Here is a 140,637-nt window from a genome sequence, read left to right on the forward strand (position 1 = left end):
GGGAGAGGACTGGATGTGGGAGAGTCCTGGGCCCAAAGAGGGGCCGGGCAGGGGGAGGGAGCCCCTCCCAGCGCAGAGCACTGGCACTTCTCTTTGGAACGTGGAATGACTCTCCTGATTCTTCTTTTTTTTTGTTCTTTTTGGGTCACACCCGGCAATGCACAGGGGTTACTCCTGGCTCTGCACTCAAGAATTACTCCTGGTGGTGCTCAGGGGACCATATGGGATGCTGGGAATCGAACCCGGGTCGGCCGCGTGCAAGGCAAACGCCCTACCTGCTGTGCTATTGCTCCAGCCCCTCTCCTGATTCTTCTCTGACCTGTGTGTGCCCCCTTCCCCGTGTACTATTATCACATTCTCCCACTCTTTCTTTTTTGCTCACAAACCCTAACCACCCACGTGTTTTTTTTTTTTTGCAGAGTGGGGGAGGGAGTGCTCCCAGTGGTGCTCAGGGCCACTCCTAGGACTTTATTGGACCAAGTGGCAAGCCTCCAGAGTGAGCCCTGATGAAGCTTTTTTTTTTTAAATTAGTTTATTTTTAATTAGAGAGTCATCGTGAGGGTACAGTTACAGATCCATACATCTTTGTGCTCATGTTTCCCCCATACAAAGTTCGATAACCCATCCCTTCACCAGTGCCCATTCTCCACCACCAGTAAACCCAACATCCCTCCCCGCCTCCCCAGTCCCGTCTCCCCCCACCCTACCCTGCCACTATGGCAGGGAATTCCCTTTTGTTCTCTCCCTGATGAAGCTTGAACAGTGGGCTTTTTTTTTTTTTAATTTTTTATTGTGGAAAGTTACAAAGTTACAAAGTTTTCAGGTTTAAATCTCAGTTATACAATGCTCGAATACCCATCCGAACAGTGGGCTTTTTAACTTTCCTAAACAGACCCAGTTTACTCCTGCTCCAAGACCTTTGTACTTGCTGACTCCGTGCCCAGGGCACTCTTCTTTGAAGTGTGAGCTGTGTTATGCCTGCCTCCTTTCTCTTTTTGGCTCTTAGTTTAAATGTCAGTCCCTTGGACTCTATGACCTGACACTACTCAGTTGACCATCCTTAGAACTTTACTCAAATTTTTCTTTGCAACTCCGAAGCTATTTTGGTGAGTCATTCACAGACTTATTACTTGGATATTGCTGGTGCAAGGGAGCTCCCTGGGGCCAAGGGCCTTGCCACCTTGTTCACAGTGGTGTCCCTGGGACTCACCGTAGCTCCTGGCACTGGTCGGCTCAGACAGATTCTGTCAAGTGGACAGAGCCCTTCCTGCCTGGATGTCTCCAACAAGGAAGAGTCCTTCAAATCCAATCTGAGAGCCGGAGAGACAGTGTAGGGATGGAGGCACTTGCCCTGCACGTGGCTACCCTGGTTCAATCCTTGATCCAGATATGGTCCCCTGAGTACCTCCAGGAGCAACCTCTGAGCACGGATCAAGGAGAAGCTGCTGATCACCGGTGGGTGTGGCCCAATCCACCCCCCTCCCAAATAAAATCCAGTTCTATTTTTCTGAACCTCACTGTAGGATCCCAAGGCATCTTGCAACCCTTCCTGCCACCCTCCTCTGCCATCCCACCTTTTCCTTCCCCAATCACAGTGTTCTCTTAGGCTGAAGGTCCTGTTCCCTTCTGATCCTTATCCCTCTTTTTTTTTTTTTGTTTTTGTTTTTTTTTTCTTTTTGGGTCACACCTGGCGATGCACAGGGGTTACTCCTGGCTCTGCACTCAGAAATTACCCCTGGCCATGCTCAGGGGACCATATGGGATGCTGGGATTTGAACCCGGGTCGGCCGCGTGCAAGGCAAACGCCCTACCCGCTGTGCTATCTCTCCAGCCCCCTCCTTATCCCTCTTTTGACTAATTCCCACCTTAATATAGGTTTTACCTCCTCCCAGAAGCCCTCCTGGCTTTCCTTCCAAGTTAATACACTCTCCTGGCTGCTGTTTTATTTTGTTTGCGGGGGAGTGATGTTTGGGGCCACTCAGGACTTTCTCCTGGCTCTGCATTCAGGGATCACTCCTGGTGGGTGTGGGGACTGTATGGCATGCTGGGAATTGGACCCGCGTCAACCACATGCAGGGCAGGTGCCTTACCCGCTGTGCTATTGTTGTGGCCCCTCTCTTGGCCACTGTTGCTCCTCGTCCCTCGCGGGCAGGGGGGAGTCCTCTCTCTGCGTGTTTAGGAATCCGAGCTCTGGATTCTCTCTCCTGCTCTACCACTGGAGATCCTCAGGGACTGAGGCCAATCTACATTCACCCATTCTGGAAGAGAGGTGGGGCACCTCTCTTGGAGGGGCTCCAAGACCAGGTGGGGCCGGGCCTCGAACCGAGCTCCTACATGCTAAGCAGGTGCTCCAGGTTTGAGCCGTTGCCCTGGCCGGGGACCAGGTCACAGTGACTTGGTCACATGGTCTCAGCACCCAAACCTAGCTCAAGCTCATCTGGTACAGGGTTTCAGGGAACGTCAAGCTGGGCTGACCTCATCACATCCACGATGGAGATCCCGGAAGAGATAGCTCGGACTTCCAGTTGTCACTTTCTTTCATTTCTTTTTTTTTTTTTTTTGGGTCACACCTGGCGATGCACAGAGGTTACTCCTGGCTCTGCACTCAGGAATTACTCCTGGCGGTGCTCAGGGGACCATATGGGATGCTGGGAATCGAATCCGGGTCGGCCGCGTGCAAGGCAAACGCCCTACCTGCTGTGCTATCGCTCCAGCCCCCACTTTCTTTCATTTCTTCTGTGCAAGTCTCTCTCTCTCTCTCTTTCTCTCTCTCTCTCTTTAGGTTTTGGGGTCACATCTGGCAGTGCTCAGGGATTACTCCTGACCTGTGCTCAGGAATCACTCCTGGTGGAGGTCAGAGGGGCATCTGTGGTGCTGGGGATCAAACTCAGGTCGGCCATGTGTAAGGTAAGTACCTTAGCCCTTACCTGCTGTACTATCTCTCCACCCACTTTCTCTCTTTTAACGTCGATTTCCATATCTGTAAAATGGGTACAACCATCTTGACATCTCAGGATCGTGAAGATTCAAGACACTTCGTGCATGTATGTGATGTGTGAACACACGGTTAATGTTGAATAGGTCGCAGGTAGGTCCCTTCTGGATCAGCTTGGTCCTGGGCTGAGCCACTGCCATTCAACCTGAAAGTCTCTCTGACCCCGCAGGAAGGGAGGCTCAGGTCCTCCACTGAGCGCAGGGACTCTGGATTCTGACCCTGCAGTGCAGCCTCTGGAGGTTAAAGCAGGGTGCAGAAGGTCTAGATCAGGCCCTGAACATGAACCCAGGATCGCTGGCTGTGTGACCCAGAGTAAGGCACCAGACCTCTGCACGTCCCAACCTTCTCGTCTGGGATAACAGAATTGACTGACAAGTCCCAAGGCTGGGATATGGCACACCATGAAAGTGCATGTGCAGCCCCTCACTGTGTCAGACCCTGGGCTTGGCCCATGGCACCAAAACACAAACAAGCAAACAAAAAAGAACCAAGTGCCAGTCTAAGATTCAAAAGAACACGAACAAAGAGTCAGTTCTGGAACCAGAGCGATAGAACAGCAGGTAGGGCACTCACCTTGCACGTGGCTGACCCAGGTTCAATCCCCGGAATCCCATATAGTCCCCTGGGCACTGCCAGTAGTAATTCCTGAGTGCAGAGCCAGGAGTAACCCCTGAGCATCGCCAGATGTGGTCCTCATCCACCCCTCTGCCAACTCGTGGTAGATGCTTCATTATTTTATCTCCATAGGTATCTCCTGCCCTTCTCCTGATTCTTCCTGTGATCTGTGTGTCACTGCAAAGCCTCTGGGTAGGACTACAATCATCTCTGACTGTGAAGAGAACTGTCCCGCTCTAAATGCTTGCCTGGGGCAGGGGATATGGCTTGGAGGTAGCACATGGGTCTTTCATGAGTGAGACGTGAGCTACGGTCCCCAGCACTCAGGGTGTGTGTGTTGGGGAAAGTGGTCGCCAGCCCTCTGGCTTGTGTGCCTACAGCCTGAGTTAGGTGCTGGGGCCCTGGTCAGCCCTGGACACTCAGGAAGACCCCGATGCTCATGACCCACAAGGTGCCAACGTGGAAGTGACCAGCCAGCACCCCAAAGACACCAGTGGGGTCTTCCAAAGAGAAAAAAAGCAGCAGGGAGGAAGGGGTCCAGCCCTCAGCCAGCTGCCAGCTGCACTCCTAGAATGGCGCCCAAAGCCTGGTGCTGCCTGGAGCTCCATAAACGTGTGTTGGGAGACCACCAGCAAAACTGCATGCCGGCTGCTCTTGGCCCGCACTAAGGGATTGCAGCATGCAAGTGATGCATAAGAGCAGCAGTCCCGGCAGCCTGCTCTGAAGATCAACCTGGGTGCTCCCAACCCCGCCCCCCACCACACACACACAGTTTTTCCCCTCCCAGCCCAGTCTTCCCTCGTCGTCGTCATCTGGCTGCGGAAAGGGCTCTTCCTAGCTTCAAGCATCCAAGCACCAGCTTCACCAGGCCCAGAAGACCGCACGCTCAAAGCCACAACTCTCGCAGTGCTCCTGCCACCCATGCCCTCTGCCCCCAGGAACCTCCCCCATCCTGCTCCAACGCCCAGACTCAAGCCTTGGTCCCAGCATCTGCCTGGGGCTATACCCATGGAGGCCAGCAGGTGGCGCGCAGGCGCCCCATTCCCCCCCGCCGCGAGGGACCGGACCCCAGCGCGACCCTCTCCCAGCTTCCCTTTCTGTCCCCCGCAGCGACCGGCAGGGACTCTGTGACCCCTAGCTGACCCCTCTCCTTCCTGCCGGCTCCTGCAAAGAGACCTGAGGAGCCTCCAGTTGCTTCTGCAGGCCCCGCGTCTTCTTTTCCTGCCTGGTGGTGGGGGTGGGGGAGGAAGGGAAGAGGGGGGTCCCTCGGGGCCACGCCGCAGCTGGTAGGGCGTGGCGGGGGTGGGGTAGCAGCTGCTGGGAGGAGAAGAAAGAGCAGAGCAGAGACGGACAAGGGAGAGGACACAGGGTCCGCCTGGCTCTGGCCTACGCTGGTGGGGGTCCCGGGTTCACCCCAACAGGTATGTGGCCCAGAGAGGACGCAGTGGGGCAGGTGTGGGGTGCTGAGGGATTGAGCTGCCTGTTAGATTCTGCTGCCCAGCCGAAACCCCCAGCCAGTCCGTGCCTGCCTGCACCAGTGACCAGGTAGAAGTTGGGGGGCAGTGCACGGGTCCTGGTGGGACCTAGCCTCTGTTGCTGACTCACTGTGACTCAGTGGCACCAGGCTGTTCACACCTGAACCTCAGTGTGTGTCTGAAACAGGGGACGGAGATGTTTGAGGGGAGCCTCTTCAGCGGTGCTCAGGGGCAGGGGCACACCCAGACATACTTGGTCAGGCAGAAAGTGCCAGGTTGTTCCAGTCCTTGGTGCCTGGGGGCCACTAGGGCCACCCCCTTGTAACTTGGCATCTCTAGGGCCACAATGGGGAGCTTGGGAGCCTCCAGGTAATGCTCAGGCCACGGGAGGCAGGACCAGCCCCAGTCCCTGTACCATGTACAGGCAGGGGAGGGGGATCCTGAAGATGTTTTATGGGACAACTGTCAGGTGTCCCCTTTCCAAAAAAGGGTCGGTCCAGAGTCCGAAGATCCCAAGATCATCCAAAGAAACACCTTCACACTTAAGAGTGGGGCCAGGGGGCTCTCTTGGAGAGAGGGGTCCCCTCTGCGCCTCACTGCAGGGACTCTGGGGACCTGGGGGTCCTCTCATAAGGAAGAGGGTGGCTTTCTCTGCCACCCCAGGATCAGGAAAGGGTGGGCTGGGTGGGAAGTCAGGCAGAGGATGGGACTGGAGTGTTCTAGTGAGAGAAGGTTCTCGAAATTCCTCTCCGGAGCTAGGCTGGCAGCCAAGTCCCTGGGTCCCCACCCGCCTCCCCCTCCTTTGTGTCCGGAGCATTTACCGCACTTAGGGCCCCGTGCGGGTGGGGAGCGCGCCCCTCCTCTCTCCCCTGCTCTTGGGAAGAGATTGTTCCAGATTGTTCTCTGGCGCGGAAGGAGCTGGCACCCGCAAATTCTAGGCTCTCAGGGATTCCGGGGGCGCGGGTTCACTCGGCCGGGTTCTGGGGTCCCATCAGCCCCAGGAGCCCCGCGCTCCCTGTGCCCGGCGGGCGCTCCTGGGCAGGCTCCCGAGGGAGACACACGTGTGGCCAGGGCCAGCCGGGGTCACGCCCGTACTCGTGAGGGATGTGACCCCGACACCTCCGGTCTGCACCCCTGCACCTGCCCGGCGCTCGCCCGCACTCCCGACCCCCGCCCGCCAGCTAGGCCGGGGTCGGGGCACGGGGCGCAGCTGCGGGGACAGGTCCGGGCGGGCGTCCGGGCCGGGCCGGGCAGGGGCGGGGCGCGCGGGGCAGCCCGCACCCCTCACCCGCCCCCGCGCTCTCCCCGCAGCGGGGGCGCCCCGCCTCCCGGGCGCCCGACGTGGACGCGGCCGCCGCCGCCGCCGCCGCCGCCGCCGCCGCCGCGCGGGAGTCGCTGTCCGCGGAGCCGACATGCAGGCGGCGCGGGGCGGCGCGGGGCGGCGGGGCCGCGGGCCGGAGCGCGAGCGCCAGCGGCCGCCGAGCGCCGCAGCCGCGTCCCCCTGCGCCGCCCCGGGCCCGGCCGCCGCCGCCGCCATGGCCCGCGGGCCGCCCCGCGCCGCGCTCCGCCTGTGGCTGGGCTGCGTCTGCCTCGCGCTGGTGCAGGCGGGTAAGGGGGCCCCGGCGGGAGGGGCGGGCGCGCGCCGGGCTCCCCCCGCCCAGCCCCCCGAGGCCGCGGGTCCCTTCCCCGGAGCCTCCCCGCCGGCTCTCTGCGCCCCTGACCCCACCCCCCCTCCCACCCGGCCTTCCTGACCTCCAGTCCCCCCCAGCCCTTCACAGCCCCGGCTGCTAGGGGCTGGGGACCCCCAGTCCCTCCTCCAGGGCCCCGCGCCCCCGGCCTTTGCTTCCCGAGTCCGAGCGCTCGCCTCTGGCCCGGGAGCAGCCGAGGACACGGCCCCCTCCTGGGGCCTCCCTGCTGTCCCCATAGCCCGCAGGCCGGCTCCCGGGTGCTGGAGGGTGTGAGGAGGTGGGGCCGACACCCCAGGGCCGGGGTGAGGGGCCGGCCCGGACTGGTGCAGTGAGTGTGCCAGGGGCCTCTGATGCGGGTCCTGGCCTTGCCTCCCCGCTGCCTCTCCCTCCATCCATCTTCCTGGCCCAGCTTCCTCCCTCCCTCCCTCCCTCCGTCTGCGGCCACCTGTCTCTGTCCCTCTGCTCTCTCGTGGCCACCCTTCGGACCGAGGACCACGACCACTGCTCTCTGGCGGGCCTTCCCGTCCCAACCACTTCCCCTGGGAGCCACAGAAGCCGGGTGACCCCACTGCCCTTTTCTTGGAAGGTTCCGCCTCCTGCTCTCTCCGCTTCTGTCCTCTTCCGACCCTGTGCCCTGCCCCTCCCCACCCCCAAGCCAGGGTACAGAGGGGTACATGCAGACCCTCCCCCAGGCTCCTTTCTGCCTGGATCACCGCAGTCCTGTCAGGAGGCACCACTCCTGAGCCTAGCTCCCCTCCCAGGTTCACCCTGCCTGGCCTTGCTCCACCTCTGGCTCTTTCTCCTGTTCCTCATGCTATGTGGTAGAAAGAGCACTGGGTTAGGAGTCCTTTATCCGCTCTCCCTGAGACTCACCTGCTGCTGCTGCAACCCTGAATGTTCTCCCCAGACCTGTCTGTCTTTTTCCTGCACCTCAAGCCTGAGCCTGAGTTGGGGAGGAGGAGTGGGGGACACTGTGTCTCGCCAGGTCACCAGGAGAAGCTGGGGCCTTCCCCACTCGGCTTCTCCGCTCAGGAGCGAAGACCCGTCTCTCTGCCCACCCATGGCCTTCCCCTGGGCCCCAAGGAGGAAATGCTGGGCCTGGGCCTCCGGCCAGAGGGTGCTCAGGCCCAGGTGCCCCCTGCCCCCCAGACAACCCCTCGGCCCCAGTGAACGTCACCGTCAGGCACCTCAAGGCCAACTCTGCAGTGGTGAGCTGGGACGTCCTGGAGGATGAGGTTGTCATCGGATTTGCCATCTCTCAGCAGGTACCCGCAGGGGTCCCCGGGAAGGGTCGGGGTGCAGGAGACCTGAGCAGAAAGCGGCGCAATTGGTTCCACAGGGGACCCTGGAAGGGGATCAGTCAGGCTGTGTGGGGAGGCCTTGAAGTGACCCCTGGGTTTTCCTTTTTTTCCCCCTTTTTTGATAGAAGGACCAACCAGTTGTGCCCGGGGCTTACTCCTGGCTCTGTGCTCAGGATCACTCCTGGCAATGCTCCAGCGACCAGGGATCGAACCCGGGGTCGCTGTGTGCAAGGCAGGAGCCTTCCCCGCTGTCCTATCTCTCGGGCCCAGTGGGTGGTTTTGATTTGGACCCAAGTGCAGGGCCCGGCGCCACGTGTGTACGTATGGCACGGGGGAGCTTCCCACCCTCTCAGAACCTGTTTCCTCTGGAGGGACGGAGAGGAACCCCCCGGGCACAGGTAGGGGTGAGGGGGTGCCTGAGTGGTGGGGCCCGGCGCGCACCGAGGCGGTGGCTTCTCTCTCCTCTGCAGAAGAAGGACGTGCGGATGCTGCGCTTCATCCAGGAGGTGAACACCACGACGCGCTCGTGTGCCCTCTGGGACCTGGAGGAGGACACGGAGTACATCGTGCACGTGCAGGCCATCTCCATCCAGGGCCAGAGCCCCGCCAGCGAGCCCGTGCTCTTCAAGACGCCCCGCGAGGCGGAGAAGACGCCCAAGAACAAAGGCAGGCGAGGGTGGCACGGGCGGGCGGGCGGAGGGGTCCGGGCACCCCCTCTCCCCTCTCTCCTCCTTCCTGCCAAGCAGTGCCTGCGAGAGAGCGTGGGGCCGGGTCTGTGCTAGGCCCCAGCCTGCCTCTGCCATGCCTGCTGTCAGCACGGTCAATGTGCAGGGGTGGGGGGGGGGGCTGGAGGAAGCGGCTCTGGCTGTCCCGAGAGGAGCTGGGGAGGGGAGGCGGGCCCCAACCCCGTCTGTCTCTCCCCAGATGAGGTGACCATGAAGGAGATGGGGCGAAACCAGCAGCTGCGGACGGGCGAGGTGCTCATCATCGTTGTGGTCCTGTTCATGTGGGCTGGTGAGTTCCCACCCAGCCCAGCCACCACTAACCGCCACTAACCGGGGGGAGGTGAGGGGTCCTGGCGAGACCCCTTCTCTCCCAGAAGCCAAGAGAAAGGAGCTGACGGGAGAGGAAGGTGGCCCCGTGTTCACCCACTCCTCACAAGAGAATGGAGGGGCCGAGCACTGCCTGGCACTGTGATGGGGACGGGTGGCGGGTACCTGCCCATGCCTCCTTCAGGGACGGTGGTGGCCCCAGACTGGCTGCCCCCGTGGCCCTTCTCTCCCCAGGACTGGGCCAGTGGCTGCTCCTCCCTCTTTGGCCCTCAGTGCCTCAGTGAACTTCATTGTTCAAGGCTCTGGGATCCCTTCCGTGAGATGTTCCTACTTCCTGCCGCCCCCCAGCCCCTCTGCCTGCCCCTCAGAGTGTCTCTTGGTTAAATGGGCCCATGTTTTTGTTTTCTGTGAGCTCCCTGAGGATATAAAAACAAATTTCAAGGGGGCCGGAGCAATAGCACAGTGGGGAGAGCGTTTGCCTTTCATGCTGCTGACCCGAGTTCAATCCCTGGCATCCCATATGGTCCCCCCCAAGCACCGCCAGGAGTAATTCCTGAGTGCAGAGCCAGGATTAACCCCTGAGCATCACAGGGTGTGATCCAAAAAGAAAAAAAAAATTCAAGTTCTGTGGGGGGTGGAGAGGTGGGGCCACACACCACAGTGCTCAGGGGCTACTCAGGAGTCACTTCTCGAGGGGCTCCAGGACTAGCTGCAACCCACGGGAGGGGAGGGGAAGGGCCTTGCATATCTCTCCGTCCCCAAGTATTGTCTTGGCACTCAATAATGCCACCGTTCACTGGAGGCCGCCCCTTCCCAGAGTGCAGTGCTCCAGAATGACAGAGAGCCCTGTGCTTCCAGGGAACTCGGTGGCATTGTCGGCGCCAGGCTGAGTGTAACGATAATTCAGTGATGACTGTTCCGAGACTCCCGTGTGTGGGAGCAGGGGAGAGGCACCCCGAGCCAGGTCCAAGAGCAGGAACCACAACAAGGACAGGAAAGGACCTGGCCAGCTGGGCTTTGAAGGGTGAATAGAGGTTCACCCTGGAGGCCCCCCTCCTTTGGCCCCCTCCTTTGGCCCCCCTCCTTTGGCCCCCCTCCTTTGGCCCCTTCACTCCCCACCCCCCCGCCTCAGGAAGGGGTTTTCTGGGCACATTCGAGAAACAAATGAAGCTCAGTCTGGCTCAGGGGAGCTTGTGACCCCAAATAGAAGCCGTGCGTTGGAACGGCGGGAGGGGCCAGGCAGAAGAACTGGGGGGACTGTGTCCTTCAGCAGGTAGAGAAACAGGGACCTACAGCAATGAGCAGGCACGGAAAAACAGGACTGGATGAGAGGGGAGGTTTGCACTATTAGACTTGGCAAAGACGGCGTTTACATAACCGTAAGCAGAGTAAATGAACCCACAATGTGACGTAATTTTATTATTCTGATGGGGATGCGAGCTGGGGAGTGTTTGGGCCTTATCTACCCTGGTGAGAAGTCAACAGATGATAGCCGAGAGCAGAGAGCTCGGGAAAGACACCCCAAATACCAGACAGATAGGGGTGGCAAAGGGGGAGACATGGCAGGAATTAGAGCTGGCTGCCTTCTGGAAATGGACTTTCCAAAAATAGGATGTCCATGTATTATCACGTTGCTGACAATAAACTCTGAGCAAAGGGCAGGTCCCAAGCTCACCTCCAAGCCACTGCTGAGTGACCTTGAGGGAGTTAGGGCAGCTGAGCCACGCCCTGACTCGCAGCCTGGGGGTGACAGTGGCCACCCTTAGAAGAGAGAGCCTGAGCCCACTGAGACGGGCTGGACCAGGCCCGTGTCCGAGGCCGGGTGTGTGTGCGGTGGGGGATCCCTCAGAGGTGTGAGGAGACACTCAGAGGCTGGTTGTGCAAAGATCACCCAGCAGCAGTGAGGGATCTGGGGCAGGGCCAGAGGGGGGGCTGTTACAGCTGTTAAAGGGGAGCAGCTGGGGCTCGCCCCTTCCAGGGGTTCCACAAGTATGTGCAGGGCCTGGGCCTGGGGGTCTGGCTTCTGACCGCTGTCCCTCGCCCCCGGCCCCAGGTGTCATTGCCCTCTTCTGCCGTCAGTATGACATTATCAAGGACAATGAACCCAATAACAACAAGGAAAAAACCAAGAGTGCGTCTGAAACTAGCACCCCGGAGCACCAAGGCGGGGGTCTTCTCCGCAGTAAGGTGAGGGCCACCCCTGGGCCGGGGGGGGCGGGGCTGCATCCCGTGTGCGCACTCACAGGCACCCCTGCTTGGCAGAAGGCTTGGCTCGGGGCCTGGCCTGGCTGCATCTGGGCACTGCCGAGCTTGGTGCCCTCTGTGACTTGGGACATTGCAATTTGCTTTTGGATCCTCTCCTTTGGCTGCGTGCCAGGGGTCGCTGGGCGTTCAGAGAGGGTGGCGGGTGGGGGAGCAGAAGTCTGGGTTGGTGCCAGGTTGCAAGAGGAGGGCTAGGGTTTATGTCTGCCCCGGCTCAGGCGGGCGCTTTGTGCTTCCCTCCGTGAAACAGATATGAACCCCGGGGCAGGGCTGGCTCTGGGCAGCTCGAAGACAGACAGTAGAGAAAGCGGGAGGATCTCCTGGTTCTGAGGATTAGCCAACAGACATCTTCTCCCCCTCCATCTCCTTACACCCTCTGGCTTAACTGTCCTCTCGGCTTCTCTCTTCCGGCGTATTTTCCCGAAGCCTCTTCAGAAACCCCATCTCCAGCTCTGCGGCGTCAGTGACTGAGGCTGCACCCAGAGGCAGGAGGCAAGAGCAGCCGGCGGCACGGCTGTGCTGGGGGCAGATGGGGGGCTCAGGGTGGGCCCGGCCCTGCAGCCAGTGAGGCGGAAGGCTGGGCTGGAGAAGGGCAGGGCTGCTCGCTCTCCCGGCACATGGCCCGAGAGCCTGGCTTGGAGGCCGCAGCCCCGTGGCTCTCTTTCTTCTGCGTCCTCTCCCTGTTTCCATCCAGCTTGCAAGAAGTCTTATCTACTCGGTTAGCCCTGGCTGCTTCTCTCCTTTTTTTCCTCCCAGTTTCCAAACAAGCCCACAGCGAACAGCATCGAAGCGTGACTGCCTGTCTGCAGGGAGAAGGATTTCATTTGTCTTCTCGGCTGGCCCGCAGGTCCACGGGCACAGGGAGAGGGAGGAGGCAGCGGGGGAGGCTCCGCTCTCTGCAGTGCTCTCTCCCCAACCCCCTCATGTCCTGGTGAAGGAGCTGAACTATAAACCCAAATTCTGCAAAAAAAAAAAAAAAAAAAAAAAAGAAAGAAAAGAAAAAGAAAAGAACAAGCCACAAAACTCCCAGGCTTGACCGGCCCCGTTCTGGAAGAGGCAAAGCTGCATGACACACAATCTTCTGCCTCTCCTGGACCGGCCTCCTCTTGGAGAAAACGCACAAAGCTCCTGGGAGCTGGCGGGTGCCCGCCTGGCCTCACAGTCTTTCAGGCTAAGCAGCATCAGGGAAACTGTAGGGCTACCGTCAGAACTGTTCTGGGTCCAGCCATCAAGGACTTGAGTGTGGTGTGATGTGCAACGTTACAAGTATACTAGATGTCGTCTGTCTTGTCTCTTTTGGAAAACAAAATGAAGGGCTTCCCCTTAGAAGACAAAAGGCACTCGTCGAATTGTCCGCAGCCTCTGTCTTCTTTGGTTCTTATTTTGACTGTAAGATTGTTAGTCTGGGTCAAAGGAAGACAGAATAGAAAAGAGACTTGGAAGGTAGCTGACTGGCCCCAATTCTTTCTGAGGAGTCCCTTGGCAGTGGAAGAATGGTGGCATGGACAACTGAAAAGATATGCCCACTTGGCACATCCTGGGGGCTGCTTACTCACCCGTCCTGGAATGGAAGCTGCTGGAAGGTAGACCTGAGCCATTCACCATAGTCAGGACAGCCCTGGCCTCTGGGGGCTCTCTATCTTGCCATTCATCCAAGGTTCTCTGAGCACCCCAGGTTCCTCATGTCCACCCCCGGAACCTGAGGGTGAGGTGACTGGTCTGTCACTTCTGCGGCCCCTTTCTGGTCTGAAAAAAAAAAAAAAAAACCCAAAAATGGTGCTTGCAAAGGGAAGGCGGACTCTTCCCAGGGACTGGCAGCTCCGGCTGCCAGGCGCCTGCGTGGGAAGAGCTGGACTTCTGCATCTTCCAAGGTGGCTGAGGCTGGGCCTGTGGGAGTACTGCGCCTTGCCCCGGGCGGCACATAGTAGGTGCTCAGTGAATATGTCAAACTGGATGATAAGTGTATTGGCCCCCAAGCCAGAGAGCTGCAAGCCATCACCCAGTGACCCTTCCTTCCTGTCTGCAAGAGCTCCCGGCTAGGTTGGCTGCCACTCTGCTTTGCCCGGGCGTGGCAGCACCGGGAGGGAGGAGAGATGGGAGTCGGCAGACGCCAGCCGACTAAGGGCTTCCTCATGGGAGAGCATGAGGCTCCATGCATCGTCTTGTGACTTCCATCCCTGCTGAATGGGGCTGCAAGGCCACGCTCCTTAGCGGAGAGATCCTTTACCTCTGATCCAGTTAGAGCAATAACCACTTTTTAAATGTAAAATAAAAAGACAAATGAAAAGGCACATCCTTGTCTTCTGGTAAGTGCCCAAATGTTGCCCTCTTTTTCTGGCGATTGGCAGCAAGTCAGGATGTGTGGAGGAGGGAGTCAGTTCTCCCTCCCTGTTTTGGCCTGCAGTTTCTTAGGGACATGCCTGCCAGCCAAGCTGGAGTTGGAAAGGAAATCTCGAACAGATGGGGGTGCACGTGGAGCAGGAGAAAATAGCTGTTCTATCATCCTATTGAGCAACCCCCCGCCCCCGCCCCCAGCCAAGCTTGGGCTGCCTGTCACATAGGTATGCACGCTGGGGCATGGTTTTTAAAACAAAGGGTTTTCTCCCACAAATTTGGATCTGGGTATTTTCCCTGGCCTAAGGCATATAGTTCTCCGCCCTTCTCTGTGAGAGGAACTGCACGGGCTGCCTGCTGCGGTTCAACTTCCCAGCATGCTGTTCCGGGGCTGTTCAAGGAACATCGCTGTCCTCAGCAGCTGCAAAGGTAGAGGGGTGATGGCTGTAGCCCAGTCAGTGGGGCCCCGGAACCCTTTCTGTCCCAGCCGGGAAAGCTTGGGAAGAAAATGTCAGGTGAGAGGGCTCTGGAGTAGGCTGCTCTGAAGGGTTCTAGGACACAGGGAAGCAGATCTTGGAGGCTGGGTGGGCACATGGGAAACAACTGGCAGAGAACTCTGAGCATAGCGCAGAGAGAACCCGGGGCCCCCAAGCCTTCCTAGTACCTCATGATAGAGAGGTCCCCATCAGCTTCAGGTCTGAGGCTGCCCCAGAGTTTCATGAGCACGGGTAACACGCTCACACGAGCTTCCAGGCTTCAGCTCAGCTGTGCCTGTATGTCCACACACTAGCTAGAATGAGGCGGCCTGAGGAAGAGATGGGACCTCACGCTTGGCTTGAGGCACCCCCTCACCATTGCCCGGCAGCATGGCCTGGGGTGTGGTCCTTTCTAGCCCCTTTAGACCCACGGGACCTTCAGCTCGGAAGGCCCCAAACAAGTGGCTTACCAGTGTTTCACAACCTTTTCCCAACCTTGCTCTCCTTTGGATTTTGCTTCCTTCTTGCACGCCCTCCACCCCCATCCCATTCCCCTTGGAATCTCAAGGTCCACTGTTGTATCTGGTTTGGTTTGGGGGCCACACCTAGTGGGTGCTTAGGGCTTTCTCTCAGTCTGCTCAGGGATCACTCCTCGTGAGGCGCAGAGGACCATATGGGGTGCTGTGGATCAAACCCAGGTTGGCTGTGTGCAAGGGAAGCAACGTAGACACTCTGCTATTGCTCTGTCCTCCCCAAGCCCCGTGTTGAGAAATGCTGCTTTAGAAACCCAATTTGCAGACCTCAAGCAAGCCTGTGGGAAGAGACTTTTAATCACATACCACCACAGGTCAACTGTTTCTCTGAAGGGGACAGTGGGGGTTGGGGTTGGGCAGCTGGTTGCCTTCCCTGTTAAAAACAAAGAGGTAAGAACAGGATTTTTAGATCTCACCCACCGCCTAAAGAGGAATAAGGGGCTTCTTCATAGGCACAAGGGAAGCTGCAGGGTCTGAGGAGAGGAAAAAATAGGGAGTCCTTCGGAGGGCGGGAAGCCTTTCCACTGACCCTTAGCTCCTGTCTTTTCAGTATGGACTCCTCAAATTCATTTTTCAGATCTCTCATTCATCCAGCCCCTTACAGAACTATGGCTGTGGTCTTATAAAAGATAGTGGACACAGATACTCAGTTTAAGCCCTGTGTGTTAGAAGTATTGGTTGAAAATGCTTCCAAGTCACAAGTTCATGATGAGCATTTAGAATTCTCCCTCCATCAGTGCATTTCCAAGAGCTCACTATTACTGGTTCCTAGTTCAGAAGACTTTTATTTTCTCCAGTGTTAAAAAAGAGACGGGAGGCTCCATCTTCACAGATGAGGAAACAGAAGGACTGGCCACAGGACACCAAAAAACCCCTAACCATGCCCCCCCCAAAAGAAAACTTTACAAAAGTATGTATCATCACCCAACTCAACACATGATGCTTCAAATACTGACATTTCTCACCCTCTTCAAACCTATTTTGCAAGTTCTGGATCTTGCTAAGAAAATAAAAAATCACACCCCATGGTGCTCAGGGCTTATCCCTAGGTTCTCTGGTCAGATAATTAACTCCTGGTAGGACTTAGGGTGCTGGGAATCAAAACCCAGATAGCCGAGGTGCAAATGCCCTACCTGCTGTACTCTCTCCAGCCCTGGATTTTGCTTCTAAGTAGCTGCCTCTGAGAACAAATTGCTTCTATAAATGGGAGGCCCCACACTAAACTCATAAGTATATCGATTCCAAAATCTCAAATTTGCTTAAAGCCAGTTTGTCGGGGCTAGAGCGATAGATAGTACAGCAGGTAGTGTGTTTGCCTTGCACGGGGCCCACCCGGGTTCGATTCCTAGCATTCCATATGGTTCCTGAAGCACCACCAGAAGTAATTCCTGAGTGCAAAGCCAGGAGTAACCCCTGAGCATCCCTTGGTGTGACCCAACAAGAAAAAAAAAAGCCAGTTTGTCTGTATACAAAGTTTTTGTTTTGGGGCCTCCCAGTGCTTCTCAGACACTAGTCCTGGCTCTGTGCTTAGGACTCACTCCTGGCAGTGTAACAGCAGGGATCGAACTGGGGTCTGTGGGATGTAAGACAAGTGCCTTAACTTCTGTGCACAAAGTTCCTTAACAAGAAACATCAAGACTATCACATTTCCTCCCCTCCCCTGAAGGCTAAGGCCCTGAACCCAGGTCTCATGAACCTAAGAATGCTTTACCACTGAACCAAACATCCACACCCGTCTATGGGTTGCTTTCAAGTTTGCCCAGACGATCATATTCTATCCTCTTCTTCATGAGTGCTGGGAGGGTCAGATTTTGTCTATGGCATGTTCCAGCTGTCACCCAGGAGGATTGACAAGGCAGGAGCTTATTAAGGAATTTCACCACTGACCAGCTGATAGTTCCTAAAACAAATGGCGAATGCTTTCATGACAGGTGCTCTGGCATACAAAGCAACCTCCTTTAAAATCAGCACAGGAATCTGACTTCTCTGAGGAAAGCAGGAAGCTCTGCTTTCTAGTTTTAGATGGCTGGATTTTTTTTTTCCTGTAAGAGTTCAAAACAGGCTGTTTAGAGAGTGAGCCTGTTCCTGTTAGAGGGCCATTTCTCCTCATTTTCCCATCACAGGTACAAAAAAAATCCAAACCATACAGCAGCAACAGAATACCACCATTTCTGACAATACAGCCTGATCTCCAAAATCTTTGATGCTCCCAATAACTGCTAAAAAGGAAATAAGCAATTACTGAGCCATTGGATCATCTACACCTGACAGGAACAAAGTGTCTATGAATAGGTCAAGAGTACTTCAGATTCACACAAGAATATCAAAAGCTGAGTATTTAGTAAATTTACACTGAACTTTTTGCCTGGACTATAGAACATACACTAGACAAAGCTTCCCAAACAGCAGGGTAGAGAGCCTGTCCAAACATGTTGCTACTTATTTTCTCAGCATGAGCTGAGACTTAAAAAGACTTGGCTTACATAGGTGACAAGCTATTATTGCTTTTCCTTTCATCCTTGCTCTTGGAGGGGGTAAGTCTAAGAAGCTTAGGTTCACAAAAGGGATCTGAGGAACGCTGTGTCTCCCACATCTACCCACACTTATCCAACCTTCGCCCCAGGTTCTAGAAGATGTTGGGTTCAGAACTACCACTGATTTTGTACTCTGATTTTGGTTTCTCACATTCCTTTCAAGGGGAGAATGTCCCAGGACACCCCAGCTTCTTCCTCCATTGCTTTGCTCAGAAGAGGCAGACACAAAGGTCAATCCCAGGGCCCCGGGAAGGAAGGAATGCCAGGCAGTGCACGCCTCATCAGGCTGAGCCTGAAACACCCGCAGCAGTGATAAGCAGCATGGTGATATTTCAGGCTCTCCCGTGTCAGGATCCTGACATGCACTATATGTAGCTGCAAATCCCAATCAATTTCAACATTTCTTAACTGCTGGAACGCCTTTCCCAACACTGTAATTTACCCTCAAAAGAATAGAGAGCAACGCACCCGCGCCTCCCCGGTACCACATTCTACTAAGTGCCACCCCCTCCCATGCCCCACTACTAACCTACCTACGCAAAGGGGGAAGGGGCCCTCTTTCAAAGCCCGCAACAGACGGCCACAGTACATATGCCACTGACAAGAACTTTTATTTCTTTTTAATGACATTAAACACAACTGCTACAAGGGAAAAAAAACATGATAAAGAGGAGGCACCAAACTTCAGTTTCATAATTGGTCTTGACAACTCAAGTACCTCAGAGCCTGCATTAGACGCAAAACTACAGGTTACTTCATTTACTTACAAGTATGTAAACAGCACATTTTCACTCTGCTTTGTCAAGACCCCTAGGGTGAGAATGTCATCATGGGTGAAGAAAGCTAGGTAGCTAGTTAAATACACACAAGGCTTATTCAAATCAAACGATATGGCACGAATTGCACAAGCATATAAGACTTAGAGACCAACATCAGAGAGGAGATATGTAGTTTTAAACCCATTCAAACTCCAGATTCTGCCCACTACCATCGTTAAGGCGAGTATGCCTGATAATGAGTTTTCTTTGGCATTATTTTTCCTTCTTAAAGAATACCATGTTAACAGCTAGAGAACAGTTCTCTCCTCCCCCAGTCCAACAGATTTAATTAAGCCTGCTAAAGCTTTAGAAAAACAGAATTATTCGAGCAAAGAGGAAATGTGATTGTCACATTTTCTAGTTAACCCGTCACTCACTTGGTTTGGCAGAGACGATGCTCCCGCTCACATTCTGACACAAGAGCTCATAGACCAGGGAGGCAGGAGCATCAGTCTTAGGTTTTCCCTCAAAACACTGTCCCTTGCCACCTTGGGGTTATTTTAGGGGAACTAGAGAGTTGCAATGCTAGTAGTTATTCCAGCTACAATTAATCTCCTACTATGCCCATGGTTCTAAAGGTAGACGGCTGCAAGTATTACTCCATCAAGCTAATTTGGGGAAACCTTGAGAAGTGCCGGATGTGCAAATACCAGTTATGCTAACTGAAACAACATATTTTGATTCTTGCCTTTGAACAGAACTTCCTTGCACTCTGGTCCCAGAAATCTAAACCAAATGTCCAAGGAAAAAAGAATCCTTGACTAGAATAGACTAGTAAACACACAGCGACATCATCATAGAAGTGTACTGGTAGTTTAAATGACCAAATTTTTCCCAACTCTATTTCTCAAGCAGGGTCTATGATGGGTTACTCATATACAAAGATGTGGCCGATGAAACAAAACTAGCAGTCAAGCTTTTATCACAGGCTGAGCTACAGCAATTATGTACAAGATTCAGAGAGAGTGAACAATAGCACAAGTGCTGAACACGTACAAAAAATTTCCCAAAAGATGTCTAGAGTTGTCTATAAAGGAGAGAATAAACATACTCCAAAGACATTCACTGAGGTGGCTGCAAAAATCTGTCAATTTTGGTTAGATACAATCTCAAGGTCACGCAATGTTTTTGTTTCCAGTTTGTGAAGCCACATCAGAGGTTCGAATAAAAGAAGAGAGGTAATACCCTGGGTCTCAAGGCACCTCTTGTTTAGCAGTAGGAGACTCAAGAGTGCCTCACCAGTCTTTATCAAAGGCTGGAGGCACACAAACACATCAACTAATACTTTAAGCTGTGCTACGGCAGCTAAAAATCAAGAACAACTAATACCTCAATCGCACTAACTTTCCGGCCTGTCTCTCAGAGTCAAGACTCTGGTTGGTCAGCTCTTCAGTAGAGCAGGAAGGCTGTTCTCTTATGAGGTGTACACTGAACAGGATACAGGATGACACCAAGGGAATCCTAAGCAGCATAGTGGTCACCGGTAAAAAAAGGAAACCCTTTCAAGGCAGAGAAGATAATCAGCCAGTCATAAGACTATAAATCAACAGGAATTATTCAGCAGTCTTCTGTCACAGTTTTGATGCATAAGATCTGTAAATACTATTGTGCAAAATAAATGTTGTAAGTGGAAAAAAACCTAAATATTAAAAATGAAGCTAAGTGGTAAAAAAAAAAAAATTATACGTTTAATCTGTCCTTTCAAAGGAATGTTTACACCACTCTATTCTACTTAAAATGTCCTGGACTATAACTTGAAAATACTGACAGGTATTCAGAGATTCCAAGAAAAAAGAGGGATGGTTATAAGTGATTTATCTCTGATTATATCATTGGCAGTAATTACACTGGTTTGTAGTTTAATGAAGACTCCCCTGCAGGGCAGTCAGAAGTGATTTCTTTGGGTGCCAAAAGGAGACTTCCCCTCTGCCTGGAGGCAGCTGTTTGTCTCCGTGTGGGTGTTTGGCTTAATGCTGCCTTTCAGCAGACGGCCACCTTCAATTAAAAAAGGTAAAATACTCCACCTTCAACTTAACAATGCTTACCCCCCCACCCCAACAACAACAACAACAACAACAACAACACACACACACGAGAAAACTTATACAAAGAATTTCAAGTCAGTAATGGGCATTTCCAAAAGGTGACAAATTCTTTAAATAAAAATATTGTGAAAAATAAATTCAAAATCTACAAAGCACAAAACAACAGAAACTGAGCTGCTGCTCTGAGCCAGATTTGGAATTGGAACTTTCACTGCTGTTGTGATGAGATAAATGGACTGCACGGGAGACGCTGGAACCGATGGTGGCTTCGCTCATTCCTGTCAACCCACTGAGTCAGACTGTATCTTTGCAGGGAATTCTGTCGGAAGCGGGCATAGTTTCTGTCAAGAGAGAGAGAAAACAGAGCTGGAGCAACAGTACCGTGGGTAGGGCACTTGCCTTGCATGTAGTCAACCCAGGTTCAATCCCCAGTACCCCATATGGTCACCTGAGCCCACCAGAGGTGATCCCTGAGAGCAGAACCAGTAGAATTAGATATTAATTTCAATCATTTTTAAGTTTTTGTGTCAGACCCAATGGTGCTCATGGGCTACTCCTGACTCTGTGCAGGGGTCACTCCCAGTGGTGCTTGGGGGTCATATCTGGTGCCGTAAACTGAATCCGGGTCTCTTGCATACAAAGTCTCCTCCACTCAGTCCATTGAATCTTTCTCAGGCCCTTAATTTTATATTTTGATTCTCACATGTTCAGAAATTAAACATTTTTATTTATGTAAAAGTCATCACAATATGAGTACTATTTCAACATCCAAAACTAATTTTCATACAGGTACTAAGGTAACACTTATACAAATGTTTAAAGAAAACCTAAATGTCTAATTAGAAAATAAAGCACTTCCCACTTGTAGAAACATTTAGAACAGTATGGTTCTCTGCTCGTATCAAACCTATACCTCCAGTGAACTTCCTGTTTGACACAGCAGTTAAAATTAGAACCAAATTCTCTGAGAGCGTAAGCATTATGTGAGTATCACATTGTTTAAGTTTAGAGAATAAACAATTAATAAAGAGCCTAGATTCAAAGTAAAGTTTCTTAAAAGACTCTGATTTGTGCTGGAGTGCTGACCAAGAGACTCTGAGATAATTTGATTCCAATCTCAGTTGCAACTCTTTATAATATATAGCTTGAAGAATTCTGAACAAGGAAGAGAATCTGAAAGAAGCTCTTTGATTCTAAGAATATGAAATAGGCAAGGGCAATGGCAGGAAGACCAAAGACTTGCAATAAATCAGGTGAAATTGATGAGAAATGGTTCTGTTTTATTTGTTTTTTTGGCTTTTTTTTTTTGGGTCACATCCGGCAATGCTCAGGGGTACTCCTGCCTCTGCACTTAGGAATTACTCCTAATGGTGCTCAGAGGATCATATGGGATGCCAGGGACCAAACCCGGGTCGGCCACATACAAGGCAAACGCCCTACCCACTGTACTATCACTTTGCCCCCAAAATTTAGATGTGTATTTTTTTTTAATGTAGAAGTGCTATTTATTTAGCCATTGATTAAGCTGATTGATTGAATTGGGCATGAACTCCACACAGACATGTATTTTTGTCTTGTGTTGTTTTGGTGCTTGGGGGGTCACAAATGGCAGTGCCCTGAGGACCACATAGTACCTGGGATCAAACTCAGTACACTTCTGATACAAAGCAAGTGCTCAGCTCTTTGACTTACCTCTCTGGCCATTGGAGATATATTTATATAAAATAAGAGTTTTATATATATGTATATATACGTATGTGTATATGTATATATATGTGTGTGTGTGTATATATATATATATATATATACACACATAAAAAAAAGAGTCTCTTGCCCGCATGCCTGGCTGTCTTCCCCGGGACCTCTCGGAGGGGATGGATCCAGCTTTCCTCCCCACCCCTAGCAGAGCTCCCGGCGGCCGAAGACCACCGGAACCTACCTACAGCCATGCTTGAGGCCCCTCTCCACATGTTCGGACAGGCCTCACGCATGAAGGTACGGGCAGAGGAACCCAGGTGTGTGTAATTCCATCAACAGCCAACATCCAGAGACTTAAAAGCAAGCTCTCAGAAGCTTGTAGCCTACTTCTCCCTCTGGGAGAAACTGGCAAGCTTCTGAGAGTTTCCTGCCCACACGGGACAGCCTTGCAAGCTTCCCATGGTGTATTCATAAGTAACAAGCTGGATCTTATTGCCCTGACCCTGAAAGAGCTTCCAGTGCAACATCACTGAAAGGGCTGAGTCGAGAGAGACTTCTAAGATCTCAGGGAAAGGACGAATTGAGAGGTTACTGAGCCCGCTCGAGAAATCGACGATTAACGGGATTTTGTGATCGTGATCATGATATATATATATAGAGAGAGAGTTTTTTTGGTTTTGAGTCACACCCAGCAGTGCTCAGGAATTACTCCTGGCAGTGCCTGGGGGACCATATGAGATGCTGGGCATTGAACCTGGGTCAGCCACATGTAAGGCAAATGCCCTACCTGCTGTACTATCTCTTTAGCACTGGGTATATTTTATATGCATTTATAGAATTTGCTCTTAAGGTGTGAAAGGAGTAATAATGAGTCCAAGTTTCTGAGTAAGTGAATCATAGTAATAATAAATCTATAAAATCACACTGTATCAAGAATCTGGGTTTTAGAACTAAAAAAGTCTTGAGATTAGTTTTATTGATGTGAGGACTACGGAAGTGAAGTGACAGGATCAAAAGCACACAGCTAGCTAAAAATTACCAAGCTACTATTAGAACCTAGATTCAGATTTAGAATTTCAGGGGTTGGAGGGGTTAAGGCTCTTGTCTTGGATGTGGCCAACCTGGTTTGATCCCTAGTACCATATATGGTCTCTTGAGCAATGACAGGAGTAATTCCTAAGTGTAGAGCCAGGTGCAAGCCCTGAGCACCACTGGGTGTCCCAAAACACAAACAATTAGAATTTCAGTCCAATTTTGAAATTCTAGTGGTACTAGGAGCTATTCCTGGCCTGTGACCCCTATTCCGGGTACCATATGTGGTGCCAGGGATTCAAACCTGGATCAGCAGAATATAAGACTAGCCCCTTGCACTGCACTATCTCTTTGGACCTCAATCTAGTTCTCATTCCATTATACTATACAGCTCCTTTTTTTGGGCATGGTGGCGGGGATAGGGGTCTGGGTGTGGGGAGAGGCCCACACTTGGCAGTGCTCTGAGGTTATTCCTAGTTTGTTGCCTGGGGTCATATGATACTGGAAATCAAACTCAGGCTCCTGCATGAAAAACATGTGCTCCAGCCCACTGAGCTGTATCTCCAACCCTGTACTGCTTCTTTTTTCTATCTCTGTAATTAAATTATTACAACCCCAAATCCCAACTCATTCACTTCTGCTGCGAAATTCTACCCTCACTGTCCATACTTACCGCATGGTAAGGTCTGAAGGATGCTGCCATTTTTGGTTATGCATATGATGAACTTGATCCATCAAGACACACAGTTCCCCCAAGGTACCTGTGATAGAGGGGGATCAGTGGTTAGGATGTGACTCAGTGAACAACCCTGTGACCCAAATCAAAGCACGTGCTTTCAGGAAAAGAAAATAGCCACTGATCCTAATACTATTTATGATTATTGAAAGCAGCAAAACCCTGTAAGTCAGAGAGGGCTTTTGGGTGATACTGATGATGGTGGAGCAATAATGACAGCCACCACTCATTCATTCAACAGTTGTTTTTTTGTGTGTGGGCCACATCTGGCGAAGCTCAGGGCTTACTCCTGGCTCTGCACTCAGGGATCAGTCTTGGCAGTGCTCAGGGGAACATATGGGATGCTGGGGATTGAACCTGGGCTCATCACATGCAAGGCAAACTCCTACTTGCTATACTATCACTCTGGCCCCCATTCAACAATTATTAGCTCTAACTCTATTAGCTCCTTCATATGTATAAGGGACTTTACTGATCCTAAAGTAGTTAAGGAAAGCACTCTTTAAGAAGTAAAATGCACCCTTCCAAAAAAAAAAAAAAGTAAAATGCAAACAGAGAGCTAAAGAAATTACAAAAGTTAGTGAAGTAAAGGGGTTGGAGTGACAGCAGAGAGGGTAGGGTGTTTGCCTCGAGTGCGGCCAACCTGGGTTCGATTCCTCTGTCCCTCCTGGAGAATCCGGCAAGCTACCCTTGTTATATTTAATATGCCAAAAACAGTAACCACAAGTCTCATAATGGAGAAGTCACTGCTGCCCGCTTGAGCAAATCGATGAGCAACGGGATGACAGTGCTACAGTGAAGTAAAAAGGGGTTGGGTGTCCAAAAGAAACAACTAATACAACCCAGAGACAAAAGACAACAAAAATACATTTAAGAATTGAAGACTAGAAGGAAGGTTGGGGGAAAGGGGTTGTTAAACCAACAAAAAACCTGCTGGACTCAATTTATTAAATAACCAGCAAGGTATAAACAAACATTTTACATATTATTATAGCTAAAACACATCTTACATGGACATAAATGTCACTGACATTGTCTCAGAAATTGGAAGCTGTGGCTCAGGGAGGTGAATTGCATAAAATACTCATAAAACAGAAAAAATCTAGCCTGTATGACTTGATGCTTTTGCTACTATTTGATAATGCTAGTTGTATGCCTAAGGGCTAAGATTTAAGCTAAAGTTCACAAAAGCAGAAATATAACAATGGTTAGAATTTCCCTAGCCATTGGTTTTCAGACTTTAATAAAAACATACACAGATGACAAAATATTTTTGGGTCGCAATGCAAGTTTCTAGAGTGGCATCTGAAACTATATTTTTCTAACAAATTCCCAAGTGATGCTCAGGAATATTAATTTTTCCCCGTTTATACACTTCTCATTACCTTATCTACCATACTTTCAGGAATGCAAATCAGTCTAATAATATATCATTTCCCAGTTCTTTTTTTTTTTGCTTTTTGGGTCACACCTGGCGATGCACAGGGGTTACTCCTGGCTTTGCACTCAGGAATTACTCCTGGCGGTGCTCAGGGGACCATATGGGATGCTGGGAATCGAACCCGGGTCGGCCGCGTGCAAGGCAAACGCCCTACCCGCTGTGCTATTGCTCCAGCCCCTTCCCAGTTCTGATAAAAGATAACTCTTTTTGTTTTGGAGCCACATTAGAGGGGTTCAGGGTCTACTATGGTCTGCTGCTGGGGGTTTCTCCGAGTGGTGTTTGGGGAGGACCTGCCCGGATAAAACCTGGCCTTGGCATTCAAAGCAAGTGCATTAGCCTTTTGAGCTATCGTGCAGGTCAGATACTTTTTGTTTTGTTGTTTTTGGTTTGGGGTCCACACCTGGAAGCACTCAGGGCTTACTCCTGGCTCTGTGCTCAGGGGACCATAGAGGGTCCTGGATATCGAACTTGGGTTGCCGTATGTAAAGCCAAGCACCCTTCCACTGTATTGAACTAGTGATTCTGCATGCAAAGTATGTACTCTAGCTCACGGAGGTAGGCAGACTCATCAAGTCACTAAGCAGCTCTGTGATACTGGGAAAAATCCTTCCATTTCTTCAAATACAACTTTAAGTAAAGCTGAATTGTGAATCCATGAGTTGTGGACAGCAATATCTAGCTTGAGGTATTAGTAATATTGTATATGAGGCCAAATGGGACCACTAAGCAAAGGGTGCTAGGTGGTCCTGCTAGGGATGGGAGAAACGGGCTGAAAACAGACTATAGACGGAACATGATGCCTACTTAATACCTCTATACGAAACCACAACACCCAAAAGGAGAGAGAGCAGAAGGGAATGCTCTGCCACAGAGGCGGGGTGGGGTGGAGGGGACAGGTGGGGTGGAGGGAACAGGGTGGGGGTAGTGGGAGGGATGCTGGGACCATAGGTGGTGGAAAATGGGTACTGGTGGAGGGATGGGTACTTGATCATTGTATGACTGAAATGTAAGCATGAAAGTTTGTAAGTCTGTAACTTTATCTCACGGTGATTCACTAATAAAAAATAAAACATAAGAGGCCAAATACATTGTCTAGAAAAATTCAGTGTGCAATAAGTGGTAGCTATTGTTATTATGATTTATTGTCTCAGGATTGTGTTTGCAGAGATTCCAAGTCCTGTAATGATTACTGATTTGTAAGGAAAATAAAGCTTGTTATTAAATAATCAGTCTATGCATAGTAGACCACGACAATTCATAGAACTCAGTAGAAATGCTCTGTTTCTGCAGGGAGGGAGCCACTCAACCAGTGGTTCTCAGGGGACACACACATTCAGTGCTAATGTCTAAGAATCCAAGATGCTCAATCCCTGAGGTGCCAGGCACCACCAGGGTCACCCTGAGTGCTCAGAGGCACTAGGGCCACACCCCATGTGCCTGGGGGCCTCCAGGGCTGTACATGTGATGCTGAGGGAAACCTGCTGTACTAGAAACTAAACAAGGATTGCATGTGCCTTAACCTGTACAATCTCTCAGGCTTCGAAAGTTTTCTGATTTTAATGAAATAATACTTTTCAGGAAACATTTATAGATTCATTACATTAAAGTTTTGTGTGCTTAAAATTAAAAAGGACAACCAAGGGTAAAACAGACAAAAAAAATATTTGAAACTTATTTGGCTATAGTTTAATGCCCTTTTCTTCAAAGAAAGTCTACTCATAAATAAGTCAAGGAGGGGCTGGAGTGACAGCACAGTGGGTAGGGTGTTTGCCTTGCACGAAGCCGACCTGAGTTCAAATCCCAGCATCCCATTTGGTCCCCCAAGCACCGCCAGGGGAAATTCCTACGTGCAGAGCCAGGAGTAACTCCTGAGCACTGCCGGGTGTGACCCAAAAAAGCAAGAAAAAAAAAAGTCAAGGACATGAACAAGCAATTCGTAAAGAGTAACGCAAGTAACCAACTACAATGAAAACAGTTCTATCTCAATCATATAAGAAAATTTATTAATCTAAACCCTAAGAAATACAAATCAGAACTGCTATCCTTTTATGAAAGGAAGCATAAATATTACACGCTTAAGACGTAACATTAATAGTAAATCATGATACTTCAATAAAAATAAAGTGAAGTGTCTTGATCAGAAAATCCTTTGACTGAAGGATTTATTAACCTAAAATCAAAGGTCTTGATTCAAATTGCCTTCTCTCTATCCTACTTTAACATCACTAGCACCCCACTCCACCCCATTCCCTTTAGCCCCCACAAAAGGATAATTCAGTGTATGTGTGGGAAATCGGCTTTGTAAAAATTCAAGATACACTTTTCCTGCCTAAGCATCATCAAAGACTGGCAAAATAACAAAAATCCTGATGTCCAATTTCAAAATGGAACAAGATTATCTATAGATTGTTCTTCAGTTCACTCATATCAACACGATTCCAGAAAAATGCCCTGATGATAGAGAATAAAGATACACTATAAAAAACATCCTATCAAGAAGTTATTTACTTAATTTTTTTTTTTAAACGCAGTAGTGCTCAAGGCTTATTCCTTAGCTCTGTGTTCTGTGCTCAGGGATCACCCCTGGTGGTCTGGGTGCTGGGGATTTAAACAGGGTTTGGTTGCAATGTAAGGTAAGCACCTTACTCCCTCTACTATCTGGCTTCTCTTTTTCGGTTTTGGAGCCACTCTTGGTGGTGCTCAGGGATTGCTCCTGGTAGTATTTGGAGACTGTGAGTTGCCAGAGATTGAACCTAGGCCTCTTACATGCAAAGCATGCATTTAGGCCTTTGAGCTATCTCTCTAGGTCTTCTTTAATCTCTATACTACTGGTTGATTAGGTCCAAAGATGCTTCAAATAGTAGCAATTTATATCTAACACATCTTTCAGGTATTGCCCAATGTAGTCCACATGTAAGAACTCATTAATTTCTTGTAACAACCCATTGGAACTTTTATTTTAAGCTTTTTGAGTCATACCGGCGATGCACAGGGGTTACTCCTGGCTTTGCACTCAGGAATTACTCCTGGAGGTGCTCAGGGGACCATATGGGATGCTGGGAATCTAACCCGGGTTGGCCATGTGCAAGGCAAACGCCCTACCCCACTGTACTATTGCTCCAGCCCCGGCCCCCCCTCCCCCCACGCATTGGAACATTTTATTCATTTCACAGATGAAGAAACTGGGAAACACAGAAGTTATTTGCCCAAAGTCACATAGCTGGGAGCTAGAGTCAGTAGAGCAAACAAGGTATCTATCTTGCATGCGGTCAACCTGGGTTCAATATCCAGTACCCCATATGGTCCCCTAAGCCCACCAGGAGTGATCCCTAAGTAGAGAGCCAGGAATAAGAAAGTCCTGAGCACAGCCGGGTATGGCTTGAAATAAAGGTTAAATTTCCTTTAAAATGTTCTGGGGGTCAGGGAGTTGGCTCAAAGGGCTGGAGCAATTCCTTGGCATACAGGAGAGAGCCCTGGATTTAAACCCTGGCATCATATGCCTCCCCCGGGGGGGGGGGGGAAACAATTTTCTGTGATCGGTAAGGATATGGTTCAACAGTAGAGCACATGCCTCACATCTGTGAAACCTTAGGTTCAACACATACACAGACATACACAAATTCTGTGACTGCTTTTTTTGGGGGACCGGAGGGCAGAGATAAAAAAATCTGATATTTTATAGTTGGGATTAGAAAGCAAAAATCATTATAAAGCAAGAGCTGCAATGTCCTTTATATACCCAGTTGGTTCCCAGCACAGCACTCAGGAAAACAAGGACACAATACTTATATCTTAACTCATGCACTAGCAATGATACACTATACACTTAATAAGTTCTTAATACACTATACACTTAATAAGTATACACTATACATTTAAAGCCGGGGAGACAGTGTAGTGGGTAGGGTGCTTGCCTTGCATGTGACTAACCTGAGTTCTATCCCTTCCATCCCAAATGGTTCCCCAAGCACAGCCAGGAGTGATACTTGAGCGCAGAGCCAGAAGTAAGGAACGATAGCACAGAGGGTAGGGCATTTGCCTTGCACGCGGCCTACCCGGGTTTGATTCCTAGCATCCCATATGGTCCCCCAAGCACCGCGAGGAGTTAATTCCTGAGTGCATGAGCCAGAAGTAACCCCTGTGCATCGCCGGGTGTGACCCAAAAAGTCCAAAAAAAAAAAAAAAAAGAACTTATTGAGAAGAGGCTAAACTTTATTATTTAAAAGACCTAAGATCTAGAAACAAGAGCTAACATTTAGCAAGCATTTATTATGTGCCAGACACTCTGCTAGCAGCTTTACATGAATCCTATTTTTTAATCTTAACAATGTGAGGTGAATACCACAATCTCCATTTTATTTAGGAGTAAACTAAAGCTTAGTAAAGATACTCATCTATCTTTTCTTTTTTGGGCAGAAGGAGGTGTTTCTGGGCCAGTTGGCATTGCTCAGGGGTTACTCCTGACTCTGCACTAAGGAATTACTCCTGGTGGTGCTTAGGAACCCAGTTGAGCTACATGCAAGGCAAACCCCTACCTGCTAAACTGAATAAATCTTTATGGTCCTTATTTTTTGCCACACATGATGGTGTTCAGGGTAAACTCCTGGCTCTACAACTAAGGAATCACTCCTGATAGGCTCTGAGAACCATATAAGGTATTGGGAATTGAACCTGGGTCAGCTACATGCAAGGCAGTGCCCTACCCTCTGTACTATCTCTCCAGCCCCTACTCATATATCTTTTCAAAAAACAGTGGTTTCAACTGCTGGTCCCAAATGTAAAAAAACTGCAAACCACCAGTGTACTGCAATGGTCCTCAACTGGACCACTGCCGGTTTATAATATAAACACATGAAAAGTCACTAGTGAAGAAAATGAGAAAGTCAAAATTCAAATTCCTGTGGAGCTAATGATCCAAAATCGTTGTTTCAGCCACAGCTTCAATCTCTTCTTCCTCCAAATTTAGACATGCTAACAAAAATGGAAACATTTGAATTTTCTTTTTCATAATCTCTAACAGATGGGCTTTCTTGGACCAACAATCAGTATCCTGGGTTTATTTTTAAGCAGTGGCTTAGAGGTGGTAAAGACTGTCCTTTGTTTTGTGGGTAAGAATGAAATTAATTTAAGAATGATATTAAGAGGGTAAAAAAACTCAACATTTCAGGAATAAGATCAGTGAGAAGTCATCTATAAATATGCAGCTGACTAATTTGGGGTAAAATCCAGTGTAATGACTTCCTCAATAAATTAAAAGTGAATCCATTATTATGAAAGAGGAAGAATGGATAATACTGAGTGTTTGCTATGCCATTGACTCCTGTCAGGTTTTATAGGCTACCGTATATGTACCACATGTTTTGACCCGATCAGTATGACAGGAGACCTAAGAACATACAATCTCTCAGCTGGCTAACTGGCACTAACAGGTCATTAAGTGAATCAATCAGATAGCTCCATAGAAATGTGAATGTGAGCTGCATTAACGAGACCAAAACAGAGAACTGCACATAAGCAGGGCTCTAGGAGAGAAGGAACAGGAGAATGCTAACACTAACAGAACGACTGGTCAGACACATTTAAATATCAGACCCACCAAATTAATAGGGAAAACCTAAATAGGGAACAAAGATACCATTTTGAGGGGGCATGGAAACTTTTGGAGGCTCTATGACTGACTGTTTTCATTATGAGACCTGACTATGTTGTTGAGCTCTGACTGTCATCTCTTCCTGTTCTCAATAAAGGCAATCACAATGCTAGTGGTTCATGTTTTAAAACAAAATAGCTAAAACAATAAATACAGGGAGAAATGAAAAGGAAAGAAAAACTGCTATAGGGGGAATGAGTGTAGAGCCACTGAATGTAGCTCAGTGTCGGAGCACTTGCCTTACATGGATGAGACTGTGGGTTTGATGCCTAGAGAGGAGGAGACCAGGAGAGGAGAGTGCTATAGGGATAGAGGCTATACTTCTTTTTTATTTTTTGGGTCACACCTGGCGATGCACAGGGGTTAATCCTGGCTCATGCACTCAGGAACTAATTCCTGGCGGTGCTCAGGGGACCATATGGGATGCTGGGAATCGAACCCGCATCAGCTGCATGCAAGGCAAATGCCCTACCTGCTGTGCTATTGCTCAAGCCCCAATAGTGGCTATTTTTTGTGTTTTGGGACACACACCTGGCAGTGCTCAGGTGCTGAGGGACCATAAAGTGTCAATGATCAAACCCAGGCCTCCTGCATGCAAAGCATGTGCCCAGACCACTGACTTATTTCTGCAGCTCTGGCTACTGCTTTTATAAATATTTAGAATAGAATGGGGCTGGAAAGATAGCCCAATAAGCTGAGCACATGCTTTGCATGCAGGAACCCCAGATTCCATGATTCCAGATTTCAAACACCATGGCAGGGTACCCTTCACAGTGTAATGTGGCTCAAAAATAAACAAAAAGATTAATAAAATTAGAATTAAAAAGGAAAATTAGAATAAGTAGAAAGCAGGAATGCAAATGTCTTAACTCAAAGTGACAAAACGAATGATTTAAAACAGACAAAAAAGAAACAGGAATCATGTAACATTTCTGAAATGGTCTATTGAGATATTGAGTGATATATGAAGTTCTTAACAGTACTGCCAAATGGAGAATTAAAGCTTACAGGTCATTGTTGCTTATGGTCATCAGTAAAAATCGAAGCTGTTTTCCACTCTGAGTTAAAATGGGTGGGTACTTAACCTTTCATTGCAAGCAATGAGAAACTTGGCAACATATATGCAATAACTGTTTTCAGACTGCTCAGGGTTGTGAAACTTGAGAAAAGGGAAAGAACTGAGGTGGAAATTTTCTTTTTCTTTTTGGGTCACACCACACCCAGTGGTGCTCAGGGGTTACTCCTGGTTTGCACTCAGAAATTACTCCTAGTGGGGCTCGGGGGACCATATGGGATGCTGGGAATTGAACCTGGATTGGCCGCTTGCAAGGCAAATGCCTTACCTGCTGTACTATCGCTCCAGCCCCGAGGTGAAACTTTTAAGTATATTTTTCCAACAAAAATTTTCTTTAAATGAAGGTAAAACAAATGCTTTGCAAATAAAAGCAGAGAAACTATCACCAACACACCTACACTGTAAAATATTAAAATAAGTTCACAGGAAAAACGAAGATATTATAGGGCTGACCCAGGTGAGATCCCTGGTAGCACATACTGTCCCAAGTTCCACCAGGAGTGACTCCTGGGCACTGGGCACAGAGCCAGGAGTAAGCCCTGAGCATCACTGCCAAGTGTGGCCCCAAAACAAAACAAAAACAAAATAATAAAAAGTTAAACATGTGTCAACCATCAATCAATTTACTCCTAGATATTTATTGCAAGGAAGTAAAAATTTATCATATAAGGATTTATAAATGAATGTTCGTAAGAGCGTTAGTCCAAATGCCCATCGGTAAGTCAAGATTAAAAAATATTTTAATCTACATAATGAAATCCTACTCTCAATAATAGGAATAAACTATCAATAATTTCAATATATTCTTTGAGGAAGAAGTCAGTCTCAGTAAAAGAAAATACACTACTGTTTATATAAAATTCCATGAACAAGGTAATTGATAATAAGAGCAGGTCAGTGGCTGCATGGGGATTCACTTGAGCAAAGAAAGGCAAGAAAGAAAAATTACAAAGGAGCATCAAAAAACTTCTTTTGGGTGTGACGTGAGACCCTTTTTGTTTGTTTGGAGCCATACACTACAGTATTTGGAGCTTGGGAGACCCTGCTATACTGGGATCTAACCAGGGTCTCTTATATGCATAGTACATGCATCAGTCCTTGGAACCACCTCACTGAACCCATATTCATGAATCTTAATTGCAGTGACAGTTTTGCAAATACACACACACACACACACACACACACACAAACACACACACACACACACACACACACACACACACGAATACACACCTATGTCAAACCTCAGTTTAATCTGATTAAACTGAGAGCTTCATCCATGGTACTCATATGCTCTACCCTGAGAAAATTTTTTTGTATTCTTAGTTTGTTGAGTGTTTTTTTTTTTAATCATAAAGAGGTGTGGAATGTGTTGCATTTGTTTTTGACTACACCTCACCACTTACTATAAAATTAGTTTTAAAACAAAAAACCTCAACTTAATTTTCACTTCTTTATTTGGACTTAGAGAAAAAAAATGGCTAAAATATTTTTAGTGTATTACAATAAAAGAAAGTATTGACTATATTACCATCTAAAAACACTATAAAATTTTGTCTTGTTTGTGATATTGATTAAATTCAGGGTTTCACACATGCAAGGCACTGAACTACATTCCATTCTCTAAAACTAAGAAATCTGACTGGTTAGAATTTGCAAAGTGGTAGTGTTAGTGTATAAGTATATATAGGTGTGTGGGACCCGGGGCTGAGACCTTCAAGACTGCTGGGATCAGGACTGGGCCTCTTCCACCCAGATTCCCCATTTTCCTAGGCAGTCACATCCAGGTACTGCCCCTGGCGCCGTGTAATCCCACCAACGGCCAATATCCAGAGATTATAAAACCAAGCGCTTGGAAGCTCGAGGGCGAAAAGCGGTCGTGCGACATCTTATAGCCTAGTTCTCCCTCTGGAAGAACCTGCAAGCTACCGAGTTTTTCCTGCCCACATGGGAGAGCCATGCAAACTCCCCATGGCATATTCATATGCCAAAACCAGTAACAATATGGATCTCATTCCCTGACCCTGAAAGAGCCTCCAATGCGGCACCACTGGAAAGGACAAGTAAAGAGAGGCTTCTAAAATCTCAGGGCTAGGACAAATGGAGATGTTACTGAGACCGCTCGAGAAAGTCAACGATCAACGGAATGATGATGACCTCTATGTCAAAAATCAACAAATGTGTTACTTTAAAACTATGTACAGAGCTGGAGTGATAGCACAGCAGTGGGTAGGGCATTTGCCTTGCACGCGGCCGACCCGGGTTCGATCCCCGGCATCCCATATGGTCCCCCAAGCATCGCCAGCAGTAATCCCTGAGTGCAAAGCCAGGAGTAACCCCTGAGCATCGCTGGGTGTGACCCAAAATGCAAAAAAAAAAAAAAAAAACCCAAAAAAAAAACAACTATGTACAGAGATATTTTAATTATAACTCAAAAAAAGAAAAAATATCTTGAGAGAGATAGAACATGATATGAACAGGTACCAAAACAGAAAGAAGTCTTAGAAATCATGAATATGAAAATAAAGAAGCCAATAAAAGAATATCCAGAAAGAATAAAGAAACAGGCAGAACAAGAAAAGAAAAGAGGCTTAGTTAATCCTTAGATTTACTCTTGGAAGGTCCTTAAAAAGAGAAGAGGCTGGGACTGGGAAGATAGCACAGAGGTCAAGGGCACATGCTTTGTGTTCTTGGGACTCTGTTCAACCACTGGGAATGGTTCCAGGCACTGCTGGGTGGCCCAGGGGCTCCTGGAACCACAGTGCCCAAGCACTGCTGCACCCACTGTCTCTAGAATTAAACTATCTGGCTGCGTATCAGTGAAAAATGGGCCTCCTGAGCACTGCTTCAAAGGCCCCCAAAAGCAAAACCATGGGGATGGCGAGTACAGGAGTTAAGATAATTACCAAAGTGGCTCATATGGGTCAATCCCTTGTGCAAAAAAAAAAAGGGGGATTCAGCAATTAGGATTCAACCCAGAATGGCTACAAAGGTAGACTATAGAGTTATAGGGCCCTAAAAAGGCTGGAAAATAAGAAGGTATAGAAGAACAGCCTTCTTAGAAAGAAGTCCCCCCAAAATTCAAGACGAATGGAGAGATTTTGAGTATCTGGTGGGCACTGGTGGGGGATGTAGAACTGACAAAACTGTAAATTCTCTATGTGGAAGAGCTTAAGGATAGGCTGGAGGTTAGCTCAGAGGGGTGGATTACAGGCTTTGAATGTGGGAGCCACAAATTTGCACAGCTGGGAACAACTCTCAAGCACGCAGCATCAAACTAAAAGTAGCTACCACTGCTTGTGACCCCAAACAACAAAATATTAAGTATAAATTAATCTGCAGTTTGTTAATGAGGTAATTAACAACTTAAAAATTTCAAGGAAGAAAATGAAACCTGGTGGCTGGAGATAGTTCAATAGGCTGAGCACATGCTTTGATTGTTGTAGTCCTGGATTTGATACTCAGCACTGTATGGTCACCTGAGTACTGCTGGGAATGATCCCTAAGCACAGTGCCAATGGTAATTCTGGAGCTCTGCTGGGTGTGGTATCCCCCCCTTTATCTTGTGAAGATAAGAGGGGTATTGAGGGGCTGGAGTCATAGCACAACGAGTAGGGCGTTTGTCTGCACGAAGCTGAATCCTGGTTAAATTCCCAGCATCCCATATGGTCCCCAAGCACCGCCAGGAGTAATTCCTGAGTGCAAAGCCAGGAGTAACCCCTGAGCATCACTGGGTGTAACCCAAAAAGCAAAAAAAAAAAAAAAAAAAAAAAAAAAGTTAGCAAGGATGTACAAAAACTGTAATCCGTCATAAACCATGGTGCCTAATATTTAGAAATAAGTAAAAAGTGAAAAAATCAAAGATGAAAACTTCCTGGAAATGGAGATGCTATTGCTGCCCGACACTGGGGATAGACTACATCCATGAGGTAGCTGTTCAAAAACGTTTGAATGGTCAGTTTTATGTCATGAAATAAATTTTATTTATTTTACCTAAATGAAGAAAAATAAATGGTAGAAAATAGAAAAAGAAAGAAAAATGGGAAAAAACTGGAATTCTTGTAAACTACTGGTAGGATTCTAAAGCAGAATTGTAGAAAATAATATGGTCCAGGGGAGGGAGGGGACTACCATATGATCCAGCAACCCCATTTCTGGGTATGTAGTCAAATGAATTTCAAGTAGGGTCTTGAAGCAATCTATGCACATTCATATTCATATCAGCACTTATCATAATAGCCAAGAAGCCAAAGCAATTAAAATGCCCACTGAAGGATGAAGAGCCCACTGAAGGAATGAATGGATAAACAAAATGGGGTAATTATACAATTTTACATAATTCTGCCATAAAAAGAAAGGGAATTCTGATACATGCTCTACCATAGCTGAACCGTGAAGCCGTTATGACAAGTGAAAAAGACAAGTTCTGTAGGTTCCACTTTTAAGGTTATCTGTAAGTAGTCAAGTTCATAGAAACAGAAAGTAGAATGATGGCTACCAAGGGCTATGAGGCAACAAAAAGGCTATTGTTTTGGCATGGGTTTAGAATTTGAAATTTGCAGGACAAAAAAGTTCTAGAAATCTGTCTGAAAATAACGTGACTACACTTTTAGTGAACTGTACACTTAAAGGAGATAAGACAGAAAGCTTTATCATTTTTTCCCTACCGCAAATAAAAAGATTAATAGGTTCATTTTAAAAAATGCAGAATACAGTTCTCATTGACAAACCTGTGGGTAAATTTAGCATCAAAATGAACAAAGACTAATTAAGGGGCTGGAGAGATAGCACAGTGGGTAGGGCGTTTGCCTTGCACGCAGCCAACCCAGGTTCAACTTCCAGCATCCCATATGGTCCCCTGAGCACCGATGGGATTAATTCCTGAGTGCAGAGCCAGGAGTGACCCCTGTGCATCGCTGGGTGTGACCCAAAAACCAAACCAAACCAAACCAAACCAAACCAAAAAAAAAAACAACAAACCCAAAGACTAATTGATTGAGGGTAGGGCTGGGCCATACACCGGACTTACTCTTGGTCTGTGCTTAGGAATTATTCCTGATGGTGCTCAGGGATATGTAGTGCTGCGGATTGAAGTGAGGTGGGTGGCATGTGAAGTGTACTCCCTCTGATCTTCACTAATTGATTTTAACTAATTAAAAAAATATTCTTGTAAGAGTAATAGTACAAAAAACCTTTTTGTAAGAATGCTAACTAGGGAGGTTGGAGTGATAGCACAGCGGATACAGCATTTGCCTTGCACATGGCTGACCCGGGTTCAATTCCCATCATCCCATATGGTCCCCCAGCACCACCAGGGGTGATTCCTGAGTGCAGAGCCAGGAGTAACCCCTGTGCATCGCCAGGTGTGACCCGAAAAGCAAAGCAAAAAAAAAGAATGCTAACTAGGATAGGGTAGGGGCTGGAGCAATAGCACAGCATATAGGGTGTTTGTCTTGCACTCGGCAGACCTGGGTTCGATTTCTAGCATCCCATATGGTCCCCCAGCACTGCCAGGAGTAATTCCTGAGTGCAGAGCCAGGAGTAACTACTGTGCATTGCTGGGTGTGACCCAAAAACAAAACAAACAAACAAACAAAAAAGAATGCTAACTAGACATATCCCCATTCTGGGGTCACCTGCATCACAATGTGGAAGTATAATTCCTTTCTTTTACTTTATGGTGTGCTTTGGGATCTCTCTACACTGAAGACCACAAAGGACGGAGCAATAGTACAGACTGTAGAGCATTTGCCTTGCACATGGCTGACCCTGGTTCCATCCCTGGCATTGCATAAGACCTCCCATGTACCACCAGGAGTAAGTCCTGAGCGTAGAGCCAGGAGTCAGCCCTGAACATCGCTGAGTGTGACCCAAAAAGCTTTTTTTTTTAAAAAAAGACCACATTTGTTCTCTCTCTTCTGTCTCCCCAACCCCACCTCTCCTACCCTCCCTATTTCCTAAATAAAACTATTTTACACTCAAAAATAGAAAGAATGTAATCTAATAATTAGAACCTGTCCAAAGATAGTATACCTCCGAATTTGAATTAGAGGACAAACAAACAACAGTACCCATGAACTGTGGGAACATTGTGGGAAAATGTTGATCTATCTCTAATCCTTCCATTATACGTATTATAGTACAGGAAATAAAGGGAATGGAGAAACAATTTAAACATACCACAAGAAAACAAGTGGACAATATTCTGCATGTAGAACAATCTACAAAACAAATTACCTAGATTAAGAGAGACTAAGGAGACAATAACTAATAAACATGTGAACCTAATTCAATTCCTTTTAAACAGTGTATAAAGACATTTTTGGACAACTGAGGAAATTGTAATACAGATTAGATACTACATAATCTTCAAAAATTATTAATTCCCAATAAACATGAAAAATGTTTAACCTAATTATTAAAACAAAATGTTAAAATTTACCTACCAAATTTGTGACAAAAGTTAATACAATTTTGGGGGGGCAGGACAATCTGGTAACATGTAACAAACATTTTAAAAATGTTTACATACTTTACCCAGCAATTCCACTTCTAAGCATTCATCCTATAGAAATAAGAGTCGTGCATAAACATTTATTGACCAGAATGTTCACTGCAGCATTACCATTAAAATGGACACAACCAATTATGCAAGATAGAATAAATTATGCAATACTTATAATTATTACAATTTTATTTTTAGTTTGGGGACCACACCCAATTTTGCCCAGGGTTTACTCCTGGCCTCCTGACTTTCCAGGGATCACTGCTGGAAGGGCTTAGGGAACATACTGGGTGCTGGGAATTGAACCAAGGCAAGCACCCTGCCCACTGTACTATTTCTCTGGCCCTTCATTACAATCTGATATATTTAGCATGGAATGGTTCTTTTTTTTTTGCTTTTTGTGGAATGGTTCTTAAAATAAAGATACTTATTTTTATGATCCTAGAGGGCAGAACTAGAAACTATCACTGGATATTATTTGAAACAGAATTTGGTTCAATGTAACCAATAATGTTCTAGTCATTAGAATTTTTCTAAGCATGTTTCACAAAGCAATAAGTATTAAGTTTGGCAGTATTAAAACTCTGCTCAAAGGCTGAATGGACCCTCAACAAATTTATACACTGTAAGAGAAAACCATAATAATTTTTCTACTCTAAGAATTTTACTACGTTAAAATTTTTATTAGTTGAGATGTTAAGAAGAAAGCAGTAGGGGCTGGAGCGATAGCACATCGGGTAGGGCGTTTGCCTTGCACGCAGCCGACCCGGGTTCTAATCCCAGCATCCCATATGGTCCCCTGAGCACCGCCAGGGGTAATTCCTGAGTGCATGAGCCAGGAATGACCCCTGTGCATTGCCGGGTGTGACCCAAAAAGAAAAAAAAAAGCAGTATTTTTGTTTGTTTTGGGCTACACCCAGTGATGCTCAGGGGTCACTCTGGCTCTGCACTCAGAAATTACTCCTACAGTGCTCAGGGGACTATATAGGATGCTGGGGATCAAACCCGGTTTGGCCGCATGCAAGGCAAGTGCCTTACCTGCTATACTGTCACTCCTGGAAGTGATATACTGTCCTGGAAGTGATTAGTATTCTCTGTAAACATTAAAGACCCATGTGGCAATAAACAGAAAGGAGAGTATGTCAATAGTAAAATGTAGTTGAATGGGGCCTGGCAGAATATTATAGAGCATAAACAACCTCCTATTAAAGTTTTAGACATAACAAAAATAGGAAATAGTATAAAGGAACTCCACATGCCCATTATTCAGTTTTATTCATCAATATTTTTGTGGGGCACAAGATGAAGTCTAGTGGGAAAGCATGTGCTCTGCATATAAAGTCCTGGATTCAATCCCCGTCACCAAAAATGTGCATATTAACGTTGATTTCTCTCATTTTCCAGGAACTTTACTCCCCTGAGATTTAAAACAAACTTTGAAATCATACTATTTCTTTATAAAAATTTAAGTATGAAAAGATTCACTTTTTGGGGGCTAGAGTGATAGCACAGCGGGTAGGGCTTTTGCCTTGCACGCAGCCGACCTGGGTTCGATTCCCAGCATTCCATATGGTCCCCTAAGCATTGCCAGGGGTAATTCCTGAACGCAGAGCCAGGAGTGACCCCTGAGCATCGCTGGGTATGACCTCCCCCCCAAAAAAAGCAAAAAAAAAAATAGATACACTTTTTGCTAATATATTCAATAATGTCAGTTGCTATGATGAGGTATTGTTCTTTGTAACGTACTTACGTGTAATTTTCACATTATCACCACTTTACAAATGAGGAAACTTTTTTTTTTTTGCTTTTTGGGGTCACATCCAGCAATGCTCAGGAGTTACTCCTGGCTCTGCACTCAGGAATTATTCCTGGTGGTGCTTGGGGGACCATATGGGATGCCGGGGATTGAACCTGGCAAGGTAAACGCCCTACCCGCTGTAGTATAGCTCTGGCCCCAAATGAGGAAACTTAAGGGTTTGCTTTATTCTTATTATGGGGTGGGGTGGGGTTTGGGCTACACCCAGGTGCTCAGTGGTCACTTCGAATGATGCCCAGGGACAATGCAAACTGAGGTTTTCTGCATACTACGCATGTGAACTAGCTTTAAGCTGTCTTTCCAGACCTTAAAACTTGAGCATAAAGCCAAAAAGCAATGGTCTAATATAAAAACCCCAGAGGCTGAGACCGAAGACACACTACAGAAGGCACTTGTCTTGTAGGTGAGGATCTGATTCCCAGTGCCCAATATTGTTCCCCAGAGCACTGACTGCCATGAGTGATCCATGAGCAGAGAGCCAAGAGTAAGTCCAGTGGTGCTCAGGGATCATTCAGGTAGTGCTCAAGGGACCATAAGCAGTATAAGGAAATCAAATGGCAGTTAGACGTATGCAAGACAGATGATCTTAGCCCTAGATGATATCTTTGACTTTTGCAAATATATATATAAAATATTTGTTGTTGTTGTTGTTGGGGGGGGCGGGGGCGGCTTTTTGGCTCACACCCGGTGATGCTCAGGGGTTACTACTGGTTCTGCACTCAGGGGTTACTCCTGGTTCTGCACTCAGGATTTACTCCTGGCTGTGCACAGGGGCCCATATGAAATGGCAGGGATTGAAAGCGGGTCAGCTGCACACAAGGCAAATGCCCTACCCGCTATACTATCGCTCCAGCCCCTTTGCAATATTTTTTTTTATTGGAGGGCCACACCCAGTGGTGATCAGGGCTTATTCCTGGCTCTGTGCTCAAGGATCACTCCTGGTGGTGCTCAGGGAACCATATGTAGTACTGAGAATGGAACATGGGTAAGCTGTGTACAAGGCAAACTTGCTTCCCACTGTACCAACTCTCCAGCTCCCCTTGAAATAATTTTTAATAAACCCTGGAGAACTCAGTTTAAAAAATCTAGAAGATAATCAAAGCCTTATAAGAGTTTTTATTCAGAGGCCAAGTTGCAGAAAGGTATTTGAAATGTTTGCTTTTTACAGTTAAATGTTGAAGGCATAAGTAGAAATAATTCCAAATAAGAAAATAAATGATTACTAAGTAATATCAGATCAACCAATTTATTATTATTTTTTTCTTTTTGGGTCACACCCAACGATTCACAGGGGTTATTCCTGGCTCTGCACTCAGGAATTACCCCTGGCATTTCTCAGGGGACCATGTGGGATGCTGGGATTCGAACCCAATTGGCTGCATGCATGGTAAACGCCCAACCCACTGTGCTATTGCTCCAGCCCCCAATCTATTATCTTTCCAGACAAAAATTTCCTAGCAGAGTCGAAGAGAGTAAGCACAGGGTTTAAATCATTTGCCTTGAATACAGCCAACATTGGTTCGATTCTTGTACCACACATGGTATCCCAAGCATTGCCAAGTTTGGTCCCTGAGCACAAAGCCAGGAGAAAGCCATGCACTGCCAGGTGTGGCCCAATATGCCCCTGTACCCAATAAAACACCTCTTCCTGCTTAGACAAGTACATGTCTAGCTACCCTCACACATGAAGACTCTACGTACTGGAGTAAGCATTCTTGGTTCCACCACTCTCTAATATTAGCTTCCCAAACTATTTGGGGTTTGAAATCCTTTGAACTGAAAGTCTTTGGGTAAGTTTCCTTTCTCAGAAACTTAAAAAAATTACAAAACAATCTCTCTGAAAAAGTCTTACCCAATCACTGACATGTCATTCTTTGGCTGCTTTGTTACCTTGGTTAGAGTCCACTGGGTCTTCTATATGAGCAATGACACTCCTGAGGTAATTTTGCTTCTGCTGTTCTAGATCTGATTGTGAAAACGTTGGCACATTAGTCCTTAAACAATGCAAACCAAAGGGAGATAAAACAGTCTGTTAGAACCATAAGTACAGTGCTTCATAGAGAGAAAATATACATTGCCAATCAGAAAAAAAAAAATTCAGAGGCAGTATTTTACTGTTCTGTCCCCCCCCCCCCCATCTCTCTGAGGGGTCGGGTGGAGAAAGTGGGCCACACCAAACTGTGCTCAGAGTTTACTTCTGGTGGTGCATGGGGGACCATGTGTGGTGTTGCGAATCACATCCATGTCAGTCAGATGGAAGTCTAGTATATATTGTTAAGCCCCAGAGGCAAAATTTTAAAATCAAGTGACAACCTGTATTGCAAACCCTAAAAGGAGGAAGGTGAGGGGGGGAGGAGAGGGAGAGAGGAAGGGGGGGAGGGAGAGGCAAAGAGAGGGAGGGAGAGGGAGAGAGGGGGGAGGGGAGAGAGAAAGAGGGAGGGGGGAGAGGGGGGGAGAGAGAGAGAGAGAGAGAGAGAGAGAGAGAGAGAGAGAGAGAGAGAGAGAGAGGGGTGCCTGTAATAGAGACAGGCTTCGGAGGTTGGGTGGGAGAGAAACTGGGGACAGTGGTGGTAGGAAATGTGCACTGGTGGAGGGATGGGTGTTGGAATATTGTATGACTGAAACCCAACCATGAACAGCTTTGTAACTGTGTATCTCACTGTGATTCAATAAAAAATAAAAATAAAAATAAAATGATAGAAGACCATGTCAGTTAATTAACATGAACCTGAAATCAAGTATGGAGTTAAAAGAAAAGGAAGATAAGATACAGATACTACCTTCTGTTAATAAGGTATAGAAAAGTAAGACTACCTAGTCTTTAAAGAAGGAAAACATTTGTTGAATGCTTCAAGGTTATAATTCAGGATTAGTCAGGGGCCAGAGAAATTGTACAGTAGGTAGAGTGTTTGCCTGGCAGGCAGCAGACCCTGATTCAATCGCTAGCACCCCATCTCATCTCCTGAGTCCCACCAGAAGCGATTCCTGAGCAGAGCTAGTGTGGCCTCTCAATACAAAATAGCCAGGAAATGAGTAACTTCACACAACAAAAAAATTTAAGAAATATATAAAAAGGATCAGCTGGATCTAGTAATTAGAACACTGGTGACCTTGGCAGAAACAATTTCTGGTCCTTTCTCATATATGACACTGTACTAGTCCACTGGTGAGATATTGAAACAGGAAAATATTACTTTTCAAATAGCCTGACTTATGCTCCTCAGTGTTCAATTTCCACTGTAAACAATTGACAAGGGTTTTCTCAATAAGCTAACAGAGCCAAAAACTGGGCTTAGAAGTGGTATTCAGATTCTAACCTGTTAATAAAAGTGTAGTTTTATGTTTTGTTTTTTTTTTTGATTTTTGGGTCACACCTGGCGATGCTCAGGGATTACTCCTGGCTCATGCACTCAGGAATCACCCCTGGCGGTATTCGGGGGACCATATGGGATGCTGGGAATCAAACCCAGGTTGGCCGCGTGCAAGGCAAACGCCCTACCCGCTGTACTATTGCTCTAGCCCCTGTGGTTTTTTTTTTTTTTAAGGGGAACTGAGTCTTAAATAACAATTTCAGTTATTGTTTTAGGTTTTTTGGGCCACACCAGGCAGTGTGTGTTATCCTGCTCAAGGGTTACTTACTTCTAGCTCTGCATTTAAGAATCACTCCTGGCGGGGCTCATCCCATATGGGATGCCAGGGAACCTGGTCAGCTAAAAGCAAAGCAAATGCCCTACCTACTGTAATATCGTTCCGGCCCACAGTTTAAGTTTTCAAAGTAGAAGAATATATTTGTAATCAATTAAAAAAAAAATCCTCACTGTAAGGAAGCCCATCAGACTCAATATAAAAACCAACTTTGTTCATTAAAAAGGCTCATGTAGAGACACTGCCACCTGCTGGCAAGAACTAAGATCGAAATGCTATAAATCCTCACTACTTGAATTACCCCCAAAGGACAGTTTTATCCAAGTTAGATGTTTTCTCTACAGTTTTAGTTTTACTTATTTTTGATTTTCAGTGCTCAGGAGCTACCTCTGGAACTCTGTTGGATGCCATATGGGTGCTAGGGATTGACCTTGGGCCTCTTGAAAACGAAGCACATACTATCCCTCTAAGCTGTCTCTCTGTCCTCATTTAACATTTTTATTAAATTATTCTAACTTTCTATCATAGCTATGATCAGGTTTCCCCATACCCAGAAAAAGAAATCTTATACAGATTTTTCTATTATGTCTTTCATGAAATAAACTTGAGGTAGCAGATAAACATTAACCTCATTTTATTTACAAAGAAACTGAAGTCAGGGGCTGGAGCGATAGCACAGCGGGCAGGGTGTTTGCCTTGCACACGGCCAACCCGGGTTCGATCCCCAGCATCCCATATGGTCCCCTGAGCACCGCCAGGAGTAATTCCTGAGTGCAGAACCAGGAATAACCCCTGTGCATCGCCGGGTGTGACACGAAAAGCAAAAAAAAAGAAACTGAAGTCAGAGATTATTTGACTTGCCAAGGTCCATAGCTAGATTTTGGTGGTCCCAGGACCTTAAGTACTTACTTTGGATGTAGGTTTTTCCCTCTACCTAAGGGGACAGAGGTAAAGAAAGAAACTAAAGAGAATCAAGAGTATGCAGACTATTTTATCATACTCTTACCTTGTTTTGGTTTGTAGAACAGGAATGACTTTGCCTAGTCTTCTCTCATGGACTTTCAGCTTTCCAGAATCCTTGTCAAGAACATTCTGCTTCTTTTCAGTGCATAAGAAAAGATTATCTTTAGTTATAAGAAAACAACTGAAAGTACTTTTTATGGAAATATTCTTGAACCAAAGCCTATAAAGGCATATCTTCAAACCTGACACTGTATCAAGCACTATCTCCTCCTCGCCCCCAAGAAGTAAAGTTTTATTTAGGAAATATGAGAAGTGAGAGAGTTCGATAAAGAGAAACCATGCTCCCCAAGCTGGGATGTGGGCCAGGGCCATAATGGAATGCTACTCTGAGTATTTGCAGTGAGACAGTGACTGCAATCTTAAAAAGATTAAAAAAAAAAAAAAAAAAAACCACCAACCAACTCTAACAGGATTACATTCATTTGGCAGATAAGAAATCAGGCTCAGGGGTCTGAGTCATGGTAGAGCTGGTAAGATGTTTTTGCCTTGTATGTGACTGAACTGGGTTCAATCTCTGGCACCTCATATGGTCCCCCTGGGCACCAACAGGAGTGATTCTAGAGTGCAGAGTCAGGAGTGACCCTGGAGCATTGCTGAGTGTGGTCCAAAAACAAAATCAAAAAATAAAAAGGAAAAAAAGAAAAGAAATCAGGCTCAGGGCTGGAGCAATAGTACAGTGGGTAAGGTGCTTGTATGTAGTTGACTGAGATTTGATTGCTGGCATTCCATATGGTCTCCCAAGCACTATAAAGAGTGACCCTGAGTACAGAGCCATGAGTGAGCCCTGAGCCTGCTTGGTATAGCCAAAAAAAAACAAACAAACAAAAGGTACATAGTTGTTGTCTCAGAGCTGAGCCTGACTCTAATATAACATGGCAAACAAAGACTGAAAGTTGGGATATAACCTTAAGAAAGGAAAGACAGTAAAATAATTATTCACAACTAAATGGGTAACTAAGTATTATAAACCAGTTATAGATACACTTTTTTAAATTAAGCAACACTAATGGTAAAGTACTACTCCAATTTATAGGTAAGAAATGCAAGGGAATAAGCTAAATAACTTGCCTGGGGTCAGGATTGGAATTCCAATTTATCGAACACAAAAGCTCTACTATACATATTCTAAATGAAAATTATTCTTCCTCTTCACCTTATGAAAAATACACTTACTTTGTTTGATGAGCCAGCAGCTGGACACCTCATTTCACAACTTGATTTATGTGCTCCATTTCTCCAAGATGCCCCCATGTGAGGAGTCTCTGAATGGTCCACAATCTGAGAGAATACAGGTGTAGGTTTCTTATTGTCAAGTGTATTTTTATCAGAGACAGTTTGCTGAAAGTTACTGTTTGAAGAAGAGAGCAAGGACCCATCCCAGCCAGCATGACTGGGGCTGATTCCCTCAGACGTAGTGCAAAGTTTGCTCTCATTTGGGCTAAGACCATCTTCTCTCATCTCTTCTCCAAAGGAGGAGGGTTTCTCAGTATCTTTGGATGAATCAGTCTTGTCCTTATCAAGCACAGTATCACAAACTGTTGGATCAAATGGTGCAACAACTGTAATTTTTATAAGATTCTTTTCTAGTGCAAAGCGTCTGTTTAATGGTTTAGTAGACGCTGGTCCATGACCAATTGATGTTATTTGCTGAGGTAGTTTGAAGAGGTCAGGAGTCTCATCTACGGGTCCGAAGCCACACACTGAATTTTTCTCTTCGGGAGTATCAAGTAAAATTTGACTCCCTCTCCCTTCCTTCTCAACGTGCCTGCTGTCATCTCTAAGCAACCCTCCTGCCCTAGCATGCTCATTTGGTGGGTCATCATCCTTCAAGAGTTCCTGAATCTCTTCCTCTGTGAAACTGAAATGGCCATCATCTTCTTCTCCATCACACAGCTCCAGCAATGAGTCATCCAATCCATCTTCATCCAAGGAACCCCAAGTAAATGAGGCACTGTCTTTGGGCAAGAGAGAGGTACCAGAAGACTGTTCAGAGGTCACTAGTGAGCACGTCATATCTGGAGAAATAAGGAAGTTTTGCTAAGGAACGGGAAATCCCTTTATGCCAACTCCAATCTGTTCTATAGACAGTGGTATTCTAAGATTTCAACTTCTTTGTACTGTGACATACGAAATAATTTTATAATATTAAACCTTACCAAAATCATGGAAATTACAAAAACAATTTTTCTATTAAAATGGTAGAAATTCAGATGACATAATAATCTGGGTTGGTACAAATATGAGATAACATTTTCACAAACTATTAATAAGACTATAGATTAAGGACCAGTGGGTGCTGGCCCTAAAAGAGACTGGTCTGGGTTTAATCCCTATCACCCCATACAGACTCCAAGCCCCAGGAGCGATCCTTGAGCATAGAGCTAGGAATAAGCCGTGAAGCACTGTCGGGTATGGCCAAAATACCAGGGGGGAAAAAAGTGTAAATCGGAACAATATACTGTATAGGAATAATTTGGTAATAGCATTAAACCCAGGAATTTTACTTCTGGAAATTGATCCTACAGAAGTACCTGCATAAATGCATATGGATACATTTTACAAGAATGTTCAAAGCAGCCATTATTGAAAAATAGCCAAATATAAGAGGCAACCTAAATGTTTGTGACCAGAACTACTCAGTAAAATCCCAGCACATTCATGCTATGGGGTAATTATAATTATTTTAAAAATCAGTAAAATAGATATTACATACTATTGTGGAATAGCAGCCATTGCATATAAACACAATAAATAAGCACTGTGTGAAATGTTTGGACTTTCAGCCCCAGTTTACATTAAAAAATACAAACATCTACTACTCTGAAATTCAAAACTAAGACTTTAATACTAGACAACAAGGATTTTTTTTTTCCATACTGTGTGGAGCTGCTGGCGTGATCTCTGCCTTTGCCACGAGACCAAATGGAAAAAGGTTTCAGCTCCTGCTAGCTGTTCCTTTCAGTAGACTTGTCAAAATGATTGACTCCCACCTTCCTGCAGGCACAAAGAAAATTAGAGGATCTTCTCATCACTTTCAACTCTGCTAATTACAAAGTCAACTGTATTATGCTTTAAGGTGCTCCATCTATTAATTTTGATCTTGATTTTATTTTAAATACCACAAAGTTGGATTTTGACTCAAGAACATCAAAGAAAAGCCTTTAGAGGAAAATTATGCAACTAAGGAACTAATTTTGTTCCATCCAACAATCTGTACTTTCTTAAGAATATCATTTGCTCTAGTATGATGAACACTGGGGTTTGGGAGTCCAAAGACCAAGAAGGTTTAACTGGTTCTTTCACAGCTGTGATAATTTGAGCAAGCCACTAAATTATATGGACTAGTTTCTTCATTTACAAATTGAGAAAGGAATGCAGAAGAGGGACTAGGTAATGTCCCTCTTCCTAATGTCAAAGACTCCACCAAGAACCTGAAAGTCACATGGCCAAACATACAAAAATGCAAGTTCAGAACATACATAAAATTTAAAGAAAAGGTCCGGAAAGTTTCATTGTTAAACTCTGAAGGTGGATCAAAAAGTTAGGAGACTTTCGTGACTATAACTTTACATTTCCATTTGAATATTCCATATTACTTCACTGTATCACTGTCATCCTGTTGTTCATTGATTTACTTGAGCAGGCGCCAGTAACGTCTCCATTCGTCCCAGCCCTGAGATTTTAGCAGCCTCTCCTTACTCCTTTTTCCCAATGATTGGAGGCTCTTTTCAGGGTCAGGGGAATGAGACCTGAATTTGGCATATAGAATACGCCACGGGGAGCTTGCCAGGCTCTTCCGTGATCTTCCCTAGTTCTACCAGGAGTAAGCCCTGAGCACCAACCCAAAATCCAAAACACACAGCTGGAACGATTATACAGCAGGTAGACCATCTGCCTTGCACATGGCTGACTGAGGTTCAATTCCTGGCATCCCGTGATTCCTGTGGTCTGGACCTGGCACGTGATAAGGCTTTTTATTGCCTATACTGTGTGACCTGCAAATGTTATAAAATATCCAAATGAGGAATCTTGCAAGTTAGCACAGCAGGCAATGTTCTTGCCTTGTACGCAGTCAATGCAAATTAAACTCCAGTACCCCATCGGGTCCTGTAAGTCCCCAGGAGTGAACCCTAAGTGCAAAGCCAAGAGAAAGCCAGGAGCAGGCAGGTGTGACTCAAAATCAAAATAGGAAAAGTAGAGAAAACATACACATTCTTGAGTCTTTATTACTTATATAATTAAAACCTAGCTTTTGAAACTGCTAAAAATTGATCTAATATGTTATTATTTTCTGGGTAAAAAAGTTATAGAAAACTGTTATTTTACTTATCACAAGTCAACAACTGAGAAGTTATAAAAAAATTAACAAGTCAGGGACCAGAGCAATAGGACAGGGGTAGGGCGTTTGCCTTCCACATAGGCAGATCGATCCCAAGTGGTCCGTGAACCTCTCCAGAAGTGATCTCTGAGTGCAGAGCCTGGAGTAAGTCCTAAGCAGTTTTGTTTTGTTGTACACACCCAGCAGTGTTCAGCGGCTACCTCCAGCTCAGAGGTCAGGGTCACTCCTGGTGGTGTTCTGGGGGCACTGCAATGTCAAAGATTGAACTGAGCCTCATCCATGCAAAGCAAATGCTCAGTCCTTTGAACTATCTTGCAGGCACTGAAATGGCAACTTGGAAATGGAAACTTCCTTAACAGCCTTTATATTGCAAATTTCCCCTCACATCACTTCCCTCCATACCATACCCAAAATTTTACGCTTACTTCAGGCACTTGGTGAGGAGGGTTGGGGGCACACCCAGCAGTATTGGAAGTTACTCCTGGTTCTGCATCCTGGGGCACTAGGAAGTGCCAGGAATCAAAGAGGGGTCACATAAAAGGCTGGTTTAATTCCTATATTCTATCCAATGCATTTTAGCCACTCTAGAAAACATCTGAACTACTGTTGTAAATGGCATTGTAGCACTGTAATCCCCTTGTTCATCGATTTGCTTGAGTGGGCACCAGTAACGCCTCCATTGTGAGACCTGTTACTGTTTTTTGGCATATCGAATACGACACGGGGAGCTTGCCAGGCTCTGCCGTGCGGGCACGATATTCTCGGTAGCTTGCCGGGCTCTCTGAGAGGGACAGAGGAATCGAACCCTGGTCGACCGCATACAAGGCAAACACGGTACCTGCTGTTAGATAATATCTCTATGGGATTTCTAAGAAATAAAGATACAATTTCCACCTTCAAGTAAATGTTATCTCAGGGCCTGAGAGAGCACAGGGGGTAAGGCACTTGCCTCTCATGCAGCCAACTTCAATTTGATCCTAAGCACTGCATATGTACTCAGTGGTCCCTGAGTACGGAGCTAGAATGAAGCCCTGAGCACCAAGTGTGGCCCCAGAACACTACATAAATATATACTCTTGGGCCAGGGGTACACAAAACATATACAGAGCTTAGTTTTATCACCGGCACTATGTGACTCCATGAAGCATCTCTTAAGAGGAGCCCTAGAAACTGCAAAGAACCTGTGTATAGCTTTGGTGGTCCTTGGCACTGCAGGGCACTAGCATTGAAGGAATGCTGAGTATTGCTTTGGAGCCTCCAAAAAGTACAATCTTGCTACAGAGACAACGTTAAAAGTTAAGATGTATTCATATGAAAAAATATGAAATGGGGGTGGAAGACTCAAGAAGCTCAAATGGCTGCACAAACATATTACCTACAGGCAGCCTAGGTTTGATCTCCACCCAGCACAGTTCCCCAAGCAATTTCTACACTGAACATTACAAGGTGTGGCTAAAAACAAAAAGAAGAAGGAAAAAAAGAGTGGAGAGATGAAAGATACAACAGAGAAAGTTCATGGTCAACCTTGGTTCAATCCTTGGCACCACATATGGTCCCTCACAAACCACCAAGAGTGATCCTAAGGACAGAATAAAGAGGAAGCCCTGAGCACCACCAGGTATAGTCCATCCCTAACACCATCCCAAAAGATACAAACAGTAAAATACTAGAGAAAGAGATTTCAGATAATTAGACTAGGAAGCTATATAATATACAGATAGCATGGTTACTAGAGTTAACATTTTAGGGGCTGGAGAGATAGTACAGCAGTTAAAGTGATTGCCTTACATATGCTCAACTCCTGAGCACTGCTGGGTGTGACTCAAAAACAAAAACAACATACTCTATTTTATATTTGAAAATTGCTGAAGTTTTGTAAGTTCTCATCTTGTAAGTTCTCATCACAAGGAAAACACTATGTGAGAGAAATGTTACTTATACTTACTGTGGTTATCATTTATATTTCATTCATTATGCTCTACACTTTATTTTTTGGGCCACACCTTGGTGGTACTCAGGGCTTACTCCTGGCTCTGTGCTCAGGTCACTCCCAATGCACTTGGGGGACAATATGGGGGGTGGAGGATTGAACTCAGGTCAACTACGCGCAAAGCAAGTGCCTTACCATCTGTACTGTGTCTCCAGCCCCATGATTTATACTTTAAAACAAGATTACATAAATTATACCTCAATAAAATTTACTTGGGAAAAAACTTACTACCTTGGAGATAAGATGGGACAGAAATACTAAATGCCAGGCACTGAGAAACTTTTACTTTAATTTGTTCAGGGCCATACCTGGGCAGTGCTCAGGGCTCACTCCTGGCTCTGCACTCAGGAATTACCCCTGGCGGTGCTCAGGGGACCATATGGGATGCTGGGAATTGAACCCGGGTCGGCCACATGCAAGGCAAACGCCCTACCCTCTGTGCTATCGCTCCAACCCCAGCCCTTCCATTTTCAAAAATACTTTTTATTAGATAATTTTAAACACAAAACTTTCTCTCCTTTCTCTCTTCCCCCACCTTCTCTCCAAAATAATACTATTTATTTCACGCAAAATAAAATAACATAATGGAATACCATATACCTATATCACTCAGCCCCAATTATCAACCACAGTAACCTTTCCCTCCTTCAACTTCCACTACCAGGTTATTTTGAGGCAAATCCCAGGTATCATGTCATTAAGAATTCCTTATAAAATATTCGGCCAAATTCCAACTATTTCATGGCATTATTTTTTTAATTAAAAAAAAACCTTGGGTCAGAGAGATGCTACAATATTTTCCTTGCACATAGCTGACTCCAGTTAGATCCCCAATTCAATAAGCATGGCCAGGACTGATCCCTGAGCACAGAGCTATGAGTAAGCCCTGAGCACAGCTTGGTTTGGCCCTCAAAACAAACAAATAAACCAACCAATAGGGACCATCCATATGACTGGCTGATATTTCTTGCATATCCAATATGCACGAGTAGCTTGCCAGGCTCTGCCGCGTGGGCTTGATACTCTCGGTAGCTTGCCGGGCTCTCCGAGAGGGGCGGAAGAATCGAACTCGGGTCGGCCTCGTGAAAAGTGAACACCCAACCGCTGGGTTATTAGATATGCCAAAAACAGTAACAATAAGTCTTTCAATTAGAGACGTTACTTGTGCCCGCTCAAACAAATCGATGAGCAACGGGATGACAGTGACAGTGATATTTCTTTTCTTTTCTTTTTTTTTTGGTTTTTGGGTCACACCTGGCGATGCACAGGGGTTACTCCTGGCTCTGCACCCAGGAACCACTCCTGGCGGTGCTCAGGGGACCATATGGGATGCTGGGATTTGAACCCAGGTCGGCTACATGCAAGGCAAACGCCCTACCCGCTATGCTATCACTCCAGCCCCGAGTGACAGTGATATTTCTTGCATATTTTAATATAGAGCCCTCATTTTTCATTGCAATTAAGTAAATTAGTATCATATATAAAGAACTGAAATTCCATTTTGAGATCCCTCATTCTGGTCTCAAGACTGAAAGAAAATTAAAAACTCCTGCATGTAGTCAGAATTCAGAGTTGGGTTAGAATTAGGCCAGGCCCTGTTTTGTGAAGAAGTCAGAGAAATCTATACACCTATCTGAAAATAGTCACCAGTTTCTTGACCTCTATTGCTAAAGAGAGTTTAAAGGCAATTACAAGAATAATCAATCCACAGGGCCAGAGAAGACAGTATTGCGGGTAGAATGCCTGCCTTGTATATGACAAACCCTGCATCAATCCCTGGCAGCCCACATGGCCACCAACTACTGCCAGGAGTAAGCCCTGAGTGCACCAAAAAACCAAGAAGAAATATAAAACCAGGAATACCCACCCAATCACAAATCTTGTAAGCAGAGTTAGAAAAAAGTTGAACTACCCTGGTATTTTGCTTTCTTCGATGCACAGATAATAGTCTGAATCAGAACAACAGGGGAAATTCAATACTCCAAAACCTATGAACAAAAACCAGAAACCATGTTAAAATTTATTATACTGTTCTGATCACTCTACTGTTTAATGTAAGAGATTATTCCCTCCCCCCTAATATATAGAATCTTCTTTAAACTTGTACATGGTGGAGTATCTTGGTGTAAAATTTGTCAGATTGTTCCCAGGTTCAAATCCTCACTTCAATAAATGTTACTTTCATTAAGATTCTTTTTGTCAGTCAACAACATGATACATATATATATCATTTAATTATAAGTGGCTGATAGGGACAAGGATGTGGTTCAGTAATAAGAGCACTTGCCTTGCTTTTGTGAGGCCCTGGGTTTGATCTCCAGCAACATACACAAACCCTAATGATAAAAACATGTGGGAATAAGAAGTATCAGGATATTTGTCTAATATTTCCCAAACATTGCCTCTGGTGGTAGGGAGAAGCATGAGTACTTTCAATTCTATCTGCATTAATTTTAATTTTTTTTTTTTTGCTTTTTGGGTCACACCTGGCAATGCACAGGGGTTACCTCCTGGCTTTGCACTCAAGAGTTACTCCTGGCGGTGCTCAGGGGACCATATAGGATGCTGGGAATTGAACCCAGGTCAGCTGCGTGCAAGGCAAACGCCCTACCCGCTGTGCTATTGCTCCAGCCCAATTTTAACTTTTAAAATGTATCTTAGGGGCCAGTAATTAGTACAGTAAGTAGGGTTCTCGCTTTGCAGGCAGCTGACCCCAGTTTGATCCCCTGTATGCCCATATGGTCAACTGAGGAATGCCAGGCATGATTCCTAAGTGAAGAGCCAGGGGTAGGTAAACCCTAAGTATTGCTGGGGTGGCCCCAAAACAAAAACAAAATGTATTTTAGGCCTCATCTAGTTGGTACTCAAGAACCATGCAGTGTTAGGAATCAAATCCAGCACGCAAACCATGCATTCCAACCTTTTGAGCCCTCTCCAGCCCCTGTAATATTTCATTCTTTTTTCTTTGTTTTTGCTTTTTTGGGTCACACTCGGCGATGCACAAGGGCTACTCCTGGCTTGTGCACCCAGGAAATCCTCCTGGTGGTGGTCAGGGACCATATGGGATGCTGGGAATCGAAACTGGGTCGGTTGCCTGCAAGGCAAATGCCCTCCCGGCTGTACTATAGCTCCAGCCCCTAATGTTTTATTCTTTAAAAAAAAAAAGAGGGAGTGTGGTTCAGACCACAGTAGGGTGCTTGTCTTGTACACATTCAGCTGTCTTCAATCTTTGGCAACCCCATAGTCAACCAGCCTGGCCAGGAGTGGTCCCTGAATACAGGGCCAGGAATAAGCCTTATGTCTCATGCATTGCTCCACCAAAAAGAACACGCTGGAGTATACGACTTGCATGTTTGATCTCTACATAGCAATATGAACCTCCACCTTCAACACCAGGTGTGGCACTGGTAGTGCCCCAGCACTATGAGATGTGGCCCCCAACTGAAAAGTTAACAAGACTCAAAAAGAATAATGGATGTTAAAGCTGGATAGTTTCAAATGTTCTCTCCAATGAAAGAGAGCATCTCAGTACCTATCTCATAAGGCAGTTGTTGCAAACTTAAATGACACGAACATAAGTTTTTAGCATACTTAAGATACAAAATATAAATAAATGGTAGTTGTAATTACTATTTCACCCACCATCATTTCTCTGACCCTTAAGTCAAAGAAAGCACAGGGTAAGTAGTAAAGAAGTGGCAATTTCCACCTGTTTCCTATTACAGTGAATTATGCAGTATGTTCTGCTCTCTTCTAGTTTAATCTATTATCATTCAATTAATAATCTCTCAGTTAAAGACCAGGTTGTGGGACCAGAACAATAATACAGGGGGTAGGGTGTGGCAAGCAGCAGACCCAGGTTTGATCCCCAGGACACCATAATGCCTGAGTCCTCCTGGAATCATCCCTGAACTCAGATCTCAGCCAGAAGCCCTGAGCAACTCTGGGATGTGGCCCCACAAAAACCAAAAATGACCAGGCTGCATGGACATCTGAACTACCATGAAAATTCTGCATATTAATGGTCAGTTTTAAGTTTTCTTTTCTTTTTATTTATTTATTTTTACTTTGAGGTATTTTGTTATTGTGTTCTTGGACCATACCAGTGATCAAGGGTGACTTTTAGCACTGGGGGACCATATGGTACCGGAGATCGAGCCCAGGCTCCTGCACACAATGCACATCTTTAAATATCTTGATATAGAATCCAGACATCAGTAAGTTTGAATCTCAAAAGAGAGATGACAATACTCATCTGAAAAAAAAGACTAATCATCACTGACTTCAAAATAGACTATTATGAGACACAAACAAAGGGGCATTAATGGAAGTACTCTAAACCTAAAACCCAATAATACAAAGCAATGTTGATATTTAATGTATTTTCTTTAGTTGTTGTTTTGGGCCAAACCCAGTGGTGGTCAGTGGTTACTCCTGGCTTTGCACTCAGGAATTACTCCTGGTGGTGCTGGGAGACCAATGGGATGCCCAGGATCAAACACTGGTTAGGCCTGTGCAAAGCAAGTGCCTTACTCACTTTATTGTCTTTCCAGACCCAACTGACAGTTAATGTATTTTCAAGGGGGGATATCATAGGTACAACTGAAGTCCTAAAGAGCTGAGACACAGGATGTTCAATGTTAGAATACATACTTCTTGATATGAGGCCCTGGGTGCCATTACGGAGACCAAAAAATAATAACAATAATTCTAAGGCAGTCTGTTAGTACCTCTATGAATGCCATTCTAACACCTCATTGGTTTTTCTTGCCATTTGTTGTGTACTTAACCTTCGTCTAAAACAGGAGGATCTTGTTTAAAATTAAAAAAAAAATAATAATTTGCTTGGGGTACAGGGAATGTTCTGGGACCTGGAGCCCCTTGATGTCAATCAGGCTGTCGGTTCAATGACAAGTATCTGAAGGGGGGTATCAGCCTCTGTGGTGCTGGGAGCGGGGGCTCCAGGGCGACCCCAGTGATGCTCAGGAGACCATGTTGGCATGCAGGGCAAGCACCTTAACCCCTGCACTGTCTCTCCTGCCAGAGGCTCCCTATTTCTAAGAGAAAGATACCCCCCACTCCAAGTCTTAGTTCCTCAGCGCCCCATCCCTTCTGTGACCCTATTCTGTCCTTCCATGTCTCCCTCACCTGTCCACCCCCTCCTTCACACTTCAGTTCACCGCCCCCTCGCTGTTCTGTAACCTCCTAGTTGCAACCTCAGAAACTGGTTCCCTTTCTATTTTTAATCTGCCTAAGAAAACCCATTGCCTCAGCGCACAAAGCCTTATTTTTATTCAGGCCACTGAAACTGCAACACCAGCGACAAGCCCACAGCCCTCTTTCAAGGCGACCGGAGAGCATCACCCATCCTCCATCCTCCGCACACGCAAGGACAAAGATCATTTCCGATGGACAGGGCTTCCCCCACGCTGGCCACTCACTTCCAGCCTTCCCACACACACAACACGCGCGGGGCGTGTTTTCCCGCTCCCTGAGACGGGCATCACGTCTGAGCGCAGCAAGAGGACACTGACAACGTCGCTGAGAAACGTGCAACTCCCCTCGCGGTTCCAGGAAACCCGGTCGGAAAGAAAAGGCCCCGAGGGCTGGAAATCGCTCTGCTCCGGGCAACACCCCTGATCCAAGGGGCCAGGCCTCGCCTCCTCCTCCCCCCACCCCACCCCCAGGGCCGGGAAACCAAACCTTAGTAAGCGGCAGCAACAGGTTTTTCCTCTTTGGGAAAAAAAAAAAAAAAAGCGTGGTGGGTGGGTGGGTGGGTGGGTTGGTTCTTCCCCAATAAAATTTAAGACAGGTCTGCTCAACCTTGGGGGGCAGGGGGCTGACAAAAAACGCACAGGAAACTGGAGGCCGGATCGGGGCGAGGCTCACGCCGCGCCGCCCCCCCGCCAGCGGGTCCGAGACCCCGCTCCCGGGGGCACCGTCGGGCCTCCCCCGGCCCGCTCCAGAGAGCCGCCCCCGCAGGCCTGCGCGCTCCCCTCCTCCCGCTCCGAAAACGCCCCCGACTCCCGCCTCCTCGCCAAGGGCGGGAGCGGCGTGGGCGGCCTCCTGCCCCTCCCCCCAGCGGAGGCACCAAAAAAGCCGCCCTCCCGGGCCCGTCGGAGCCGCGCGGCCTCGAGGGGCTCTCCACAGCCGCCCCCCGCGGGCCCCGCTCCCCCAGGGGGTCGGCCTCCCCCTTCCCCGCCCGCCAGACGCAGCGCAGAGACCGCGAGCTTCTCGCGGGCAACACCCCAGCCCCCACGGCGGGGCCCGGGACGGGGGGCGGCACCCCCCCTCCCGCCTGCAACACCCCGCCCCGCCCCCACGGAGACCCGCGTCCCTCGTCGGGATGAGGGGCGCCTGGCGCCCGCCGACGTGGAGGTGGGGGCAGGGACACTCCCCCTCTCCGGCCGCCATCACCTCAGAAACCAGAACGAGCCCTTCTCCCCGCGGGGCGAGGGCTTCTCAAGCCCTCAACGGGGCAGACGGCGTGCGCGGGCCCCTGGAGAAGCAACAGGCGCCCCCACCCGCCTCCCCGCCCTGCAACGCTGAACCCCTCGTCTCTCCCGCTTTTCACCTCCGAAAGCCGGGCCGAAGCCTGGGCGAACGACTGTGCCTCACTCCGCCCCCTGCGCCATTTTATCGCCCCCTCCCCGACCTCCCCCACCCCGAGAGAGCCGGGCCAGCACTGGGGGGCGGGCCGACAGGCGGTGATTGGCAGGAAACCGTCCCGCCTCTCGGAGGGCTGTGCCCCGCGCCGGCGCCGCGGCCCCGCCCCTCGCCCCGCCCACCCCGCCCCTTGCCCCCGCCCCTGCCCCGCCTCATCGACCCGCTCGGTCCTCCGCTGCTCCTCACTGTTTCCCCGCCACTACCAGGCCAGAGACAGGCCCAGGCAGAGCTAGCCGAGCGACGAGCCCAGCTGACGCAACTCTCGCGGACCCGCGTGACAGTTCCCGGCTGGCGGCGGCGGCGACTGAGGAGGGGGCGCGGGGGCCCGAGCTGAGCGCGAGAGACAGTGACGACGGAGCTATGGGGGACGCCCCGAGTCCTGAGGAGAAGCTGCATCTTATCACGCGGAACCTACAGGTCGGGCCTTGGGTGGCCTCGGAGGTGGAAACGTGCCGTCGGGGTGCCGGCAGGGTGGCCCCGAGTCCAGATGCCCGGGATTCAGTGCAGGGACAGGTCTGAGGGGCGCAGCCCTCACGAGCCGGGGCAGCGGTGATCTGGGTGCTTCGGAGGCCGCAGTGGGCCGCCCTGGCTCCTCGCACCCGTTCACTTCGCGGCGCGCCAGGCTTTGGATGCGAGGTCCCCACCCACTCCTTTATGCGCCGGGCGCTGGGGACTCAGTGGGGTCCAGCACTCTCGCGGCTTGTCTGGAGGGATCTTTTAAACATGACCCCCCAGTCCGCGAATCACCGTGGGAGCTAGTCCCGGAAGGGGCTATCGGTGGAGCTTTGGGAAGGAATTCGGGGACAGGGCTGGGCCAGTGACCTCTAAAGTGTGCCTTGTTGAACGCTGACACCTCTCTACTCCGAATGTCCCCCAGCCATGGGCTGGATCTGCCAAAAAGCGAATCAGGGGAAGGTTTGGCGGTTGTTGGGGGAGGGAAGGCAGTTTAGTTAAAAGAACCCGCCTCAGGACCCAGAACAGGGCCCAGAAAGATCAGTACAGCAGGTCGGGCGCCTGCCTCGCACGCGCCAGCCGGGGTTCGATCACAGGCATTCCTCTGGTCCCCTGAGCATCGCCAGGTCTGGCCCCAAAGCCAAAAGACCCAGAGCAGAGCAAGTATGGGATTCCGAGGAGGCTAATCTGGCAGGAATAGAGTGCAGATCAAGTGCTTAGTACATATTGGCCGTTCCCTTGTGGCATCATTGGGGGTCCTGATCATTTTATTTACGTAACAGTTCCCACTGCCTCTCTGCCCTCCTAGATCCTTATTATTGTTGTTTCTTCATAGAATTTACCACCATCAAAGGTGCTATGTGTTTGATTGACTTGTTTCAGGAAGAGGAGGCAGGGGCAGATTATGAGCGTCTTGCAAGGCGGCATTTTAAATTGGGTGAGCAGCTGAAGAGCAGGATAGGTTGGTTGGGTCACCATAAAAATTCATCCTTCTAAAATGTGTAGTTCAGAGAGCCAGAGAGATAATACCTCAGGTAAGGTGCTTGCCTTGAATGTAGCTAATTCAGGTAGAATCCCTGGCATTCCATATGGCCCTCTGAGCCCATTGGGAATCATCTTTGAGCTCAGAGCCAGGTAGTAAGCCCAGAGCACCGCTGATTGTGCCCCCTTTACCCCAAAAAGTACAGTCTAGGAGGTAAGGTACTTGCCTTCAATTGAGGCTGAACTGGGTTCAGCCCCTGTTGCTGCCTATAGTTCTAGAACTGCCAGATTTCTCCCTGAGCACAAAACCAGGAATACAGTCACAGATTCCGACAGGAGTAATTCCTGAGTGCAAAGCCAAGAATAACCACTGAACATTGCTTGGTGTGGCCCAAAAACCAAAACAAAACATAAATGGAAGATGAAACCCACATATAATATGTGACATTTTTAACAGTCATTTTGTGACTTTGACTTAGCATAACATTTCCAAGGTTCATCCATGTAGTTTTACCTACTAGAACTTCTTTCCCTTTTTATGACCAAGTAGTATTTATTATTTTGTTTATCCATTTATTATGAGCACTTGGGTCATTTCCACTTTCAATTTGATTTTAACCAGATACTATGCTATCCCTGTGTATACTATCCACTGTGCTAGAGATAGTACAGTGAGTAGGTTGCTTACCTTGATGCTGACCTGGGTTCCATCCCTGACACCACATATGGTTGCCAGGAGTGATCCCTGAGTGCAGAGCCAGGAGTAAGCCCAAGCACAGTCAAATGTGGCCCTAAAACAACAACAAAAACAATTTGATCTTTTTTTCTTTTTGGGTCACTCCCGGCATTGCACAAGGATTACTCCTGGCTCATGCACTCAGGAATTACTCCTGGCGGTGCTCAGGGGACCATATGGGATGCTGGGAATCGAACCTGGGTCGACCGCGTGCAAGACAAATGCCCTACCCGCTGTGCTGTTGCTCCAGCCCCCAAAACAATTTGATCTTAACCAGAGATTCTTGAGGTTTGGGTTTGTTTTGTTTTGATGGGGCAGGGATGTTTCTTTTGGAGCCACACCCAGTGGTGCTCAGGGATTATTCTTCACTCCGAATTCAGGAATCACTCCTAGACGGCATGAAGAACATTTGGGATGCCAGGGATCAAACCCTGGTCAGCCATATGCAAGGCTTGTCCTTACCACTGGACTATCTCTCTGTCCGTTAATAAGAGATTCTTACATGGCTTCTTCTTAGCCAGATCTTTTGTTTCCTAGTCCACTCTCCTTAAAATAGTGCTTTGGGGAAGAAGGTTATACAAAGCTAATGACTTTAACTCAGATTTTAGTTTTTGTTGTTTGGACCATGCTTGGCTATGCTCAGGGATCGTCCCTGGTGCTGCTCAGGGGACCTCAGGTGGTGCTGGGGATCATTGGCCATGTGCAAGGCAGGTGCCTTAGCCACCATACTATGTCTTCTGATTTTAAAGGCAAAGTCGTGGTCCTTTCCATGAGTGGCAAGAATTTGCCAGATGTTCAGATTGGGACTTAGTGGATTCAGGATCAAGCTTTCAGATAACTTGGAACACAGAATTTAAGAAGCTCTGCTAATAGTCTGTTCAAAGCAACCAAATGATTTTTGTGTATCATGATTCCCAATAGCCTTCTCAAGCCATCACTTCACTTAAAAAATACTAAACTGGGGGCCAGAGTGATAGTACAGTGGTAGGGCGTTTGCCTTGCATGCAACCAACCTGGGTTCAATCTTCGGCAACCCATATAGTTCCCTGAGCACCACCAGGAGTAATTTCTGAGTCCAGAGCTAGGAGTAATCCCCGAGCATCGCCAGGTGTGACCCAAAAAGAAAAAAAACACACACACAAAGAAAAAACATAATAAAAAAATTAAAATACTAAAATCTATTTGATCCACGGCATGCTGCCCTATTAAGATTTTTCCAGTATTATTTTAGGGCAGAAAGAAGTCATTAAAAAATTTAAACAGGCCAGGGATTTGGCTCAGTAGTAGAACAGTTACCTTGCATACATGAGACCGAGTTTAATCCCAGGATCACACACACACAGATTTAAATAGGTAAAGTAATCCAGTGCGGTGTAGGTTTCAACATGACTACCCCTCTCTCCCCTCCCCACCTCTCTCATCCCCCCCCTTCCCAAATTCAGAAGAGGTTTGATTGATGAGATCAGAAAGAAGCTGGAAGCCCTGATGAAAGAAAGATGTCCTAAGCAGAAGTCCCCACATATCCATTCTTAAAATGCTATTTATTGCACACAGCCCACACTGAGCTTAGCACTCGATTCATATAATCAAGGATTCAAACAAGGTATATGATTCAAGTTCTGATGAAATAGCTTTATAAGCGCTTAAGTCAGGAACCGCCTGCAATACTCACTGAGTGTCAGAGTCCAGGTTATCCGAAGTCCAAATCAGGGGCATTCATGAGAGATATTTCTGGTGGCTTGGCTCACATTGGCCCTTTTGGCTCCTGTTGTTTCAGTCACTGGCTGGGTCAGAGGGATGATCAGGTTGGACTCCAGAATGGTCCCAAGATGCTTAGAGTGCTCAGGAGTGCCAGGACATGGAGAGGCGAGTAGTGTCTGTCAGTGGTCCCAGTGCTGCTTTTCTGCATACTTTGGGACGACTCTTGACCTTTGGTGAGGGTCCCAGAGCTGCCTTTCCAGACTCCACAAAGGGGCCTTTCTTGATTGGCTAACTTCTGGACCTAGTTGTTCTCACCTTGTTCTAGCTTCCTGATTGGTTTCTGCCCCAGGGAGGCCCCTTTCCTTGCCTCAGTTGCCAGGTGGGTGTCCATCAGTTGGTGCTCTGGTCGCAGTCGTTCTGGGGCAGCTGCATACAAGGCAGGGTCTTCACCCAGTGCTCTGTGTCCCACCCCTAGGACTGGAGAGAGCAAGAGCAGATACCTAGGCTTGCTAGGCTACTACAGTAATCCTGGTGTGATCGCCTGGGGCCTTAGGCTAGAGCAGAGGTAGAGAGGTGGAGACAAACAGGCCCTCAGAGTTGTTTCTGAGTAAAAAGTACAACACCAGGTGAATGTTAATACAGTTTATTGAACCAAAGCTACAATCATAGTGAAATAGATGGTTGGGGAGTGAGGTTAAAAAAAAAAAGTTGGAAACATGAGGTTTTCTGTTTTTGTTTTGATTTTAAAACACATTGAGGGGCTGTAGCGATAGCACAGTGGGTAGGGCATTTGCAGCACCCTATATGGTCCGGATGTGACCCAAAAAGCAAAAAAACAAAAACAAAAACCTGAGTTTTTGGGTCACACCCGGCGATGCACAGAGGTTACCCCTGGCTCATGTGCTCAGGAATTACTCCTGGCAGTGCTCAGGGGACCATATGGGATGCTGGGAATCAAACCCAGATCGGCTGCGTGCAAGGCAAACGTCCTACCCGCTGTGCTATCGCTCCAGCCCCAAAGCACATTGAGTTTGAATGCACTGAGTTAGGGACCTAGCTCAAGGACCAGAGCACATACTTTGCCTGCAAGAGCATCCCAGTTCATTCCCTGGCACCACATGGTACCCTGAACACCACACTGGGAATAGCTACAACCTCTCTGCCCCAGCAAGCTGTGGGGGCTTGTCCCCACAAGAATTGGTTCAATGTTCATAGGTCTGTATGCAGGCTTGAATAGAATATCTGGGATTTATTAATTCATAAGCACTAACTGAGGCAACCAAAGGAGAATGTAGAGTTAGAAAACTATGTAAATGTAGAGTTACAAAGTAGAGGGAGAATCCCGGGTTTGGTCTCCAGCACTCTGGGAGTGATTCCCGAGCATTGCACAGGGAGTAGCCCCTGAGCACCACTAGATATAGCCCCAAAACAATAAAAGGGGGGGAATGGAAGGAAGGAGGGAGGGAGTATACTTAGCTGTGAAGCTGCCACTCAGGATGTAGCCCACTCCTCTGACTAGCGTTATTTCACTGGAGTGGTGTGGGGGGCACTGCCCGCTCAGGCTGGCTCCTGCTCAGCAGTGAGAGTGCCACAGGACCTCCCTGCTAACTCTGAGCCTGGCCCCCAGTCACAGACACCTTTGTTTTCCTTGTCACGGGGACAAGGATGAGCAGGTGGGAGCACTGGCATTAAATCAGCTCTTCTGGGGGCCGGAGCGATAGCACAGCGGGTAGGGCGTCTGCCTTGCACGCGGCCAACCCGGGTTCGATCCCCGGCATCCTATATGGTCCCCCAAGCACTGCCAGGAGTAATTCCTAAGTGCAAAGCCAGGAGTAACCCCTGAGCATCGCTGGGTGTGACCCAAAAAGCAAAAAAATAAATAAATAAATCAGCTCTTCTGCTTCCACCACAGGAGGTTCTCGGAGAAGAGAAGCTGAAGGAGATCCTGAAAGAGCGGGAACTAAAAATTTACTGGGGAACAGCAACCACAGGCAAACCTCATGTGGCTTACTTCGTGCCTATGTCCAAGATTGCAGACTTCCTGAAAGCAGGATGTGAGGTAAGAACTGTATATAAACTAGGGCCAGAGAGATAGGACAGGGGTTAAGCCTTGCACTCAGCTGACCCCAGTTTTATCCCTGGCATCACGTATGGTCCCCCGAGCACTGCCAGGACTGACCTCCTGAGCACAGAGCTAGGAGTAAGCCCTGATCAGAGCCAGATGTGGCCCCAAAGTCCTAAGTCAGTAAATAAAAGGGGAGGGCAAAGAGATGGTGGAAGTACTTGGACAAATTCATGTTTTGGTGAATTATCTGGTCCAGGTAACAATTCTGTTTGCGGACCTTCATGCCTACCTGGATAACATGAAAGCCCCGTGGGAACTTCTAGAACTCCGAACCAGCTACTATGAGAATGTGATCAAGGCAATGCTGGAGAGCATCGGTGTGCCCTTGGAGAAGCTGAAGTTTATCAAAGGCACTGATTACCAGCTCAGCAAGTAAGTGTGCCATACATATGCTCTGTGCAGCGCTCCACCTTCTAGCTAATTACACACCTGGGGAGTCTTTAAATTGGATTGGAAGCTTTGGCCCTACCTGATAAGAACCATTAAGATGTTTATAACTTTTGTCTTTTTAATCCTTCTCTCAAATATGTTAGGATGAAAATATGTTGAGCACTGTCCTGGGAGATACAAATGTAGCTGTAACAAAAGCCCTGACTGCAGAGTCTCCTAATGTACAATCCACCCCACTCCCTCCCCCTACCCCTGGTATTCTTCCAACCTCAGCAAATAATAAGAGAAATGTATCCAAAAAGTTTCACTTTTCTCATCTGGTGATTTTTTTTTCTCTCGATGCCAGGGAACAAACCCAGGGCAGCACACACTCTTCCACTGAGCAATACCCATGGCCCACCCCACAAACATTTATAGTTTCTTCACTTAATGTTCATGTTTGTAAAGTTAGTATAGCCATAATTTTATATCCTAAGTTTTTTGTTTGTTTTGGAGACACACAGGAAGTTACTTGGGTTGCTCCTGGCTTGGTGCTCAGGAGTCACTCCCTGTGGTGCTCAGGAAACCATGAGGTGCTGGGAATTGAACCCAGGCCTCCTACATGCAAAGTATGTGCTCCAGTCTGTTGAACCAACTCTCTTGACTCCTGTTCTAATTCTTTGTTGTTTTTGTTGTTATTGGTTTAGTTTGGGGCCACACCCAGCAGTGCTCAGGGTTACTACTGGCTCTGCACTCAGGAATTACCCCTGATGGTATTCAGGGGACCATATGGGATGCTGGCAATTGAACTCAGGTCAGCTCTGTGCAAGGCAAGTGCCCTGCCTGCTATCCTATAGCTCTGGGCCTTGTCCTAATTTTTTTTCTTTCTTTTTTTTTTTTGAAGTAAACAGATTTTATTTATAGGTTTCTAAGGGAAGGAAGAAGGGATAAGTGGGAGAGAGAATAGTAAGAATAAGGTGCTCAAGAGAGAACGTGGGCTTCTCCAAGGGTGGGTGGAGAGAGCTCTACACACATCCTAGCATTGGACACGAAAGCATGAAAGTACACATCTTAAGAGGAGAGATGCGGGCAACACGTGCTCACACACCGCATGTGCTCGGCCACGTCGGCACAAGCAGCACATGGGCTCAAGCAGCATATGCGCCCTAATTTTTTTTTAAAACTTCTTATTTTGTAAGTAATTCCCCCATGATGCTTCATAGTTTCTGCATTTTTTAATTTTTTGTAAGTCTTTGAGGGCTAGAAAGATAATACAGGAGGTAAGGCACTTGCTTCTTATGCAGCAGACCCCTTCTTCAACTTCTGGTGTTACATATTGACCTCCTGAGCACCACCAAGGGTCACTACTAAATACAGAGCTGAAAATAGCCTCAGAGCACTGCTGAATGTGAGACCAGAGAAAGATACAACTCCCAGGTAGGCCATATATTGGGCAGAGTCAGTACAGCGGGTAGGGTCTTTGCCTTGCATGCGGCTGGCTCAGGTTCAATCCCCAGCAACACATATGATGTCCTGAGTACCACCAGGCATGATCCTTGAGCACAGAGCTAGGAGTAAGCCCTGAGCACCATTGGATATAGCTGATCCCCTCCACCCCCTCTCCTCAAAAAAGCCATGTATCATTGTGCCAGTCACTTTTATGTTTAAATCCTCAGAACAACTTTTGTTGTGGTTTTCGAGCTATACCTGGTGTGCTTGGGGGCTTCTCCTGTCTTGGGGCACCATGAAGTGTTAGGGGTCAAGCTCAGGGTTAACGATCTCCCTTATGCTAAACACTCACTCTAGCCCTTTAATCCATCTCCCCGGTACCCTCAACAACATTTTTAGCGTACCACTGATTTTGCCCTATTTATTTCACAGATAAGGAAATAGATTCAGATAAATTGGGGGTATAGCTCAGTAACAAGAGCACTTTACCTGCTTATGTCAGACCCTGGTTTCATCCCCAGTGACGCCAAAAAAAAAAAAAAATACTGGGGCTGGAGCAATAGTACAGCAGGTAAGGCACTTGCCTTGCCCATGATCAACCTGGTTCAATCCCCAGCACCACGTATGGTCCTCTGAGCACTGCCAGGAGAGAGGCTCCCCCTTCAGTGCAGAGTCGGGAGTGAGCCCTGAGCACCACCAAGCATGTCCCCAAAGGCAAAATAAACCAAATACTAGGAAAGTGAACCCAATATACTTTGGGATTAAACTGAGGCCTAGACCGAGTTTTGGGGGAGACCTGGGGGGGTGGAGGAAGTTGTTGGTTTGAGGGGCTTGTTTTGTGTTTTAGGAGGTTGTCTTCTTTGGTTCTGGGTTGTGGCCACACAAGGCAGCTCAAGGGCTACTCCTGGGTCTGTGTGTGAAGTTCATTCCCAGTAGTACTAGGAGACCATGGGGTGTCAGGGATTGAACTCAGGTCTCCTGAATGCAAAGTGCATGTACTCAGCCCGAGCCATCTCCTCACCTGCACCCAGCCTTATTGCCACTCGCCTTGTTTCCTCTCCAGAGAATACACGCTAGATGTGTATAGACTCTCCTCTGTGGTCACGCAACACGATGCCAAGAAAGCTGGAGCTGAAGTGGTGAAGCAGGTGGAGCACCCTCTGCTGAGTGGTCTGCTGTACCCCGGCCTCCAGGTACCCCAGAGGGATGGACTGGGCAGCTTGCCGGGTGACCTTTTCTGCTGTTTCTTCCTACTGGCCACAAACCTCTCACAACACTGGTTAAATGAATGTATCTGGGGCCAGAGAGATAATTAGGACACATGCCTTGCATGTGGCCAACTGGGTTCAATCCCTGATACCTCATTGGTCTTCTGACCATTGCCAGGAGGGACCTGGTAATGGTCAGAGCATAACTGGGTGTGGCCTGGTCCCTAACCTCCTTTCCCTCCCCTAAAAAATCAAATAAGTAACTGTTGTATCTGCTATCCCTTCTCCATGCTGTAGGCCTCCTTTCCTGTCTAACTCCTCTTCCTCATCTACTTCGTAAACCTTCTTTGACTTCTTCATGCTAACATGAGATGCTCAGGGCTTACTCCTGGCTCTCTTTTCAGGGATTATTCATGACAGAGCTCAGCAACCACATGGGGTGCTGGGAATTAAACCTGAGTGGGCCACATATAAGGCATGTGCCTTACCTGCTGTATTCTCTCTTCAGGCTCCTGCCTTTATGTTCTTTAAGACAGTCTCATCTCACACATCTTTTGTTTAGTTGGTTAGTTTGGGGACACTCTCAGCAGTGCTAAGAGGCTACTCTCAGCTGGATGCTTTAGGGGGGTCACTATGAGGTGCCCATTGAAATCTCCAGCCCCAACACTTCCTTTTTTTATATTAATCATATTGTCTTAGTTAAAACTTAATTTTAGGGGGCTGGAGAGATAATACAGCAGGTAGGGCACTCATCTTGCGTGCAGCCTACCTAGGTTCAATCCTCAACATTCTATTATGGTCCCCCAAGCTTACCAGGAATGATTCCTGAGTGCAGAGCCAGAAGTAAACCCTGAGCAATGAAAACCAAACAAATAAACAAAAAAACCTTAACTTTAGAGCAATATATGAAAATTAATTTTTAGACATGAGCCTGTTCTCCAGTAAACAAAACACATCATGTTTTGTGTGTATGTGAGTAAAGAAGAAGGTAAAGGAATGATAATCAGTTTCTCAGCTCTGGTTATCTTGACAGTGTGGAAAGAAAATGTAGATACACTTAACTTTTTCTTTGTAAATTTTTGTAATGTTTGCTGAAAGAAAATCAGGTCTTCCCTTGTCATCTCTAAATTATCCTTTAAAAATTAAGCCTTAAGGGGCTGGAGCGATAGTACAGTGGGTAGGGCGTTTGCCTTGCACACAGCCAACCTGGGTTCAATTTCCAGTATCCCATATGGTCCCCAAGCACTGCCGGGAGTAATTCCTTAGTGCATGAGCCAGGAGTAACCCCTGTGCATTGCTCGGTGTGACCCAAAAAGCAAAAAAAAAAAAAAAAAAAAAAAAATTAAGCCTGAAAACATTCTAGATTTGCCCTGTCTGGTATGGTAGCTTCTCATTACAGCTGAATGTGGCTCTTGAGGCTAAAGCAACAGTACAACAGGTAAGGCACTTGCCTTGCACGAGGCTGATCCAGATTCATTCCCCAGCATCCCATATGGTCCTCTGAACACTGCCAGGAATGATTCCTAAGTGCAGAGCCAGCAGTAATCCCTGAGCATTGCCTGGTGTAGCCCAAAAAACAAAAAAGAATGAGGCTCTTAAAAGTAATTAAAAATTTAATTTCATACTCACATTGACTATATTTCAAGTGCTCACAAGGCTCCCATGACTTGTGGCTTTAAGCCCATGACCTTAAGGGGCTTCGTGGACAGCACAGACTTGGAGTATGTTGATGACCCAAACAGAAAGTTCTTTGGGACAGTTCTGTTCTAGATTCTTCCTGCTTCCTCATCTTTTTTTTTTTCTTCTCCTTCTCTCTTTTACTCCTATCCAATCAGATACTAAATTCTATCAATTCTACTTAAAAATTTTTTTCCACTTGCATATATATTTAATCAGCATACAATAGACCATAGACTCAGCCACACCATTTAGGGAGTAACATGAAATAGGAGCATGTACAAATGTGAAAAGCCATCACATTTTTTATCATTGCTATTAGCATTCAATCACATCATTTATAGTGGCACTGATTTATAAAAGATGTCTAAGACTGGTAATCCAGTCTTTTTTTTCTTTTTTCCGCTTTTTGGGTCACCCGGCAATGCACAGGGGTCACTCGTGGCTCTGCACTCAGGAACCACCCCTGGCGGTGCTCAGGGGACCATATGGGATGCTGGGAATCGAATCTGGGTCAGCTATATGCAAGGCAAACACACTACCTACTGTGCTATCGCTCCAGCCCCTGGTAATCCAGCCTTAGTTGTGGTTTTCTCTTAAGATTGTGAAAAGGGGGAACTAGTTATGAGCTAAAGAGTATTTCAGAATAATATGTACTTAAAAGGTACACTGATCTTAAATCTATAGACATCTATAGACAAGTAATTTGTGTCCTGGCCCGCGTGACTAGTCAACGTGGATAACTGGGAGAGGATGCGAGAGAGAGAGAGAGAGAGAGAGAGAGAGAGAGAGAGAGAGAGAGAGAGAGAGAGAGAGAGAGAGAGAGACTTTGATCAAGCTCTCTTTTTATTTCTCCCTTACATGAGGAAGTAGGCAAAATGGGGAATTAACAATACATGCACATATTCAGTGACACAGGATGCAAGCCCTAACAGTGGGCACATGACAGTTTTCTCGGGCGTTGCTCAGAAACTTGTTTCTTAATGTATGGACATTTTTCCAAAGAAAGGTTGGGTCCTTACTTGCAGGTCAGGCTGTACTGGCATTTTGGCTCCCGGCAAATTTGAATATGACTAAAAGTAACTTTTAATATAGTTCCACATTTTTAAAAAGCACCCTTGTTTCTTTAAAGTGCTATAAATCTTGAAAGTCTGTTGTAGACACGATATATTCAGTCCAACGACTTGAAATGGGGAGGTGAGTCTCAGTCTGATTTCAGGTTAAAAAATTAATCTGCATCACAAAAAACTTACAGTTGCAGATAACACCATCATCTCCTCAATAAGATAGCTCCTAGAGCATCCTGTCACCCTCCCTTTTGGCTTTCACTTACACATACCTTTCTTTCTTTGTTTGTTTTTTTTTTTTTTTTTTTTTGCTTTTTGGGTCACACCCAGCGATGCACAGGGGTCACTCCTGGCTCTGCACTCAGGAATTACTCCTGGCAGTGCTCAGGGGACCTCATGGGATGCTAGGAATCGAACCCGGGTCGACCGCATGCAAGGCAAACGCCCTACCTGCTGTGCTATCACTCCAGCCCCCATACCTTTCTTTCAACAAAGTAAAAAAATAGAGAAGTCCACCAAAATTCTGAAAGTCACAGTTTGGATAGCACTGAGTGATAGTAGCTTTGGCATCTGATGTTACAAGGTCATTTTCATTATGAATCATTTTCTTCATCCTGGCAAGGTAAAACAGGAAGAATAAGATTCCCAAATGCGGAGTCTGGAAGTATGAAGTGTCCAGATTGGTGTGGTTGAGCATGCCGCAGCGTGGCCTTCTGCTGGGCCACCATGGGCCACTGCTCCGCTTGGTCACGGAAGTTCTTTTTAAGCCAGGGTCTCAAGAAAGCAATGCTAGCTCCAGGACAATGTGTTGAAGACTGGTTCTGCATTAGTAATTTTCTTTTCTCTTTGTCCAGTTCTGCCAAGATTGCAACTCTATTTTTGTTTTGACAATCTTGACCTGATAGGTTTGCTGCTATCCTCCTATTTTCTGTCTCCACTAAGTTTGGTAGCAACTTGACTGGGGCCGTGAGAGCACCCGGGACGACCTCACCCTGTGATCACACTCCCCAAAGGAGTGTGATCCTTTGGGAGACCGGCAAATGTATCAGACTGTGCAGCCTTACAACCTTCCCACCCCGGCGGTACTTCGACCTCCTGCCTGACGGATCTAAAAAAAATTTTTTTTAACTATTATTGTTTAGTTTTGTTTTGAGGCCACACCCAGCAGTGCTCAGAGCATACTTCTGGCTCTGTGCTCAGAGATCACTCCTGGCAAGCGTGGGGAACCATATATAGAGGAAGAGGGGATTGAACGCTGTGTAAAGCAACACCCGACCCGCTATATTATACTATCCTTCCAACCCCTTAAAATCTTTTTAAGACTGGGCCAGCAGTGAGTGCTGGACAGTGAGTGCTCAAGCAGTGATGCTTGAGCTCAGTGGTGCTTTGGAGCCGCCAGGACTGCAGCCTGTGGCACTTGAGGTAGGGGTTGGGGGGGGGACACAGTACAGGGTCCTGGACTCCGGGACCTCATACTTGCTCACATGGGCTCTCTATCTCAGCCCTTGGTTCTACTGCTTAAATAGTTCCTAAGTTTGCGGGCCAGAGCAATAGTACAGCAGGGAGCGCGTTTTCCTTGTACGTAGCCAACCTGGGTTCGATTCCCCAGCAACCCATATGGTCCCCCCGAACACCTCCAGAAGTAATTCCTAAGTGCAGAGCTAGGAGTAACCCCTGAGCATAGCTGGGTGTGACCCCAAAACAAAACAAAAAAGCTGAGGACTGGAACTATAGCTCAACAGAATGAGTGCTTGCTTTTTCATGCAGGAGGACTGGATTCAATCCCCAGCACCGCATGGTCCCCCACCCCTACGTTACCAGGAGCAACCCCCATGCATCCGTGGGTGTGGTCCAGAAACCGAATAAAAAGGTTTCAGTTTTTTCTTGCTCTCCATCCCCGCACACCGGATTCATCATCATTTCCCACCTTCTCGCTGTTTTCTTCCACTCCCCCACATTGGCCTCACCCCATGCTCCACTGTCTTAGTGGTGACATCCTCCTTGAGCCCAGGTTGAGGTTCTCCCCTCACCATCACTCACTGGCACCCTTGGGTGGCATCCGAGTTTAGCTTCTTTTCTAACCACATCACCTAACCGCAGTCCACATCCCTCTAGGTTTGCTTTTACAGACGCAGTATATAATTTCCCCAGTACAGCGCACTTCTTTGCCTTCTCACATTGTTTCCTCTATCTATATGGTAAGGGTAGAAAAAAATTCTATAGATTCTTCAAAACCAAACTCAGCCCACGTTCTGATTCTAGGAAGCTTCACTGCCAAGTGTCTGAGCAGAACTAGTCATTTAACCACGTGTCCCTTAAAGGAACATCTAGGTTTGTCCTTAGCACCATGAATTGAAGTAACCTGTTGATGTCTCTCTCCTTTTAAAGCAATAAAACATTTGAAAAAATTATTATGTGGCGCCTTCCTGGTGGTGCTTGGTGTCCATCGAGGCACAGAGCCTGGCAGGGGGGCATGCGCTGCCGGGGGTCAGGGGAGGCCTCATGCAGCGCTCATCCACTGCTCTGAGGGAACTTCCTTCCCAGCCCCTACATGTCGATTCTATTCTTTCTTTTTCTTTTTTTCTTTTTTGCTTCTTGGGTCACACCCGGCAATGCACAGGGGTTACTCCTGGCTCTGCACTCAGGAATTACTCCTGGAGGTGCTCGGTGACTTTATGGGATGCTGGGAATCAAACCTGAGTTGGCCGCGTGCAAGGCAAACGCCCTACCTGCCGTGCTATCGCCCCAGCCCCACATATTGCTTTTTCATCAGCTGGGTAGTTGGCTGCTTGAAGGCAGAATCTGGCCCAGAATCGTCTCCACGTCCATATGGCCGGCTCTGGGTCTGTAGATAGTGAATGACGGTACCTGTGTACTAGTTCAGTCTTTCTCGCCTTTCTCTCAGCTCTCATAGGTTCTTTTTGTGCCACTCTGACATTTGTTATTCAGTGGGTACCTTTAATATGACTAGTTTGTTGTTTTCTTTCCTCCCTTCATCACCAGAATGTCAGCCTTCTAAATGCATAGATTAGTCTTGAATTCTTTTTTATTTTAATCTTTTTTTCTGTTTTGGGGACACATCAGTAAGGCTTGGGGCTTATTCCTGCCTCTGCACTCAGAGATCAGTCCTGATAGGGCTCGAGAGACCATCTGGGGTTCTGAGGATTGACTTCAGGTCAGCCACATGCAAGATAAGCACCGTGCTCTCTCCATTCCCAATATTTTCAATTTTTTATTTATTCATTTATTTATTTATTTTTGTTTTTGGGTCACACCTGGCGATGCACAGGGGTTACTCCTGGCTCTGCACTCAGGAATTACTCCTGGCGGTGCTCAGGGGACCATATGGGATGCTGGGATTTGAACCCGGGTCGGCCGCGTGCAAGGCAAATGCCCTACCCGCTATGCTATCACTCCAGCCCCTATTTTCAATTTTTTAACCTATGATGCCCGTGTGAAATGCTGTTCATGACAGGCATTCAGCAGATGTTTATGCAGCTCTTGAGGCCAGCAGGGAGGCTAAAAGATACGCATGTGCTCTCTGACTTTACCGTCTGGAAAAAAAATCTAATGACTTTGGGGCCAGAGTGGTAGTAAGTGGGTCGGGAGTTTATCTTGATGTGGCCACCTGAGTTTGATCCCTGGTATCACCACCAGGAGTGATTCCTGAGTGCAGAGCCAGGAATAACCCCTGAACATTGCTGAGTTTGGTCAAACACACCCCACCCCCATTCCCATCCCCACAACCCCCTGCTGCCGCCAAATAAAAATCTAGTGACTTTAGAAAGTTTCTGATTCCAAACTCATAGAAGAATCCCAGTAGAATTTATGTTCATGTGTTTCCTTCCACAGGCCTTGGATGAAGAGTATTTGAAAGTTGATGCCCAGTTTGGAGGCGTTGATCAGAGGAAGATTTTCACCTTTGCAGAAAAGGTTAGTGTCCTCTTGCCCATCTTTTTTCTTTTGAACCTCAAAGGATACAATTAAAGTGTTTTGAATGTGTCCGTACCACAGATCATAATCATGTGGCAGTTACTATTTTCCCCGTTTTACCGATGAGAAAACAGAGGTGTATAGAGTAAGAATCACTGTGACTGCGAGGAATTAGTTTTCAAATCTGTCTGATGCAAAAGACTGTGCTCTTGGGCCAGGCATGTGACTCAGCCGGGGAGCAAATTTTTGCTTGTATGGTGCCCTAGCCTTGATCCTCAGTTCTGAGAAAAGTTAAAATGTCAAGTTACTGGGGCCAGAGGGGTGACTCAATGGTTGAGTGAGCGCATTGCATGCAGGAGCCCCAGGTTTAATCTCCAGCAGCTCCTGGTACCCTGAGCACCACCAGGAGTGAACCCCAACTCTCCATCCGCCTCCCCTTCCCGCCACCAGCACATAGCTGGTCATAGCCCTGAGTTCTACAAGCTATAGCCCCAAAATAACAACAAATATTTTCTTGGAGCCAGAGAGCTAGTATAATGTACAGGGTAGGGCCCTTGTACACAGTCAAACCCTGTTCATCCCCAGCATTCCATATGGTTCCTGAGTCCTGCCAGGAGTGATCCCTGAGTGCAGAGCCAGGAATAAACCCTGAGAACCGTCAGGTATGGCCCAAACACAAAAAAACAAACCAAAAAAAAAAAATCTATTTGAATGTGATCTTTAGCAGTTTGACTTACATTTTTGTTTTTGTGTTTTGTTTTTATTTTTTGCTTTTTGGGTGACAGCGAGCTATGCTCAGGGGTTACTCCTGGTTCTGCACTCAGGAATTACTTCTGGCAGTGCTTGGGGGACCATATGGGATGCCGGGGATTGAACCCAAGTCGGCTGCATGCAAGGCAAACGCCCTGCCCGCTGTATTATTGCTCCAGCCCTTCTGGCTTATGTTTTTCATTATAGTTTGTATATATCCCGTTCGGATTTTTCTGGGCTTCTTAAATCTGTAGGATGACATTTTCTTTCTTATTTTCTTTCTTGCTTGCTTGCTTGCTTGCTTTCCTTCTTTCTTTTTTTCTTTTTCTCTCTTTTTTTTTAATTAAAATAGTTCTTTGGTTTTGGTTTTTTGTTTGTTTTGTTTTTGGACCACACCAAGGCGGTGCTCTGGACTTACTCCTGGCTCTGTGCTCAGAGATCACTAGATCACTCCTGACAGACTCTGGGGACCATGTATGGTACTGGGAATCAAATCTAGGTCAGCCCTACTCGATGTACTATCATTACATCCCCCAAAATAGGTTGTTGGTTTTTTGTTTTGTTTTGTTTTTATTTTAAAGAAATTTACTTAGAGGGGGCTGGAGCGATAGCACAGCGGGTAGGGCGTTTGCCTTGCACGCGGCTGACCCGGGTTCGATTCCCAGCATCCCATATGGTCCCCCAAGCACCACCACCTGAGTGCAGAACCAGGAGTAACCCCTGAGCAATGCTGGGTGTGACCCAAAAAGGCGATAGATAGATAGATAGATAGATAGATAGATAGATAGATATTTTTAAAAAAAATTTACTTAGAGAAATGTGAGGGAGGGAAAGAGAGATACATGTTCAAGAGAGGACATGGGCTTCTCTGAAGGGAAGGAAAGCCTGTGAGTTGACATTTTCATCAAACGTGGAAAATAATCCACTTAAATTAGACCTTTTAATCATGTCCCACATGTCTCTGTTCTGTTTTTCTTTTGTTGTTCCTGCTGTTCTTAGAATTTTATGCAAGTGCAGTAGTCCTATCTTCTGTGAAATCTAACTAATATTTTATTGTGCCATTTGGTTCTTTTTTGTAGATTCCAGTTCTGTTTTACAATCTTCTATCTTAAGCCAGACATATGATGTAGTGGACAGGGTGCTTATCTTGACATATTTGACCCAGGTTCCATCCATGGCACCTCATATGGTTCCTTGAGCCCCACCAGGATTGATCCCTGAGCACAGGGCACAGAGTAAGTCCTGAGCACTGCCAGTTATGGCCTCCAAAACAAAATAAACAATTCTCTCCTGTCTACATTTTTTCCATCTTCTCTCCTTTTTTTTTGGCTTTTTGAGTCATACCTGGAGATGCTCAGGGGTTACTCCTGGCTCTGCACTCACCATCACACCTGGCAGTACTTGGAGCACGAAATGGAATGCTAGGAATTGAACCCAGGTCTGCTGTGAGGTGCCTTACCCGCTGTACTCTAACTTCAACCCCTCTGCCAGTTATTTTGACATCTTGATTTGCATAATCCAATATCTGAGCTGCTTCTGGATTTGCTCTTAATTGACTGTTTTGACAGTTGGGCACTTTTTTTTCTGCTTCTCCTTCTGATTGTTTTATTGTACCAAAGACTTTAAAGCGTTTATGTTGTAGAGGTTCATGACTGTTCATAGAGTGTTTTCTTTTCTGTAGGCTGTCAGATCACCTCGATACTTACAGGAATGGTTTTAGCCTTTGAATAGATCTTTTTCACTTTTATCCTCCCTCCTGTGGCCGGGCCTTTCTGGGGTTTCACACAGATCTTGGGGCACTCATCATGTACTCTTTTAGACCCAAACTTCAGTCTGATTCCCAGCCACTGCCCAGCATCTGAGTTTTCTGCTCAGATCTGGTCTCCAGCCTCCCAGAGCCCCCATCCAGGAAGCTGAGCTGTAGGGTCTCTGCATTTGCTTGTACGACATTGAGATAATAAATCAGTGTAGACATTTTGCTTGGATTTTTGGAGGAAACTCTCTTCTCTCCAGGACCCTCTCAGAATCAAACAACTGTTCTCTGCTTCATTTCATTTCCTAATTTGAAAAAATTGAAATCATGGAGAAAACCAGGGTGAGTGTGGTGCCACTTGGGTTTCTCCTCTCAGATTTGTGATTCTACAGTAGTTTCTACCCAGATACCTAAAAGTAATCATTTTATATGTTCTCAGCTTATTTTGTTTTATTTTGAGGCTATACCTGGTGGTGCTTAGGGGTTACTCCTGGCTTTGTGTTTACGGATAACTCCTGGCAGGGTTGGGGGACCTTATAGGGGCCAGAAATCAAACTAAGGTTAGCTGTCTGCAAGGGAAGTGCCTTACCTGGGCAGGCTAGAGTGATAGTACAGCGGGTAGGGCGTTTGCCTTGCACGCAACCAACCTGGGTTTGATTCCCAGCATCCCATACGGTCCCTTGCGCGCTGACAAGAGTAATTCCTGTGTGCAGAGCTAGGAGTAACCCCTGTGCATCACCAGATGTGACCCAAAAAGCAAAAAGAAAGAAAGAGAGAGAAAGAGAAAGAAAGAAAATGCCTTACCTGTTGTATTATCAGTCCAGTTCCTGTTTTCCACTTTCATAGTTGCGTATAGTGTAATTATACATCCAATAGCTTCATTTTGTAAATCCAACCAAAGCAATATGGGAAAAATTTTCCATATTATAGTCACCATTGAAAAGTTACAAATAGTAGGACAAAAAATTGGCGGGGGGGGCTGGAATGATAGTACAGTGAGTAGTGCGCTTGCCTTGTATGCAGCGTACCTGGCTGGGTTCAATCCCCGCTACCCCATGTGGTCCCGTGAGCACTGCCAGGAGTGATCTCTGAGCATAGAGACAGAAATAAGCCCTACGTACCACCAGGTGTGGCCCCCCAAAAGAAAATATTGGGAGGTTGGGGCTGGAGCGATAGCACAGTGGGTAGGGCGTTTGCCTTGCATGCGGCCGACCCGGGTTCGATTCCCAGCATCCCATATGGTCCCCTGAGCACCGCCAGGGGTAATTCCTGAGTGCAGAGCCAGGAGTGGCTCCTGTGCATTGCCAGGTGTGACCCCCCCCCAAAAAAAAAAAAAGCCAAAAAAAAAAAAGAAAATATTGAGAGGTCAATCTCAAACTGCTAATTTTCTGTTCAGATTAGAAGAGATTGGGGCACTGAGAAGGAATTTTTACTAATCATCTTGTTTTGTTTGTTTTTTTCTAATCCCTTAGTACCTCCCTGCACTTGGCTACTCAAAACGGGTCCATCTAATGAATCCCATGGTTCCAGGATTAACTGGAAGCAAAATGAGTTCTTCAGAAGAGGTAGGTTGCCAACTGATTAAATTTAGAAATCAATAAGAGATGAGAGAAAAGAATGCAAAACAGCAGTAACCTGGCTGACTAGAATTCTCAGATACTTAAATTATGTGGAATTGTCATAACTCACAAATTGTCATAAATGGTCATCCAGTTAGTTCCAGTGATTCTTGAGGACTGAAGGACACAGAAGTAGTCTTCATAGAATCTAAATATAATTTTAAGCATTTTTGCTGCTACTGATGGTGCAGTCAAAATATTTTTTTTCACTCATAGAATTGTGATAAAGTCTGTCTTGGGGCCAAAGTGATAGTACAGTAGACAGGGCATTTGCCTTGCATATGGCTGACCTGGGTTGAATTCCTGGCATCTTATATGATCCCCCTGAGCACCGCCAGGAGTAATTCCTGAGTGCAGAGCCAGGAGTAATTCCTGAGTGCAGAGCCAGGAGTAATCCCTGAGCATTGCTGGATATGACCCAAAAAGCCAAACAAATAAAAGTTCTGTCTTATTGGGGGTAAGAAAGCTAGTACAGTACCTAAAAAACAAAATACAAACAAAAATAAATAAAAACAAAAGTGCCTGGTGCAACCCCAGTAGTTTTGGTTTATTATGAGTCTAATATAGTAAATAATCCCCAGGTGATACTTAGTTACATGGACCAGAATTTGGTAATCATTCAAACAAACAGTCATTGAAATTCACTCACTTTAAAAAAAAAAAGTGTGTGTGTGTGTGTGTGTGTAATTTTTTTATGAGTGTGGGGGTTGGAACACCCAGCAGTGCTCAGGGCTTAGTCCTGGCTCTGTGCTCAGGAATCACTCCTGGTAGGACTCAGTCGTGGCGTCTGAGATCAGTCCCATGCCAACCTTCTGCAAGGCAAGCACCCTACTTAGAATGCCATCTCTCTGGCCCTTTAAAACATTTTTCTTTTTAAAAGGTTAAACCTTACATGCTGCCACTTTGGCCGACTCTGGTTTTATCCTTAGCATATGCTCCACCAAGCACCCTCTGGAGTGATCCCTGAGCACAGTCAGGAGTAACCCTCAGTCCTCCCGGTGTGACCCCAAAACAAAACAAAACAAAAAAGGAAAATCAGTACTCTAGACAAGGCCTGGAAGAACAGAAAAATGAAAGGAGGTTTCAGTGGTAATGGTGGTGATGGTTGATAATAACGTAAACTACAGCGTGTTCTTCATGCAGATTCTGATTTTGCTAAATTTGTTTAGTGTTTAAATATTTGGTTTTAAAAAAAAAAAAAAGTGAGCCAGATTAGCTTCGTACATTTCCCACTTCCAACCACAAGAGTCCTCTTCTACTCCATGGCTTCTAGGAGTCCAAGATTGATCTCCTTGATCGGAAGGAGGATGTGAAGAAAAAACTGAAGAAGGCCTTTTGTGAGCCAGGGAATGTGGAGAACAATGGGGTTCTGTCCTTCATCAAGCACGTGCTCTTTCCCCTCAAGTCCGGTAAGACCCTCTGTTCTTCTCGGAGGCAGAAATAGCAAGTCTGCCCCTCCGCTCATTCTCGGTGCCCTTCGCTCCTGTGTTCCCGGGTGACTGAAGTGGGGAGCGGTTAGTTGTCCTGGTGTGCATGACCAGTTTTGCAGTGCTAGAGGTGGAACCTAGAGCCTGACATGTGCAAGGCAAGTTTTCTCCTGTGCCATCCCCAGCCCTACCAGGGAGGTTCTAAATGGGGCAAGGAAAATAGAAATGAGGGTGAGGGCAGGCGTGTTGAACTACAAGAACTAAAAAAAAATGTGGAAGATCTAATCCTTCTACTTGAGCTTAAAAATAGAAACAGTAAAATGGGCCAAAGAGACAGTATTGGGACTCAGGCACTTGCCTAGAATCCTGCTGACTTCACTTCAAATCCCTGGTGCCACAGATGGTCCCCCAAGCATTGCCAAGGGTCACACCTGAGCACAGCGGGGTGTGACCCAAATCCATTCCCCTATCCCACTCCCTGAAAAGAAAAATAAAATAGCACCACAGAGATAGCTCAAAAAGCTGGAGCACGTACTTTGCTAGAAAGAGCCTCAAGTTCAGCCCCTGGCACCACTGGGTGCCAAGCACTGCTGATATATCACACACACACACACACACACACACACACACATACACATACACATACATACACGGTCACGCTCACGTTCCTCTCTCTCTCATTCACACACATGCCAACAGTTCAAAAACAAGAAAATATAACAAAATTCAAAATATGGGGTGGAGTGATAATGCAATGAGTAAGTTCTTCCCTTGTATTCAGCTCACCCGTGTTCTGTCCCCAATATCCTATATTTTCCCCTGAACCCTATCAGGAGCGATCCCTGAGCGTAGAGCCAGGAATAAGCCCAGAGCATAGCTGGGTGTGGCCCAAAAACCAAAAAAATAAATAAATTGGGGCCAGAGTGATAGTACAGTGGGTAACAGTCAGTCTTGCCTTGCACACAGTCGACCTGGGTTCAATCCCTGGCATCTCATATGGTTCCTGTGCATCACCAGGAGTGATTCCTGAGTACAGAGCCAGAGTAACAACCCTTGAGCATCAGCAGGTATGGCCCCAAAAGAAAACTAATTAAGTATAAAGTTCAAAGTACATGGTAGAAACTATAAATGCATTTGGACTTGCCATTATTAATGAGTTTGTTGGTGTGGATCCTTTTTCTTCCAGAGTTTGTGATCCTTCGAGATGAGAAATGGGGTGGAAATAAAACCTACACAGCTTACTTGGACCTGGAAAAGGACTTTGCTGCTGAGGTAAACCAGAGGTTTTTCATCCTGAGAAACTGTGCCATGTGGCTCTGGTTTTGTTTTGTTTTTTTCTGGTCTACCAAGCAATGCTCAAGGGCTGGGGATCACTCTCAGCAGTTTTCAGCCAACTAGACTGGACAGTTTCAACATTGGGGCCCAGTAGTGCTGGGAACATCACACCTGGTGATGCTTGGGGTGACCTGTAGTACCGGAGATCCAGCTTGGGTCCTTGTGCATGCAAAACTTGGCCCCTGACTCCTGAGCTATCTCCCTGGCCCTGCCAGGTTGTGTCTTGGTACTTTCTGTTAGAAGAGGATTGGGAGGTTTATAGATTAGATGGGGAAATGGCACAAGCTGTAATTATAATTATGCCCTGATAACTCTCGAAAGGACTTAACCGAGAATGAAGAATCAAACCAATAAGATACAAACTGTAGTACAGCATATAGGGCATTTACCTTGCATGCAGCTGACCCGTTTTAATCCCTGGAACCCCATATGGCCCCCTGAGCCCCTCGAGGAGTGATCCCCAAGCACAGATTTAGGAGTAAGTCCTGAGCACCACTGGTTGTGACCTGAAAGTCAAAAGCCAGGGTAAAAAGAGCTTCTGGGAGCTAACTCCAAGCATCAACAGTATCATTGCCCCAACAGCAAGCCCGCAGAGCCAGAAGTAGCTCCCACGAGGTGTGACCCCAAAACAAAAGAATGACAACAAAGAGACACAATTTTAGTAGAGTAGACTCAAGGATACTATTTATTTCCCAAGTTTTAACCAAAGACTTAGTAGGTGTTTGTATGGGTAAGTGATGCAACATGTGAAGAATCAGACATAGTTTGGTTTTTGTCTAAAATTTGAGATGGTGGGGCCAGAGAAAGCATACAGCGGGGTGCAGAGCTAGCAGTTATCACTGAGCATCACCACGTATGGCCCCAAAACCAAAAAAAATATTAAAAGTTGAGATGGGGCCTGGGGAGATTGTGCCACAGGTCCAGTCCCTGAGCTCAGTCCCCTGCACATAGTCCCCTTAGTACCACCAAGTGTGGCCCCTATAAAAATATATATAACGGCTGTGAATGTGACTTGGTGATAAAGCACATGCCTTGCACATATGAGTCTTGGGCTTGATCTCCCACACTGCTAAAACTATAATATATATATGTGAAATATATAAAATATGAGATGGAGCATTGTGGGAGAGATGAGCAGACTTAGGCTATTACGACGACAAAATTGTAGTGAATATGGCTAATAAAATGGGATTTCTTATTTACAACTTGCTGGGGCTGTGAGAAATGTTCCACAAAGAACTTTTTTTGGATTTGGTTCAGGAGCTCTTTGCTCGGTACTCAGGGGTCCATGTGATATTAGGATTTTAATCACGGGCTCCCACATGAAAAGCACCGGCTCCAGCCCTTTGAGCCATTTCCATAGACGTTCTTTAGTCTTGACCTGAGTGATCAGGTCAAGTCACCAGCACAGCGCCAGCGAAATATAGTATCAGTCAAATCAAAGAGTTGACAGTCAGTTCCGTTCTCCATTGTGCTGACTGTGTTTGGGTTCATGTGTCCCACCCTGGACTCACTTTCATCTGATTTGAGCATCTGAAATGTTGGCAGGATGTGGGTCCTGTGAGAGGAGCAGGCTCAGACCGTCACCAAAACACAGTTGAAAAAAGGGCGTTTGTCCTGAACATGGCCCACCCGAGTTCAATCCCCAGCACCCTGTATGGTCCCCTTATCCCCCACAAAAAAAAAAAAAAGCGTGAGCTTGACCATGGGCTGGGAATGTAGCGTGAGTGGAGTGCACACTTGCTCTGTGTGAGGTCCTGTGTAGGAGCCCAGTCAAATTGTGACCGTGTGGCAGCAGTGACTGGGGTGGGCCCTGGGCCTCATTGCACCTGCTGTGTGCGTTTTCAGATTGTCCACCCCGGGGACCTGAAGAATTCCGTTGAAGTCGCCCTGAACAAGTTGCTGGATCCCATCCGAGAAAAGTTTAATACTCCTGCCCTGAAGAAACTGTCCAGCGCCGCCTATCCAGAACCCTCAAAGCAGAGTAAGGCCAGCACCCGACGGGAGACATGGGGGGCCACAGAGCCTGCTGCTGAGCCTCAAGGACGGAGAGCCAGGGTGTCGGAATGAGGCAGAGGATGTCGGAATGGGGCCTGGAGTGGAACTTGAGTCATTGTGATGTTGACCCATGCGAGCAAGTGCTCACATGCCAGGACCTCTGAGCACTGTTGCTGAGAGCCATCCCCCACGACCCTGCCCTCTGTTCACTAAACCCAGTTAAAGGCACCAGTTGGGTCAGACTGAGTGGGTCACGCCAGGGGCATCTGCTCTGTTTCTGCATCCACCCCTACAACTCTGATTTACCCCGTTCCCTGTCCCTGATGTAGAATAGTAACATTGATGGTTTAGATTAGCATTTCTGGGGGCCTGATATGGGCCCCACGATAGTCTGAAGGGGCCACAGGGAGGCAATTGTGTTAATGAGGGGTCATGGTACGAGACTAGGGAGCCAGCCTGTAGGACTTGGTGAGGGGGAGAGGCCACAGGAAAGAAACAAGGTCGGAAGGGGGCCAGGGTTGGAAAACGGTCACAACGCACTGGTCTAGTGTGACCTTGGAAGAAAGACCAAGCAAGTTTGTCCAGGATGCAGGACAGGAGCAGCTAGGGGCGGTGGAGCCAGCACAGCACTGGCTGGTCACTGGGGGCGAGGCCAGGTGGAAATCAGGGTGTGTCACTTTCAAAGGTGGATGCCCGACTTTCCCAGAAGAATAACCCGTAGATCAGGGAAGGTGGAGCCCTCCTAAACTAAATCCTGCCCATCTCGGTTCCCCTCAGCGGCGGTATCAACTGTTGACTTCGCTTAGGGAAAGGTAGAAAGCTCTGACACGCCCCCTTCCCCCGGTTCTTTTCCTTCCCAGAGCCCGCTGCCAAAGGTCCTGCCAAGAATTCAGAACCAGAGGAGGCCATCCCGTCCCGGCTGGACATCCGTGTGGGGAAAATCCTGAGCGTGGAAAAGGTACTCGTTTTTCACTGGGTCCTGGAGAGGAGGGGCAGGGGCAGGTTGGCGTGTTTCCATCTGGAGGAAACCTGGCCTGGGGTGGGAACTAGTGCTGCTGGGGTCATATTGCAAGTCAGAGCCAGACACCCAGTGCCGCCTCCGGGCTTCTCCATTCGCTGTCTCTGGACCTTGGACAGCCGGACACAGCCAGGAGGAGGGGCGGATGTTAGTCAGGAACTTGTTGATCTATTAAATCCGGTCTGGTGCGCTCACCTGCTGCACACCCAACTTGTGTAGACTGGCTGCCGGTTTGGATCGGCCACTTTGTTCTCCAGCATGCACACACACCACCCCTCCCCCTCAGAGGCGACTTATTTTCAGAAATGGTGAAAGAAGGGCTCCCTTTTTCCGGAGACAGAAAGTGACGCAGCAGGGGTAGGCACCATTGTCCTGGGTTCTTGATTTGCTTCATGCTCTGCGGACCTGACCATCAAAAGACTACCTGGCGAGATCAGAGCAATAGAATAGCAGGCGGGGGGTGCTGGAGCAATAGCACAACGGGTAGGGTGTTTGCCTTGCACGCGGCCGACCCGGGTTCGATTCCCAACATCCCATATGGTCCCCTGAGCACCGCCAGGGGTAACTCCTGAGTGCAGAGCCAGGAGTAACCCCTGTGCATTGCCAGTTGTGACCCAAAAACCAAAAAAAAAAAAAAAAGAATAGCAGGCGGGGCGCTTGCCTTGTCCGCAGCGCACCCGGGTTCAATCCCCAGCATCCCGCGTGGTCTCCAAAGCCCACCAGGAGTGATCCCTGAGCACCTCCAGGTATCACCCCAAAACAGTGAGGCGACTTTGAGATAACGCTCTCATTTCAGCTAGGAAGGCCTGCAGCTTCCCTCCAGGCTCTTCTCTGCCATGAACTGAGCTGGTGTGCGCATGATCATAGTGGTAGCCAGACTGGGCGGCTGAATCCACCCAGCTCTTTGATAGGAAGTTGGGCTCATTTACTTACTCCTGTCCCTTTGTTGTCATAGCATGGACCTTCCAAGCCCGTTCTGCTTTTGCTCCCTAGGACCTGGGTAGAGAGTTCATTCTACAGGGTCCTCTGGGGCCCCTGGGGAAGGGGCGGTCAGGTCTCATGCTGTGTTCTGCCCTCTCTCCCTGTGTCTCGCTGGCAGCACCCTGATGCAGACAGCCTGTATGTAGAGAAGATTGATGTGGGGGAGGCCGAGCCCCGGACGGTGGTAAGCGGCCTGGTGCAGTTTGTACCCCAGGAGCAGCTCCAGGACAGGCTGGTGGTGGTTCTCTGCAACCTGAAACCACAGAAGATGAGAGGAGTGGAGTCCCAGGGCATGCTTCTGTGCGCCTCTCTGTGAGTCAGGGGAGGGGGCGCAGCTGAATCCGGGGAGGCCCAGGAAAGGGGAAAGTCGGCTGTGCCCATCCCCATGCCAGGCAGAAGCCCCGAAAACTCACAAGCACCACGAATGAACGTTTATTTAGTCTAGTCACCCAGAAATCAAGGGTTCCCTGTGTGCAGGCCCAACACTCACTACTAGGAAGAGGCAGAACCAAGATTCAAAACAAGTTCTGACTGGCTCATACGTCCCTGCTCTTTATTTTCTCCTGAAAAGCCCTGGTTTGAATCTCTCCTGACAGGATTTCTGTTTGGGTTAACCCAACCCTGGGGCTCACTGAACATGCCCGGGGGCTGGAGCCTTAGCATAGCGGTAGGGCGATTGCCTTGCACACAGCCCCGGTTCGAGTCCTCATACCCCATATTGTCCCCTGAACAACACCAGGAGCAATAGCTCAGTATAGCACCAGGAGTAACCACTGAGCATTGCCAGGTATGACCGCTCCACCGAAAAAAGTAGATGCCCTAAGTCTTGTTAGGGCCTCCACATAACTGCCCTAATACTTGGTCATCCAAGGCAGCTGGAGGTTCACTAGCCTCACCCTGTCTTTGTTGTGTCCTCCCAGAGAAGGAGCGAGCCGTCTGGTTGAGCCTCTGGACCCTCCTGCAGGCTCTGCCCCCGGCGAGAGAGTGTTCGTGAAGGGCTATGAGAAGGGCCAGCCCGACGAGGAGCTCAAGCCCAAGAAGAAAGTCTTTGAGAAGTTGCAGGTAAAAACTGCCCTTGTTCCCACTTACCCGGGCTCCTGGGCTGCGTCTGCGCCCCTCCTGCTTCACGCTCCGGCACGTGCACTGCGCTCTGACCATGGTGGGACCTGGAGGGAGGTACTTGAGATGCATCTGGGTCTCATCTTTATTCTTGGCAGATGACCTCCAGGGTTCATGTCAGGGTCACTGCTAAGACCACAGGAGCTCCAGGGGTGCTGGGGCCAGGGTCAGAGCCTTCCAGTGCCCCTCCCGCCCACTGGGACCCAGCTGGGCTTCCCTTTGGCCTCTAGCTTTGACCCACCTCTGGCCTGTGGTTCCTGCGTTACTTCAGCCAACAAATCTGGAGTCCAGAGACCAGAGCGATAGTACAGTAGGTAGGGCATTTGCCAGGCACACAGCCAACCCAGGTTCAATCCCCAGCAGCCCGTATGGTCCACAAAGCCAACCAGGAGTGATCCCTGAGCATAGAGTCAGGAGTAAGCCCTGAGCACCACCAGGTGTGACCCAAAAGCAAAAACAAATCAGGAGGGGTCGGAGCGATAGCATAGCGGGTAGGGAGTTTGCCTTGCACACGACCGACCTAGGTTCGAATCCCGGCATCCTATATGGTCTCCCCAGCACCGCCAGGAGTAATTCCTGAGTGCATGAGCCAGGAGTAACCCCTGTGCATCGCCAGGTGTAACCCAAAAAAGAACCAAAAAATAAATAAATAAATCAGGAGTTCCAGAGATACACGTCAGACATGCTCTCAGTTCTTGGGCTATCCGAGTGAATAAAGCAGCAACAATTAACTGTCCCAATGGAACAAGCAGTACACATGTGACCTTTCTAGCCAATATCGTTAATATCGTTAATAGGGTGTCGACAGGATATTCTGTTTCAGCCTCCTGCATGTGGCAAATGACTGTTTTCTCTTTTCCTGGTTCTCCAGGATGGTTTTTGTTGGTTTTATTTTGGGGCCACCTCCAGCTGTGCTCAGGCCTTACTCCTGGCTCTGCACTTAGGTGTCACTTTTGGAGGAACTCAGGGACCCTGTAGAATGCCAGGGATCAACTAGGGTCAGCTTCATGCAAAGCAAATGCCCTGCCTGCTCTCTGTATTATCACTCCAACCCACTGTGCCCTACCTCTTTGTTTGTGGGGCAGGGGCAGGAGTCAACCCAGAGGTACTCAGGAATTACTTCTGGCTCTGTACTCAGTAGTTACTCCTGGCAGTGCTCAGGGGACTGACTATATAGGATGCCAGGGATCAAACCCAGGTTGGCCACATATCAGGCAAGCAGCTTACCTGCTGTACTATCACTCTGGCCCCTGTGCTCTACCTCTTAAGCCATCTCCCCAGCCCCTCGAAGCTATGTCCTTAACTCAGTCCTTACAGTGGGTTTACCAGAATTATAGAAGCAGGGAGCCAGAGAGATAATACAACACGTAGGCTGTTTGACTCAGGTTTGATCCCTGCATCTCATATGTTCCCTGGAACCCTGCCAGGATTGACCCCTGAGCACAGTTAAGAGTAAGCCCTGAGCACTGCTGGGTATGGTCCCCAAAACAAACAGAAACAGGAAAGCTGGGAAGTGCTGTCTAGAGAAGTTGCATCAGCTTCCCAGTCATAGTGAGACCTCTTTTCTTGCAGACCCTCCACCGTTTCTCTTTTTGTTCATTTACATTTTCCAGGCTGACTTTAAAATTTCTGAGGAATGCATCGCACAGTGGAAGCAGATCGACTTCATGACCAAGCTGGGGTGCATTTCCTGTAAATCACTGAAAGGAGGGAACATTAGCTAGCCAGCCAAGCACCACCTCCTCCCGGCATCCCGATCATCTGTCAGCCGTCTCTTCCCCTCCCAGGACACTGAAGCAGGAACTTGGGGACTTTGTTGGGTGCAGAATTTGGTGAGGGGCAGCTCACCTTCCCCAGAGCCAGGGCCATGTGGTGTCCTGGGGGGCCGGGCAGGCCCCAGAATCAGTTCTCTGTCTTCCTTTGGCAGGGGACTTGAAAATCTGGTCTCAATAGAACTCTTAGGAAAAAAGTTTGCCACAAGCCTCCTAATGGGAAAAATCTTGGTTTCCAGGTTTTTCCTAGAGTTGTTCCAGCAGCTGTGCCTCTGGCTGGGATCTGGTGCCTGAGTTGGACTAATTACAGCTTCTCCCCGACAGGAAATTGTGGGATTTGGAAAGGGAAGGGAAAACAGAAAATCTATGGTTTACCAAGTGGTTGGCAGCCTTTCCCAGGGCCTCCCAGCCCTGAGGCTTGGCACTGTGGAAAGGGCCTGCCTGAGGGGGCCTGTTACTTCCCTTGATCCTGCTAGGCGGGGCGACTCCCGGAACCAGCTGTGCCCGGTTACCATCGGAGGAGGGTGGGCGGCAGGACCTGGAGCTTTCCTCAGAGAGGGCGGGTACTTCTCCTAAAGGCTTCTCAGAATCACAAACCATTGCTCTCATGAATTCAAATAAAATGTCTGAACCAACGTGTCTGTGTAGGGCTTCTGTGGGCCAAACGCACCTCACAGGAGCACTGGCCCTGAGTGCTGCTGGCACAAAGTGCTGCCCTGCTCTTCCTGGCCCGAAGGGTGGATCTCTGGGGGCAGGTGGGAGTGGGGTGGATCGAATACACTTTGTGGACCTTCTGCTGGGGTCCAACACCTACAGAACAGCCTTTTCCCTTCTAAAGGTAGACCCGGCCAGAGCTAGCATGTGCCTTTCATAGGGGTGACCCAGGTTCGATCCCAGATATCCCATATGGATCCCTGAGCACCAATGGGTGCGGCCCAAAACCAAAAAGACACAGCAGCCATGCCAGAGTTAGTACGGGCATCGAAGGCACCTGCCTTGCATGAGGTTGGGTTTCCCAGCAATGCAGTCTCAAAGTACTGCTGGGTGTACCCCCTCACCACCCCCCCAAAAAAAATAGACAGCAGCCACCACCACGTTTGAATTGTTTAATTAATTAACACCTTTGAAACAACTTTCTTGTGTCTCAGGCTTCAGGGCAGAGGGAATGGATTTTAGAGACATATCAAAGACTCAAAAATTTAAAGAAATATATATTTATATATATACTTCTCTCTTCTAACATTTTCATGGAAATTAAAAATGAGGCTTTTGGTCTCTCCATTTGCACTAGGTTAACCTCATTAGCCCAGAGAACAAAGAAGGGTCGCCTCTTCTAGACCCTCTTTAGACTGTCCCCACGGGTAGGGAAACAAGCGGAGATGAATTGAGAAGCAGGAGCTCAAGTGACTTGGGGAGGGGAGGGAGGATACAAGCTGGGATCCCTCCTTCGAAGCCGCTCCCAGCCTGGGGGGGGGGGGTGCTCTGGGCAGACTAGCGCTTACTGACCCTGTTGCCAAGTCATCGGGAATGTGCCATGCAGGCCTCAGCAGTACCTCTCCGTTACCTGACGGAAGAACATTGGTTTCTAGCTATGGAAAGAAAACGGTTGGAAGGGCCGGAGTCACTGGGCCCTTGTGCCACATGCCCTGGGTCCCCAGCTCCTGTGCTGGGACAGGGCAGTCTCCCAGGGGAGGAGATGCAGCTAAAAGGGAGGTTCCCAACCAGGACCCAGCCCAAGTCACTGCTGTGAGAGGATCAAGATGGGTGGCAGGCACAACGCTGTGGAAGGAGGCACTAGGGCCACCCCTGCGCGGCCACGGGCCGTGGGGACACCAGCTTACCTAGGCAGGTGGCACAGGCTGAACAGAGGTGTTAAAGGTCCCGGAGGAGAGCGCCAGGGCAAAGGCTGACATCCAAAGCCCCCCCGCGCTCCTCACTGGCAAAGGCGGAGTGAATAAAATGCACCTTGGGCTTCCCAACCTGCCCCTCAGCTCTGTGCCGAGGCTGCCGCAGAAAGGATGTGTACCAAGACGAGCAGAGGAAGGTCGGAAAAACCCACAGGGCCAGGCCCTCTGCTCCTTTCACCTTCACCAGCCTTCTGCAGAGCTGCAAGGAGCACGGCTTGGTTACAGCCCCAACGGTCTCCATGTGCTATGCCCAGCCCAAGTGAAAGTAAGAGGCAGAGGCGCGGCACTGCCAAGTGCCCACTGAGATGACTTCCTGCTTGGTTCTCCCACCCGAGGTTGTTCCCATACACCCTCCTTGCATGGAGCACCTGGCAGGACTGGAAGGCAGGAGGGTGGCTGGGGGGTAAGTTGAGGCACAGGAAGGCTAACCCCACACTGTGCCTTTTGTGCTTTGGAATTCCACAGCCTCAAGCCTGGGGAAGCCTGCCGGAATACAGTGACTCGCCCACCTCCGGGAACCAGGAGAGCGAGCAAATCAAGAGGGAGGGGAGTTTGGTCCCAGCTCTAGGCTGTCAGCGGGGATTGATGCTGCGGCCATGTAAACAGGCCCTTGGAATGTGGCTTCCAGGCCCTGGAGGGTGGACATGCAGCCGCTGCTCAAAAGTGCTTTGATTCTGGACTATAGTATGTGCATGATTTTTGAACACGGAGGGGGGGGAAAAAAGTGAGATGTTCTGCTACCAACTCTGTGGCCCGAAGGTCAGCAGGGGGCGCAGCCACCCACTCCACCAGCCCCTCCGAGAAGAGACTAAGGCCGAGATGGAAGTGGCAGCTGCCGAGTGAGTGGCTCCGTTCATGGGAAAGGCATGAGAGCTGGATGACTTGGAGGAGCGGGTCCACACCAGGCTTGCACACAAGTCGAAGGCCGTGGAGGCTAAGGCTGCAGGCATCCTCTCTAGGGTTCAGCATCTGCCACATCCTCTCATCCTTGGAGCTGCTCAGGTCCCTGAGATTGTAATCCTGGCATGAGTCAGCACTGCCAGAGGGGGCCTGGTGGTCAGACCTCTTTCTGTGGGTCTATGGGGATAAGAAAAAAAATGCACTGAAAAACGGGGGTGCCAGCTCATCGGCCTGCTAAGACCCCCCCCCCCAGCAAGGCACATCCCCACCTCCCCTTTCTCCATCTCTCCACTCATTAACCAAGCCAGCAGCACCAGGCTAGCTTGATGGACAATTCCCTGACCCGCTGGCGGCACACCGTGCCACAGAGGAAAAGGGGGAATTGGCACTGACAGTCCCTAGGGCCACTTCCCCGGCTGGAGATGAGTCAGCGGCAAGACAGGCCTTGCATGCATGAGTCCCTGAGCTCCGTTCCTAGGTCTGAGAAGCACTGCACCCCTCGGGAGAGGCAGGCCCCCATCCCTGTCCCGCGAGCTCGGAAAGGCCTCAAAGCTCCATGTGGGGAGACAGCTCCTGGGACGGTAAGGCAAGGTTTTCAGGCAGGTGGCCTGGATTGAGCTCCAACATCCCTGGTCCCCTGCACCTCGGACGACTCCCCGAGATTAAAGCTCTGAGGGCAACCGCTACGGCACTCAGGGCCGGTTCCCTCACCCCCCGGGCTCTGTACCTGAACCAAGAGGGCCCAGCTTCTGCTCCTCTGGGCCCCCCAGCAGCGGGACGCCTCCGTTCTCTTCCTTAGTCCTGTCTTCGGTGGGAGGGAGCCCGTTGGTGGGTGTGGGGACTCCCACCGAGGGTTTGCGGGCCACGGGGGGTGCAGCTTTCGGTGACTTCTTTGTGACCTGGGGAGGCCGAGGCTCTGAGATACTGCGCAGCTCAGCCACCAGATTCCGCTGGAGGTCAGCCTGGGCCTCGGGGGACACGGGCCGCTCCAGCTGTAGCTTCTTCGTGCCCTTCGAGAAGATGAAGCTGGCCGTAGAGGCCGGGGACTGGGGCCGCTGGGGCTCTGCCTCGGGGGGTCCGTTGGACTGGGCGCTTCCAGGTCGCTCACTGGCAGCCAGGCTGGAGGCCTTGAGTCGGACAGCCGCGTGGAGCCCCGAGGAGGGGGTTGTCACTGGGCTGGCCCGGCCAGACAGGGCCCTTCGTAGTGGCTTCTGGGGGGCCGAGGGCCCTGGTGCTGGGGTGGGAGCCCCCGTGGGAGCCCCCACAGAGCGCAGACGCACCATCTGCAGGAGCGAGGGCGTGACCAAAGGTGCTCCGGCGTCCTCCCTGGGCACCCCGTTGCCTTTGCTGCCACTCGCTGGCCCAGGCCCTATGGGAGAACTGACAGGTGGGGGTGCGGGTGGAGGGCCTGGGGGGCTGGGGGGCTGGCTTGGGGGAGAGACAGGAGCCGCCGGAGAGCTGGCCACAAAGAAGGCCTCCTCGGGCGGGGGGAAGTCAGCCATGGACAGATCCTGCTCCTCTGGGGCAGGGGGTGGGGGCGGGGGCCAGTTGGGGTCCTGGGGGGGCTCCTCAGTCATCTCAGGGGCTGCCACGACCACCTCTGGCTTCTTAGCAGGAGGAGGGGGGGGATGGTAGGAGGGGGGCGGGGACGGGGGTGGGGACTGCTCTTTGGCAGCAGCCGGGGGCTCTGGAGGGGCCGGGGAGGGCTGGGCAGTGGGGACAGCCTCAGGACTGGGGTCAGTGGCAGACACGGACCCAGTGGGCACCAAGGGGACAGCTGGGGCAGGGTCTGCTTGCTTGGGGCTCTTGGACTTGGAGGGAGGTGGGGAGAAGGGGGCAGCCACCTTAGGATGAGGGGGAATGACAAACCTGTCCCCCAGGGCCACTGACATCTGCAGGCCAGAACGGTCAGTGGGGGCCGGGTCCGAGGAGGAGGAACACAGGGACGTGAGGGAGGAGGAGACGGAGGCCCCAGGTGAGCGAAGGGAAGTGACCCGCTCGGGTTTAGGGGGCTGTGCCCTGCCTGGCGAAGGGGGAGCTCCCGCTAGGCCCTTCGGGGGGAGCGTCGGGGTGCCACTTTGGCTCGAGTAGCCACTGGAGGGTGACAGTGTCCGTTCTGGGGAGCGTGGGGGGCGCCGGGAAGCACTTGGAGACGAGCCAGGCCCCCAGCTGCCGGCAGCGCTGGAGGGACAGGGCGCTGGCCCCATCCCGTTCGCCTCCCCAGTGGGTGGGGGCCGGGGCAGCTGCGGGGGCAGCTTCCGCTCAGGCTTGGGCGGCAGACCCAGGGGCCCGTCGGGGGCCGCCGAGCCCCGCTGGTGGAGCGAGTAGGTCCGGCGCGGCGGGGGCGGGGCGCGCTTGAGCTTGCGCAGGGACACGCTGCGCCCGGACAGCTGCCCGGTGCTGCGGATGCTGCCCACGTCCGAGGCGCCGGCGGTGCTGCCCCCGCTGGGGGAGCCACGGCCACTGCCGCTCTGGCCGGGGGCCGCCGTGCTGGTGCTGGCCACGGAGCCCTCGGGCCGGCCCTCGGAGCCGCCCTGGGAGGAGAGTGTGGAGCCGTCGGACACGATGGTCTCGGAGGACTGAGAGTGGCTCCAGGTGTCGCTGGAGGAGGAGGGGTGGCGGCTGCGGGGCCACGGGCTGGACGCCGAGGAGAAGCGGCCCAGAGAGTGGACAGAGGCCGGGCTGGCCGTGAGCAGGCTGTGGCGGCTCAGCGTGCGGACGCTGCGGCGGTCCAGGGCCACGACGTCCACGGTGGGCGGCAGCACGGCGTGTGGGATGAGCTTGGACAGGTAGGTGGCCTGAGGGGAGATGGACATGGCCGGGCTCAGGGGCTCGGCGGGGCCGGCCCCTCCCGTCATTCCAGGCACCGCCAGGGACATGGGCCGCAGCAGTGGAGGAGGCCGCGCTCCCGAGGAGCAGCCCACGAGGGTGTCGTCCCGGTAGACGTGGTCGATGTGGCGCTGCACCAGCGCCTCGGTGTCGGACTGGGCCTCCAGGGCCTGCAGGGACACCCGCACGCCTGCGGCCGGCCCTGTCGCTGCGTCTGCCAGGCGGCCGTCCACCGTGGGGATCCGAACAGCATCCCGAGGGCCCGGAGGCCGGGGGGAGGCAGGGGTCTCGCGCTCACGCCGCAGGCCTGGAAGGGGCAGGGAGGACGTGGGGGTCAGCGGACAGGCTGACCGGGGCTCCCTACGCCCCAGCCCCCTCCCCGGGGAAGCCCCGGCTCACCCAGCTCCTTCTGCTCGTGCTGCATCAGACCCAGCACCGTGCTGCGCCGCTTCTGCCGCCTGCGCCCCGCGCGGCCGGACTTGGGGAAGGAGTCATGGGGCCGGAAGGTGGACCCTGCGGGCCGCAGCAGGGGAGAGGCAGCGTCAGACACGGCACCCGCACCACCTGCCGCTGACCACCACCGGGGAACCTCTCCCTCCCTGAGCGCTCCGGACACCATCTCCGAGGCCAGGAGGCCCGGGGAAGGCTCTACTAGGCCCACAATCATTTCCACTCGTGGACACTTATTATGCACATTATTCTCTTCAGCCCAGTGAAGGACACAACCCCGTTCCTAGAGCTGAGGGGAAGGGCCGCCAGCGCCAGGTCACTCAGCCCAGGCGGCCCCCCCCTCCCCCCCGCCCCCAACCGTCCTGCCCTGCAGATGGGCCGTGCCAGGAATCTCCCGAGGACACAGGGCACCGTGTTCCCACGAGCCCCGAATCCCAGAGCCTTCAGGAGGAAAAGGGACCCTGCAGCTGCTGTGCCCCCCCACGAAGCCCGGCTGCAGAGCAGACACCTTTGCGCTGGATCATCTCGGAGCGGATGGACAGTGCGTCCTCGGCCGTGGAGCTCTCGGTCGTGTAGGACGTGGACTGGCTGCAGAAGGAGATGCTGTCTTCATCGGGCCCGGTCTGGGAAGACTGTCAGGGGAGACGGGATCAGAGCCGGCCCAGAGGCGGGAAGGGAGCAGCCCTGGAGCTGACTCCAGGTTCTCCTGGCGCCTGCGTGGAGCAGGGTAGCCCTACGCTAGCCCTCCCGGGTGCCCGGGTGTCTCCCCTAAAGGGAACCGGAGGCCCAGAAGATGCAGAGGTGAGGCTGACGAAGGGCAGGCAGGGAAGAGAAGGGAAAAGAACGAACCCAGCTGGGGCAAGGCTCACCTGGATGCTCTGAGTATCTCCGTGGTCCCAGCCACCCTTGTTGAGTTTCTGTTTTTCTAGAAGACACCAGGAAGCAGGGTTGGAGGGGCCCCGCCACAATGCGCGAGAGGGGTGCGGAGCAGGAGTGGGGGGCTACCTTGGTACTGCAGGGAGCGGAGCCCCTCCTGGGCCTGTGTGTGCAGTTCCTCCAGATGTGGCGGCCGCCCGCGGGGGAAGAAGACATTGTCCTGGAGGTCGTCGCCCACGGCCCCTGGCCCCTGGCCTGGTCCCCCACCTAGACGTTTGTCGTTCTCAGTCTTGGCAGAGCCTGGCGGGAGAGAGGAGGAAGAGAAGTAAGAAGGGGCTGGAGCGATAGCACAGCGGGTAGGGCATTTGCCTTGCACGTGTCCGACCCGGGTTCAAATCCCAGCATCCCATATGGTCCCCTGAGCACCGCCAGGAGTAATTCCTGAGTGCAGAGCCAGGAGTGACCCCTGTGCATCGCCGGGTGTGACCCAAAAAGCAAAAACGAAAAAGAAGTAAGAAGGCGGCTCTAGGGATGCCCGGGCACCACAAAGCCACCCCACCTCCAGCTGCACAATGCCCACGCCCGACACTTCTGGGGCACACACCCACTGCAGTGGGGCCCCACGACAGATACAAACCAGACCCACGTGCTGGCTTATCTGCTGACACACGCCAAAGGCCTGGATCACATGGGCCCGTGACGCGCACATGACACCCGCGAGCTTCAGGCTCTGCACAAGGGCAGACTGCAGTTTGCACAGGCAGCGCCCGAGGGGAAACCGTCTAACCAGCACACACATACAGCAGCCCCTGGTCCCATCTGCACAAACACAGCACCCGAACTTACACACAACTGGCTAACTACATGTCCCTCCGCGCCCCACTCCCCCACTCACAACACCCCAGGCTCCCCCCACTACCAGCAGCCCATTTCTCTGGTCTTCGACCAGCACCAGGATTAGCTTTTCATTTACAGCCCCCTTGGTCCGCACTTGAGGAAAATACCACAGGTCACGGAGGGGAGGACAGGGTCATACCCAGATACCCAGGAAGTCAGGGGGCAGGGGAGAGGGGTGGTCGGGAGGAAAAACAAAACAGTTCAAGGCCACGTGGGTCGGCTACTCACCCATGTGGCTGTCCCCTGGTGGAAAGATGGGCCGAGGGGAGAAGAGGGACCCGGGGTGGGAGCAGGCCCAGGTATGCCCCTCTCCGGCAGGCCCCTGCCCCAGGTGCCCAGGAGCCAGAGATCCATTACAAAGGATCCAGTTACAGGCCCTGCCCCTGGGAGAGCCGTCACCTAATCCCAGGAATGGGGGGCTGCGTCAGCGCTCTGCAGCCCCAACCCCCCTGTACATGGAACCAACAACATAAGCGAAAGCTCTGGAGGGTCACGTGGGCTGGCAGCCTAGTGCGCAGAAACAAAACAAGCCCTGTAAGGCCACTCCCCAGGCCCAGCATGGGGTCCCCCTCAGACACCCCCTTTCCTCCCGCCTCAGCCCATCCAGCTACACGGGAGCTCCACAGGGGTCCCTGGGGAGCTGCCCAAGGCCAGAGATCCTAGACCCCAACCCCCTGCTTTCCATGTCAGGGACCCAGTCTCCGTGCAGGGAGGCCTGGGCTAAGGTCCACGGGCTGATGGGGCAGGATGGAACTCGGGTTCCCAGAGGGGCCCCTGGGGCACACTCCAACAGAGGACCCTCTGGCCTCCCCGATGTCCCCCAGTCTGGCCCCCAGGCTATCCCTGCGTCAGCTGGAGGAAGCGCCATCCCAGGAGAAAGAAGGAAGTCTGCCCCCTTCCAAACTCCACCAAACCCAGGTCTCGCCGAGGGACTGGAACCAGGCCCCCCAAATTCCAGGGCTCACTGCTTCCCCCACACTGCTCTGCTCCCACATTCCTCCCCGCAAGGCCAACCGAGCCCGTGCACTGAGGGTCTTGGGAAGCAGCCGGCTTCAAGGTCAGCACCCGGGTCCACACGGGCAAATGGCACAGACTCAAAGGCGACAGAACAGCTGGACAAAGGTGGGCTGCAGCGAGGGGGGAGAGAGAGGAAGGGGGGCCACTTCCACCACCCCCAGGGCAAACAGAGGTGCCAAGATGCTCCTCTCTCCCACCCCCACCCCCACCATACCCTTCTTAAAGAGCCCAGGGAGTGCCGGGAGGTGGCTCAGCAGCCTCCCAGCAGCATGGCCAGGCCTCCGCCCATCGCCCTGTGACCCGCCCCCTCCCCAGGGCATGCAGAGGGGACACTGAGGCCTGCTGCGTGAGTGCCCAGGGCTGATGTGACTCGATTCCCTGGGCAGGCCACTGGCCTGCGCCCCAGGTCCTAGAGGAAACAGTCAAGAGCCCGGGGAGGTGGAGGGCTCTGGTGCCAGATGGCAGGTGGGGAGCCACCACACTTGGCCTGGTGCCCGGCCCCCATCCTGGTGAGGGTGATTCCCTGGGGAAGCCCAGGACACTGCAGGGACAGAGGCCATTGGCAGAGGTCCCTGGAGGGGTGGGGGCTGGCCCAAAGAAAGGGCTGGGGAGACTCTGGGAGTCCGGGGAAAGGTAGTAACAGCTATCTTCAACCCCTCCTTCCCAAAGGCCTTGCTTTCCTCTGGTGAGGGTCAGCAGCCCAGAGACACTCAGGAACTCCAGGAGGCCACACAGCAGACCTCTCCTCCAGCCTTCTCCCCATGGGGCATGCTCTGCCACTCTGACTCGGGCAGGGAGAACACACAGAACTGGCCTGGAGTCAGGCTGGAAGTGATGGTAGTGAAAGAGTCGGGGTGGGGTGGGAGAGGTGGCTGGAGGGATCAAACCCAGCTCCCAGAGGCACAAGTCATGCCCTCATATGCAAACAAGGCCCCCAGTTCCTCCCGAGAAGGCTGTGAAACCCACTCAGCCCATCAGCAAGTATTTGCTAAGCCAATGCCAGGGCTGCGGCGAGGGAATGGAGCTGTCCTGTTCACCAGAACATTCCAAGCACCTAAATCAATATTTGATAGAAACATGAAAGAGGCAAACTGACAGTATGGGTTTAGAGGTGAACACTGAGCGGCTGTGACAGGAAGGGGGTCTTTCTAGGGGATGTCAAAGAAAAGGGCACTGGGGTTCGAGAGGCAGCTCAGCAGGCTGGAGCACATAAACTGTGTGCAGGAGGCTAGGTTTGACCCCTGGAGCACTGAGCTGGGAGTAGGCACTGAGCACTACTGGGTTCACCTCCCCCAACCCCCAAAGAAGACACTGAAGAAAAGGTCACACACTGAAAACTAAAGAATGAAGGGCCAGCCGGGGCAAGGACAGGGTGCAGAAATCTTCTAGATGGAAGTAAAGCAACTCTCCCAGAACGAAGAGAGCCGGTGTGGCCGGAAGGGAATGAGCAGGAAGTGCAGGGCAGAGGAGAGGAAGGCAGGAGCGAGGTCTGCAGGGGCCCCCGGGCCCCTGGGCAGGGTTTTTATTCAAACAGCCCAGGAGCTCTGCTCCTGGACAATGACAATGTCAAAGGCGATCCCCAAACAGCCGCTGAGGGCGAGGGAGAGCGGGTCTGTGACCATCGCTCCCTGCAGTCGAGGGCTGTATGAATTCTGGATGGCTGCAGCTCCTTCTGCATGTACTGCCCCTCCTTGCTTAGAACTAAGAACCACCTTCAATGGAGCCAGACAGAGTCTGTCCAGAACTCACAGAAACCAAAGCAGCAGACCAGCCAGGCAGCAGCCAGTGGCACATGCCGCACGTGATCCACAACCCAAGTTCAAATCCTGGCACCACCTAGTCCCCTGAGCCTGGTCAGGGGTGGCCCTGCAGGCCCCCATCTCTGGCAGAGGGAATCTCTGGCACCACTGGGCCTACAGCAGTACCACATGGCAGAGCCGGAGCACTAAACCATCTGGCCTGGCTGGCAGAGTGTCACCGGGAGTGGTCTCTGAGCACTGCCTGGGAAGCCCAAGGAATAAACAAATGCAAACAGTAGGTCCTCCCACCCCCCCATGCCCCTCCCCCGTGCCACAGAGGTGGGAGGCAGCATTCAAAAGCTGGGAAGTGGCACAGCATCAGTCCCACCAGGGACACTTGAATCCAACAACACGCTCTGTCCACACTGTGCGAGCTATGATCCTGCCCACCCCTCTGAACCTCAAGTGTCCCCTCATCCCCACACAGGCCTCTCTTGGGTTCGACCCACCCATGGCTCTCATTAGCCCCACCCGGAGCAGGAGACAAGCGCTTGCAGGGGATTCATCGGGCCAGGCCCAGCCAGGGCGGTACAAAGAAGTTCCTGCTCTCATGGATCTCACAGCAGTGTCTCAAGAATCTCCCCTAGACGTGACACGGACCTGCAAAGCTCAGACAGGGGATTTCCTGGGCTCTGGCTGGAAACTGGAGCCTCTGGGGGCCAGAGAGATGGCTCAAAGGGTTGGAGCGCATGCAGTGGGCTGGAGAGTAAGCTTTGCAGGCCCCGGATTCCATCCCCAGCTCTGCATGGTCCCCCGGGGACCCCTCGGCACCATGCTGGGGAGCAGTCCTTAAGCACCGCTGCTAAGGCCCCCAAACCAAAAACAACAACAGAAGCTGTAGCCTTTAACCGTGTAGGACCAACCAACTCCCCCACGGTATCCAGCTTCTCCTTTGCCAGGGAAACTAAGGCCTGAGCTCACTAGCTGCTAACATGGGAGGGGGGGTTGCAGTCAGGGCCACATCTGTGAATTCCCGGCAGACTCAAGGCTCTCACACTTGATAACATCTGGTTGCCGGGTAACACCCCTCCCCCATCCCGCCCCGGCTTGGCCTGGGCCTGAGGTCTCCCGGCCTTGAGTGTCCCCAGACACAGGAGCCCATGGTGGGGAGAGCGGGCAGGCATGTGCCTCCCAAGGAAGCTGAGGCCCTGCGTGGAAGGACCTTGCCCAGGGCCACGCTGAGGGAGTCTCCGGAGTCCAGGTGCAGCCTGGGGCTGGGCTCAGCAGGAAGCCTTTCTTCTCCTCCTGCCAGAGGGAGGTCACCGGCCCGGCCACACCCCCCCAACACACCTGCCACATTAGGAAGTGCACCTGAAGGTCATGAGCTCCGTACAGCCCACCAGCACAGGGACAGGCTTGCACCTCCAAAATGTGCTCCTGGGGCCATCCCCCAGGTGGGCGCTCAGAAACCACACTCACAAAGGACAGGCTGGCACCAAGGCCGGGCACCCGCTGCGTGAGCCCCCCTGCAGACTCACGGCGCCCTGCCAGGTGCACCAAGGCAGTGCTGTCCCCACCTGCCGGGGCTTTCCTGATCCTGCGGGTGAGAAGGGGGGCGGGGGTTCAAGGCCACAGTCCGTGAAGCAGAGAGTGCGCATGCGTCCACACAGTCTTGGCAACGAACTCCTTGGGTGAGGCCTCAACCTGCCCGATTCCAGAGCAAGGGGCGGGGGTGCGGCGCCCACGAACCAGGCAGGTCTGACTCAGAGGAGAGGAATGTAGGGGGAGGACACAGCTGCCCAGGTGGCCCTGCTGGAACCCTCTCAGCCTGCCCCTGCCCCACACCTTTCTCCCACCCAACTCTGGTGGTGCCCAGCAGCCAGGATGTCCCGGACCTTGGGACATCCCCTCACAGCACAGTGGGCAAACTCAGGCACAGACTTAAAGGGTATGAAGATTTGTTGTGTTGCAGGGTGGGAGCTGGAGGCTGGCGGGGGGGGGGGGGGGGGCGGCGGTGTTGGGCCACACCCCGCAGTGCTCAGGCTTACTCCTGACTCTAAGCTCAGGGCTCACTCCTGGTGGTGCTCGGAGGACCATATGCAGTACCAGGAATCAAACCTGGGTCTCAGACTCAGAGGCGAGACTAAGGGAAAAGGACCAAACCTTCCAGGTGAAAGTTCTCTGAACACTTTCTCTTCTATTGTCTCACTACAGAAACCTGAAATGTAGGTGTCACTCCCTTCGCACAACCGAGCAGAGGCCCAAGGGAAAGTGGTTTGCTCAAGGTCACCCAACCAGGAAGTGGCCATGCCCAGATTGCTAACCCATCTCAGGCCAACAGCTGAGGAGTTCTAACTCTGAGGGGAGGGGTCAAGGGGCCACAGCCTCAGTGTCTGCCCGGAGGTGGGGGGAGCTCTGTGCCCCACCTTTACAGGGGTCCCTGGAGACTCTCCCTTCCTCCCCTCAATGTGAGGCCCCACCCAGCAGGGCTGAGCCAACGGGCCGGTTCTAAGGTAAATACCAGGGGCAGGGCACACCAGGGCAGAGCTGCTCCCATCCCACAGGTGCCTGAGAGACCCAGCAGTGCCGGGGAGGGATGAGCTACAATAATTAATAAATGTCATAATGAGTTTCCAGGTCAGTATCTGCTCCCAACAATGATATAATCATCTCTTTCCACCAGGGTGCAATTTTAACCTTCCCAGGCCTTTTCCTTTGTCCCTTCAAGGCATGATTATCCTCTGAGACAGGCGGCTACCAAGGGCACAGGCGAGGAACAGACGCTAGAAGTCAGGCGTTTGTGTACCAGGCCTTTGACACAAGCCTCAGTTCCTTGTCTGTTAAATGCTTGGTGTTCATTTGGGTTTTGGTTTGTTTGGGTCACACCTGGTGATGCTCAGGGGTTACTCCAGGCCCTGCACTCAGGAATCACTCCAGGAATCACTCCTGGCCGTGCTCAGGGGATCCTTGTGTGGTGCCGGGGACTGAGCCCGGATCGGCTGCATCCAAGGCAAACACACTATCCACTGGGCTATCTCTGTGGCTCCTCCTCATATGTGAAATGGGGCTAAGGCCGCCGTAGAGGTCCTGGGAACATTCAGGACGGCCAGGCAACTAAGGTTTCACACAAAGTGTGGTCACAAGAGGAAGCCTCTGACTCTCCAGGGCCTGAGAGTCAGTAAGAGGCCCTCACAGGCCCTTCAACTTCCACTTCCAACACAAGGACAGTCACCTAAGTGCCAAGTGAGAAACAAAGGCCTCCCCAAAGCCCTCCCTGTGCAGACACTGGCTGAGGGTGGTGACATGCCCAAGGTCACACAGCCAGGAAGGAAGGGCAGGCTCAGAGGTGGCCCGGCGTCTCTCCGGGCTCCCCTGGCCTCTTCTCCCACCCACTTCCAGAGCGCTTTTAAGCCTTTAAGATAAGGTTTGACAAGGGACACTTCACAACTGCTCCCCACATCTCATCAGTGACACCCCCACCCCACTGGCTAGCAACTCTGACTTCCCCTGGTAGGGAGCAAAGGGAACTGGGGGCCCAGCCCGGTTGTCCCATGACCCGGGACATCACGAGTCCGAGGCTGGAGCTTTAGGTGCCTGGAGATCTCGGCGTGATCAGAGCCAGGCCCTGCCCTTTCTGGCCTCGATGTCCTCCGCCGTGAGACGGAAGGGCTCTCCAGAGAGCCCTCAGCCAGGGACAGAGCTCAAAGGTAAGGCATTTGCCTTGCCTGCATGTATGGCCCTGGGTTTGATCCCCAGCACTGGGGGATAGGGGGGAAAGTCTAAAGAACCCTCAAGCATCTGAGTCATCCCTTGGAGGAAAGTGCTCCCCCCGTCTGGGTCAGGGCCTGGAACAGCCAGGGGATTCCAGGATTCCACTTGTCTTAGATCCTAGGCCTCAGAGGACTGGGCCAGACTCTTATGTGGAAGCTCAGAGTTCCCCACAAGCAAGTCTGGACACACCATTGATTATGAGTCTCTCCTCAGAAAAGGGGAAAGACTTCAGATAAAACTGGGGGAGCAGGTGGTACAGAGGAAGGGTTAAAGGAGCAGCCCCCCAAGTTATAGGACCCACCAAGATCCCCTGGCACTCCAGATCCAGAGGGAAGGGGAAGAAGGATGAAAAGAATGCCAGGTTGATGGGGCCGGAGTGATAGCACAGCGGGTAGGGCATTCGCCTTGCACGCGGCCAACCCGGGTTCGATCCCCGGCATCCCATATGGTTCCCCAAGCACCGCCAGGAGTAATTCCTGAGTGCAAAGCCAGGAGTAACCACTGAGCATTGCTGGGTGTGACCCAAAAAGCAAAAAAAAAAAAAAAAAAAAAAAAGAATGCCAGGTTGGACCAGAGACACAGAACAGGGCTAAGGGGTTTGCCCTGCATGCTACTGACTCAAATTTGATGCCTGGCATCACATATGATCCCCCAAGACCCATCAGGAGTGATCCCTGAGAACAGGAGAAAGCCCTAAGCACCACTGGGTGTAGCCTAAACCTTCACCAACCCCCTTTCCACCAAAAAAAAAAAAAAAATGCAGGTAAACTGGCTCTACCAAGAACAAAATTTCTGGGTCACACTTGGCAATGCTTAGGGGGTCACTCCTGGCTTTGCACGAGTCTTGGCAGTGCTTGGGGGACCATCCTGGATGTCAGGAATCAAACTTGGTCAACCATGAGCAGGGCAAGCACTCTGGCCACTGGACTATCTTTCCAGTCCCTCTGCCAACAACTTAGTCTTCTTACCTGCAAAATGGGGATGAACCCAACCAGAAAGAGGCTGACTTCTGTGTCAACATAGCAAAACAATGCAAAGGAAAAGGAAGGCAGTGTGGGTATGTGTAAGTAAAAGGGGTGGGGTGGGAGAGCCCTAGTGCACATCCTCCAACAACCCACTACCTTTCCAGGAGCAAGTATGCAGACAGCCTAGGGAGGGGAGGGCTGGGTGCCTGCAGGTCACAATACAACATCTTTCCAGCAAGAAGAGGCCCCTGCCCATCTGCCCACAGGCCCTCCACTTGATCCAGGGGTCAGTGTTTCCTTGAGTTTCGGTTTCCCCTCTCTTCCCACCCGCTCTCTCTGAGTCTTTGAGGGCTTCTGTGCTTAGTTCTGGACCCCTGCCCCATGTGCTTTTTCCCACTTGTGCTCCCTGCAGAGTCCAAACCCCCAAGGCTGTTGTTGCACAGAAGACCCACAGGCCCCTCGGTCGTTAGAGGGAACCCATGAGCCCCCAATGTAGTGAAGGGAGTGGGTTTTGGATTCCAATCGTTTTGGGACTGAATCCTGGTTCACCCAGCTCTTCGCTGGGGGCCAGTGTGACAGTACAGCAGGTAGGACACTTGCAGTGCATGCAGCCAATGTGGGTTTGATCCCCAGCACCACAAATGGGCCCCTAAACCCCTCCAGAAGTGCCCCCTGAGTGCAAAGTCAGGAGTCAGCCCTGAGCACTGCCGAATGTGGCCCAAAAAACTAAGCAGGTAACAAAAACAAAAACCCAGGCAGCTCCTTGCTGGTCTCAGGTAAGTGACTTGACTTCTCTGAGCTCCAGCTTCCATCCTGGGCTGAATTCTTTCCCCACACTCTCCTGCCGCTCTGCACCCCGCAGTCAGCAGTGCTCAGGGGCCCATGCGGTGCCCATGTGGTGCCAGGGTGGAGCCCGGGCTTCCTGCTTGCGCTCAGCCTGCTGCTCCCTCTCTCCCCAGCCCCAGTGCGCTGTTTCACATCTCCACGCCCATCCCCCAGCCAAGCAACCTGAAGCACAGCCCTCTCTGGCCCTTACTCCAAAATCTGATTAATCCCTGGTCCTATCACCTCTGCCACCTCCTCCGCAGAGTCCTGCAGCTGCCACTCCTCTCCATTCCCACAACCGCCACCCTATCCCCGGTGCTCACCTCATCACCTCTCCCCTGGATTGCTGCAACCGCCTTCCCACTGCTCCAGAGTGGGGCCCGTCCTGCCTGCACCTGCCCTCCCCCCAGGAGCCATCTTCCTCACATGCCATGTCTGTGGGCACCTCCCTGACTCAAAACCCCTCCACTGGCTCCCCACGGCCGGGGCACTCCAGCCCTCTCTGCGCTTTGCTGCCATTCCCCTCGCCCTCTCAGACTCACCACATGGGTGCACTCTCAGGCCCCAAGCGCCCACATGGGTGCCGGGGACACATGAGGCTGAGGCCAGGGAGGCCGTTGGACTATTCACCACACAGGAAAGCAAGGGTGAGTACTCGCAACGGCCCACCTCTCTCCAGCATGAAGAAGGAGCCCCCACATTTCTCTCCCAGACCCCCGTGCCCATCTCGGCCCCATGCCTGAGCTGACGGCTCTACCCAGAGCTGACCAGCGTCCCAGGCCCTGCTTAAGTCAACAGTTCAGAGCTAATTCCAACCCTGCCTTTGGGCCGAAGACCAAATGAAGGCCACGACCCTGGTTTTCTAAGGCTGACGCCATGCCACAGCCTTCGCTATACAGCCTAGAGAAGTCCCCAGACCTCACATTTACTCCTGTGTTGCCTCCACATCACTTAGCTATGGACACCTCAAGGCCCAGTGGATGTCTGTGCAGCAGCGGGAGGTGGAAGAGCTCAAGGGTGGCTGGAAGACCCGGGCCCCTTCAGTCAGGCCAGGAGACAAGAGACCGATGAGCACAGGCCTCAGATCTCTCCCCGACTAGAAATGGTCACAAGTTGGAACCCACAGTTGGTTCACAGGAAACCATCAGATTATCAGATTGGAGTGACCAAGAGTTGTAGCCTCCCCCACTCAGAGCAGATCCTAACAGGGCGAACAAACCTGGGCTTTAGGATCGCTGAAAGGTCTTGGAGTGGCCGATCAATCCGACTGCTGATAAATTCGCAGACAGCCTTCCTGAACTTTTAAAAAAAATTTTGCAGGGGTGCGCCATGCCTGGTGGTGCTCCAGGGCTTACTCTTGGCTCTACGATCAGGGATCATTGCTCGGGGGACCATACGGGGCTGGGGGAATCAAATCTGGGTCAGCCACATGTAAAGGTCTCTCCAGACCCCAGAATTTAATTTGTAATTAGCCCTTTCCTGTTGGTTTTTTTTTTGTGGGGGAGACACAACATTTCCCAAGTAGTGCTCAGAGGGGCCCAGGGTCACTCCCAGCAATCCGTGGCCTACCCAGGTCCACTGCCAGAGGGAATAAGCAGAGCCTGCACATGCTAGGTCCAGTCCCTTAAATCATCTCCCAGGCCCTGTTTTAGATTTTTGGTGTTTGGGTCACACCCAGTGGTGCCCAGAAATTATTCCTGGCTCTGTCCTGAGACATGACTCTTAGGAGGAGGGATGTTAAGGGAACCATATGGGATGCCGGGGATTGAACCTAGGTCAGCCACATCAAGGTAAGAGTACCCACCATACTACCACTCGGGTCCCCCAGACCCCGTTTTATCTTTGTGCTTTTCCTCAGCCAGCTAGACAGCTGAATGCCAGGGCTCCAGGGTACCACCAGCACCACCCACCCAGCAGTGTTGGGGACCTCCAAGTGCTACACCCTGCACTGCTGGGGAGGGGGATATGGTGCCAGGGATCAGACCAGCTCTGGCACGTGACAGACATACATCTTAACCCCTCCCTGTACTAGCTCTCCTGTCCCCTACTTTATCATTCTATTCCTCAAACCACCACAGCAAATGACCTTGGACAAACTCCTCAAGAACTCAATTTCTTCCATGTTTATCTACTTTTGGTTTGGGGGGGTCACACCTGGTGGTGCTCAAGGGCTACGTTGGGCTCTGTGCTTGGGGGTTATCCCTGGTGGTGCTCAGGGAACCAGTTAGTGCTGGGAACAGAACCCAAGCTTCCAGCTTGCCAAACCTGCGCTCCCATCAGCAAACCTGTCTCTATCCACAAATGCTCAGCCAGGGCAGCAAGGGCCCCACAAAGTCAGATAAGCTCAACCCCCACTAACTTCACGCACAACCCTCCTCTCCCGGGAACCAGGGAAATCCAGAGGAGTGAAAGCAAAGTGCTCAAGGTCACCAGACCCCCTAATTCACAGTCCAGGCTCCTTCTACCACCCCCTGTGCAGAGGGATGAGATCATCAGGCTCAGCTCTGCACCTCGAGGAATGTGGGCCACCCTGGTTAAGATATGGGTGGATTCCCCCACCCTGCCTCTGCGGAATTTCCACTCCCTCAGATCAGGCACCCACCTCTGCTGGAGACCCCGATCCGGGATTGAACACCCAGCCCCCACGCCATCTCTAGATTCACCAGTAAGGGAACCAGGCCCCCTCGTGCCCCTCCTCCACCCTTGGATACCCCGAACTGCCGCACCAATGGGGAGAAATCGGGGAACCGTGCCCCAGCCCTGGGGGTGTCCCCCCCAGCCCTGCCCCCACCCTTGGAAGCTGGAATGTGACCCACAAGGGATCCCGCAGCACGCCAGGAAAGGCAGCGTTCCAGCTCGCTGGCTGCACTGAATGGGGGAGATGCAGCAGCGACCACGCGGACATGGGCGGGGAAAGCCCCCCCACCCCCACCCCCACCCCGGGCAGCAGCAGCAGCAGCAGCAGCAGCAGCAGCAGCAGCGCAGCTGGGGGCGGGGCGGGAGCCAAGCAAACCAGTCCCCCGGCTCGGGACCGTGCGGGATGGAGGCGGCCCCAGCCTCCAGCCGCAGGTTTCCCGCTCCCCCCACCCACCTTTGTCTCCCCTCCCTCCCGGAAACTTTCAGCCTGTCGGGGGCTCCAGCCTGCGGAGGGCGTGTGTACACTCGGGGATCGGTGTGCGGAGGGCTGCTGTGCGCCCCCGCGGGCGCTGAGGGCACGCGTGTGTGTCGGGACCTGAGCGTGCGGGGCAGAGGGGGTCCTGTGGCCCGTGGGCCTCGGTGCGTGCGGACCTGTGTCCGAGTGTGCGCCGCACGGGACGCAGAGTCCGCCTGTCCTCACCTGAGTGGGGACCGGGAACGTGTCCGGGTGCCCGCCCGCTCGCGCCCCCAGGCCCCGGGAGAGGGCAGCAGCGGTGGCGGCGGCGGCTGCGGCAGGGAGACCCTCCTCCCCGCGGCCCCGCCCCCACCCCGGCCCCTACCTGCCGGCCGCTTCGCCGCCCGCCCGAACCGCCAGAAGCTGCGGGCCCGGGGGCCGCTGGGGGCCTTCCTCTTGTGGTGCGAATTGCCCATGGCGGGAGCCGGCGCCGAGAGCCAAGCGCCGAGCGACCCGCCCGGCCGCCGGGCCCGCAGCCCCGGGAGGGAGGCGGCGAGGCTCGCGAGCGGCCACCACGGGCGCCCCCGGCCCGGCCACGCCCCCGACACCTCGGCCAATGACCGGGGCGGGGCGGGGCCTCCGAGGGGGCGGGGCCTGGCGTGCGGCCCGTGGTCCCCGCCCCCCAGGACCCGGGAGACCTGCAGGGCCGCCCCGCCCGGAGCTTCGGGGAAGACCTGGCCAGTCCAGGTGGGGCGGACTGGTCCTCGCCCTCCCAACCCGGCGATCATCTCTGATGAACTGCCGCTTGCAGCCAGAGAAGCAGGGGCTAGGTTTCAGACAGGCCGGATCGGAGCACTATGCATCTAGGACTCACCGCCTACCTACCACCCCCTGAGGGTTGTGTCTGTGTATCTATCGCCCGTCACTGCGCCAGTGTGTAAAATGTATGGATGTGTGTGTAGCTTTGAACATCAACACTACGAAGTGTTGGTGTTGGTGTTCAAAATAGGGGCAGGTATTTGGCTTTGGGGACCACACCCAGCGGTGCTCAGGGCATATTCCTAGCTCTGCGCTCAGGGGTCATTCCTGGCAGGCTCAGGGAACCGCATGGGGCTCTGGGGATCAAACCCAGGTCAGCTGCATGCAAGGCAAGTGCCTTACCCGCTGTACTATCGCTCCAGTCTGGTAGCACCCATTTATAACAGGCAGTGTTATAACTGCTTCCATGCATCATTTCATTTTATCCACAATTATCCCATTTTACAGATAGGGAAATGAGACTTCATAAAGTCAATGAGTAAGCCAAAGTCAAACTGCCGTGCAGAGCTAGTACTCAAGTCCAGACTGGCTCCATTACCCACCTCTGCATGACCTGGAAGGGGAGCACAGAGCTGTGCATTTGCAATTGTGTGCTTGAAGGAGATGTAGTGAGGCACCTAGGAATATTCCTGTGTACCCTGACACAAAACATATGATTTCCTCTGTACTCATTTGCCTGTGACTGTATCCGTATAACTGAGTCAAGTTGCATACGTATGAATGTGTGCTTTTCTTGGGAGGGTGGAGGTGTGAGGGGCTTGGACCAGACCCTGCTATGCCCAGGAATGACTCCTGGCAGGGGATATGTGGTACGAGGGACTGAAGCAGGGTTTTAGCAAAAGCAGGTGCCTGAAGCACTGCATTATCTCTCCAGTCCAGGATGTGTACTTGTGTGCAGTTTTTTCTTGGGGGGGGGGATTGGGGAAGGTGGGCCAGTCCTGGCTCTGTGCTCAGGGGAACCTATGTAATGCTGAGGACCCAACTTAGGCAAGGCAAGAGCCTTATCCCCTGTACTATCTGTATCCTTGTGTGCACAGCCATGTGTAACTGTCTCAAAGTTGCGGAATATCACTGTATGTGAGCAATAGTCCATGAAACTGTTAAGTATAGGTTTATGCTTGTCTTAAGACTGTGATTGCATGTGTTCCCCCCTCCCTGGTGGAAGGGGTGGGCATGCATGGTGGTTCTCAGAGGACAGTGCAGGTCTATCAGCTGCTGCATGCACTTTCGTATATTGGTGTAGCCACAACTGCCTGTATCTACATTTGAGAGGTTTTTAAGTAACCAAGCATATAAGTAAAAATGTAAGAAACCAACAACATCTGTGTGCACCTGCAGAGATGGGTGCTCTTATTCATTAATCTCTTCTTATACAAATCTTCATTTTCTAAAACAAAGAGGCGCCACGTGTCACCTCTTCTGAAAGTCCCCAGGCTGTAAGGCTGCCCCTCCTCTGTAGTTCACAAGTTCCTAAACCCAGGACCTGCCCAGGACCACAGTGACTCCATCACCCAGCTGTGTCTTTCCACCTGGGGAAGCATGGTGTAGCTGAGAGCCCTGAGCCCTGAGTTCCAATCCACATAGAGCTTGTACTTTCTGCAGCCTGGGCAAGCTGCCCATTACGCTATACTTCTTATGCCCAGGACCCATTTCTTCCCTCCAATAAGGCAGCATCAAAGCTATTCCCAGAAGCCATCACTTACTAAGAGTCTGAGGGCATCCTGGGGGGTTAGGGGAGAGACTGGTATTTCGTTTATCCACCCAGAAAATAATCCTTGAGTTTACACTATTTACCTAACTCTGTTTCAGACTCTGCTTTGCACAGAGAGGAGGCTCCTGGCATAAAAACAGAAAGCTATCTGAGGGATCTACCAGCCCATTTCCCTTGATTTACAGGTGGAACAATGAGTTCCATGATGGGGAGTGGTGATATGGGGAGCAGAGAGAACATTTAAGAGTAAAGTCCAAATCCCTGGCATTGGAAGAGAGAGAGAATCAGTAAGGAAGAGAGAGAGAACTCAGTAAGCAGAGCATAAACTTTCTCTGGTTTTGGGGGTAGGGATTCGTACCTGGCAGTACTCAGGACTTACTCCTGACTGCACTCAGGGATCACTCCTGACAGGCTCATGGAGCCATATGGGAAGCATGCAAGGTATGCTGAACCTACTATCTCTCTGGCCCAATCCGCTTCCACATGTTCCCAAAAACAAACCAAAAAAAAAAAGACTCTACTCAACACATTCCCTACCCCCATAAAGCTTTCCTCACACCTTCATGTCTCCCAGCTCAGTTCCTGTACACCCACAGCCTTGGTGCCGCCCTATTATATGGAACCAGTCACACCTCAGGGTGCCCCAGCTCCTTGTGTAACCCCAGCCTAGCACTCAACTCAGCATCTCAGGCACAGTTTGGTCTGGAAAGTCCCTTTTCAATCAGAAGCAAACCCCCCTCCCCACAGCATTTCTGTCACTCCTTTTCGAACCCCCAGGCTAAGTGTCTGACCCCCCAGGGGGTATGCCAGGCACCCTGGACTGAAATGGATGGAGAAGATGGTGTTTTCACTCTGGTGGCGGGAGTGACAGTGGAGGCAGAGAGCCCAGGTCACTTTTGCATCCATATATCCTTTTACTCCAAACTTGCTCCAGGATCCCAGAGGGAAAATACTGACTTCCCAAAGCAGGGAAGAACCTGGGGCAGGACTGATGGGAGAAGTAGTGCCACATGGACCAGACTCCTGGATCCACAGGAGTGGGTCTGAAGACCGAAGAGGGAGTTCAATGAGCTGAGAGCATGCTTTGCTTGCAGGAGGTTTACTTTCAATCCCTGGCACCACTTGGTTCCCTCGTACTGCTGGGTCACACCAGGGGAAACCCCTGACTTCCACTGGGTATAGTCCAAAACACAGAAAATGGGCTTGAGAGCTTTGTGACTCTCAGAAAATTCTGGCGGTGTCCTAAGCAGACAAAGGCCCTGCTGAAAGCAGAGCCCACCATAAGCTTCCTTGGAATCACGTACTTGCCATAGGATTCCAAGATTGTTTTAGGGTCACACCTAGTGATGCTCTAAGGGATTACTCCTGGCTCTGTGCTCAGGGGTCTCTTCTGGAGGTAGTCAGGCGACTATAAATGATGCCTAGGACTGAACCAGGGTTGGCCGCATGCGAAGCAAGTGCTTTAACCTCTATGCTATTTCTCCAGCCCCCAATTCCAAGTTGAAACCCTTCACCAGCAGTGGGGATGGAGCTCAGTGGTAAAGTGCTCTACATGAGCCCTTGGCTAGATCCCTGGCTGGTCTCCAACAACAAGGAGTGCGGAACATGGTATACAGTAGCATGGAACAGTATAATAATGGGAATGTAATAATGAAGCAATGTAAAGAGTTTTCGCCCAAGAGCTAGGGAAATGGCTCAATTGCTGGAGCTCACACTTTGCATATCGGAACTGCAGGGTCTATCCACAATACCACGTGGTCCCCTCAAACACTGTGCTGGGAGCAGCCCCATCGGGTGCTACGTCGCAAAAACAGTTTTCAGCCCTTAGCCCAAGTGGGCCGCTGCTACTTCCTTCCTCCCCCAAGTCAGTTACAGCACTGGACGTGGCCTGGGGCCCACAGATGGCAGGTGGAGGTGGCATCGCCACTGCCCCCATCCAGAGTGTCCTCTCTTGTTTCCTCCAGCAGGTGATGGGCGGGAGAGCGGAGGCAGCTCTGGGAGGGGTGGGGAGGGGAGGCTCCTAGGAGACGCCCCCACCCTGTGGAGAGCAAAGTCAGAGTTTCTGAAGCTGCAGGGTTTGGGGCACCCCCAAGTAGACCTGGCTGGCAGCCCTGCTTTAGGAGCAGGAGAGAGGTGAGACTGGGGTGGGGGACTTTCAACCTGAGTGGGGGTTCCCAGGAGACGGCTGGGATGGATGCCACAGTGGGGGTTGGGGCCTCCCAGGAAGGAGCCCCTGCGGTCTCTCAGAGGTAAGGGCAGGATGGAGACTCCCTCAGCCTCTGCTTCCTGCTCTGCTCTTCGCCAGCAGAAGTGCAGGGCGGGATTTTCCACTTGAAGTCTGAACAAAGGAGCAGGCAAGCTGAGGTGGCCCAGCAGGTGGGGCTGCTGGCCCCCTCCACGTGCTGGCTGGATGACCTTGAACATGTCACTTCCTCCTCTGGGCCTCAATGCCCACTTGTCTGTGCCATGAGGCCTCCTGATGACATCTCAGGCCATCAACTCTGGGTGTCTGGGATCCAGATGCTCCGACTCTAGGGGGTCCATCTCAGATCACCCACCTATTACCAAAGCCACTTACTGCCAGGCCCTGTGCCAGGAAGGGCCTAGGGAAAAGACAACCGACCTAGCTCCTGATCTTGGAGACCTGCCCTCTGCCTACTGAGCCTCAGACAGAAGCAAGGCCCAGCCTCTCCGAGCCGAGCCGCGTGCCCACCGTCAGATTCAGCCACATGCTGGTCCCTCGGGAAGCCTCCCTGATCTTCCAATGGGGTCACTGTGCTCCCACCCACTTTTGTCTTAAATTCTTTATTTTTTGTTTCTGGGGCACACCTGACTGTGCTTAGGGCTTACTCCTGGCTCTGCACTCAGGAATTACTCCTGGCAGTGCTCGGGGAACGATATGGGATGCCAGGGATCAAACCCGGGTCAAGGCAAGTGCCCTACCTGTTGTACTATCTCTCGGGCCCCCTTGACGCTTCTTAACCCTTAACTATTTGTTCAGGGTCTATTCTTGCCATGTTTAAACTGTGAGATTCGTGAGGATGGGGACCTTATTTCTCCTTCAACCCAGGACAGTATCTGGTGGTAGAAGCTATTTATTACCTAATGTCACATACTGACTAAGCACTTGTGAAATCAATGAGGAAGCGCCCTCTCCCCTCTGGACCCTGGGATACAAAGCCTGTTTCTCATAGCATGTGGAGGGCGACCCACACTCTTCCCCCAAGGATTTTCTTGCCTTCTGTAGCCCAGAGAACCCAGCCCCCATGACAATGGTCCCAGGGCTACGGCCGCTTAGGAGCCAACACCCCCGTAGACGCAGGTGCCCAGAGAGCACGCACCGCCAAGTCTGGATCTCAGCACCCCGCTCTCGAGTCCAGGGCCACTGCTCCCCAGGAGTGTGCCACAGGAGCCCGGCCTCAAGGGATGAGGCTCACGAAGTAGGAAAGAGAAGGGAGGTGCAGCCCGAAGAGGGGACATGCAGTGGCCCTGGGCACAGAGAGGGCCAAGGCCATCCCAACCGCAGAGAGGCTAAGCATCCTGGGGTCCTCACCTTGCCGTGGAGCTGCACAAGCCCCTTCCCCCAGACAGGCGGCATCATGCACAGTGCCCACTGCTCATCCCCTTTCCCAAGACCTCCAGACCTGTGGCCCTCGCTGGCCAATGGTAGGCGCTCTCTTCCCTCCCAGCCCCCATGTCCAGGCCCTCCATAGCTGGTACCTCCAGCTCTCCCTCCAACCCTAGGACTCTAGACCCAGACAGAGCCTCAGAGACCACGAAAGCCCACACTGTGAGGCAAGGCCTGCCCCCGGACATGCAGCAGGGCCCATCTCAACCACGGAGTGTTCTCCCTAGGGGCCAGCTGGGCAGAGCCACTCCTCAATTGTCAGGTTCCATGTTTAGGAGCCTTTCCCCATCCTACCTGCTAAACCGCCCGGAGGACCACATACTCCTTTCCCCAAGAGTTGGCCCTCAGAGTCTCCGGCATAAGAAACACGTACCCCTCACATTCTTCTATCTGGAGACAAATTCTGACTAGCTCAATTGCCACCCGATGACCATCACTTGCCTCTCTTAGCCCAGATGCTCCCATTGCCCTGACGGGTGCCTGACACTATAGTACATAATGTCATTGGGGCCAGAGACACAATTCAACATGCTTTGCGTGCAGGTGGCCCAGTTGGATCCCCAGCACCTCACAGTGCCCCAAGCACAGCCGAGCGACCCCCAAGAGGGCGGGAGTGATAGTACAGCGGGTAGCGTGTTTGCCTGGCATGTCGCCGACTTGGGCTCAATCTCTGACATCTCATATCCCTGAGCACCACCAAGAGTAATTCCTGAGTGCAGAGCAGACTGGAACATATACTATATATACAGGAGGATGCCCAGGTTCAATCCCTGGCACTGCATGGTCCCCCAAGTACCATAAGAAGTGACCCTCAAGCACCTGCTAGCTATGGTCCAGAGATAAATACAAATGTCTTTTCACATGAACAAAGTTGACTGACCTTGACCAATTTCCTTTAAATTGATCTAGACCTAGCTTCTTACCTATAAATGCCAACACTGTCCACCTCCCTGGTTGTTGTGAGGACAGTAGGAGAAAACATTAAAAACTGCTCCCCGGGGGCTGGCATACAGTAACTTCATGCTCTCCCTTCAATTAGCCAGCATTCTGCTCCCCCACTCTCTGCTCGCCTCATCCAGAAACACACCCCAACCCCCACCCCCACCCCAGTTTTCTCCCAGGTGAGCTGGAGTTCTGGCATCTGTCCCAGAAGCACTTCCTCCCCATTCGCTTGTCTATAGTCCAGGTGATTTTTCTGGAAAATATGGATCCCTGTTTGTTTCTTCACTTTTCCCTCATACTGGACACAGTTAAAAACTGCCCAACATCTGTGGATTCCTCCTCAATACTAATAATCATCCACGCGGGGGCCCGGGGGAGCTGAGGAGAGTTGCTTCCCTGACCTGGATCTCGGCAAACTTAAGAGACTTCCCAGAGCAGCCTAAGGTCAGAACAGCAGAACCAGCCCCGCCTGGACCATGCTCCGCAGTTCACAGAGCCCTGGCAGGTCTGTTATCGGACGTGATCTTTGAAACAGCTCTGTAAAGCCAGGATTTATTATCCCTGTTGCAGAGATAAGGAGTTACCAACCTGCGGGGTCACATGGCCTGAGAGAAGGGCCATGTTGTCCCGCAGGCCTCCGAGCCCAATTCCTTCCACCAGTCCCGAGGGCTCAGGGGATCGCGCTGACAAACACCATCAGAGCACCTCAGTTCCACCACGCATCTTGGAGACACAGAAAAGTCGCAGACCCCCTAAGGCAATGTCTCGCCATAGGGGCACCTCTGAGAAGGCCCCTTCTCCTCTCTCAGGAACTCTGAGCCCACCAAGAGCGCCAACCAGATTTCACAGGGCTTGCTAACAACTGAGCCAGGACTGCAGCTGACTGGGGTTCCCTTCCTGCTGTCAGGCTCTCTGCCCATCTGTAGAATGGGTTGGAGAAGAAGCTCTGTGTCCCTGGGAGAATTCCAAGAACAGCACCGATTTTGGAGGCAAATAATCTGAGTTCAACTACTAAATTTCAGGAAATCAATCCCTTACTGTCCCTGGGCCTTAATTTTTCATGTGCAAATGGGCTCAGATGAGATCAAAATACAGAGCTCCTGGCACATTCAAGAACAATCCATAAGGTCAGAGCAATCTAGGCCAGCCTTGCGCGCAGCTGACCCGGGGACACAGTTCATCCCCTGAGTACCACCAGGAGTAATCTCTGAGTGCAGTCAGGAGTAAGCCCGGAGCAACACTGGGTGTGGCCCCCAAACAAAACCAAAAGAAAAACAATCCATCAACATTCTTTTCCTTCCATTTCTGAGTCTGTGCAGGTCAGTGAGGGGTAGGAGTCCTGGAAGACAGGTGCTCCGAATTCTGTTTCCCATGGGACCCGGAGGGAGTCAGAGGAGGGGAGCCAGGACCAGTACCTCTGGATGTCCGTTTCAGAGAGTGGGACGAAGAGATAATGACCTTCCCAGCCAAGGCCCCTGACCTCACAGGAATGTCCCCACATTTCCCAATCTCCACATGGAACATTTTCCCCAGAAAGAGTTAAGCCTCCTTTGGCTATCCACTTCCTGGCCAGCGGTACTAGGGGAGATTAAAGAGATCAAATTTATTTCTCTTAATAAACAGAAAAGAAGTTGGGCCAGGCAGGTGACAAGGAAACAATTGGAATAATAGGAGGCTGGAGCAAAAGGAAGCAGGACTTCCTCCAGTCATACCTGGGGCCACCTCCAGACCAAAGGAAACAACAGACAGGGGCACGGAGGTGTTGCCCGCACACAAGGGTGCAAATCACCCCGACCTGCTGCCCAGAAAGCCGAGTGCTATCCGATTCCAAACACACAGCACGGGGAGGACTGGCCAGTGACCTGAGGACCCCACAGCCAGTGTCCGAGCTGGGACCTTTCAGCCCCTACTTAGGCTGGTCTCCATGGACCCCCTGGCAGTCTGACCATACCACCCATCCTGCCGTACCTCTGTTGCATGCCCTCGTGCAAGTGACGGGGATGACTGGCCTGAGTCCCCACGGGGCGGCAGCAACACCTCCTGCAGGGCCCTTGGAAATACCCTCACCCTCCCTCCGGGCCGCCATGCCCGCACCCCGGTGTCGATTTGTGGCTGGGCCCAGAGAAGGAGGGCCCCTGTCCAAAAGGAAAACCAGGCCGGATGCAATCACACAAGAGGCTTGTCACCCTCTTCCTGCCCCCCTGCAGTGCTCCTTCTAATTCTCCAGAGGAGGCGGGGAAAGGATACCGGGGAGGGCAAAAGCAGGCAGGGCAGACCGAGATGGGCCCCAGGATCCCGCCATGTCCTCCCCACACAGCAGGAGCAAAGAAAAGTAGACTCCCACCCTCAGGGTGCTCCAGCCCTTGCAGGGGCTCGTGCCCTCCCACCCAAAAGGAGGACGGGAATGGGGACGAAGGGCCACGGAGGCAAGAACAAGCAAGCAAGTGGCCCCCCCAAAGTCATCACAGCTGGCAGGGGCGGTTCAGCCTCTGCTCACCTCGGGCAGCTCTTCTGCACCCTCAGGCCCAAAGATCAGAGGCAGCAAATTAACTTGCAGTTAGTACAGCCCCCGCCCCCCCCCCCACCAATCGCCTTGGGCCTCAGTTTCCCCCAGCTCCAGCACATTTCCAACACCGGGGGAATGAGAGTAGGTCTCTGCTTGTGGTAGAGGAAGAAGTGGTGGGGAGGGGCATTAGCTCGCCTGGGTGAGCTCACCACCCTGAGGTGGATGTCTGCGGTTTCGCCCAGGTGGGGGGGGGTGCAGGTGGGCACTCTGCTAAAAGAAGCAGTGCTAAGAACCTAAAGTCGGCTGTGTTCGCCACCGGGCCCTTCGTGGGGCTGTACACCCAGACCCACCTATTTGGCTGAAACACCTTTAGGGTGCAGTTGACCTTCCATATCCCTAGCGACCCCCACGGAGGCGAAAGGCCACTTGCCTTTCCCGCTGGCGCCAGGCCAGGAGGCAAGTTTCTGAGCCCCTGACTCAGCAGAGGGCAGAACCTGGGTGAGTCTGGAAGGTGGGGGTGAGGGGGAAGGGTGGTGCCTCACCGTCCCGAGAGCCAGACTGCCAGCACTTCCTGCTTAAACCGAGGGGTCCCTGTTCCATTGGGGCGGGGTAGGCTGGGGGGGTCCCCTCGAGGTCCCGAGAAGGAGGACCCAGGGCTGAACCTGGCAAATAAAGGCTGGGGTCTCCGCGTAGCGGGGTGCTGGGGCTGGGCCCTGGGCTCTGCGCGCCCCCAGCTCCAGTGCTTGGTGGGGGGGTCACCTCCCTCCGGCGCGGCGGAGCCCCCTGGCCGCACCCTCGGCGCCGCCCGGCGCGCGGCCCAGGTGCCGGCTGCCTTACCTCGGCCTTTACCCTTGGCCTTCCTGGCCTTGTCCTCCGCCTTCTTGGCCCGGGGGGCGCCGGGCTCGCTGCCCTCGGCCCCCGCCGCCGCCTTCTTCTTACGCCGCTTGCCCCTCAGCCAGCTGAAGGCGCGGCGGAGGCCGGACGCGCCCGAGCGCGACTTCTTCCTGCGCGGGGGGCCTCCCGGACCCCCCGGCTCGTCGGCCGCAGGTGCGGCGGGGGGCGCGCGGGCCGCCATGGCGGGGGTCGGGCCCCGGCGGCGGGGCGCCCATGCGCTGGGAGCGGGCGGCCGCCGGGGGACGGGCGCCCGGAGAAAAGTTTGGGGCGGCGGAGGCTGCGGGAGCGCGCGGCGGGAGCAGCCGGGAGGGGCGCGGGGGCCGGCCGGGAGGGAGCGGCCAGGGGCGGGCGCTGCGTGCCGGCGGCCCCTCCCCGCCTGGGCCGGGCCCCGAACCCCGGGCAGGGGGAGGGCGAGGTGCCGTCCCGGGAGAAAGTGGCGGTGCCCGGCGTCGGGCGGGGGCGGGGCCGTGGGGCGGGGCTTAGGGTGTGGCGGGGGCTCGTGGGAGGGGCTTCTGGGCGGGCGGGGCCGTGTGGGTGGGGCTTCGCGGCGGGGCGGGGCGGGGCGGGGGGCGCGCTGGCCTCGATTCCCGAGAGCTTCTAGACGGAGTTTGGTCTGGGGAGAGACGGGGGCGTGGGGGCTGGGGGGTGGCTGTCTGGGATTCTTTTCCTGGAAAGAGAGAATTCTTTCCGAGTCCTTGGAGGCTTTGCCCAGGAGCCGGGCTTCGGGCCCGCTGAGACCTGTGACCGCAGGGCACAGCCCTGGCCCCTCCCCATCCCCTACACCCCGCAGGTAGCAGGCACCCCGCGGCTCCTGTCCGCTCCGCACCACACCTTCCAGATCTCCAGCTCCCAACCTTCCCGGTCCTCTAAGTGGAAGGTGACTCAGTCCTGCCTGGCCCTTTGGCGACTGCGCCGGGGGCGTCTTGTAGCCCCTCGCTCTGGAATTGCCTCTGAGGCCCATGGTCACCCCCAGGTCCGGCTTTCCCTGTCGAGAGGTGAGAGCTGAAGCACACAAAGCCCCCCCAGGGCTGTTCTTGCAGAAACTCCTGGCCTATAGTCCTGTAAAGGTCTGCAGGTGAAAGGAGGGAGTGAGGAAACTGGGAGAGAAGAAAGCATGGAAGAATCCAGAAAGTGCTGTGCTCACTTCCTCCAGGCCTCGGGCTCCTCTTGGTGCTGAGAAAGCACTTTTCTATCACCTGATTGTTCCACAGCAGCTTGGAAGGAGGCAGGGCCCGCACGATACCCACACAGTACACAGAAAGGAGGGGGACCCAGTGCGGACTGTGATTACCCCAGAACACAGAGATGGTCAACCACAGCAGCCACGGCCAGACACCTAAGTCTGGTCCCAGCCTGTTCCCCTGAAACTAGAAATGGTCCTGAGCCCACCCACCACTACCACCCAAATCCCTGTGGGGTCAGCACTCCAGGACCCCTAGTTCAGGCCCTAGAAAGGCATTGAGATCACCCCACCTGACTCTGGGTCACATAGTTTCCCCCTGGCCTCTCAGTATTATCCTGGTGCCCAGCTGTGGGCCTGGTTCATTTCTGACACTCCTCTCCGCCTAGACAGCCTGGGGCACACATCTGTCCTTGCTGGGCCTCAGTTTCCCACCCAGTGGCCCATTCATTCAGTTCCAGCCCACAATCTCAGAGAGCCTCTTCTGGAGCAGGCACTGGGACTCGCTCGCAGATCGCGTAGGGCCCTGTCCTCGTGGCGCGCTGCCCTGCCCATTACTACCCCAAGGAAACTGCCACTCCCTTAGTTGGTAAGTATCCAAGGAAACATGTTCTAGGCAAGGCTGAGACTTGGCAAGGAAACTATGGGCTTGTGGGATCGGCTGGATGCACTTGGGTAGAGAGGAGAGAAGAAGGCAAACACTCTGGTTTTTGGAAGGGGAGATCAGAAAAGGAATGTTGGTTGGCCTTAGCCCCCACCAACCCTTTCAGAGCTCCTTCTTCCTTGGACAAAACTGGCTACTTCATTTGTAAGGCCTAAGACAAAATCAAAATGCAAGGCCTTTTGTTTAGAAACTAAGAGTGGGGACTGGAGCAATAGCACAGCAGGTAGGTTGTTTGCCTTGCACGCTGCCGACCCGGGTTCAGTTCCCAACATCCCATATGGTCCCCTGAGAACCGCCAAGGGTAATTCCTGAGTGCAGAGCCAGGAGTAATGCCTATGTATCACTGGGTGTGACCCAAAAAGCAAAAATAAATAAATAAATAGAAGTAAAAACTAAGAGTGTTCAGGGCTAGAGGAGCAGTGTGCCAGGCGTTTGTCTTGCACATGGTCAATCCAACCCAGGTTCAATCCTCAGCACTCTATATGGTCCCCTGAGCACTGCCAGGAATAATTCCTGAGTGCAAAGCCAGGAGTAACACCTGAGCATCATCAGGTCTAGCCCCAAAACAAAAACAAAAACAAAAGAGTTTTCAGGGCCAGAGAGGTAGTACAGCAGGTAGGGTGCTTGTATTACCCACATTAGACCTGGGTTCAGTCCCCATCATCTTGGTCCCCCGAGCACTGCTAGAAGTAATCCCTGAGCACAGAACCAGGAATAGGCCCTGAGCACCACTGGATGTGTCCTTAAAAACAACAAAAAAAGTTAATCCCTGGTACTACAAAAACAAACAAAAGTTATCAAGAGGTCCATAGATGTGACTCAGCCATAATGCACCTGCCTTGCATGAGTAATGCAAGTTTGATCCACCGCAGTTTGGGGGGTGAGGCAGATGTGATTGTGAGGGGGGATGGTAAGCCAAGAGGGCAACAATATTCAATCAAGCATGCCCCTCTGAGCACAGGGTTATGCCCGTAAGGTTAGTGGGCCGTGCCAGTGGCTCATAGAATCCCTCAGCCAAGGGGAGGGAGAGATAGAACAGGAGGTAAGGTGTTTGCTCTGCGTGTGTCTGACCCCAGTTTGAATCTCCAGCACCACATATGAACCCCTGAGCAATGCCAGGGGGCACTCTTGAGCACAGAGCCAGGAGTATGCTCTAAACGGAGCAGGGTATGGCCCCCCCCACCCCTCCAGCCCTTGGGTTGGGTTACTCCTGACTTTGCACTCAGGAACTATTCCTGGCAGTGCTCAAGGGACCATATAGAATGCTGAGGATTGAACTTGGGTTGGGTTGGCCATGTGCAAGGTAGACACGTAGAGTGTTTGCCTTATACGTGGCAAACCTGAGTTCAAATCCCATTATCCCATAGGGTCCCCTAAGCTCCACCAGGAGTGATCCCTGAGCACAGAGCCAGGAGTAAGCCCTACCACCAGGTATGGCCCAAAAGCCAAAGAAAATAAGAAAGCTTTCCTTTTCACTGACTGCCACTGATTATGGCTCAAAAGTTGAAGGAAAAACACCCCTTAGCCAAGGTGCCCCACTAACAAGAATTCCAAGTGTCAATCCACTGACTGGTTCTCTGTTTTGAGGGAGGAGGAGGAACGAGTGGAGACCGGGAGGTTCAAGTCATGGTCCCTTCACTGCTTTTAACTCTTTTTTTTTTCTTTTTTTTCTTTTTTTGTGTCACACCCGGCAATGCACAGGGGTTACTCCTGGCTCATGCACTCAGGAGTTACTCCTGGCGGTGCTCAGGGGGCCATATGGGATGCTGGGAATTGAACCAGAGTTGGCTGCGTGCAAGGCAAACGCCCTACCCTCTGTGCTATCGCTCCAGCCCCTGCTTGTAACTCTTAATGCCCAGACATTCTCACCTCCATCCCCCAATCTGGGCCACCCTGGACCCAGCATCCTCTATTTTCACACACACACACACACACACACACCCCACCACCACAACCTGGGCCCTAGTCTACAGCCACACTTGCTTCTGAGACACCCAGGGAGGATTAGCCTACCGAGGGCTAGCCTGTATTCCTGCCCTCGGCTTCACCATTGTTCGGCTCAGCTCCATGTCCTTGCTGACGCTTTGGGCAGCTCTGGAAACTGACTTCCCAACAGCCCCTGTCAATAGGGCCCAAAGTCCATTCGCCTGTCGAGGCAGGAAGTTGCCAGCTCCCAAGAACTATTAGTAACCGGACTTGCGGTCTCAGCCTCCCCAACCTTACCTTCTGGAAAGCCCAGGGTCACCCCCATGCTGCTCTCACACCCACCTGACACAGCCTGATCTCCCCTCCCAGGGAAGAGCTGCCCGGCCTCTCAAAGGCTCCAGCTACTATGTCCCCGCGGGGCCTCCTCCCCCGGAGCCGGAGCCGGAGCAGGCTGCCAGGCCAAGGTGTGGCTGAGCCTCTCTGGTTTTATAGGGAGCAGCAGGCAGTAAATCACAGAGCCCAGGGATAGATCCGCTGTGGCTCCCCTCAGTTCTCAAGCCAATTGGAAAGGCCAGAATTGTAGTGTGGGGTGGAGATGTTGAGAGATTAATGATATTCCTAGTCCATGGACAAGAAGGCTTCAGGACAAGTGGAGTCACAGAGAAATAGACTTAGCACTGCAGTGTGTGTGTGTGTGTGTGTGTGTATGTGTGTGTGTGTGTGTGTGTGTGTGTGTGTGTGTGTCCTAATTGATTGAAAGCTAGCTTTGTGCCAAACACCCCCTCCCCAATTACTTTAGAGAGTTGACAGAACCTCCAGTAGATAAAAGGAATCCTTGCCCTGGAGCTAGCCAGCACCTCCAGAAATGTTCTGCTGAACTTTGAATGCACGTGCACTTGGGGAGGGAGGAGAAAGGACCCTGCTTAAAGCAGATTCTCACAGCGATTCTCTTTCGGAGTCAATCTACCCTTTGATCCTGTTCTGCCACTGGAGTAGAATACAGCACCTTGAGGGGCTGGAGAAAGTACAGCGGGGAATGTGCTTGCCTTGCACACAGCCAACCCAAGTTTGAACCACAGCACCTCATATGGTCTGCTGAGCCCCACCAGGAGTGATTCCTGAGCACAGAACAAGGAGTAAACCCTGAGTACATCTGGGTGTGGTCCAAAAACCAAAAGGGGGAGTGAGGGAGGAAGAGGAAGAGGGGAAAAAAAAAAAAAGAAAGGACAGGGCCTGGATCCATACCATGTGTTTGTCTTGCACGTGGCACCCGGATTCCATTCCCAGCATCCCATATGGTCCCCTGAGCACCACCAGGAGTAATTCCTGAGTGCATGAGCTAGGAGTAACCCCTGTGCATCACTGGGTGTGACCAAAAAAGCAAAAAAAAAAAAAAAAAAAGAAAGAAAGAAAAGACAGAAGAAAAAGACAAAAGGAAAAGGAAAGTGAAGAAAAAAGGACTCCTTGCATTTGGCGCCTATCCCCTCCCTAACCTGGAGGGAAGGGAAGAAGGGAGGGAGGGAAGGAGGGAGGGAAGGAGCCTCAGTCCCCAATCTAGGGCTCCTGGCACACGGCAGCTGTTAACATTTCAGACAGCCTCTCCGCTGAGGTCTCCTTTGATCCTCCCAGGATCGCTTAGAATCGGGCCCCAAGGCTAATTCCACCCCTCTTCCCACAGCTCTGGAAGGTGAGGTAAACCCAGGTGCTAGGATGTGTGCCCCGATGGAGCCCAGCTCTGAGCCAATTGCTAGGAGGCTCAGAGAGGAAAGAGAGCTAGGAGGGGGATGCAGGGGAGAGGGATGCAAAAGCAGGGGGTGTGCAGAGAGGAGGGGAGCAGAAAGGAGGGAGGAGCAGAAAGGAGGGGAAGTGTCTCCAGTGTGAACAAATTCTGATTTCCTTCTTCAGCTCCATAGCGAACTCTGTGCTGCAGGCCCCAGAGACCAATGGCGGCCCCCTGGGATGAGAGGGAATGAGGAATACAGAGCGGAAAAATGGGCATCCAGCACTTCCTTCTTTAAAAAAAAAAATTAATTTGGGGTTAAAGAGATAGTTTAGTGGGTAGGGCACTTGACTTGCATACAGTCAACCAGGCTTGATCCTCAGTACCCGTATGGTCCGCTGGGGCCCCCAGGAATGTTCCCTGAGCACAGAACCAAGTGTAAGCCCTGAGCACCACCAGGTGTGGCCCTCACACCAGGAAATAATTTTATTTCAGTACCATATTCTCCTCAGAGTCTAAATATCCCCCACCCTACCTCCCCTTTTTCCCCATGGTAAGCTTCCTATTGAATACCAGTTCTCGATTGATGCTGCCTTTAGGCCTTTGTTACTCCCTTTCTGTGTTTCCTTGTGTCCCCCACTCTGTGTCCCTCTCCTCTGGCTGTCCTCACCCAGCATGATACTCTCCAAATTCCTCCACATAGCCACAGATTACAAGATTTCATCATTTCGGGGGGTCGGGGAGAGAAGTGTTGGGGCCACACCCAGCAGTGCTCGGGCTTACTCTGTTTTTTGTTTTTGTTTTTTTTTTTTTTTTGCTTTTTGGGTCATACCTGGCTCTGCACAGGGGTTACTCCTGGATCTGCACTCAGGAATTATCCCTGGCGGTGCTCAGGGGACCATATGGGATGCTGGGAATTGAACCTGGGTCGGTCGCGTGCAAGGCAAACGCCCTACACGCTGTGCTATTGCTCCAGCCCCTCAGGGCTTACTCTGGACTCTGCCCCCAGGGATCACTCCTGGCAGGCTCTGGGGACCATCAGGGGTACCAGAGATCAAATCCAGGTAGACTCATGCAATTACTACCTGCTGTACTATTGATCCAGCCCCCCTTCTTTTTGGTTTTTGGACCACACCTGGCAGTGCTCAGGGCTTCCTCCTGGCTCTGCACTCAGGGATCTCTCGTGGCAAGGCCTGGGGGACCATCGGGGTGCTAGGGATTGAGAAGGGGTCAACCATATACAAGGCAAACTCCCAACCACTGTACTATCTCTCTGGCCCCCAGGTTTCAAGTTTCTTTTCTTTTTTTTTAAATTAAACAATGTGAAATACACAGTTACAAAGCTGTTCACAATCAGGTTTCAGTCATATAATGTTCCAACACCCATCCCTCCAACAATGCACATTTACCACCACCAGTATCCTCAGTTTCCCTCCTCTGCACCCTCCTCCCAGCCTGCCTCTATGGCATGCACTTTCCCGCTTTCCTTCTCTCTCTCTCTGTCTCTCTCTCTCTCTCACTCGCTCGCTCTCGCTCTCTCTCCTCTCTCTCTCTGTCTCTCTCTGTGTCTCTCTGTCTCTGTCTCTCTTCTCTTGGGCATTATAGTTTGCAAAACAGATACTGAGAGGCTATTATGTCCGTTCCTTTAACTACTTTCAGCATGCAGTTGTTATCTGAAGTGATCATTGTCAACTATCTTTGTCATAGTGGTCCCTTCTCTAACCCAACTACCTTCTTTCCCAGCACTTGAGGCGGGCTTCCAACTGTGGACCAATCCTCCAGGCCCCTCATTTTTACTGTCCTAGGATATGAGTCTTATGTATTTTTTTTTAATATCCCAAGATTTTATCTTTTCTTACAGTTTGAATAGTATTCCATTATATATATATACATATATAATGTATATTATGTATGTAATGTATATATATAATATATATAATGTTGGACCTGCATTGGTCCAGCACCAATATATATATATGGTGTATATATATACCATAGTTTCTTTTTCCAGTCATCTGTTCTTGGACACTTCAATTGTTTCCAGATTTTCACTATTGTGAGTAGTGCTGCAATAAACTCAGTGCAAATGGCTTTTTTGAATAGTTTTGGAGGCTTCCAGCACTTTCTTTTATTTATATTTATTTATTTGGGGAAGGTTGCACCTAGCAGCGTTCAGGGCTTCCATCCAGCTTTGTACTCAGGGATCATTCCTGGCGGGACTCAGGGACCATCTCTGGTGTTGGGGATTGAACCCAGGTCGGCTACATGCAAGGCAACCCACTGCACTGTGGCACAAGCCCCAGCAAACTTTCTTTTAGTAATGAGACTTTCCTTTTACCCCACAAACAAAAGCCAGCCAATTTCCTCCAGAGATAATGTTTTTAATCACACAAGAAATATATATATATATATTTTTTGCTTTTTGGGTCACACCTGGTGATGCACAGGGTTTACTCCTGGCTCTGCACTCAGGAATCACTCCTGGCGGTGCTCAGGGGACCATGTGGGATGCTGGGAATCAAACCCGGGTCGACCGCGTGCAAGGCAAATGCCCTACCCGCTGTGCTCCAGCCCCACAAGAAATATTTTGTTATTTAAATTTTGAAAAATTATTGAGGCACTGTGAGTTGCAGCTTGTGACTGAGTTTCAGGCCTGCATTGGTCCAACACCAATCCCTTCACCAGTCAGTGCCCACTTTCCTCCACCAAGGTACCCAGTTTCCCTCCTAGCACCTTTTAATTCCTTTTAGGCCATGCCTTACAACACTGATGTCCTTCACCTGTCCTGGTGTTCCCCTCCTAGCCCTAGTCCTATTCCTCCTACCCCATGCATCACATCTTCATTTTTTTTAATTTTTTTAAATTTTTTGGTTTTTGGGTCACACCCGGCAATGCACAGGGGTTACTCCTGGCTCTTCACTCAGGAATTACCCCTGGGGGTGCTCAGGGAACCATATGGGATGCTGGGATTAGAACCCGGGTCGGCCGAGTGCAAGGCAAACGCCCTACCCGCTGTGCTATCGCTCCAGCCCCTCATCTTCATTTTTACTTCTTTTGAGTAGTTGTTATTCTCCTACTATCTCTCTCTTTTTTTTTTTTAGTCACACCTGGCATTGTACAGGGGTTACTCCTGGCTCATGCACTCAAGAATTACTCCTGGCAGTGCTCAAGAAACTATATGAAATGCTGGGAATCGAACCTGGGTCAGCCGTGTGCAAGGCAATCGCCCTACCCGCCATGCTATCACTCCAGTCCCTGTTTCTTTATAACTGCATAGGCAAGAGATAATTCATTCTGTGTCGGTGCAAAAGCAGTATTTTATACTGTAGCACTGTCATCCCATTATTCATCAATTTGCTTGAGCGGGCACCAGTAATGTCTCCATTGTGAGACTTGTTGTTACTGTTTTTGGCATATCCAATATGCCACAGGTAGCTTGCCAGGCTCTGCTGTGTGGGCTGGATACTCTTGGTAGCTCGCCAGGCTCTCCGAACGGGACGGAGGAATCGAACCCGGAGCAGGAGTGTGCAAGGCAAATGCCCTACCCACTGTGCTATCACTCCAGCCCTTGTTTCTTTATACCTGCATAGGCAAGAGATCATTCATTCTGTGTCTGTTTCAGTGCTTTTAACATCATCATCATCATCATCCCATTGATCGTCGAATTTCTCGAGCGGTCTCAGTAATGTCTCCATTCGTCCTAAAATTCTAAAATCCTGAGATTTTAGAAGCTTCCTTACTCGTCCTTCTCAACAATGCTGCATTGGAGGCTCTTTCAGGGTCAAAGGAATGAGACCCAGCATTGTTACTGGTTTTGGCATATGAATATGCCATGGGGAGTTTTCGAGGCTCTCCCATGTGAGCAGGAAACTCTTGGTAGCCTGCTGGTTCTCCCAGAGGGAGAAGTAGGCTATAAGATGTTGCAGCCTGGTGAACTTGCTTTTAAGTCTCTGGATGTTGGCCATTGATGGGATTACAGGCCACGGGGTGGCGGGGGGGCAGTCCCTGGGTGTGACCATCTAGCTACTGGAAAATGGGAAATCTGGGTGGAAGAGGCCCAGTCCTGATCCGAGCAGACTTGGAGGTCTCAGCTCCGGGTCCCACACACCTGGGTTCCTCTGTCGGTACCTTCATGCGTGAGGTTCGTCCGAACGTGTGGAAGGGGCCTTGAGCATGGCTGTGGCTAAGGCTCCGGAGGTCTTCAGCCTTGGGAGCTCTGCTCGGGGAGGCAGGGGAAGCTGGAGCCCATCCCCTCCAAGGGGCCCTGGGAAGAGCCAGGCGCGCAGGCCAGAGACTCTCTTTATATTTTATAAAATATAAAAGCAGTATTTTATACAGACACATTTATTTTACAAACCAAAACTTGGATCCCTTACTTACCCACCAAGCCAGCCAGTGAGCACGACAGCGACACGTTGGCTGAACTAAAACACGAGACGCGGGGAGAGACAGTACAGAGGGCCAGGCGACTGCTGTGGACTCAGCTGATCTAGGTAGGACCCCGGCACTGCAAATGCCCCCGCGCCACCACTAAGCACTGCCAGGAGTGATCTCTCAGCACAGAGCCAGGAGTAAGTATGCCCTGAGCACAGCCAGGTGTGGCCCCAAACAAAAAGCAAACAGCCCAGTACAACATGGGAAACCCGAGAGGGGCTGTGGAGGGCTGTGCCAGGGTGCCAGCATTCCACTGGCTTCTGCTGCATCTGTAGTAGATAATTAGAAAAGACTGGAGTCTCCCTGGCAGCAGGGGCTGATGCCAATGTCAACGTAGCTATTTGGTAGAAATGCCACAGGAAGGGGGCTGGAATGAGAGAACAGTGGGTAGGGCACTTGCCTTGCAAGTGGCCAACCTGGGTTTGATCCTTGGCATTCCATATGGTCCCGTTTCCCCGCTCTTATCCTCCTCCTCGTTTACTGCCAGGAGTAACTCCTGAGTGCAGAGCCAGGATGCCAAGAGTAACCCCTGGCGCATTGCTGAGTGTGACCAAAAAACAGAAGCAAAGGAAGAAGGAAAGAAAGAAAGAAAGAAAGAAAGAAAGAAAGAAAGAAAGAAAGAAAGAAAGAAAGAAAGAAAGAAAGAAAGAAAGAAAGAAAGAAAGAAAGAAAGAAAGAAAGAAAGAAAGAAAGAAAGAGAGAGAGAAAGAAAGAGAGAGAGAGAGAGAGAGAGAGAGAGAGAGAAAGAAAGAAAGAAAGAAAGAAAGAAAAAGAAAGAAAGAGAGAAAAGAAAAAGAAATGGCATGGGAAAGCTTATCCTGAGAAGGTATATTGCTCAGAAATGCGTTTCCCACAGCCAATTCGGCTCCACCTGTCCGGAGTTAGCCAGCTGGGGCTGCAGCTTAACAGGCTGAGCACACACACTGCATGCAGGAGACGCGGGATGGATCCCCAGTTTCCCAAGCACCACCTGCAGTGACCTCTAAGCACTGAGCCAGGAGTAAACTTCTGAGCCTGATCTACCGGGTATGACCCCAAACAGAACAAACATACAGAAAAACTTTGCCTCAGCTGGTTCTCCTGCCAGTGCTGTGTCAACTGACCCGTGGCCTTGAGCCAGACGCCTACCCGCCCTCTCAGGACACAGTCCCTGTCACACAGGCAAGAAGCGTGTGTGTGGAGGGGCGTGCATGTGGGCCTGTGGTAAGGTGCCACACCCAGATGCAAAACCTTCAACTCCCCCTCAGACCGCCCGTGCACCCCCACATCAACACTGGGCCCCACAGCAGCCCTGGGCCAACAAACCACCGGCCTGCCCAGGCTCGCAGGCAGAGGCGGGTTGCCATGGAGACATGTTTTGTTTCCCAACTGTCCGGCTGCCTCTGACGAGCACAAAGAGCCGGGCCGGATGGACACTGACCTGGGCCGAGAGCAGCAGGGATTTCCTGAGCCCACGCAGGTGGCTGGCCCAGGAGCCTCTTCTCAGCACTCACCCCCAAAGCGGGGAGAGCAGGCGGGTGTCAGTGATAAGGCCCCGGGGTGGGGGGGCCCTCAAGGTGTTTACAGACACCTACTCTAGCAGGCCTGGGCAGCAGGGCTGGCACTGTGCCCAGAGTGGCAGGAGCAGGGAAAGGCTCACACTCAGGCCATTGAAGCTGGAAGAGGGCCAGGAGGGGTGAGTTGTGCTCCCTGGCAGCCGTGAGCAGAGGAAAACAGCTGCACTGGATGCGGCTCCTCAGAGAGCCCCCCCGCCACACACACACACACACACACACAGGGCCCTACCCGGCCTCAGGAAGGCTGACTCACCCAGAGCCACGGACACACAGACACAGGAACACAAACCCAGATGCATTGACAGCTCCCATAACACACACCTAAACACAGCCACACACAGATGTTGTCACAAACACAGACACTTAATTGTACCATTACTTGCGTGCACATCACTAACATACCCAAACACACACCTAACTGCATGCTTTAGATGCAGGAGGGCCGGGTTCAGTCCCTGAACACCACATGGTCCCCCGGCACGGCCAGGAGTGGCTCCAGAGCATGGTACCTAGAATGGCTGGACTGTGAGCTCCCTCCCACCAGCACACAGAGACACGCTGAGGGGACCAGAGTGATGGGACAGCAGGGAGGGTGTTTGCCAGGTTCCATCCCCAGCACCCCGTGTGGTCCCTCGAGCACCACTAGGAGTGATGCCTGAGTGCACAGCCAGGAGGAACCCCTGAGTATTGCCGGGTGTGACCCAAAAACAAAAAAACAAAGACATGCTGATACACAAACACGTATAGATATACAAAAGCACACCTACCCAGACACGAACAGAAATCCACTGGTACAAAACCAGAATCACACAGACCTGGGCCCAGAAACCAGATAGAAACAAAGGTCCCATTACAGACAGACAAACGGTTAAAGTAAAGCAGACACACCGATAACCATACAGGCAAGTAATAGATGGGAACAGTACTCGATATGGGTCATTTCTGCACAGGCCACATGAAATTTTAACAATGATTTTGTAGTCTGGAGCAATAGTACATCAGATAGGGCGTTTGCACTGGGCCAACCCAGATTCCATTCCTAGCATCCCATATGGTCCCCCGAGTACTGCCAGGAGTAACCTCTGTACATCGCTGGGTGTGACCCCTCCCAATAAAAAACTGATTTTGTTTTGGAGCCATACCTGGTTATTCTCAGGGTTTACTCCTGGCTCTGTGCTCAGGGATCACACCTAGGGACTCAATGAGCAACCAAATGGGTGATAACAGAAATCATACCCAGACTGGGCTCCTCTAGTTCTCTCTCTCTCTTTTTTTTTTCCGCTTTTCGGGCCACGCCCAGCGATGCTCAGGGGTTACTCCTGGCTTTGCACTCAGGAATCATTCCTGGCAGTGCTTGAAGGGACCATATGGCATGCTGGGAATCGAACCCATGCTGGCTGCGTGCAAGGCAAACGCCCTACCCGCTGTGCTATCGCTCCAGCTCGGAGACTGGGCTCCTCTAAAACAAGTGTATTACCTAATGTATTATCTCTCCTGCTCCTGAAATTTAAAAAAAAAATTGTTGGGGGCTGAAGTGATAGCACAGCGGGTAGGGCGTTTGCCTTGCACACGGCCAACCCGGATTCAATTCCCAGCATCCCATATGGTCCCCTGAGCACCGCCAGGAGTAATTCCTGAGTGCAGATCCAGGAATGACCCCAGTGCATCGCCAGGTGTGACCCAAAAAGCAAAAAAAAAAAATTGTTTTTTGGGTCACACCCAGTAGTGCTGAGAGTTTACTCCTGTCCCTGTGCTCAGGGGTCACTTACCAGTAGTGGTTGGGGAACCTTAATGGTGCTAGGGTTTGAACTAGGGTCAACTGTACAAGAATATAACCCCTGTATCATCTCTCCAGCCTCAGTTTGTTTTTTAGTTTTTGAGCCACACCCAGCCGTGCTTAGAGCTCACTCTGGTTATCATTCCTTGCACGGTTCAGGGGGACCATAGATGATGCCAGGGATTGAACCCAGGTCTGCTTCTTCCAAGATATGTGTCCTACCCCCACTGTACTTATCTCTCCAGTCCATCCAGCTCCAGGTTTTATGTAAAAAATCTTTTGTAAATTCTTCTAACAATCAGTCTGGTTGATGGTATTTTCTCTGATTTTTGTAAATGTGCTGAGGGTGCCAGCCTCGGTGAGCACTGAAACTGAGCACACTAGTACCACAACCTGATGTGAGCACTGCGGCCAAACATGATGAGCACCACAGCTAAGCACCACCACAACACCCACAAGGAGGGCCTGAGAGACAGATCACTGGGCTGGAGTAGAGTAGACAGGAAACCTGGGCTCGGTCCCTAGCAAGGCACAGTCCTTAGGCACTGCCAGAAGTTCCTCCAAATCACAGAGCCAGGAGTGTCCTCTGAATGCAACCCCCAAACAGAAACAAAACACAACATCGGGGCTGGAGCGATAGCACAGCGGGTAGGGCGTTTGCCTTGCACTCGGCCGACCCGGGTTCGATTCCCAGCATCCCATATGGTCCCCTGAGCACCGCCAGGAGTAATTCCTGAGTGCAGAGCCAGGAGTAACCCCGTACATCACCAGGTGTGACCCAAAAAGCAAAAAACAAAAACAAAAACACAACATCAGCTACAAGGGAAGGGGGGAAATAAATAAATAATCACAAATGTGATGGTGTCTCATCTACATCCCTATGAAAGATCCAAACAATGCAAAAGTTAAAAGGGTGGGAAGAGAAGCCTGGATGTGACTCAGGGTGATTAACACGCATGCCTTGTATGCCTGAGACCCGGGTTCAACACCCTGGCAGCAAAAAAAAAAGCAAAATTGCTTCTGTATACATGTTTCATCTTGGCAACCACTGCTAATAAAAGTGATCAGAATTTTTTTTTTTTGCTTCTTGCTTTTTCGGTCACACCCAACGATGCTCAGGGGTTACTCCTGGCTCCACACTCAGGAATCACTCCTGAGGGTGCTTGGGGGACTGTATAGGATGCCAAGGATCGAACCCAGGTCCGCTGGACTGCGCGTGCAAGGCAAACGCCCTCCCTGCTGTACTACCACTCTGGCCCCAGGATATGCTTTTTCGCTGCAGTAATACTGACATTTTATTTGCCTATCTTTTGTGGGGGAGGGCGCAAGAAACATCCTGAGCACATTCCGGAGGCCTAGTGGCTCCACCGGAAATTCCTTTTTTATTCTGTTTGGGTTTGTTTTGTTTTTTTCTTTTGGTCACCTGGGGCAGTGCTCTGGGCTTACTCCTGGCTCCTTGCAGGGTTCACCGTATAATGTGCTGCAGGAATGGAACCCAGGTCTGCCATGTGCAAGGCAAGCATCTCTCCAGCTCTCCACTGGCAACTCTTCTTTTTCTTTCTTTTCTGGTTATTGCGCCACACCTGGTGGTGTCACTCCAGGGCTTACTCCAGGCTCTGCACCTAAGGATCCCTTCTGGAGAGCTTGGGGACTATATGGGATGCTGGGAATTGAGCCTACCTACTGTACTGGCAATTCTTGGCCAATTAGGCCAGCAGATTAATTCAAGAGTTTGAGGACGGATCAGAAGTTTCGGGGCTGGGTGGGCGCGGAGTGATAGTACAGTGGGCAGGGCATTTGCCTTGTACTCAGCCAATCTGGGTTTGGTCCCGGCATCCCACATGGTCCCCCAAGCACCGCCAGGAATAATTCCTAAGTGCAGAGCCAGAAGTAACCCTGAGCATCTCTGGGTGGTATGACCCTCCCCCAAAAAATGTTGTAGGAGCCCTTCCATCCCAGGATCACACCAGGCAGTGCTTGAAGGCATCCAGGAACGTGCCTGGCAATATTCAGGGGATCATGTGGTGCTGAGAATTGAACCCTAGCTGGGCATATGCTAAACATGCATCCTAACTGCTCTACTATCTCCCAGGTCCTTTTTATTTATATATGATTTTTCATACAGGAATCGGGCTTAGGACCTCACACATACAATCTGTGTACTCTAGTGCTGAGCTACATCTCTGGTCACATGCCAGCATCTCAAGAAACGACACGTTTGTTTGTGCATTTGTTTATGGTTTGTTTATGGTGATGTTCAGGAGCTATTCCGGGCTCCGTGCTCAGAGGTCACCCCTGTTATGCTTGGGAACCCTGTGGCGTCAGGGATCAAACCTGATAAAGATATAAATTTAAGGGCCAGAGTGATAGTACAGCCAGTAGGGCGCTTGCCTTACACATTGCCAACCCGGGTTCAATACTCGGCATCCCATATGGTCCTCTGAGCACTGCCAGGAGTAATTATTGAGTTCAGAGCCAAAAGTAAGCCCTAAGCATTACCAGGTGTGCCCCTCCCCACCAAGAAAAAAAGAAAAGTAAGTCTGAATGTTTCCCACAAAAATTCTGTTCCAAGAAGTTAAGATATTTTAAGGTCATACCCAGCAATACTCAGGGGTTACTCCTGGCTCCGCACTAACAAATCATTCCTGGTGGTTCTGGGGGACCATATGGGATTGAACCTAACTCGGCTATATGCAAGCAAGCACCCCGCCTGCTGTCATACAACTAGTTCAAAGCAGAATCAGTGCTGGTTCACTCCGAAATCCTTCCTGCCGCATTAGGACTGAGATACAGCATCACAGTGGCGGTGCAGGGACAAGGGCTGGACGCCTGGCTGGCAAGGACAGCAGCCCCACCACCACAGACAATCTGGCTGGCTGCTCTGGGCCCCTAACTAGCTTCTCTAGCTGAAGGCACTGGCCCTATGAGTCCCTGCTAACGGGAGAATCTATTTCTGGGCCAGGAACCTTTTCATTATTGACCCCAGCTGAGCACAGCTGGTGACTAAGTGATACTCACAGCTCCAGCCCCCGAGACTGACACACCTTCACCACACAATACTTCTTCTAAGGTGAAATTTGCATCCTGTCTCTCTGCTGCTGAACTCTGTTCATTCCAGGATAAAGCCTGTAGCACTGCAGCACTGTCGTCCTTTGTTCATCGATTTGCTCGAGCGGGCACCAGTAATGTCTCCATTGGGAGACTTGTTACTGTTTTTGGCATATCGAATACACCACAGGGAGCTTGCCAGGCTCTGCCGTGCGGGTGGGATATTCTTGGTAGCTTGCCGGGCTCTCCAAGAAGGACGAAGGAATAGAACCCGGGTTGGCTGCATGCAAGGCAAATGCCCTACCTACTGTTCTATCGCTCCAGTCCACTCCAAATAGGGAAACTTCATTCTCCAGCCCCATCGTCTCACTCCAATTTTCCATTTGGCAAAACACATTTCCTCCATTTGCCTTCATTTGGGGCCGGCGGGGGGCACACCTAGCAGTGCTCAGGACTTACTCCTGGCTATGCACCCAGGAATTACTTCTGGTGGTGCTCAGAGGACCATCTGGGGTGCTAGGAATCAAGCTCTGGTCAGCCTCAAGTGAGGTAAGTGCCCACCCCCTGTGCTATGTGTCTAGCCCTCAGTGATCCTTTTATGGAAGCTTTCCTGATGGTTCCATGCAGAATTCCTCCCTGCCCCTCTCCCACCACACCCTTGTCCCAGATTTTGTTCAGCAGTTACCCACCACGAGATTTAAAACACTCACCCTCCTGGCCTCTCACTGCCGGGGCAGCTGCCAGGTCCTGCCCTAAACACATTCCATAGCATCTCCCTTAAACTTTACATCAGTCCTGAAGAGCTAAGAATAACTGTTTCTTGGACCAGAAAGATGGAAGGGAGAGACTTGCCTTGCCTTGTGAAGCCTTGTGATCCCCAGCACAGCATGATCCCTTAAGCACTGCCAGGAATGACCTTGAGCATCCCTGGGTGTGACCAACACCTAAAACCAAACCACTGCACAAAATGAAACACCTTCCTGGAGCTGGTGCTGGAGAGATAGCTCAGAGGGCTGAGAGCATCCTCACAGTGTTAGATCCCCAACACCACATGGTCCTCAGCCGTCTTCAGGACTGTGGTCCCTGAAAACAAAATTTTAAAAGCCCTATTTTATTGGTGGCTAAATGGAGGATCAGAAGGGTTAGTCTCCAGCAGAGGAGATAGGTGCTTACTTTGCATATAGCTTCCCCTGCTTCAATCCCTCGCACCGAATCTAGTCCCTTGAGTATCACTGTGAGGAGAGAATATCACTGAGTATCACTGAGTATCTCTCCTGAGCACAGAGCCAGGAGTAAAACCTGAGCACCACAGTCAGAAGTCCTTGGCCATGTCATTTACATCATATTAGAGCAAACCCCCTCCCATCAGCTCCTGACTATGAGGAGGCTGGGCAAGTGCCGCCTCTGTCATCCCGGAGCTGTGGTGCCCAGACCAGGCTGGCACGTTGTGTGTCTGTGGGTGGGTGGGAGGGGGCCAGGGAATGTGTGTAGTGGGTCCTTGCTTCTCTGCTCTCCTGCTGAGTTACAGAATGAGAAGCTAGAGAGACATGTTGGGGGGCTGGGTCTCACGGGAAGGGGCCTGCTCTAAGGATTTCCCAGGAAGTCACTGAAGACAGGGACAGCAGCAAATGTCCTCTGGCTCCTCCACCTCTGCCTCTGGTCAGAGGTGTCCAGACAGCTGGTATTGAATATCGACCATCCGCCACTCCGTGCAGCCCTGTGCCAGGCCCAGGAGAGCAGAGCAGGGGACAAGGTACTGTGTACAATTTTTTTTTTCTTTTTGGGTCATACCCGGTGATGCACAGGGTTACTCCTGGCTCATGCACTCAGGAATTTCTCGTAGCGGTGCACAGAGGACCATATGGGATGCTGGGAATCGAACCCAGGTCGGCCGCGTGCAAGGCAAACACCCTACCCGCTGTGCTATCGCTCCAGCCCCGGTACTGTGTACAATGAAGGATCATCTCCCAGCTGCCACGACTCCTCCCACCCATCCTGCACGCTGAGTCCTCTGCCCTGATATATTTTGGTTGAGCCATACCTGGCAGCGCTTGGGGGGTTTGCTCCTGATGGTACAAACAGGGGGGTGGAGCCCAGGTCTGCTGCGAGCAAGGCAGGTATCTTAGCCCCTGTGCTATCTCTCAGGCCCCTCTCTGCCCTATTTCTGGAGAAAAGAGTCTCAGGGGAGGAAAGATGCTGACTGGGCCCCGGGGGCGGGCGTGTGCCCCTGGCTTCCCCGGCGTTCTGCAGCTCCATGCCCTTGCCTAGGAGGATGTGGCTGGCTCAAGGGAAATTCAAAGCGGTTGTTTTTGAGGTGGTGCTGTGGCTAGAACACAGCCGGGACTGATGGATTTTCTAGAGTTTGTCCAGCACTTTCCTTTCCATTAGCTCACTCAGCCCTGCCTAGCATGCCCTCGGGTGCTCATTATGATCTCCATTTGACAGATGGGGACGGAGGCTCAGCCAGACCAAGTGACTTTCCCAAGGTTGCACAGTCCAGCTCGAGTAGCACAAAGCAGGAGGAAACTGGCCTAACAGTTTCCTGTTGCCCCCCCCACTACCGCCCCCCCCTCCCGCCCAGCCCCTCCCAGAAGTCCTCCAGACTGTTCCAGGGAAGCTTTCTAAAATACAATGACTGGGGCAGGTGCATAGTACAGAAGGCAGGGTAGGGGCTGGAGTGATAGCACAACGGGTAGGGCGTTTGCCTTGTACGCGGCTGACCCGGGTTTGATTCCCAGCATCCCATATGGTCCCCCAAGCACTGCCAGGAGTAATTCCTGAGTGCATGAACCAGGAATAACCCCTGTGCATTGCCGGGTGTGACCCAAAAAGAAAAAAAAAACAGAAGGCAAGGTATTTGCCTTGCACAAGGCTGACCAGGGTTCGATTGCCGATCTCCAGCATCCCCTTGGTCCCCTGAGCACCCCAGGAGTGATTCCTGAGTGCAGAGCCAGGAGTAACTCCTGAGTGTGATCCCCAAACCTTTAAAAATAAATAAAATGCAATGGCTGAGGCAGCAAGATAATACAAGAATTAAGGCACTTGCCTTGCACACAGACAACTTTGGTTCAATCCCCTCAGAAGTTGAGGTTGGAGCACAGCCGGTAGGGCGTTTGCCTTGCACGCGGCTGACCCGGGTTCGATTCTCAGCATCCCATATGGTTCCCTAAGCACTGCCAGGAGTAATTCCTGAGTGCAAAGCCAGGAGTAAGCCCTGTGCATCACCGGGTGTGACCCAAAAAGCCAAAAAAAAAAAAAAATCCCCTCAGAAGCAGTATATATGGTCCTCTGAGCACTGACAGACAGGAGTGATATGTAAACATGAGCAAGGAATAGTCTCAGAGTGTGACCCCAAAACAAAACAATTTCAGAGTGCAGAGCCAGGAGCCTCCGAGCATCACCTGGTGTGGTCCCAAAACCAAAATAAAATAAAAATAAAAATGAAATGAAACACAAAGGTGATCTTCTGCCTTTAAGGACGTGGGCAGGATAGCACAGCGGGTAGGGCATTTGCCTTGCACACGGCTGACTCGGGTTCGATTCCCAGCATCCCATATGGTCCCCTGAGCACGGCCAGGGGTAATTCCTGAGGGCAGAGCCAGGAGTGACCCCTGAGCATCGCTGGGTGTGACCCAAAAAGAAAAAAAATAAAGGACGTGGGCAGTCTCAGATCGCACTGCTGTACCCTCTCTCCTCAGATCTCCCTGACTTTCCTCCTTTTCCAGCTCCTATGAGCCTCCAAGTGCCAACTTCAATGCTCCCTTCTTTGGGAAGACTTCCTGGATTGGCTTCCTCCGTATAAACCTCTAATAGAGCAATTATCTCATTACATTTAATTGTCGCCTGTCTCCCTTATTACACTGTGAGCTCCTTAAGGGCAAAGACAATGATTTGTCTTTCTTTTGTTTGTGTGGTGCCAGGGATCAAACCCAGTCTCATTAATAGCCATTGCAAGGCATGCACTTTCCCACTGAAAATATTGGACTCACATTGTTGGATCCAAACTTAACGATTTTTCTTGCACTTTGCTTTTTCAGTAAGTACTTTTTGAATGAATGAATGGTCTTGAAGTCTGCGACTTCTGGGAGGTGGTAAGACAGTAACAAAAATAGAGGTGTCGAGGGGCTGGAGCAATAGCACAGCAGTAGGGCGTTCACCTTGCACGTGGCCGACCCGGGTTGGATTCCTCTGCCCCTCTCGGAGAGCTCGGCAAGCTACCAAGAGTATCTTGCCCGCATGCAGAGCCTGGCAAGCTACCTGTGGTGTATTCGATATGCCAAAAACAGTAACAACAAGTCCCAAAATGGAGACGTTACTGGTGCCCAGTTGAGCAAATCAATGAGCAATGGGGTGACAGTGATTCAGTGATTCAGAGGTGTCGAGAAGAGAAGGGGAGGGGGGAAAAAAAGGAGTGGCTTAAGCAATAGTACAATGGATAGATGTTTGACTTGTATATGGTAGACCCGGGTTCCATCCATGGCACCTCATATCATATCCTGAGCCCTGCCATAAATCATCCCTGAAGGTCAAGCCAGGAATAAGCCCTGAGAACCCCTGGGTATGGCTCATTTAAAAAGAAGGAAAAGACAGGGGGGAGTAGTGGAGAAAGTATAGGATTTAAGGTGCTCGCCTTGGATCCTGCTGACTCCAGTTCAAATCCCTGCCACCACTTATAGTTCCCTGAGGACCGCCGGACCATTTTTGAGCACTGAGTCAGGAATAGTCCCTGATCACCACCAGGTGTGGCCCAAAAGCCGGAGAGAGAGAGAGAGAGAGAGAGAGAGAGAGAGAGAGAGAGAGAGAGAGAGAGAGTTTTCAGAGGGAAAAAGAAAAGAAGAGAAGGCGGTTTGCATTTAGTCATTTGTTTTTGTTTTTGTTTGGGGGCCACACCCAGCAGTGCTCAGGGCTTACTCCTGCCTCTATACTCAGTGATCACTCCTAGCGGGGCTCAGGGTACCGTAAGGAGTGCCAACAACTGAACCCTGGCCACCTGCATGCAAGGTAAACGCAGCTATCTGCTGTATTATTGCTCTGGCCCCTCATTTAGCCATTTAGACTCTGAGATGCCACTAGGACACCTGGGACATGCCCAGAAAGCAGGAGCGGGGAGTGGGGCGGGGAGGGAGAGGGAGCCTGCAGAAGGTTATTAATAGCCACTGTCGGAAACTGAATCTCTGCACTGAACCAACACCGCTGACTTATGTGCCTCTCCCCTTGGATCCCAGGAGGTGGTTCATATCAGCCCATTCGATGAAGAAGAATGTTGAGGCTCTGAGGCTGGGAATGTGACTCAGCAGGAGAACTTGCCTACTTGCATAAGCCCTGGGTTGGATCCCCGCACCATGAAAAAAGCTCAGAGAAGTAAACTAACTTATCCAAAGTTACACAAAGTGATACAGATAGTAAAAAAAAAAAAAAAAAAAAAAGTGATACAGATAGTAATAGGCAGAGGCAGGACGTGAACCCTGGTCCACATAATGCCAAAGTCCATGCAGTTAATCCCTCCTCGATATGGCAGATGTTGGAAGACAGAGGGAGAAAGCACCTTCCTTTGAGGAGACAAGCAGGAAGCAGAGATCAAAGGGGCCTGTGTTCAGGAGCAAATAGGATTACACGCAGGGTGGTGTTTGAGGTAAAAATCAGAACTTCAGGAAACCGGAGAGACAGTACAGTGGGTAGGGGGCTTGCCTTGCACACAACCAATTTTGGATTTGAGCCTCTGCACCTCATATAATAAGCCAAGTATTGGGGCTGGAGCGATAGCACAGCAGGTAGGGCGTTTGCCTTGCACGCGGCCGACCCGGGTTCGATTCCCAGCATCCCATATGGTCCTCCAAGCACCGCCAGGAGTAATTCCTGAGTGCAGAGCCAGGAGTAACCCCTGTGCATCACCGGGTGTGACCCAAAAAGCAAATAAATAAATAAATAAATAAGCCAAGTACTACCAGGAGTGATCCCTGAGCACTACCCAGTGTGCTCCCCACCTAAAAACAAGCACAAAACACCAGAGCTGTAGCGGGGCTGGGGTCAGAGTGCTTTTGCATGCAGGAACCTAGATTCGATCCTAAGCACCACACGATCCTCACTATTTCCCTTGGAGTGACTCCTGAGCACGGAGCCAGGAGTAGCCCTTGAGCACCATCAGGTGTAGCTCAAAAAGCAAAACCTGGGACCTGGGGAGAGGAAGGTGAGGAAGTAGAGGTGGTCGGGTGTGAAGAGGAGAACAGAGGGAAGGAAGAGCCTGGTGTGGGGTGGGTGAGTGGGTGGGTTTAGGTGTGCCTGGGAAAACCAGGGGTGGGACACATGCAAGTGAGAGGGGGTGGGGTGAGCCTCAGCATTTTGGAGGTGAGTCCGACTCAACTCAAGGGCACCCTCAGTCTCTTCCTTGCCGGCCCTGTAGGGTCCCACCTCCCCCCTTGCAGGCCTGGCCACACTTTCATCTTCCTCCCTTCCCCTCACCCCCTAGGTTGTTCAGGACTCGCCAGCCCCACCTCCTGCCTGCTGTCTCACCCTTCCTGGCCCAGCCTGGTGCGGCAGGCAGGGAGGAGTTTCCAGGCAGGAAAGGGCTGAGTCACGGAGCCGCACATCTGGTCTTAGATCTGATACCAGCTGGAAGGGGCAGGAAGGAAGAGGCTCCTCCCCCAGGAGCACTCCTGGCCTCTCGTGGCAGCTGCATGGGCAGGGGGTCGGGGATACCCCTGCCACTATAGCCCCTCGTTCACTGCACTGCCTCATCTCTCTAGCTGCAGTCCTCGGCTTCTGGGAAGGCTATGGTGCTTCCAGTAGTCCTGAAAGCATGTGCTGTCACCCCGTGATGCAGTCAAGGAAACAGGCAGTGAACTAGGGGCACACTAGTCAGCCCCTGGGGAGTCCCATCCAAGGCCCGGGCATGCATCAAGGGATGGGCAAAGGGACTGAGGGTCTCAGGGATGCTCGTGCATGAGGGCAGTAGAGTGGGGCGCGGTGGGCACCCATGGCTTTGCCCAATATTCTCGTGGGGGAGGATTCCACTTCCCCCTTCTCCACCTGCAGTTGTTGGCTCAGCTCTGAGTCACACACACACACACACACACACACACACTCACACACACACTCACACACACTCAGCATCGTTTGCCCTCTGCTTGCTCCTCCAGGCTGAGGGGAGCCGCGGGGCCTTGGCGGGAGGTGTCCTACCATCCTGTGTGCCGTGAGGCACAGTGCTGCTATTGTCCTGAGCAGAGACACATGTCTGGCATCCCAGCAGGGGCGGGACCTGGATCCTGCCAGCGTGTCCCTTCCCTGGCTGTCCAGCAGCCCTTTCTGGGACCTGGTTTTGTTGCAGCTGTTGCAGCTGCTTGGGCCCCAGCT

General features: G+C 50.6%; 5 protein-coding genes across 16 annotated transcripts; 2 read left to right on the forward strand and 3 right to left on the reverse strand.

The window, feature by feature from the left end:
- The first annotated feature begins 6,482 nt into the window (after positions 1-6,482).
- Positions 6,483-13,679, forward strand: FNDC5 (fibronectin type III domain containing 5). Its single transcript, XM_055140118.1, has 6 exons — positions 6,483-6,693; positions 7,923-8,038; positions 8,545-8,740; positions 8,999-9,088; positions 11,180-11,313; positions 11,639-13,679. The coding sequence occupies exons 1-6, from the start codon at positions 6,498-6,500 to the stop codon at positions 11,642-11,644; spliced, it is 738 nt and encodes a 245-aa protein (XP_054996093.1). The 5' UTR covers positions 6,483-6,497; the 3' UTR covers positions 11,645-13,679.
- Positions 13,680-17,860: 4,181 nt separating this feature from the next.
- On the reverse strand, positions 17,861-57,725 carry S100PBP (S100P binding protein). Of its 10 annotated transcripts, none has more exons than XM_055138806.1 (8): positions 57,653-57,725; positions 52,946-53,066; positions 47,627-47,743; positions 45,923-46,764; positions 44,733-44,824; positions 41,972-42,075; positions 23,532-23,619; positions 17,861-20,469 (listed from the first exon to the last, which is right to left on the reverse strand). In XM_055138806.1, the coding sequence occupies exons 4-8, from the start codon at positions 46,760-46,762 to the stop codon at positions 20,337-20,339; spliced, it is 1,257 nt and encodes a 418-aa protein (XP_054994781.1). In that variant the 5' UTR covers positions 46,763-46,764; positions 47,627-47,743; positions 52,946-53,066; positions 57,653-57,725; the 3' UTR covers positions 17,861-20,336. The 10 variants fall into 10 exon arrangements, with proteins under 10 accessions (XP_054994781.1, XP_054994786.1, XP_054994782.1 ...); XM_055138811.1 differs by having other exon boundaries at positions 52,991-53,066; positions 57,653-57,700; XM_055138807.1 differs by lacking the exon at positions 57,653-57,725 and adding an exon at positions 56,782-57,137.
- Positions 57,726-57,973: 248 nt separating this feature from the next.
- YARS1 (tyrosyl-tRNA synthetase 1) lies at positions 57,974-87,850 on the forward strand. Its single transcript, XM_004603578.3, has 13 exons — positions 57,974-58,161; positions 63,528-63,674; positions 63,937-64,112; positions 66,622-66,751; positions 73,363-73,443; positions 77,419-77,511; positions 78,839-78,974; positions 80,179-80,264; positions 82,176-82,311; positions 83,186-83,283; positions 84,443-84,636; positions 85,245-85,386; positions 87,057-87,850. The coding sequence occupies exons 1-13, from the start codon at positions 58,105-58,107 to the stop codon at positions 87,165-87,167; spliced, it is 1,587 nt and encodes a 528-aa protein (XP_004603635.1). The 5' UTR covers positions 57,974-58,104; the 3' UTR covers positions 87,168-87,850.
- LOC129404845 (SOSS complex subunit C-like) lies at positions 70,104-71,344 on the reverse strand. The gene is made up of 2 exons (XM_055138213.1): positions 71,329-71,344; positions 70,104-70,468 (listed from the first exon to the last, which is right to left on the reverse strand). The coding sequence occupies exons 1-2, from the start codon at positions 71,342-71,344 to the stop codon at positions 70,104-70,106; spliced, it is 381 nt and encodes a 126-aa protein (XP_054994188.1).
- A 457-nt stretch (positions 87,851-88,307) lies between the features above and the next one.
- On the reverse strand, positions 88,308-117,163 carry KIAA1522 (KIAA1522 ortholog). 3 transcript variants are annotated; one of them, XM_055138779.1, is made up of 7 exons: positions 116,926-117,163; positions 94,307-94,477; positions 94,171-94,226; positions 93,810-93,933; positions 93,251-93,364; positions 90,750-93,158; positions 88,308-90,199 (listed from the first exon to the last, which is right to left on the reverse strand). In XM_055138779.1, the coding sequence occupies exons 1-7, from the start codon at positions 117,161-117,163 to the stop codon at positions 90,180-90,182; spliced, it is 3,132 nt and encodes a 1,043-aa protein (XP_054994754.1). In that variant the 3' UTR covers positions 88,308-90,179. The 3 variants fall into 3 exon arrangements, with proteins under 3 accessions (XP_054994754.1, XP_054994755.1, XP_054994756.1); XM_055138780.1 differs by lacking the exon at positions 116,926-117,163 and adding an exon at positions 106,868-107,061; XM_055138781.1 differs by lacking the exon at positions 116,926-117,163 and adding an exon at positions 95,303-95,357.
- Between the last annotated feature and the right edge of the window lie 23,474 nt (positions 117,164-140,637).

This window comes from Sorex araneus, chromosome 5 (assembly GCF_027595985.1).
Source record: "Sorex araneus isolate mSorAra2 chromosome 5, mSorAra2.pri, whole genome shotgun sequence".
Classification (NCBI taxonomy): Eukaryota; Metazoa; Chordata; class Mammalia; order Eulipotyphla; family Soricidae; genus Sorex; species Sorex araneus.

Excerpts from the sequence above, each read along its gene's own strand:
- FNDC5 (XM_055140118.1), top strand. The coding sequence starts at position 6,498 with ATGCAGGCGGCGCGGGGCGGCGCGGGGCGGCGGGGCCGCGGGCCGGAG. Across the intron at positions 6,694-7,922 it reads CCTCGCGCTGGTGCAGGCGG|ACAACCCCTCGGCCCCAGTG; the intron begins GTAAGGGGGCCC and ends CCTGCCCCCCAG. Across the intron at positions 9,089-11,179 it reads GGTCCTGTTCATGTGGGCTG|GTGTCATTGCCCTCTTCTGC; the intron begins GTGAGTTCCCAC and ends CCCCGGCCCCAG.
- S100PBP (XM_004603739.2), bottom strand. The coding sequence starts at position 46,762 with ATGACGTGCTCACTAGTGACCTCTGAACAGTCTTCTGGTACCTCTCTC. Across the intron at positions 44,825-45,922 it reads CTGCTGGCTCATCAAACAAA|AAGCAGAATGTTCTTGACAA; the intron begins GTAAGTGTATTT and ends TGCACTGAAAAG. Across the intron at positions 42,076-44,732 it reads GTTCTACAAACCAAAACAAG|GACTAATGTGCCAACGTTTT; the intron begins GTAAGAGTATGA and ends GCATTGTTTAAG.
- YARS1 (XM_004603578.3), top strand. The coding sequence starts at position 58,105 with ATGGGGGACGCCCCGAGTCCTGAGGAGAAGCTGCATCTTATCACGCGG. Across the intron at positions 73,444-77,418 it reads TTTTCACCTTTGCAGAAAAG|TACCTCCCTGCACTTGGCTA; the intron begins GTTAGTGTCCTC and ends CTAATCCCTTAG. Across the intron at positions 78,975-80,178 it reads GCTCTTTCCCCTCAAGTCCG|AGTTTGTGATCCTTCGAGAT; the intron begins GTAAGACCCTCT and ends TTTTTCTTCCAG.
- KIAA1522 (XM_055138779.1), bottom strand. The coding sequence starts at position 117,163 with ATGGCGGCCCGCGCGCCCCCCGCCGCACCTGCGGCCGACGAGCCGGGG. Across the intron at positions 94,478-116,925 it reads GGCCAAGGGTAAAGGCCGAG|GCTCTGCCAAGACTGAGAAC; the intron begins GTAAGGCAGCCG and ends CTCTCCCGCCAG. Across the intron at positions 90,200-90,749 it reads GCTGGGCCCTCTTGGTTCAG|ACCCACAGAAAGAGGTCTGA; the intron begins GTACAGAGCCCG and ends TTATCCCCATAG.